Source organism: Rhamphochromis sp. 'chilingali', assembly GCF_963969265.1.
Source record: "Rhamphochromis sp. 'chilingali' genome assembly, chromosome: 9".
Taxonomy (NCBI): domain Eukaryota; kingdom Metazoa; phylum Chordata; class Actinopteri; order Cichliformes; family Cichlidae; genus Rhamphochromis; species Rhamphochromis sp. 'chilingali'.
In genome coordinates, this window is record NC_137936.1 from 13,543,192 (window position 1) to 13,685,882 (window position 142,691).

Consider the following 142,691-nt stretch of genomic DNA (forward strand, 5'->3'; position numbering starts at 1 on the left):
AACAGTGATCCAAAACAGTGTTAATGCAATAAAAGCATGCTTGGATAGTGTCCCATTATGTTGTTGTTTTTTAAAAAAAACTTAAAAGTACAAACCCTTGTAAACTGAATTTTCATGTTTCAATGAATTGTCATTTTCCTTGTAACTTTTAAAAAAGATGAAGGTGGGTTTAAAATTTTGCATAGTGATGTACATTGTTCAGAAACTCAGGACTGTATTAAAGTTGGACTGTAAATAGAGTGATGCAGAAGAAATTGTAGTCAACATTGTACAAGCACACACTGTGTACGTCTAACAATTTTTATTTCACATTATCAAAGGGATCATTAGAGTTGGTAGGAAACATTTATGCTGGTTCTACCCTTTCAGCTTACAACCTTAAAACAGGTGTATGTCTGCTGAAATAATAATTAAAAGAGAAAAATCTTTAAAAACATTTTAATTTATTCAAACCTTTATAAGAGGTTGATTCCCTGAATAAGTTAAATAATCCAAAATATGGCAAGGCATTTTGGATTCCTGAGGTGAAATAAAACTACCTCAAAAAGTTCAGTAAACATCGATTATGAGCAAGTCTCCGTGTTCCCACTCAAATAAAAAGTTACCAGATCACCAGGTTAATAAACGTGACAAACACAAGGACATGACAGTGCATCTCTCCGGTAAGGAAAGATTCTGATCTGAAGTCTGAACTCGGTGAGAGCTTGAAGCTTGCCAGTGAGCACAGACAGCTGTGGAGTGCTGTCCAGAATCTCCAAGTATCTAAGATGTTGCAGGTGACGAAGCTGCAAGAAATCTTGCTCCGGCACACGTTCATGGCGGATTTTAAGACTTTTGAGCTTTGGAAACAGCCGTGGGATTTCAGCGGTGCGAGTTCCCAGATGTGAGGGCCAGGTGTCTATATGGAGGTGGAGGAGATTTGGCAGCTGCACCGCTATGGCAGCCATGTCCTTTGAAGTGATTCCTGCAACACACAGTGTGAGACTGGTCACGGTGGCTGGAATGGAGGTGATGTACTTATTAACCGGGGGGCCCTTAACGATGATCAGGGTTGAGAGCTGAGGTAGGTCATGCAACCATGTTTTGAGGCGACAAGGAGACAGTGACCACATTTCTGGAATGTCGTGATGTGAGTGCTTGAAGAAGACAGACAGATGTTTCAGGCCAGGCAGGAACTGCAACCCGTGCGCCGGCAATGAAGGATCCATGCAGTCGATGAGCTCCAAACTGGCCAAAGCCAGTGCACCAGCGTCCCCTGAGGGACCTGGACTTGGCTTAGGATCACTGTGACGATAGGTACACAATATATGCACACCTGACAAGGAGAGATGCTTCAGTTTAGGCAGGCACGCGAGTGTGGAGTGCAACATCCACATAGTTTCTCCAACGATGCCCACCTGATGACAGATAAGAGAGTCGAGGTTTTTAAACTGGGACAGCACAGAAATGAATTTACTCACTGATGTGGTAGGGAACATAACGCCACACATGCTTAAGTAAGTCAGCTTCTCGGGAAGAAACAATGGGAATCTGGAAATGTCTAACAAAAGATTAGAGCAACTGCTTCTTAAAACCAGACGTCTCATATTTGGGAAGTCCTTCAAGCAGCTGAAACACTCCTGGGAGCTTTGGTCCATTACCACCGTGGTGAGGATAGGAAGGAACAGAGCGAGCTGTTTCCAGTGTTTCACTTTGGTGCTCTTCATCACTGCGCTGGAAACTTTTCTATGACGAAGAGTGTCCCAGAACTTCCTGTTGTATGAGCCGTTTTTAAAATCCAAAACCACTGTCCAGTTTTTCCACAGAGATCGGTGATCGACAATTGTCTTAAAATACTTGCAGGTTGCCCGGACGTTTAACTTTTCTGTCGCTGACAGATACCCAAAGACGTTATTCCAGACCTCAGGAGGCAGCTTCGAAGGGTCCTGTGCCATCACTTTGCTCTGCGGGCAGATGTCTAAGCGGGCTCGATAACACCGTCACACTAATGCAGTCCCAGAACTCCTTCAAGTAGAGTGCCACAAACCACGCTTTCTGCACGAAAACTGCCACGGAAGTACTAATAGTGACTTTAAAGTGATTGACACAGAATTCACCCAATAGTTATGAAGGTAACGCCCATAGCTGAGTTGTGATTGGTTATCTTTTTTAATACATATCCCTCCCGCGCCTGTCCTCTTCCTCTTTCTTTCACGCGACCCTACTGCGAGGTACGTTTTTTCCCCCCTCGCTTGTTAATAAACCGAAATGCTCGGTCTTTATAGGATTAGGCCAAATATTAGTTTTGTATTCGTGCGATAAACATTTAAACCACTTAACGGGATATATTTTGTATATTTTAAACATTCAATAGGTGTCATTTAGCCAAGCGAGGCCTGTTAATAGAGCGCTAGGGTAGCTAAGGGTAGCCGGCTAACCTTAACTATCGGCCACATGTCCGGAGTGTAAAGTATTGACCAATTTCCAAAGTACCGTTAATATCCTTGTTTTTCGTCCTTTATTTACAGATCCATCCTTGTCTTTAAACCAGCTGTGTAGCGATCCTTGGAAGCACTGCAGAGATGCCCAGGGAAGACAGGGCCACGTGGAAGTCCAACTATTTTTTGAAAATCATCGTGAGTACCTTTTAACATAAATGCACTAGGTCTTTGTTTCTATAGCATGGACACCATAATGAAATTTATGTGACGCACAGTGGTGTATTTACAGCAACTTTTGGATGACTATCCAAAATGCTTCATCGTGGGAGCAGACAATGTGGGCTCCAAGCAGATGCAGACCATCCGTCTGTCCCTGCGTGGGAAGGCTGTGGTGCTGATGGGTAAAAACACCATGATGCGCAAAGCCATCCGTGGCCATCTGGAGAACAATCCTGCACTGGAGAAGTGAGTTTACTGGCAACCTTTGTTTTATGATGCATTGAATTATCAGTTTCTGTGTAGCAGGTTAGTTACGGTGCAGCTTGTGTCGTGCTGTATTGTCGTTCCCCCTGCTAAAATTAACCTGTTTCCAGCTATCCCTGTCTGTCTACACCCCTCGGACAGCCAGGGACGCAAGGTCTCAGACATCTGATAACTGCTCATGTTGGTAGAAATGATAATCTGCTTGTGTAATTTAAGTTTATGCTGGGATTTCACAGGCTCCTGCCCCACATTAAGGGTAACGTGGGCTTTGTCTTCACGAAGGAAGATCTGACTGAGATCAGAGACTTGCTGCTGGCCAACAAGGTGAGAGCCCTTTAATAAAAAAGCTTATAGATAATTTAGATCATGTCAAAGTGCAGGATAAGTTACAATGCAGCTTTTGCAGTACTGCATTGTCGTTCCCCCTGCAAACAGTAAATTGTTTCCTCGCTATACCTGTCTGCCTGCATCTTTTGGCTGCCAGGAACGTAAGGTTTCAGACACCATAACCTGAGTAGTTAAGATCTTAAAGATTTGGTTCTAACAGAGTGGTCTATTAAGGGTTACCCTCTCTTGTATCCCAGGTACCTGCAGCTGCCCGTGCTGGAGCCATCGCCCCTTGTGATGTGACAGTGCCGGCCCAGAATACTGGTCTTGGTCCTGAGAAGACCTCTTTCTTCCAGGCTCTGGGTATCACCACCAAAATCTCCAGGGGAACCATTGAAATCTTGGTGAGTTCGATAATTATACTGTTTTACACACAGGTATTACTCACAATGCTAATGTGTACTTTAAAAAGGGTAAGATTTGAAAATCTCTGCTTCCGCTAATCACTCTGTATGTCTTTGTCCGCCAGAGCGATGTCGGTCTGATCAAGACTGGAGACAAGGTTGGTGCCAGCGAGGCCACACTGCTAAACATGCTGAACATCTCTCCGTTCTCCTATGGACTCATCATCCAGCAGGTTTATGACAATGGCAGTGTTTACAGCCCAGAGGTGCTCGACATCACAGAGGCTTCTCTACATACCAGGTTCCTGGAGGTGAGAATTGGCTGAAATAATTTGGCATGAGTTGTATCTGAATTTTCAGTTTCTCAAAAGTTATTTTGGCCTCTTAGGGTGTGAGGAATATTGCTAGTGTGTGTCTGGAGATTGGCTACCCCACTTTGGCTTCTGTCCCCCACTCCGTCATCAATGGCTACAAGAGAGTCCTGGCTGTTGCTGTGGAGACGGACTACTCCTTCCCCCTGGCAGACAAAGTATGGTTTTTACATTTTTCATACAGCTCTTGCCATTCTCAGTGTTAACACACGATACTTGACTTGGACTTGAAAGTGAAGTTTTGCATTAACAGAGAACTAATGACATCCTTCACCCTCACAGGTCAAAGCCTTCCTGGCTGACCCATCTGCATTTGCTGTCGCAGCACCTGCAGCAGCTGCTGAGACTGCCGCAGCTCCAGCTGCTGCTGCTAAGGAGGAGGCCAAGGAAGAGTCTGAGGAATCAGATGGCGAGATGGGCTTCGGTTTGTTCGACGAATAAAATACAGCGAACAGAACCACATCTAATAAGAACATGATTCAATAAATAATGCAAGATCCATGTGCTGGTGTTGTCTCTTTATTAGTACAACTAAAAGGAGATTGTAGTAGTCTTTGTGGTTGAAAATGACACTTTGTAGTTGAAATGGAAAGATATAACAAGGGGAGTGAGTCCTTTCATAAGAACATTTCAAAAGCAAATGGACTGTAGACGTGTAGTCATCGTGACAAGTTGAACTGTAAAAGCTCATACATCCAGAATTGGCGCACTGCAGAAATTGAGCACTAATTCCTAACGGGTCATACAACTGGTTCCAAATGTCTGGAGGCCTCCGGCAACGTCGACTTTCTGCCGGAAGCTCATCTGACAACATTTCCTGTTTGGGCGTGTCGTATTTCGGAATAAAATGTTTGAGATGTGTCGTTTCATGTTTACATTAGAATTGTTACATTGAGAAAATAGCAACTCCAACGCATTTATTAGTTTGAAACCCATAATACTAAGTGTAAATGTTGTGCGTTCACTTGCATTTCGAGGTTAAAACTAAATTACTGCCTTGTACATCCGTTTGACAGCATGTCATCTGCAATGTCTTTGGAATGATTTACTGTTGCCAGTTCAGAAATTCTTGAAATGAAATCTACACCACCCTCTACAATTTAATAAAAAAAAAAAAAAAAAAAATCCGGACTCCAGGGGGTAATGCAATTGTCAAAGAAATAAACTTAAAAATTACTGTCGTCACAACATTTTTCCAGTAAATACTCATCTCATTTTATTTTGAAAGCTTTGGGCCGGAAGTTGCATTGCTTTGGCGTGGCTGGAAAGAAATAGACGCGCATTCAGCTAGTGGGGCGAACCTCTGCTATGGCTGAGGTAAGTGTTTTTGACTTATTTGATCTGAAAATCCTGCGTTAGATTAATCTTTAATCGGATTTACACGTTTGGTGAGGTTTGTTGCTTTGGGTAATGATTAAAGCTTAGATTGCCATATTTTCTAGCGACGGTATTGGTCGTCAGCGCAAGCTAATATTTTTTAAGCTAACATTAGCCCATAACTAGTGATGTGCGATACCACTGATTTCCTTTCCGATCTGATACCAAGTAATTTTCAGGGTGGTATCGACGATACTGATCCGATACCGATACTTTGTACAAAAACGTATTTTATTTATTGTATCTCAAATTATAGCATCATAATGATTGCAGGACATCAGATTACTTGTTCTTATCACTTAATGCAGAGTTCATCATATATAAATAAAAAAACTGAAGTTGTGGCTATCTGAACACCTTGCCTGCCTGCAGCACTAAAGGACTCCGTGAGAGACGTCTGTCTCGCCCTAGCAGCACCTGTCCCTCTCTTCCTCTTCAGTTCACCTCAACATACGCTTGTCATATTCTGTGATATGATTTACTCTGAGGTGTTTGACAAGGTTAGTGATGTTGCCACAACCATACATGCCAACCCTCGCGATTTTTCCGGGAGAATACCGAATTTCAGTGCCCCTCCCAAAAATCTCCTGGAGCCACCATTCTCCCGAAATTTTCCCGATTTTCCACCCGGACAACAACATTGAAAAACCATATCGCAGAATTCATAGCGCGGCCCAGCCAATTCCAGTTTCCAACAACGGTGGCAGCTACTTAGTTTTAATATTACTCTTATTTCTCTTTCTGGGTCGCAAAAAACCTTTTAACATATTTACACAGAATGTAGCTGTGTAAACTTCAAATATCTGAGCCAACTGACACATCGTTTTCAATCCCCCGCGGGCTTTCGCTACTCGGGTTAAACATGATATATAAGTCACTTTGATAACTTAAAAATGTTATTGTTTGGCTTTTTCAGTGTTTTATTTGTTCGTGAGCAAATCGGTTTGGCTGAGATTAAAATGATTAGATTAGATTAGATTAAATTAAATTTAACTTTATTAATCCATCGGGTGGGTTCCTCCAGGGTTTTCACACAGCCGAATAAACATCAAACAGAAAACTAATTAAACAGAAGAGTTTACGCCAGTGTCCGGTTATATTTTAGATAGCAAGGAGCAGACGGCAGTTTCACTCCACCAATGGAGCCTGTGACGTACTACCCGGCTTTCTTTAGACCGCGAAGGGCGGGTCCTCAGGTGGAAGCAGCCTCTGAATTTGGACACCCCCGCTGTTTCCGGGCCGGCCAATAATAACGGTGATATTTAACATATTTTATCCGATAAATAAACCCTGTAAAAGGTACAGAAATGCCCCCCCCCCCCCCCCCAAGCAGCCCTTTTGAATGTCTCCCTAGTATGGCCACAACACCTCACTCTTGGAGCACTTTTTTTGCCACATGTATAGCAAACCACGTCTCAGCTGTTTGTGGAGGTAAAATACGTCCGCACAATTACGCTCAGCCATTGTTGTGAGTGCGCGCCAGGGGGCGGCCAGACATTTATACAGCCGTATTTCACACATGACTATGAAAGGCGGAAGAGGAAGTAGTTCCTTTGAATGTAGACAATCCGAATGTTACAGTTTCTTTCCACTGTGTTGCTGTTAATGATAAACTACAAATTAACCCTAAATTACTAAAATATCGATATTTTAATGTGAGAATCGATTCTAGAACATAAATGATTGGTATCGGAGGAATCGATATTTCAGGATCGATCCGCACACCACTACCCATAACCGAAGCGGGTGTTGGTTTGAAGTGTAGTTTTTGACAATTTCCAACATTATAAATAGTTATTTTCATCATAGGGTCATAAAAAAGCCAGCTGTTACGATGACTGTTTGCTTTTAGGTTATGTAATGTAGTGTGTGTCTGGTTAACGTTGGATATTAGTACTGTTCGGATAAACAGAGTTTAGGTGTTGTTAGCTTACAACAGATGCTTGCTTTTCCAACCATTCTGCTCATTAAATTAATATGCATAAGAGTAAATTCTTTGTGTAGACCCACAGCTTACAGGACCTCCAGCAACCAGCTGTGTCCTCCAAGGTGTTCATCCAAAGAGACTACAGCTCAGGCACCATATGCAAGTTCCAGACCAAGTTCCCCTCAGAGCTTGAGTCAAGGGTATGTACAGAGTTAACCTCCATGCCATGGTTGTTTCCTCACTGCTTTAAGTTTATGTTTTTAAAACTGCTCCTGTGGTTTCAGATCGATAAGCAGCAGTTTGAGGAGACCATTCAGACGCTAAACAACCTGTATGCAGAAGCAGAAAAACTCGGGGGGAAGTCCTACCTGGAGGGCTGTCTGGCTTGCCTAACGGCCTACACCATCTTCCTCTGCATGGAAACACATTATGAAAAGGTAAAACAAAAAAAGGGTTCACATCAGAGTCTTATGTTATGGGTCACTGTACCTCAAATCATTGTGGAACTTCTGCTGAACCATAGCATATTTGGCTCAAAATTGTATGTTTCAAGGCATGACAATGTATATACATGTATATAGTGATTTCTGTGAGATTTTACCTTCATATATCAAATAGAACTATTTGAAAAACGTTCTGTCCACATTTCAATTTTTGAGGCATGAATATCTCAGAATATTATCTATTAAAATAATGAACCCAAGTTTTCATTCCCCCCTCCCCCCTCCAAAGGCCAACTGTCTTGGAGTAGTTTTATAATATAGGTTGTGTTTAAAATGTACTAAGAGGTTTAACAACTTCACAAGTACAGATGTAATTTTTCTTGTGCATGAAAATAAATTTAGCAACACAAATAAGAGGGCATTAATAGCTTGTCTCACGCGACTGGTTGTTGTGTCTACACGCACTGGGTAGTCCGATTAAAGACCCTGACCTTAAATGCCTCTAACCCAAACCTAACCCTGATAACTGCCTCTTAGTGTATTTTAAACTTAACCTGAATTAAATGACTTCTCTAGGGCAACGTGCACACTTACAGAGTGACTGTTAAAAAAAAAGAAAAGAAAAAAGATGGAATGACTCTTACATCGCCCTCTTTCTGTGCTCAGGTGTTAAAGAAGATTGCCAGATACATTAAGGACCAGAATGAGAAGATCTATGCTCCCAGAGGCTTGCTGCTGACTGACCCCATAGAGAGAGGCCTCCGAGTTGTATCCTTAATTCAGTTGCATGCTTACTAGAGCTAAGTTCTGTTATAACAACAGTCATCATGCCCCACAAACCACCAACCCTTGGTCTATTTATACCTATATACTCAAACAGCGTATTTCTGTCACTTTGTGAGCACCTCAGTTACACATTAAGTCAAATATAAATGTTTATTGACTTTATTGATTTCATTTTATATCTCTACAGTAGTTAAGTATGCTTTTGTTCTATAGACAAAGGTGGATTATCTTCAGTTACTCTACCCTTTTTTAAGAATCACGTGAGAATTGTAAGCTGGAGTCATGTGGCAGTGAATCTGGTTAAATTGTGTTGTATATTGAATGAATTGAGAAATGTTGGAAAAATAAATATAAGTAAAAGTAAAATCAGTGTCTACAACCTGTAGATTTTAATAAAAGTACTGATATTTGTGGCAGTTGTTTCAGAAACATTGCAAAAAGAAATCGGAGTATATTTTATGCATTTTTTTCCCCCCTCCTAAACACAGATTATTTTTGTTGATCACATAGCACTTTGTATTGGCCTTAACTTGTTCTCTTCAAGGTTGAAATTACCATCTTTGAAGACAGAAGTATTGGCTCTGGAAGATAAAAGAATCCATTCAGGTGCAGCTTTGATAAAGATTTGACTTCGCTCCACTGTGTTGTTCATTTCTATTGTTAAGGAAATCTTTATAATTCAACTGCATAATATAAAATAAGCCAAGACAACACTAGAAATGTGATTTACTTTCAGTTGTAACAGGGTTCTCTCTCTCCCTCTCTCTCTATTGCTCTACTCTGTAGGTTGAAGACTCCTTATCTTTCTGACAGCACATAATCAGAGTCCCGCTTCACCTAAATGTTGTATAGAATTTTGATCTGATCCTCTTTTTTCCCCCCTGTTATTTATAAGTGCTCTACTTTCTGCCTAACCTTATATGTTTATAAATGTCTTCATGTCTTTTTATACTCATCATGACCTTAGTTGATAAAGACCAGTCTCTATGAATTGTGCCATTGTGTTAAATGCCATTTTTGATTATGGTAGTTTTGTGTGATTTGACTTGTGTGTTTTATAAAAGACAAAGTAAAAAAAAAAACCCCTCAAAAAACATTACTGCTGTAGAAACAGGTTGGGATGGAGTTGTTGGTATGGTTTGGGGTAGTTCTCCACACAATGTGTTTAGCCACATTACGGTTGTTGGCATTGATGATGCAGATGTTCTATCCGTGTATGTATGTCACCTTTTTTCTTGTGCTGGAGCAGATCATGTCTTTTTCACACATGCATATTGGGATTTGTGAGCTGAAGTTGGGTGACTTCCAAGATGGAGCATGTTTACCTTTTTAATAAGATCACTTCAATAGTAACATGTCCTTCTCCTTCACTAAAATCTTCCTGAATCGTGCTCATCAGCCCTACATGTTTGTCAAACTTCCTGCAATGTTGCAAACAACATCCCCTTGTTCACAATCACCAAACAGTCCGTGATTGCTGTATATGGTGTTCGGACAACTGGTCTACTTTTCTTACAATTATTATGATTTATCTAAATAAATAATAATTTCCTGAAAACTGTTGGGCTGCTGTTGATTAATTTCAGAGTACGCATTTATTACACATTTAGTTTTTTTTCTTTTAAAAGAGAATGAGATGTGATATTTTGTGTTTGACACATTTCACTCACGATAAATATGAAAACTTTTATTTTGAAGTAGTCAGAGCGGAAGTCCCACTGCGTTGGTCTGACCCAAGTCAACGTTTGTTTCCGGAAGCCAAAGGATACTAGCTACCCTGCGACTTTTATTTGTAGGCGCTTTCCCTTGTTCGAGCTCTCCATCGTGCTGAAACTACAACAAATCAATACTGTACGCTTCAGCCTCAGCTGTAAGAGTATTCGATTTAATATTCACAGTTATTAACCATAGCTAGAAAGGCGGTTAACATTAGCACCACTCATGAATTAATGTTAAGCAAAGAAAGCTAGCTTTGGTTTAACTTTTAATTGCACATGTAAACACCGAAGATGCAGCTAGTTTTACGTGTTTGTTTGGCATTAGCAAACGCTTAATATTGCCTTGTTCAAGTTATGTTGCTGGCTAGCAGTGGTGATCACTGTCACTTTTCATTTTGATTTTTAATTATGACGAGCGAGGAAGTTCACTTCACCCTGTTGTCAGCAGGACCCGACTTTCTTTCTCCGTCCACCCTGGCGTTCCCCTGTTTCGATGGAGTGTATCTCCCAAAACAAGAAAACAACTTCTTGCATCATGTCCTGGATGAGCTGGAAACATACCAACAGAAAAACAGCCACAACAGGTAAAGTTAAGAAAGATGGAGCAACCCGAGCAGTTTCATCACATGAAGTGATCACTTCCTTCTCGGTTATAGTGATTTATTAGTGAACGTGTTTAGTAAACATACACAGGTTAACACTGTGTAAACAAATGGCACATGTGTTGAAACTCCGGTTTCCTACATTCTAAAGAAAACGAATAGGATAGAAACAGACAGTCATGCCTGATTATCACTGTGCCTTTTGTTTCATTAAGGAGATAATAAACACAGGCACGGGAAATCAAAATATCAGATCAGAAATTTAAAAAAAAAACAATGTAGAATACTGGGTATCATATTCAGATTTTCTACCACGGAAGCCAGTTGTCTCGATTTGCTTGAACCTCAATTTTTTAATACATTTTTAAATTCTCTTTCTTTACTGAGCTACATTACTGTAACCATTTTCACTCATGCACTTGAGCCTAGACACAAACACAAAGTGAGTTCAGAATCACTTACCCTAGCACTGGCAGTCAGGATGTGATCACACGAAGATGGTTAGCAGCCTGCTGAGTTAACGCAGAGTTTACCCTGTGTGTGCACATTTACTGATAACTGTACTGGCCACAAAAGGGCTGATTTTCCAAATCAAGATTAAACTATTAAACATGTAGCGCTTTGGTCAGTGAGACTGGGAAAAAGTTACTGTATTAATAAGTTTGGCCTATTTGAGGCCAAGAAAATAAGTGAGCAAAAATGCTGAATCTAAGTTAACAGACCTCAGAACAGAACTCTGTCATTAAAACATGGAAGAATCTGATGCATTAAAATCATGTAGTTTAATAATTCAAGCTTAAAATTCAGTTTTTATTTTTTCAGCTGCAGCCTCAGTGTTGTCTGCCAATCTGAGAATAAATGATAAATATAAAAACAAAATTAAAACGTAGCTTAGTCTATTTGGTTATTTGAAATAAGGTCAAGTACTAATAGGTGCTCTGCTTTACAATCAGATATTGATGCTTATACAGAAATATAATTGTAGTTATAAAACAATAATTAATTATATCAATAAAAGTCAAGGAATAAAGTTACATATGGGAATCTGTATTCAGTACCGTTGTTCATCGGGGAAACCCAAAGTCATTAGAAAAACTTGAGACCCTCTTAGTGTCTGTGCACAGAAATCCGAGGGATCTTCCTGGAATGGTGACACTATTTTCTGGAGAACTGATTCTTTCCAAAAGATGTCAGTGTCTGCATGTCCAAACTGTCAAGTAGTGTTTCAATTTAGGGTCATGGGGTGAACTGGAGCTTTATCCACCTTCCACTGGGCGAGGTGCACTGTTGATGTATTGCCAGTCTAATACATTGGTCGTGCATAGAGACAGACAACTATTCAAACTTAAGGCCAATTTAGAACCATTCATTAACACAGCATGTATACCGTTAGGCTCTGGGTGAAAGCTTAAATACACCTATACAAACACAGAGAGAACATGCAGTGGGCATTTTTCCTGTCCTGTCGCCATGCTAGCCCCCCAATCCTGGTGTTTCCAAACAATCTGAGTCCATAGAATTTCCAAAACTCAATTTTAGTGCTCCTGAAATGCCAGAATAGTATGGGAGCTCAGCATAAAATCAGTTTTAGCCATTATTATGGGGTTGAACTTTGGTTCATAGAGGCAATATTTAAAAAAAGGCACTGCAGCTATGAGAAAAATGTCTAGTCATCATGAAAGCATTATTCTAAGTCCCCAAACTATAATGAGCCTGTTAATGGGTCTAATAAAAACTGTTTAACCAAATATTGAATTGCAAAGTTCTTTCAGATTTTTATGTTAACAGTTTACTTTGGAGTTTTCTGTGATTGTGTTTGAAATTTATGTTTTGTGTGTTTGTTTATAACACATCTTTAATGTGTACTGTGATCTTTAAGCCTAATCGCTCCAAGAACTATGTGAATAAAAATGCTGCTGTGTTTACTTGATCAAATAATGTCTGCTGCCTTGTGTGTCCCTGTCCAGTGTGCTGCTGTTTCCTCCCTTACCCAGCAGACTGCGATACCTGATTCACAAAATCATAGAAGACCTGCCAGAGCTCACCACCTTCTCAGTAGGGGAGAGCTGGTGCCGTAGGGTGGTGGTCTGCCCTTGTGAGCTCAGGTTTGTTGGCCAAACTTTGGTCTGTATGTCTTATGCATTTTTGAAAAAGACGTTTATTAACTTTAAGAAAAAATGTTTCTGTAGGAGTGAGGTAGAGGAAGACAGCGACTTGGAGAGCAACAGCAGCTTGTGTGAAGAGCCCCTAAGTATTAGGGAAGAGAGGGAACGCAATATCAAGCCTAAACCTTCAATCCCACCACGAAGCCGAGCACCTAAGAGGCCCGACAAGCCCCTCTACATGCCACGAGCCGCTCGAGAGAGGCTGTCGTTACGAAACTCACAAGGCTCCACAGCTGGCTCTGAGTCATTGAGTTCAGCTTGTGTTGATAGAAGCTCTGTCAACAGTTTGTCTGACTCTTGTACTTGTCCTGAATCTATAGAAAACACAAAGCACTCACTATCTAAACAGGAATCATTCCCCAGTGTAGCAGACAGAGTCCCTAAACTGTCTGCAGACAGTTCAGCAATGTGTCCTCATGAAGAAGAAAAGTTGGTGCTCAGGCTGGATGAAGATGAAGCTTCAGTCTTGGAACAGACTCAGTCCCAGTTTGCTGAACTGACTGTGGAGGAGGATGAGAAGGAGAAGGACGAGACTGCAAGTGTGTCACGCAGTCTCCAGACAGAAGACGCAAGCACAGACAAAGATGGTGTAACTGCAGAGGTCAGTTCTCACAGACTTAATTTCATGGTGTGGATGTATGCATACAGTCTTTTAGTGTTGCTGTACTTGCTGCCTTTTGGATTAATCTGTGCATTTCAGAAACTTAAATATAATGGTAACATTACACATATGTGTTTCTTATTTTAGATCAAGGCACATCTAAAAGAAGGAGTCTCTGTTGCCATTGAGCACATCCACAATGACTACTCTATGTATGAGAATGTTTCCATCGACTCAGACGACTTTCGCCACGTGATTGAGATCTATGACTTCCCGGTTATGTTCAAGACCGACGACCTTCTTGATGCTTTCTCAGAGTACAGGTGAGAGATGACACACCTGTTCACTGCTCTGTCCCTTTGTTTCCAGTCATATTTTATTTTACAATGTGGCCCACGTACGAGTGAAAGTTCTCTTTGTGATAGTGTAAAGGAGTTTAATGACACATTTAATCCCTCAGATATTTTAATATTAAAAAAAAGAAAGAAATATAATTTCAACAACACATCTCAGTTTTTCTGCATGATAAAGAAATGCTGCTTTGGGCAAAAAGTGTAAGAAATAAATACGTATGAATGTTACAGAAAAAGTTCTGTTAGGTGTGCAGACGGCCTTTTAATTCAAATGAAATGAAATGAAAATGATCATTTTTGTTACAGAATGTCCTCTTTTTAAAAAAAAAACAAAACAAAAACCCTTTGAACCTGCTACAAAACCCATAAATTTCCACAGTTGATAGTGAAAAAAACTGGAAATTTCTGTTATTCAATGGTTTGTCTATTAGTTATTTACTTTGGTGTAGTATGAATGGTCATGCATGAGGTCTTTATCAGTGGGAAAAGCTATAAAACATGTGAAAACACAGTTAAATGTCTAAAATTTACATCCTTCTTCCCATTTTCCAAAGCTGTCCAAGATTGCTAGGCCAGATTGGCTGATCCTGGCCCCCAGACCTTATGTTTGACACCCTTTGTCTAGAGTGTTCTGCTGTGAAACCATATATAACCATATATAATTCATTGTACACAACAAATCTGTCAATGCTTTCAACTGTCACCTTTAATATGAAACGTACATGAATGTATATATTCTAAAAATGTCACTAAAAACTGAACCATAATATGGTACAATTACACAGGTATATATTACTTTAGCTATCTCAGTTTTCGTTGAAACCGTCTGATGTAAATCCAGAAAATATCTCACCCTCAACCGACTGATGTGGCCACAAAATTGCTTAAAGTGCTCTCTGTCTGCCTCAGTGATGGTGGAATGAAGATCAAGTGGGTGGACAACACACACGCTTTAGGGATTTTTTCCAGCGAGTCAGCAGGTGAGCGCTTTCACTGCACGATGAATGAGATGTTGGGTTTGAGGTTTAAAGCTTATGATGTGAATAAAAAAAGAAATGTGTCTTCTTACAGCACTCCATGCTCTCTCTATCTGCCACCCACTGCTAAAGGCGCGAGCACTGGCTGATGGGAGTAAAAAAGCTCAAGGCAAGGCCATCAGACGAGCAGGTGGGAGATCCATAGCAGCGATATATAATGTATAATATGGCGTTTTTGGTTTTTTTTAACAATATGGTTGTTTATGTGCCTCCTTCCAGAGTTCATCCAGCCAGTGAAGGAACGTCCGAGGACAGACTGTGCTGTTGCTAGGCGGATGGTAACCAGAGCCTTGGGCATTCAGGGGCGAGGCAGAGTGCAGCGATATTGAGGAGTGCCAACATCCACTACAGGTGAGCGCGCTAATAACAGCGACAGGTTAGGTTTTAGGTTCCCGCAGCTCACATGTTGGAAATATTTTTATGACACAGAAGCACTTGTTACTTGTCAAGCATTTCATTTTATTGAAAACATAATGCTTTCCCACATTCATCCATGCATACAAAATAAAAACAGACAGCAACCAACAAGTATCCTTGAATTGCCACATTTAGAAAAACAAAATGTACAAAACCACGAAGAGGCATTTTCACATACATGTGTGGTTGTTACAGCACTTCCACAATGTAATCAAATTCCCTGATGGTAATAATTTAACACAACTCAGACACCGATAAAGAAAGGGAGAGGATGTGCAGAACAAGAAGATGAAAATGTGTGTGTGGTGTGAATAAATTAAAAATATTTTCAGAAATGTATGTGTCAAGTATGTGAAAGGCTCTTTGCAAGATGTTGGTACATTAAGTGCACGGAGGCTCTAATAGAAATTTTAAAATGAATCCTGTTTTCAGTTTGTTATAATGAATCCCTCTGAGAGCAGGAGTTACTTATCAGACATGCTGTATCCACAGATTGTAGCACATTGCTCTGCAGAGATAATCATAGTCATGTAATGTATTATTATTAAAACTGCTCACAGTTTTGAGTCAGTAATTCCTTTAACTATTTACTGTTGAGGCAAATGTCTCTCGGTTCAGCTGCGAGGCAACAGTACAGGCTGTAGCACCAGATTAAGCACAACACTATTTTCACCCGTTCAAACAGAGCTCAGTCCAAGAGTCGTGGTCTCTCATGTCGTGATTTTTCTTTGGTTTAAAATGTTCTCCCAAACACTGGAAACTTTTACGCAGGCGGCCCTCGTTGGCATGGGTTATTTAACGAGTTACCTGGCTACAATCCTCATGGCATCTCTCCTGGTAAATAAACATCAGATCAAATCTACACTGTACTAACACTTTTTGAACATCTGAATGCAGTTAATGGTTTAGTAAGCAAGCATTTCATTTTCCCATTGAGTCATTGTTTATTGTACCAGATGAGCCCAGAGCTCACAACAATCCAGCACTGCTCCAAGGAAGCACATCTGCCCAGGCCCCCCTCTAGTGGTTGTCAAATATTAGTCTGCACCCCCCCATCCACACCAATGTTGACCTGTCCTTCTCAGGTCTACCTGTGAGAAAGCTGGTTGGTAAGCAATCCAGGAAATGTTTCCTCCGTTTCTGAACTCAGTGTGCCACCTGTTAAGTCAGACAGGAAGAGGACAGTGAAGAGATTAGCAACAAAAGCCAAATGTTTTAGTTAAAGATCTCCTTGGCCTGTAAATGGTAAATGGCCTGTATTTATATAGCGCTTTACTAGTCCCTAAGGACCCCAAAGCGCTTTACATATCCAGTCATCCACCCATTCACACACACATTCACACACTGGTGATGGCAAGCTACATTGTAGCCACAGCCACCCTGGGGCGCACTGACAGAGGCGAGGCTGCCGGACACTGGCGCCACCGGGCCCTCTGACCAATTAAATCCTTATTAAACCCTTTATAAAGCTCCCGGGTAAACAGATGAATGTTAACAATTGCTTTAAAATGGATAAAAGTGCACCATTTGTTCATGAACGGTGATGTAATGTGATGATAAAGTGATAGCACGGCTATAAAAAAAAATCCAGTTTGTGATTTTTTTTTACACTAAATTAGTAAAACCTTTGTCTAAAGACAGACTTTGTCCTTTTGTTTTCTACAAAAAGGTCCAGCAGAGGTCTGCCCTCCTTTCACTTCCTTTCCTTTCTCTGAAGAGACTCAAAAGTGGCCATGTTTGAATCTGTGACCATGCTGAGTGATGACTGCTCACCCTCACTGATCAGCACAGCAGGCACAGTTAAGAAGAGGCCTGAGAGTTTAATGCCCATGCCGCCATCATCATCATCCATCCTGAATGATCTTTGAGCAGGAGCTGCTGTGCTGTATTTGAAGCTGACCTCTGACCTTTGTACATTACTACGGTGGTGCCTCTTTTTCACTGTTAGCCTGACTAATAATGCAGTTATCATAGTGATTTCAGATGGGAGGCTTATTTTGATTTTATTGCATGCTGACTCAGAACCTGAAATTTCTTTCAAGGGTGTTTGATTTCCAGGCAGGTTTTTTTTTTTTTTTGTTTCAGATTAATTGGAAGGATCCATGGATGGATGAATGTGTTTTTTTCCCCCCTGTTCTCACCCTGCTGATGCAGGTGATGAATTGGTTGTGTAATTCTACAGAAGTATTCATTCCTTTTTAACTTCATTTGAAGTATCTCAGGATTTGGTCAGAGAAGTACATTGTGTATAAGAGTAATGCAGATCCGCTAACAAACAGATTTCATAAATAAGATAAAACACTATTTGTTTTTTTTAATTCTAAGATTTTAAGTTTCCGTTTCTGTTTTAAAAAACACTTTTTTTAAAAGTTGTATAATAATAGATTGTTACCTGTGTAATTAACACACAAATACTTAAAGTATAAAGTTCTTCACATTACAGGAAGCTTTGGTAAGGAGCTTTGAAACGTTCAGTGTTACCTGTTCCTCTAATGTTATGTTGGCTTGTTTTAATGCCATTTTTTGTCACTGATGTCTCATCAAACATCTCCTGTTTGTAAAATATCAAAATGTCATTGAGAAACTGTAAAAGTTTGTATTTAGTAAAGGTTCTACATAAAAAGGCTTCCTCTGAAATCATCCTCTGTGCCTGTGAGTCAATTAAATCTAAATCTATTGAGTCGTTTCGGTGCTAAAGACGATTCTGCACAATTCTGTGAAAACAGGAAAACTACAAGTTTAATGTCATATTTTATATGACATAAGAAAAGTTTTTATTATGTAGACCTGTCCTGCACGATCCCAAAGTTAAAACTGCTGACTATGCTGCTGTGAACTGGGCACTTAAACATCACACAGATACAGTAGAACAGTTATTTTTATAAATGGTCAAATAAGGTTAGGAGAAGGGGAGTTAGCATTTAACGCTCAGACTATTCAGGTGCAGACTCTTTGTGGCTGAAAACCTCAGTATTAAACTGAGTTTGTTTAAATGTAGACCTTTCTAAAGTACAGTCCCAAGCACCACTATTTTTTTTTACTGAAGAATATTTCGTCTTTAATGCAGAGGGTAAAAAGATCCCTTTTACCTGTATGACAGTTATATGTCCACATCCGATGCCCATCGTATCGGGAGCGGCACTTCATTATGTTGTTAGTGTAATCTGATTCCGCGACCTCATGGTTTGGGTTAATTACAACCTGGAAGAAGGAAAAACAATGGTTGTTAAAGCATTTCTCTTGACACATTTCAAGTCTTTAATTAGTTTTTATGAGAACCAAATAACACAAGTGTAAAGACCAGCAATAGAATAAGATGATAATAGAATGACTGATAATGCACAAAAGAGACTGAAAGAGTTCATCCTTCATCTTAGATACTATAAATCTATGCTGGGCTAAATTTGTTCTAATATAAAAGTTTGACTTTAACCAACTCCTGCTCATTTGGTTTAGAACCGCAATCAGAGGCTCCTTGGGCTTACAGCCAGAAACAGGCAGATGCAGAGCTGTGGAAACTGTTCGTGCCTGTTTGATCTAGCAGACTCTGCTGGCTGGAGATGAGACATCTTTCCAGCAGCAGATGTGCCGTGTGGACTACAACCAGACAGCCACAGCAGACGTTTTACCTGCAAGATGTAGTCGCCGGGCTTCACGTCTGTGATGTCGATCCACTGGCAGTCAATGTCATGCCTGTAGGTATCCCAGCAGCCAACAGTGATGCCCTGTGCGCCGAAATTTGCACACTCGTACCTCTTTTGAATTCCTGGATTAGGAAAAGGTTACAAATTTTGTGATGAGGTCACGCTTATGCAGCCCAGTAAGCTCATTTCTTTCATTAATTAAAAAACATACAATAGATTACTAATATTATTGTATTTGAATGTATAATTTGCTAATATAAGGAGTGTCTGTATTTACCCTCATCACAATAGGTGTCTTCAAGACAGAAGCTGGCCTTGTGGCCCTCTGCCACTTTAGTGCCGTTCAGACTCATCAAGTCATAGTGGGTGAAAACTTCCATACTGTGGTAATGCCTTGATTATAAAAAAAAAAATCATTTCACACTAATATAAATGTTTGTAACATTTACACTTTTATCTAGTAGCTTTCCTGTCAGATAAGTTTGGCTTCCTCTGAATTTTTACAGGAAAAAGCAAAAAGTTTTCCGTTTGCACATATCTGTTCCAGATGCGTCACCTGTGACAGTCGTGCCAGACCCACGACTGAGGTGATGCCCGCGGTCTGAAGTCTGACTGGCCATTGTTGTGGATCTGGGAGGAGAAGCGAAGAAGGCGGCGGTAGGAGCTAGGGTCAGCTTTGTCAGCACTGCCGGACAGACAACGCTCTTCATGGGCACACTGCAGAGCATACATGGGTCTGTCCTCCAGATATGTGGTCTGCTCCACAACCTGAGCGTTCAGGACCAAGTCAGGGGCCGCTGCGAGCAACAAGGAATCGTGCTGATTTAGAGCATGAGGGTGCACAGAAACTTACACTGAAACTTTTATTACATTTATATTGAACAGCTACAAAACTACAAGTGTTTCATTCTTTTTAAGTGACCCAGTCACAACCCTCAGTCAGCATGTATTATACCAATGTCCTCAAACTATTTTTCAATTTCCACAATAAATACTTTAGAAACATAGCTTCTAACCCATGTAAGGTTCTAAATATATATGTTATGGTTTTCTGCAATTTCTTACTCATTGTACAAGAGACCCCAGCAGCAAAGCGTCCACCTCCTTTGGGACAGACAACATGTTTCCCGTGATGCAGGCACTGCTCCAGAGTCAGCTCAGTTCCTGAACACCTCACCCCGCTCATCACCACAGCATCAGCTGATGAGTCTCCTTGCCAGTACCATGTTTCCTGTTATAAGAGAAGCACAGGAAACACATTATACACTACACAGCATCAAGACTGATGCAAAGCTTGATACCCCTGTGTTACTGTTAAAAAGTTCAAAAACAGAGCTTGGCTATAACAAAACTCTCCAGCAACATATCTACTACAGTCCTGTATGTTTGTTTAATCTATACAAAACTTACTGCTGCTAAGCTATGCATATACAGCTAGGCTCACTTCTTTCTGTTAGCTGCAATCAAACAGATCAGCCTCCTCAAAGTGGTGTGGAAACAACATAATCTTATTTGTCCTCCTGTATTTAATTTTCAGACTTGCCATACCAGGTGTCCCACAAGCCAAATGTAGTCTAATCAAAGTATCTAGTACCCACACAGGGAGAGATGCTCTCTTATCCTCTCACGCCTGACTCAGCCTTATTACAACATTTTGCAGACCACAGGGAAAACCTTCTGTTAGGAAAACTCATACTTTCCATCATCTACCCAGGAAGTGGAGGAGTCATGAGAAGTAAATTAAGCTGAGGGATATGGATGTGGGAGTATTTGCTGGTGGGCTGAGGAGAAGGACAGACATAAAGCTGTATAGCTGTAAGCTCAGTGTCATTCTTTCCATCTGGTGGTGGGGTTTGCCTGGAGAAGCAGTTAAAAGTCAGACAGGAAAGAGGCTCTAGAGGGCCAGAGGTCCTGCTCTGTGATAGCAAAGAGTTAGTCATCTATTACTCTTAACACGATAACCCTTACGTAATGATAACTTACAGCTTTCGGTAATAAAGGGGACATGTTATTATAATGCCTGGACTGGACTAGATGACTTGGCATAGATAGGCACACTTTAGTCAGATAGCCCCCCTGCTGCTATAAATGCACCTCCCCATGATTCACACATATACTTTCCAGAAGATTTTAAACCACAAATGCAAAATGCTTTTAAACAGAAAAATAAAAAACCTAAGAGAGGTCTTAACACATCTCTCACATCATATTGTAAAGGGAGTTTGGGGTCTTCTTTAAAAATCAGGAAGGAAACGTAAGCAGGACAAGAGTAACGCTAGGAAGTAATGCCAGGGGCTTTACTGGTGGAGCGTCCACTAAACTTCAAACAAAATAAATCAAGCTCCTTCTCACCGCTTCCCTGCCCTCCTGTGCTCACTGTGTGCATTTGATGTTTGTAAGGAAGTGATGTCTTTCTTTTGCCCTCAGGGATCAATAAAGCTCAAGCTTATTAAAGTGAGAGTTAATGGTATTCACTGACTTTGAGCATGCTGAAAGTCTGTGCTGCAAAGATAAGCTCATTTTAAAAACGATTGGATGTAAGAGGGCTTAAAGGAAAACCTTACCTGAAAAGCATTGCTGGCAAAGCCCAAGCCCAGCTGTCTGCACACTACCATGGCCTCCATAGTCCCCCAGCTGTCACTGCACACCGTGCCCCACACCAAAGAGCCATTTCTCTCCCCCAGGACCTCCACACGGCCCTCATATGGGTTACGGCCGCCACTTAACCGAAGCTGAGGGAAGGGATATATACATTTAGGCATCTCCTGAACTGTTACACACACACAGTTTTTTGTTCTATATGGTAGACAGAGTTTACTCACTCTATTGTGGAAGCCCATGGCAGGAACATTACATTTGACTGCTGCATCTTCCTCATGGCTGCAGCCCAAAGAGTTAGGGTTGAAGTAGCACTCGGTCAGAGACTTTTCGAAACCGGAGCACTCCACCTCGTTCATGTGGACCGGTCCAATGCCTACAGGTACACATTAGGCACATTAACAAAGAGTACTGCTGTCATAAACTCCCTGCTGAGGTATTCATATTGTGTACATTACAGAGGAGAAAAGCTAGTTTCAGATTACTGGACAAAAGACGTGATCAATTTGGGTCACACAATGGTTTTTACAACCCTGTTTCCAAAAACGTTTGGATGAATTTACTGAAAATAGTAGATTATTGGATTTTGATCGTATTTTGAAAAATATAATTTTGTATTGAAATGGATTCCAGGAAAATATTTAGTTTTTGTTGTACCTGTCCCAACCTTTTAGTGACATGCTGTGCAATGTAAAACAAAACAGACAAAGAAACAAAACAACTCTTGGGAAATCACGACTAATGATGTTAATTAGCAACATGACTAAAATAAGTCCCCGGTCTGTGAAAGACCGCAGGACTTAGTATCATTAAAAAGCACTCTGGGGAGATGTCTGTTTGTATGGGGCAAGGCCAAAAACCAATATTAAATGTCTGTGTTCTTTGGACCGTTAACATTAAAAACAGACCCAGTTTTATAGTGGGAATTTGGAATTTCCGAAAGACAATGTGAGCAAATCCAGTGTTTAGATGGCACTTCAAATGCAAGTTTAAATTCTACCAGGCAAGGAAAGAACTTGAAAAAGATTCAGAATCGCATTTGCTTTGTCTGAGTCCAAGCTCATTTAAAATGGACTGAGATCAAGTGGAAAACTGTCCTGTGGGCAAACTAAAAACAACTGAAAAAGGAAAGGCCACCATCTGTAATGGTCTTGTGACACCTTACTGCACTTACTGTGAAGGCTCCATTAATGCTAAACAACACTTATAGATTATGGAGCAATGTTTGCTGACATTCGCATCTTTTTCAGAGAAGTTCTTCAATATTTTAGCAAGACAATGAAGATGTATTATTACATGTCCCTACAGAAAGAGTCCAGGTGCTAAATTTCAGTTTAGACATGTAACCTGATGGAAACGATAAAGGAGGCCTGAACTTGTTCAAACCTGTGATGCAACACAGCGATAAACATGCCTCTATTCTGTTTTTTTAAATTTACATTTTGCTGCTAATTTAAAATAATAATTTTTTTTAATAAAGCAATAAAATTCTCAAGTGAAACAGTTGACATGTTTTCTTTGCACTTCTTCAGTTTAAATCTATGGTTCGAATTGCATTCTGCTTTAAACGGCATCCTAACTTTTTGGGAACTAGAGCCGCAGGAAACACAAGCTTTTACTGCCAACTACTACAGACTAAAACAGCAGCTGTCTTACCTACCAGAGTGTTTTGTCTGTCCAAAGATATGTACTTATACTGCAAAGGAAACAAGCAGTCGCCTATGTCAAATGAAAATGAGACACGTAAGGCCTGTAAAAAATACAAATTCTCTCTCCACGTGGCACAGTTTCCACAATAACATGTGAGTGCTAACTTTATGCTGCTACTCTTCCCGTGAGATTGAGCAGGAATGTGATATAAGCTTGCAAAATAGTGACGGGGCGCCAATAGAGAGGTATAATTTAGTGGAACAGCAGGAACACAGTGCCATTGTAATCATGCAGCCAATATTAAGGTTTGACAAATGACTATAATCCGTGAAATCTATTTTATAATAACATGCATTTAAAAAATTACAAAATAGGATACATTTAGAAATTATTAAGCCCATCAATGCATAACACAAAACTGCTACACAAAGAGCGAAATCCTCTACCAGCTGAAAAAAGTAAATATGACATCCAGAAATTCTTCTTTTCATCCACTTCCCTCAATAGAGTAGAACAAATCCGGAAATCTACCAACATGCTTGTTTAGTCCACTTTGTTGACTTCTGAAAACAAACACAACAAGGTATTTCAAGAGTGTGTGGTGCCATCTTTGGATCCAGTGGTCAGCTCATAAAAAAACGAAAGAAAAAAAACGATCCCTCACATAACCTCGTATTTTCTCCAACAAAGAATTCCTTTTCTGTAACCCATAAAAGCTGTTCTCTGTACTGGAACATTTTGTGCACGTTTCTGTTTTGCTATGAGAATCAGGCAGAGAAAAAGGCAACTGTTCCAGTGAACATGTGATTCTCATAAGGCTGTGGTATATTTCATTTCACAGAATCAGGTCTTGGGTCAATGTATAAACATGAATGTGCTGCTCGATACATTCCCTAATGCCTTGATGTGCTGACTTAAGGTCTAGACTGACTGAGGTGAGAAAAAAAACAGACTGATCAGATTTAAGGTGGAAGGTCTCCAGTCCCGAGTCCCACACCTTTCATTTTCACAGCTGGGAATGAGGTCTGGTCAGGCTGTATTTGGGCTCTTGCTGAGTAAAACAATTTAAAAAGAAAATAATTCTATACCTACAACTATAGTTGTGTACCACTATATGCATCAATAATATGCTAGTGACAAATCTGTGAGTACCTTGTCCCATTCGGGCGCCAGTCAGGGCCTCTTTGGCGCTGCCGAACCCCAGCTCTCGACACACCACGGTGGCAGTGCGAATGTTCCAGTTGTCGTCACACACTGTTCCCCACTCTCCATTCTTCAGGACTTCCACTCGCCCCTCACCTATCATGGCACCACCCCTTAGACGTACTAGGGGTTGCTATGGAAACAGTACAATAAAAAAGCTAAAATTAGTGGATATCTTACAGAGAATGACCTTAAGGATTATAATTGTTATTACATTTTGGAAGAAAACTAGAACAGTTTAATGGATGATTGGATGAATTCATTTATTTATTTTTTTAGCTTGAAAACACTAAGAGTGAGCCTGAAAAGTTTACAAAACTAGACCTTCTTAATGATCTCAGCATCCAGTGAAGCAACACGATGGTTGATTGGCTATTAATACCCAGTAAATGTTGTAATCCATTACTGGACTTCTATGTGAATACTGAACTATGTAGACAAACAAGAAATGTTTGTGCGTCTTATAATGCAGTGTAAACATGCAGCAGTATGCTCTATTTGTAAAGCAAACAGACTCTAAATTGAGCTTTCATGTCTCTCTTTTAAGATAAGTGAGTAACTGTGGCTAATCTAGAAGAAATACAAACATTTGCATTATGACAAATTTCAACTACAGACAGAGACATGTGACAACATAAACAAAACCTAAGTAAAGTTTATGATTTTTGTCCTGCAAAGAAGTCTTCCAGAAGCGATTAACCTTCAAAAAATATGAAGCTGATGTGATTAAAGGTTAGGCTTTCAAACCTAAGAACACTGTACCATCTACAAAGCATGGTGGTGGTAGCCTCATCTCTCTGGGAATGTATTAGACTACCTCCAACAACAGCTAGATGGCTAAAAAAGTGGGCGCTCCAACAGGACAATGAGCCCAAACACACATCAAAACTCGTTTTGGATTGGACAAAACAAGCTAACATTAATAGCCAAGACATTCATGTCCATAACGAGGTGTAGTTATGGTGTAGTTATTTAATTATGTATGGTAGTTATGTGGTGACGTGTATATAAGAAATACTCCATGTACTACTACTTAGTCTAAGAAAACCAACTAAACACTACCCTTTTTTATGCCACATGATGTCCCACAGACAAATCTTTTCTCTTCGTAGAGTTTATAATAGACAGTGTCATGAACGTAGATCAGTATAAAGATGTCTTTCCTTTTACAATCCAACCAAGGCCAATTTTTGTACCTTGTTAAAAAAGCAAGTAATGTAATATGCACCATACACACATCAAGAATGAATGTTGACTTTTGAAACTAAGACTTTGTATAGTGTGTTTAATCTGACTAACCTCCACCCTGTAGGCTTTTCTGAACCCGATGCTGACGCTAGGAGCAAAGACCCGTCCAGGCACACAGCTGACCACTACAGGCATGCCCTTTCCACAGGTGCTGTTGCCTTTCTTCTCTATCTCTCGGCCCAGTTTACAATCAGAAAGGTCAGCCTCGTTGCCTGTGCAGTTGATAGAGAAGCCCCAGTAGTTCTTCTTTCGACGGCTGGCCAGCAATCTGAGAAAGAATCATAAAGTAAAACAAACTATTACAACATATAATGTCAAATTTTGGGTAATTTTGCATGATTTACGAACCGTCTTAGAAAACACTTCATATTTATTCCTCTCTTTGGTTGAAGAATGACACATGCCAACATTTTTCCAACCACTGGTATTAGTTGATGCCAAAAGTAACAGATTTGTAACTTTCCAGGGAAAGGAACGTCATTATTGTTATGGTCCTGGGTCTTGGACTCAGCTTTTGAGGTTGCTCTGGACTCTTTGATTGTTGTATTCTTTTAGTGCATCTGACTTTGTTGTTTATAGTTCTTAATTTACGGTTTGTTGTTTGTTCTCCTACATGTCCAGTCGTCACTGTCTCATCTCTGTGCCCTGTCCTCTTTTCCCCAGTATTTGTTTACCTCCAATTTCCAGTCATGTTCCCATGTTTTTCTCTGTGTTTCATCCTTGGTCTTCCCAGTCCGTCATATCTCCTTAATATCCGTTCCAGTGTCAAGTTCACGTGTCTTAGTCTGAGTCTGTGTGCGAGTGTTACTTGCTGCTTTGCTTTGATAATCTCTTGTCTCGTGTGTTTGATGTTTGGTTCAGCTTCTCCTGTCTCGTTAGTTTTGCTTTTGTTGAGCTGTGTTCCCATTTGTCTCCACTCCTGTAATCACCCTCCCGTGTATTTGCTGTCTGCATCGCCCTCTGCTCGTTGTCGTGTTCTCCCTTATTGTGGGTGTTACTTTTGTCTGTTTGTTAGTTTAGCTTCTGTTCAGTTTGTAGTTAGCCTGCTTGTTTGTTACACGTTCCGGTGTTGTTCTGCTTTTGTTTTTCAGTTCAAACCTCTGTTTGCCAAGTCCTTCATTACAGGTCCACTCCCTGCCTTTAGTAGACCCCAGACTATGGGATAATTATAGTCAATATTTATATTTATATTCACTACTATTGCTGTGTTCTGTCATACTGCTTAAAAGCTTAAAGTTGGATTGGGAGAACTATATAGTCACACATCACTTCTTTCATATTAAAAGACAAATAAAAGATTTCACCATTCTTTCTTAAACATTACTAAAATCATAAGCAGCTGTTTTGGGGAATGGACATTTTTATTTTTTAGTGAGAGGAATTCAGCAGTCTTCTCCTTTTTGCTGTGAAGCACAATGGGAGTATTGTGAAAATACCTTAACATTCCTATGACCCCAAACTTGAATGGAGGTAATCAACTAGGGGTCACTGAAGAAGCCAACAAGAGTGGACCCTGAAGCAGCATACCATGTAGTGAAACCAGCAGGAGCTTTATTTACAACCTTTTAGTCCTTAAACCTTGTTTAGAAGTTTAAATTTAAATTCAAGTTGGTATGAACATGAGGGCAATACACAGCCTTTTAAAGTGATGCCAAATTTAGATTGAGAGAGTGAATCATGTGAAACCACAGCAGAATCACATGTTTTACAACCACATCAGCTTTATCATCTCAAGTAATAAACAAAGTTAAACGCTGGTTTCATTTTCCATATATTTCCTTTGGTTGAAATGCATTACTATCAAATTAAATGATCATGATTTTCTTTGAATGAACGCCACCTTCTTTGCTTTGATCTTACCAGATCATTGATATCCTTACCTAGAAACATCAATGAGAAAATCCAGTTTCAGACCGGCTCGGCAGTACTTGTAAATATATTCTTGTGTCTTTCAGGTCTCGATTTCACAGATTTTTTGGCTTTAGATGCCAGCACACAGACTGGGAGAGAGATTTGCTCTTGTGATTGCTTTCTCATGTGCAGCAGCTACAAAACATCTGTATTCCGTTGTGTCAGACTGCATGTTGCCTGTGACACTTGAAAAGCTTTGTGATAAAACCACTGAGGCCAGAAGAGCCACTGTTTCATAATGTACTGCACTCATCCTGCATATGCCAAAGCTTCCTCTGGTGGTGTTTGGCTTCTTGTCAGGAATCTACAGGCCCGAGTGTGTTTACTCTGATAGAAAATGGATGAAGGCGTGAGTGACGGCCACAGTAAACAAACCTGGTTATTATGTAACGTTTCATAACATCAGGCTAAACATTCTTAAGTAAACTAGGCAGTAATAAAGTTTTATGTTTCCTGCCAGAAAATAATATGATATAGTTTATAAATGGATTGTTCAGCCTATAAGAATGTCTGGTTTGATGTTTTACACCAGTGTGAAATTGAAAGGATTCATATGTAGCACCGCAATAACCTGCGCTGTATTTAGCCAGACTAAATGTTAAATGTTTAACTCAAGTCTAGTTTTTTCATTACATCTAGTTGAAATTGTTTAAACCCTAATGCTGACCCCAGCAACATTACTCACTTGTAGGGTCTGGTATTGAAGCGTTTCTCCCCAGGGAAGCCCTGCATGCCACAGATGACCCTGCTATTCATCTGGTTCCAATCCTCATTGCAGATCTGCCTCCACTTGCCTCCGTCTTTTACCTCCAGAAATCCCTCAGTAATGGGAATCCTTTTTCTGTGAGAATATGTGGCCCTGATTCTCACCTCTTCCACCTGTACCGTCAAGCCCTGACAAACAGAACAGAGATAATGTTTCATGCTCTCCTGTATATAACACATGTAAAAACACAGAGTATTATACTTTTAGTCCAATGGAAAAAAATGACCTCTGACTACAGTATGACTTTTTATTCAATTGAATATTGCAAGTTTTCCAGAATTTCTAATAAATTTGCAACAGATGGCTGTGGTCTATTGTAGATGGATAGGGGTGGGCAATTACTTTTCCCAATAGGCCACAAAAAACAAATACAAAACAAAACAAGAAAGAGTAGATGTAACAATTAGGCTCTAATTGTGGCCCCTTGGGAACATTAATTGCCCAGACTTGGATTCGCACATATTGGCAAGCTTAGCTTATATTTTCTATTTATTATATAAAGTTCCCATCAACTTGCGTAATGATATTTTTGCATAAGCCTCTTCACCACCCCACCATCAAGAGTGAATTCTGTTTCACTGACACACAGACAATGAGGAGAAAAACTAGTGTCTCTGCAAATGCACCATAATGTTAAGGTCTAAGTTAAACTCAGACCAACAGATGGCTTTAACTCTGTCTGCTTATGGGTCTAGAAGTGGAGTCAAGTCCCCCCTTGACAGGAGAAATGCATCAGGTATTAGCAGTTATTCAAAACATCACAAGGCTCTGAGATCACTGTCTGTCAACAGAATGACTTGTGTGAGGCACACACTTCAATTCATAGTTTTGTCAAAACTGGCAAACAGTGTTTGGATTTCCTCAGAAAAAGCGCTGAAAGGGAATAGTTCATACGTGACAAGCTGCTGGGTCTTTTATCAATGTCACTATTCTCTGTCAGGAGCAAAGATGAAACAGGCAGAGCACAAAGGGATACATACAAGTCTTTTCCCTTTGGCCAAATCTGGACGGAATGTAGGTCACATGTATTTTTAAAAGACCTCACATCTCATATTTCATAAGATATGAACATACTTGCGTGCGATACAAAGCAAGTATGACTGCAGAAGTATCAGAAAATGGGAAGCAGTGAAACAAAAAGTTTAAAATCCATGCAATCCATGACATTTTGTAAAATTCAATTTTAAGCAAGTTAAGGCTAAAGACAGAAGATAGGGCGAGCAAAAAGTGAGGTTGGAGAATGTGCAGAATAACCCAAAGCTGAGGGCTGAGGGCTGTAAATGCCGGTCAGAGCGAAGGCCACCGGTGCTCACAATTAGCATCATGTGTGCCGATACAGCAAAGAATGGTACCCTTTGACCTAAGGGCTTTAGCAGCTACCTAATAACTCTGCCTTCCTTCATTTCTCTCCATGAGCCAAGTGCTGCCGTTTGTTCCTGACTGAGTGCGAAGTTGCACCGAGGGTGCCAAAAAGAGCCAAAACTCTGAGCTGCTCTGTGGTATGCTGAACTCAGTAATTTTATAACAGCCAGTTTCTTCAACATTGAAAAACCCCAACATTCAGGCATGTCTCCCAGAATATCAAATGTTTGCCCACAGGGTGGTTTCCTGAGATGGCGTCAGCCTCAGGGAATGTTCAAGGCTTCAGGGTCTTGCAGGGAAGGAGGAGCCTCCACTAACACTGCTTCAGCAGTGACCCTGGTCCTCCCTCTGACCGCAGTGGTTAGAGTGGGTAAAAACCACTCTTTCATGAGAAGATTCCTGCTGGCCATAGCATGACAGAGTGTTTTCCGTGTCTAGCAGGGGAAGGTGAGGAGACATGACTATGATCACGCAGCTGTCTCTCTCCAATTAAAATGTAATCATAGGATTTTAGATTGTTTTTTTAATTCATAATAAACAAAGAAAATAAAAGAACGTGCCACAACAAAAACAAAAAAGACCAAGTTCAATAAATAAATAGCCAAATAAATAAATAGTAAGAAAAATCACTCAGATATGATGTTATTAAGACACATCTGACCATTGTTGCATTTGGCTCGGAGGCAGGAAACTGGCCTTCTGAAAGTGTGAGCTGAAGAGAAAAGGACAGATATGCACAGCTGGGATCAGCCTGGGCGTCCCCCTAACTTAGCATAATCCTGTTTGGCCTAGGCCCAACTCGATACACTGGCCACATTTGAGCACTTTTTCAAAGAGAGCCAGAAATAAATAAATAAATTTCAGCACCTGTGTTGGAATAAGACAAACTGTTATGAGTTACACAGCTACAAAAATGCATTATCCCATTACAACAGAAGAAAATACAGTATCACTAAAATATACAGAGGGAAATACTTTAATAAGTGAGAAGATCAATACCACTGGTGTGGTAAATATGAGTCAGCCAGTTTTGGATCTGTTTAAGAGCATGGTTTGTATCTAACTAAGAACACGATGTGCTTCAGAGACTGGCAATTTTTTTTTTAAAGAACTGTAGATGATTTTGTTTATTTCCACTAGCTGTCTCAAACTTTTCACTTTTGAGTAAATTTTATGTAATTCTTTCCAGAAAGTCAAAGAAAAACAGGAAACAACAACAACGAAGAAAAGAAATAAGTATATTTCCTAAAGTGTCAACATATTCCTGAAGTGCTCAGTAGGATTTATATTTTGATTTTATCTGAATCAGTGTGACGTGACAAACAGACCAGTCCAAATAGGTACTGGGTGAAAGCTTTTCCTCCTACCGATTACATTGAGGTTAATACGAGCATTTCTACAAGGTTACCTCATCTCATTTCCCAACTTCCTGTAATGATTTACTCATTCTACAGCTTTTTTTAAAATCCAAAAATAATAATAATAATAATATAGGGGTTTTTTGGCTTGTAAGTAACAACTGAAAAAAGTGAACATCCTTCCTTCAGATCTATTCGGTGCTAGTCTGTGAAGTGAGCTCTGTCCATTACTGAACTATTTCCAGCTGGGGAGCAGACTGTTTTTCTGACTGGGTCCCCTCTCAGAATGTAAATGTGTGGACATGAGCCTGTGGTCTAGCCGGTGACTAATGCTTCCACTACTGTGCACTTCTTTCACTTCAATCAGCTTTCCAGATCCTGCTGCACGTTCATCTACACGTGCCCAACTCATCCCCCGCCTGCCCCGCCCAACGGTACACAGCAAGTATGAATGCTAATCAGCCAAAGTTTAGTTGAAAAAGCAAAGGAACAGTACGGCTCTTTGAAACGACTTTTACATCTGCCCCACCTAACTTTCTGCCTCATTGGCCCCCCTTCTGTCTGACTGACTATAGCGAGTGTGTGTGTGTGTGGGGAAAGAAAGAGAGTGAGTTTCAGTGGTCACTGCATCTGGAATACCTATTAGAGTACACTTCTCCCACTGCGATAGGAAAAAAGAACAACCCCCCCCCCCCCCCCCCCCCCATCTCAGAACCAACACACATGTTTACAGGTGTCTGTGCTGAATATAAAATATAGGAAATGAAACACAAGCATTTGATTGACTGTGGAACTATACTAATAAACTCCAGTCAAAGTGCTTTAATATAATAAAAAAACATTCAGTAGAAAACATATTTACTTGCTATCTTTGACAGAGTCAAATCAGAAGAGCCGATTCACTCTGTGTTTTCACTTAACGAATCTACAGCTGGCAAGTTTATCTTAGAATAAACACGCTTTCACGACTGTTTCACAGCTTGTTTCAGAACGATCTCATTTGTGTAAACTTTACAAAACAGACACTTAGATTGTGTTACATTCAAACGAGAGGCTCACATGAGTCAGCGAAATGTGCACGTGAAGTTCAAGAATAAATAATAAAAATCAGAACTTGGGACCTGTGCAACCCAGAACTGAAATGAGGCTCCAGCTGCTGAACATGTGTTAAATGTCTTGCACAGTTCTATCTGCAAGAGAGAGACTGACTTCAGCCTTCTGACAGGCATCGACCTTTTCTCCCGTTGATCACTCATCTCCTCAAAAGCCTCTGCTATACATCATCCCGAATAGGCTTATCCTACTTTGGCTCGGGTTTCCTTCTTTTTGTCCTACAGCAGACTGTGTGAATAACTGAAATTCTCATGAGCCAGCCCCATCTCATCTGATGGAGTAAAGTGCAACCTCTACCCTTGTTACTTGTATAAAAGATCGGAAGGTTTTTAAGTGCCGCATTCTGTGATTAGAAAGGCTGGGTTTTGATTCTTGATGAAAGTGTTTGTTTGAAGTAAACATGATGAATAGTCTATTGGTCAACTACAGCTGCTCCTTCTTTTCAGGAAGTTAGAAGTTAATCTCTGCCCGCTGGACCATAGAGTAGAATCTGTTTATAATCATGTTCTGCAAGCAGTGGTGTGCGATTTCTTTATGTGAAAACTACTTAGAAAGAGATACATATAAAACCAAATCCATCTTACGTACATTTTCATTGGATTTTCCTTTTCGGTAGTGAAAGTCTGCATGATTATGTACCAAGTACACAGTAGTGCCAACTTCTTGGAAAACACAAAGTAAAGAACATCCTGCAATGACTCCTATGAATCCTTACCATGAACCAGGGGCATAATTTCCAGGGGGGTTAGGGGGGGTTATGACTCCCCCAATAATTAAACCCAACCAATATAACCCCTCCAATAAAATTATAAATTATCTTGCATAAACAGGCTGTTGATTTTCTTTACTCATTTCAGTTATTACCAGCAAAATAGTTGCATGTTTAATCATCTGGGAATTTACCCAGATTTATTTATTTAGACAGACATCTTGACCCCCCCAATGTTCAGCACAAAGTTATGCCAATGTCATGAACCTATAATTATCTTCGTATGAGACATCACGATCTGTACTGTCCCATTCCCACATAAAAACCTGAACCTGGCAAAGCTTGTGTAATTATCACTACTAACTACAGATTAAACAAAGTCTTCTGACTGTAACCACTGTACTGTTAGAAAGATCTCTTCTGCAGGATGTTCCATCCGTGTGTGAAACAAACACATGCTAGTAGTAAACTGGCTGTGTTGGGTTAGACAGACAAAAGCAAAAGTATCCATCATGCACAATAAAACAGTTATTGTGTGTGTGTGTGTGTGTGTGTGCATTATATGCTGCATGCTAAAATAATTAATATTATAATGATTCAGTCACAGTGGAATGTTTGTTGTGTTATTGTTTCAGGAGCATTACTTAACCAGCTAAGAATGGTTGCACTGGCAGACTGCAGCAAAGTGGTCCCGGCTTCCACAAATCAGAGCTTGGGAATATTTGAGGTTAACTGAGTTTGGACTGTCAACCTGTTTTTCAGCAAAGTTACTTGATATTTTGTAAATGCTACTTTTAGGATTTTATGTTTTTGACTGAAACTGCAAAAATACTAACTGGGCAACCCATGCCAGCAGCAGGACACATACTATTATTTGTAGTCAAAGCAGGACTTGATAGAGAGACAGACATTTTTGATAAAGTGTAACGCAATCTCAGGATTTTTTCCTCACAAAGACAATATTATTAATGTCTGTGGCAAATGTGTGCACTGTAGAGATGCACTATTTAATTTTATAAATCAAGACATTGCTTGCAGTGCTAGTGATGTAGTGATGCTAGTGATTCACGCTCACTTAAATTATTTAAAAATCAGCAGGCACGGCACCAAAACAGTGTTTATAAAAGGAGATGTAATGTCCTAGGAAACTCTTCACATTTCAGAGGAGTGTTCGTCATTTTGAAGGAAATATTCTTCATAGCATCCACATAGTTATAAAGAACACCGTGCTTCATTGGCCCTTACTTAGAATTTCCACACTGAACACAGAATGTCAATTCATGCTGTGAATAAACAGATTTCAGGAACAGTGCTGCTCTTTGCTGGTGTCAGTTCAAGTATAGTTCAGAGGTGTAGCTACACCTTTTTCCCATTCCTCTCTCCTGTGACTTAAAAGGCTTCAGCCAAACCAAGGAAACACTTAGAGGGTGGGGGACTGAACTAAAGCAACACCCCAGAGGCCCTAAATACACAAGACACACAATAAACAAGATGTTGTGCTTATATATAAAACTTATATAAATAAGAGTATTGTTACTGTTGTAAGGTTCAACAGTCCATAATTAAACATTTCAGTTTCCCCTTTCTTCTTCTACTTTCAGCCCTCTTACATGACTGGACTAGACATTAACAAAACAAAGAAGGACTTAAGATGCTATCCTCGGGCGTGTTATCGCAACTAAATCCAGTGAAAAATCCAGTCCCTGTTCTGGCTGCTGTACAGAGTCCTGTAACGCAGCCAAGTCTACCACCCCACACGTAGTGTGAGCAAACAAAGAAACTGTACTCCGTCCAATTGCAAAGAACGTAAAGCACTAATTAAAGACTGCCAAATAAAACTCATCTCTATCAGTGTGGTCTTAAATAGGGAAACCTCATTATTAAAAGGAAGTTGCTTTCAGACAAGCCGAAGGAATGCTTTCCTCTAATAATCTCCCTCCCTTTCTCCTGTCACATGCACAAGCCCACACTGACTTTCCATCCAGTACTGAGGCATTTTCAGCAGCCAGGCTGGAAGGACTTCTTGGCGTCTGAGTCATCTTTGCAATCTCAGTGTGCAGAGTGGGGGTCTGGTGTGGGCAGTAATAGACTAATAGTGTCCTGACAAAGTCATTAGTATAACATGGAACAGACAGCTAAATATTTTAGCTTACTCATGGATCATTTCAGTTGCATGATGCCATAGCAGACGTGACTTCTTGCACAGAAGGGCTTACCTCAGTGTATCCTTTTAATCCAAACTCTTCAAATGAGGCATTTGGAAGTTGGTGTTTGCTTAGCATAATCACAGTATAACACAGTGTTTGAAACATGGGGATTTACCTGTTACTATTTTAAAATTCAAATGAAAAACGTATATATTTGTTCTTAGATTGTAATTAGTTGTTACTAATCATTAAAAAAAACAATGCTACACCAATAAGTAAGCGTCGTATATTCTTTAGCTTCTTAAACCTTTTTAATATTATGTTACACCTTCTTTCAACAGTTCAGCTGCTTTAAAAAAAGAAACTTGGAGCCATTTGAAGCAATAAATTATGATAAGGTTTTCTTTCATCCCAAGCCTAACCTGATGTAACCTGAACTGATGCAGAACATCATTTCAGGTTTCATGTCTGTGCTTTAACCATGTGTGCATTCTACCAAAGTGTTAGTGATACTGCAATCAAGTTACACTAGCCTTTTTTAACATTTGTGAAAGATTTTATGCAAATATGCACATATTAATTGTACTGCAATTGTACCATATGCATGTATTTTGATTGTCAATATGTTGGTCCTACCTCCTGGCTGTTGGCCTGGTTCCGAATGAACTTGAATCCTGGAATGCGCTTCGAACTGCACACCACGCCGACATCTTCTGAATGTTTGCAGTCGGATACTCCGAAGCCATTGGACTCACAATGAGCCAGACTCTTTTCGCTACCTGTGCAGTGCACGTTGTCTAGCCAGATACGACCTGGAACAAACAGAAACAGAAACACACTAATGGATGTGTGTTCAGATGTTGATTCACTTTGCCCACGATGGCTTTTCTTGGATGGTAGGGATGACGGTGCTTTTGAAGGAATTTTATTTATTTTTTTATAAAAAACAAGTATTCAGCTTATCACAGGCCAACATTATCTCGTGACAGGCTGATGTGAAAATCTTTAACAGATCAGAACACAGAGAAAGATGCTTGGCGGTATTTAGAAATGGTGTCATCACATAATTAGTCCAAAAGAGCAGTTCCAACTAAATTGTCAACAATACTGTCAGCCGTGTCTGCAGCACATATAAGAGTATCGCAGTTGAGCAGACAATGGTGCACAGTCAAGATCATTTTTTTAAGTACATTTATAAAAAATATTAAACAATAACACTATATTTTCCCTTTAACATACATACTATATGTGTATACTGCAGCAAGTACAAAAGATTATCTGCCATTCGTCTTGGCTTTCATATTTTGTTCACCTAATCATTAACTGTTTTTCCAACCAATTAATATACAAACAATCAATCATAACATAATCATTATTTGTTTTAGAATATGTTGTTATACTCTGACTGTTTGCAACTATTATGTCTGCTTCATCCTGAGCCACAATTTCTCCTAACCCTGAGTTTTCACTAGCTTTCCCTCACATGGGTCAACCTCATTTAAAAAAAATGCAAATGAAAGAATGTCTTAAATGTTATACCCTGACAGGCGTTGTAAATCATGCCCTATTGGCTTCTGTTCTAGCATGTCCACTGAAGTCTAGCCGTAGACACAGTAAACCTGCTCACGTGGAGATGTGTTTGGTCTCTGACATAACCTGGTGCATTTTTTCAGCCAAAAACCTGCCTAATAAATGTTGTCATGGCTGAAGGGAATCATCTGTTGTCCAGCTGGCTGTTCTGAATCAGCCGTGAGGGAAACCACCAACTCATTATTCTGGCAGTCTCAACATGTTGCAAGGGAACATCCTGATCATACCAAGAAAGTGACTGGATATAATGGTCACGTAGCTTCCTCCTGGCATAGAAGTGATTACCCCTGGATCGTCGTTATAATAAGAGCCAAGCACTCTGGTTCTGGAATACAGCAGAGGGAGAACCCGCTCAGTCTCAGCAAACCTTTATCTAAGCAAATACTCAGCATTGCCAGCTGTTCTAAGCCTAGACTACATTGGTAGGAACATCATTTGCAGGCCTTATGGGGATTTAACAAGCACTGAAAAAAACAGAGAGGACAGTCTACATGGGGCTATAAATGTATAAATTAAGCCTTCATTAGCACTTTATGTCAATATCATAGCCAAAGAGCTCAAAACAAACCTAAAGGGATTTGCATAACATGGATTAAATGGATTTTGTAGAAAATTTAAATCATAGCCAAAACCTTTGTAACATTTGCACACTGTCTTTTTCCCCCTTTTTTGGGGGGCGGGGAGGAGGAGGGGGGCACACTGGGATTGCAAACAGCATTTGTGCAACAGCAGCTGGGGATATGATTTGCCTCCTTGCAGGAAAAACGCTCATCCAAGTAGGATGTCCTTATAACTGTTCTGCTGTTATGTCTTCAATTGGAAACATTTGGTTGCTTTCAACAGCACATTAGTCATCACGATGGGAAACTTGAAATCCTCTTGATCACTTTTATAGCCATCTGTCTCCACCAAAACAAAAAAACCCAGATAAAGGTAGTTTCCATATAAACACATGTGAGAACACGTCTTTTTAAAGTGATTCCACTGCAAATTTGACATCCACTCAGGAAAACAGGGACCCCCTTCTCTTTTTGACCAACACAAAGATCATTTTATTTCAGATTGTGCAACTTTTTATATCAGTGCAAAATATAATTTGCAGCTTTCCTATTCATAACTGCCATTTCACTGAGTTTGTAAAACATTTGAGGGGCACACCCTTCCCAAAGCCAAGTCCCAGAGGACATCATCTTTATATAGCGAACCACTGCTAAAATGGAGCCCAAACAACTGCTTCACACAGGATGCACACACAGCTATATAGTACAAGCTATTTGTTAAATGCTTCCTATAAAACACTATAGGTATATAATAGTATATGCATAAAACTGCAAAACACTTGAATTGAAATTTCCATAATGACAGCAATGCTGTGAAAAGTTAACCTAACTGTTGAAGTGGCTCACTGAGTGAAGACATGCTTTGGCAGCTCTAAATGAACTCTTTAATAAGAGTTCTTTAATAAGAGTTCATTTAGCGCTATACATACATTCACCTCCAGCAGCTAACACATTTACAGAGCTGGGAATCTTGTTAGTATTTTTACTGCTATGGTGGAAATCATAAGATACAAAGGCTATAAAAGAGGAGATGAGATTACGTCTGTGTATGCGTCTGGTTAACGCTCCAAATCTTTCCAGTCTTTCCTTCTTCCAGTGCTCTGAACTGATTGGTGTGTCTCAGTTCTCCTCTGATGGGAAAACCAGTACCTCAGGGTATAAGCATTTAGACAAGGGGAAACCTGTCTTTCATGGAAATTATGAAACTGCATGTAGTGATAGGTTATTTCTGAGTAGATGTGGTTGAGTAGCTCAGGGATGCTCAGATTATTTCACTATAACTTGCACCTCACTTTCTGCACCAATCTGAAGTCGAACTTTGGAGGGTTTTGATTAGATGAAGTTGTAGATGGTTGTCCTGGTGACTAACACACACATCTCATTAACTTAGTGCGTTTTTTTCTTACCTTCCCCTTTTCCGTACTTGGCTGAGGGCAACCAGGACTCGGCACCCGTGAAGCCCAGCTCTCTGCATACCACTTGGGCAGCATAGATGGAGAAGTCATCATCGCACACCGTCCCCCACTCTCCATTGTAAAAGACTTCGACCCGACCCTCGTAGTGTTTCTTCTTCTCCCCGGCTAGACGTAGCTGGATCACAGGCTGGTTAGAGTCTGACTGGGCGCTGGATGGCACCAGCAAGGTGTGAAGGAGACAGCAGAAAACAGCCAGGAGCAGCATGATGCAGAATGATGAGGGAAAAGACTAATACCCTAAAGAGAGATACAAAGAGACAAAGAACTGTGACCATCGGCTGTATAACACTGCAATAAAGTGTGTTTTTGGCATTTTTATAAGTGGCTTTTCTCAATTCCAAGGATTTAACCTGGAGAGTTATCTGAAGACAGGCTGAGGAAGACAGTCTTTTGTGGCATGTGGTAGTTCAGTTTATTTGAGAGTAAGCGGTATCTGTATAAAATGCTGAGCTTGGTTTGGCTCTCATATCAGGCTTCAAGAGAACTGACACTAGAAACTTTGCAACCGCAAGTATAGTAAAAGAAATTACCACAATTTCACAGTATATTAAGCAAACGTATGGACACGACTGCCAAAAAAATGGAAATTTGGGGAAAATCTGGGAAAGAACATAGGTTAGGTGGCAAGAATTTCTCTCTCCATTGTCTGACAGCCTAATGGAGAGCAAATGTGGGCTCCTCCAGGGAGGGGGCTGCCCGTCTTATTTATTTGCTGATCTATGCCTGGAGGCCAAGGTAAACTCTCTGAACCTGTAGTCACAAAGAAAGTTGACTCCATGTGCATCATTATTTCATGGCAAACCATGAATGTCTCAATGTTGGGACAATGAGCCCTGAGGGAGTAAAGGGAGGGATGGAGGAGAGGGAACGTTAGGACACCTTCACATCATCCTGTTCTGAATAGCAAGGGAGGAGATTTGGGAGGGGATTTGGGAGCAGGGGGGGGGGGGGGGTATTCCTGTGTTGACGTCATGGTAACCAAACAAACTTCAGACTTGAAAAACCTCCTCTGGAGTACACATAAATTATCAGACTGTGAAGCATATGTTTCGCGATACGGAAACATCTGGTCAATCTCCCCGTGAAATGAACATAGGTTCAGCATGAGTACAGAGACACTTTAATTTGGCTTTTCAGTATTCAGTCTTGTACTTTATTAAACCAAGGGAGTGAAAAAGCGCACTGTAATGGTTTTAAATCAGTCAGTCAGAGTCTGAGTGAATTTCTGAACAGCTGTGCGTGCACAAACTATACTCCAACCAGCACGTGTACAATTATGGTGTATTTAAAATGGTAAATGGCCTGTATTTGTATAGCGTTTTACTATACTCATGGATTTTGTATTTAATATAAAATTTAATACAAAATCCATGAGTAAAAAATACTTCTAAATAAATACTTCTACATATTGCATGTCATAGGCAACACTTCTGTAGACACACCCATATGTTACAGAAGAATCTACTCTTAACAGTTAAAACTTGTGGTCCCAGAAAGGTGGTGATTGGACATTTTTACATCATATGCTGTGTCATGCAAAGCTTAAAACGTGTAGTTGCAAAGAAACAATAGGATCAAACAATAATTAAATACTGCTTGCCCTTTAAAATAGGAATTCTCAAATCCTACATACTTTTATTGCTTTTTCAGGCAAAATCAGGGCTCTTGTGCTGTCTGTTGTTCATCTGAATTAGTCACCGATAAAGAGATATTAAGCCCTGACCAGAGTGAAGAAAGATCGACTACAAAATCGGTAGGTGTTGAAGGGTCCTTAGCACAGCTGTCTACTGTCATCACCAGAGTTAGCATGCATGATAAAAGTTTGTTACTAGCAGGACTGTAGTTCGTGTTCTGATACAGCAAACCCCAGCGCGCTTCGACACATAAATAGGGAAAAAGAAAAAACACTTGATATAAAATACATTTTCAATGAATATAAAAGAGACAGAACATGCAAATATAAACCCTGCCAGGTTTTTAAGTTTCCGAAGAGAGAACCCATTAGGCAAAACTCGGTCTGAACAAAGTGTGATATCTCAAAGTTTCACACATTCATGCACGTGCCAAACAACATCCAGTCGGACAGCAGGAGGGAGGGAGGCTGTCTCCAAAGTGAAAGGACTTACTCTGACAGACGGAGGACAGTCAGCACAGTCTTTTGAGGACGCTGAGGTTTCCAACCTGTCTTACAGGATGGCATGTGAAGCAGGGGCTCTTTGTCCCTTTAGTACTCTGCGGGCCGTTTCCTCTGCTCCCCTCACAGCTGGCAGCGCGCGCCCGTCCCACTCTTCACAAACTCAGCAGCCAATGGGAGGGTGCCTCAGCATCCTAAACCCGCCCCCCTCAGACCCGATTACCGAAGTTACAAAATCTAAGGGTCCTGGTCTCTTTGTATCTGGAAATGACTGAGTATTTTTTTTACTCGTTCTAGGAGTTTTAAATGGTAGTTGCCCTGCGTTATAATATTAGTTAAGATGGTTTTGTCAATTCATGCCTTCTATGATTGACTAATTTTCTCCAACGTATTGTTCAACATGCCAAAGTAAGAGAAAAGCAGAAAACTGTCAATAAAGGGACATATAACTGATAATGATGATGATTTCCTCCTATTTTTCGCCGTTGAACACATCTGGTGTTGTCCACTTAATAATGATCTTGACTGCGAGAAAGTGAAATGGCTGGTCAATTAGAATAAAGGGGGTGGTGCTGAGTTTCTGCTTCTACTGGGCTTTCCAATTTTTTTTTTATACCTTGATTAGACAGGACAGTGTGGAAATAGAGGCTGGTTGACTTAAGATAGAGGAAAATGACATGTCAAGCAAGCTCTTTCACACCTGGAACATTTTGGTTATTTGGTATGTGCCTTAACCATGAGGGTATCCCAGCACACTGGTGTTAAGGACACCATCATGTGGAAAGAATGTGTAGTAAAAAAGACTGAAGTGCCAGGCTTGGAACAGGCCAGCTTGATAAGGTATGTATGTACTGTTGGCCTATGCAAGAAGTGTAATTCAGAATAAAAAGCAAGTCTTCATATCAGTCATCACCAGATGTCAGATACTAAAAATTATAGTATGTTGATCAAAAAAACTTGCACAAATTCTCTCTTCTTCTCTCTGCTATCTAAAAACCCAGACTCCAGATAGAAATGAGCCTAATTTAGAAATTAACTAGTGTGACACTCGATCCTAATTGATCCCACAAAACCAGTAACCTCATAACTGCTTCACTAGGAGAAATAATGTGTTTCTACAGTGAATCTGATGGCATCCGTAGCAACATTTGGCAAAGTCCTAATGTTCCTAACAGCTCAAGTTGAATCAGAAAAGGATATATGTAAGAGGGAAACTGGGATTTAATGAAGACAAAGCCAAACAAGCAAAATTAGTGATTATTGGGTAACAATGACCTGCTTTCCACAGATTCCGTTACATGTAAATGATTGACAGCCCCACTCGAGCCCAGAGGAACAGGAAGCAGGCTGTATTTTCATTCAAGCTGCAACATAACATGGGGATGTAAATCACATTTCACATAGGTGACTGAAGTTTTTTTTGTAGTCTACACATCTAAATCAATTTGTTGTTGAAATTAAGGCAGCACGGTGGCATGGTATTTAGCACTGTGGCCGCACAGCAAGAAGGTCCTGCGTTCAATTCCACCATCAGGCCGGGGTCTTTCTGTGTGCATGTTCTCACGGTGTTTGCATGGGTTCCCTCCAGGTCCTCCGGCTTCCTCCCACCGTGCAAAGACATGCAGCTTGGGATAGGTTATTTGGATAATCCAAATTGCAACTAGCTGTGAATGTGCGAGTGAATATGAGTGCAAATGGTTGCCTGTCCCTGTGTGTTGGCCCTGCGACAGACTGGCCATGCAAGTAGGCAATGACTCCTATTTAGCTTGCCTCTGTTTTCATTTATTTATTGCTACAACGGAAGCTGATGATTTAAACGAGCTTAAATGATTGTGACCAAGAAGGAGAGTGGCATATTATTAAATCTTAACCATTTATTAAGGAATGCACAAAATATAACAGTTGACATACAATCTGAGTATACGTAATTCTTTCGTTTTACAAACATTAGCAACACAATTATGAATACTCTTTTTATAAAGTATAAAATGTACTATAACTGTGAATTTTAAAAGCACCTTCCAACTAATGTTAACACCACCACGACGGGACATGAGGTCACACTGAAACCCACTTCATTTTGCTGTGACATTTGGCAATTGATTGTGCTGATGTAATGAAGGCTACTGTACAAAATGTGTCTTTTATACACTTCGGACCAAAAATGCACTCGTGTGCTTATTCAAGTGAAATCAGACCAGAAAATATTGATACAGCAAAAGATGTACAATGAACCCAACAGGCCTCGCTGATCTATTGCTGAAGGTGATAGCACTGAAACTGCAAATCCACTGCAACTGACTGCAGTTCAATCATACAAGAAATACACTGACTACAGTACTCTTTGCAAACAGCTTGGAAACAACTGCACAAAGAAAAAAAATAAACCTGTTTGTCTTTCTTTTGTTTTCTCTCAAAAGGCACAAGCAATGTTTTGGCTCATAAATAAAATATGGACACAACCCCAAATAATTTTTATGGCAACTGGTAACTTTTCCACACTCAAACGCAGAGCAGTCGAAAATGAAACATGCCACATGGTTTTGTACTAGAGCATAATAAAAGCAGGTTTTACAATATTAAAGTCAAAGTATCATCAAAGTGATTAAAAACTTGGATTTAATATTTGATTCTTTTGAAGTGCTCTTTATATTTAACAATCCCCAAGATTCAAAAACAGCTTAATGTAAACCCACGTATAACTGAAGGACACACTGTGTAAACCTGTGAAATAAGAAATACAAACTGAAAGGCAACTTACTTAATCTGAGATAAATGACCTGAAAACTATACAAAATGATCCATTTAGGCACTCAGCACATGGATTGTATTATTAACGCAGTTAATTGCAGTATAAATGTGCTCTGGTGTAAAGAAAATGTGCATGCATCCCTGCCAGCGTCATCTTTTCCCTTAGCTCCTGCACACATGCAGTGTAAAATGGGGGTGGAAAATCCTTATGAGACGAGACGTGATGAGACAACCCTTGAAAATGGGTAAATCCCAGAAACGTAAAATGATACTTTACTGTAAATCCTGAAGCAAAGGTTTACAAATCATTGAGTGACTTATTAAAAAAAACAAACAACAACATTACATCCTGTTATAATTGTGTGCTTCTTCAATGGTCCTGACATGACTAACACAACAATAGTTGTACTCTCATCGTATTTCAGTCTGAAAGGAGAAAATGAGCAAGTGCAACCATACTGTCCTTCAGTAATATACTGTATATTTAAACAAACAAGCAATGAAAGTTGCAATGTGCCTGATCTATGATCATGTAAAAGATTTAAAGCAGATGTTGTTGTGAGAAAAATCTGGAGCTGAAGAGGAAGCAATTAAGAGCCACATAGTTTGATGAAAGGCGTCCTATTCTGTTCCCAGTTTGGCGATCAGTTCATCACAGATCTTGGTGAGCTCTTCAATCTCTTGATTCTGTAAAAGACAGAAAAAAAAATTAGAGTTAAATGTGCTAAAACTTAAACATATAAGCCATTCAGAATTTATGGAGTTAGTGGGACTCTGCAGCTTGTCCTTCTTTTGACGATTTTGCTTTAAGTAAACAGAACATTGCCCTCTAGTGGGCAGTTCAGATCATTGTAAATTAAGTGCATTTAAAATCACTATTCTGCTGGACTGTGTTCTATTTATAGAAGTAAAATAAGGAAAACAGGAAATCATCCCTTTCACTATCTTGAAGATTAACCCAAATAAAAAAGAAGTGACAGGAAACATCAGGATTTGCGTGAAGCAGTGACTAAAAACTTCCAGAAAAAATGACTGCAAACAGCAGTTCATTCAACAGTCAGACACTGGTGCTTAAACTCGTCTTGTTTGACATCTTTTTGCAGAAGAAAATGAAAAGTGTGTTCAGCACACAGACAAGACCCAGTAGAGCTTTCAGTCTTAATTACCTAGGTTTTTCAGCACAATTTTCCATCACTAACACAGTTAAACACAGTCAGATCATTTTAATTAAATTTGCTCTTATCCTACCTTCTGAAGGACAGCTCTTTCAAGTGACTCCACCTTCATCTGCTCCTTTCTCAGGCTTGCGTTTAGGGCCACACTCTCACCGTTTGCCTTGGCACGTACCTGGGCTATGTCCTCACTGGCCCTGTTACAGAAGAAACGATGTCAGACAATGTCAGAATGAGAAATGATGCCTAGCTTTGAAATGTAAATGGAATTTCAGGAGTCAGTATTTGAATAGAAATGAAATCTTGGAAGCCTAAATTGCAGACTTACTTGTCGAGTTTCTCCTCAGCGTGGATTTTGAGGGTTTGATATCGCTGCTCCTCTTGCTTGATCCGCATCAGGTAGTCTTGAGCACACTTCTTTAGCACCTCCTCATTCTGGAGAGACACATGTAAAACAGGTCTAGTCAAGTTATGCGAAGGTGGCCCACACAGCTTCTCATGTGATTCATACTGAGACTCTACTGACCTTCTTAAAGCCCTCCAAGACTCCCTTCATGTTCTCATACCGCCTAAAGAGGTCAGCAAAGGAGCGCTCCACTGAGTTGAGGTCAGCCAGGGCCTGATCTCTCTCTAAGGTCAGCTGTCTCACTGACTTACTACATGACAGGGTCTTCTGCTGCTGCTCATCCTCTGTAAATAAATGAGCCAGAGTATAAAATAAGGGCCAAAAACACACAACAGCTGTGAGACAAAACAGTGTAATGCGATAACACATGAGTGCACATTAAAAATCCAGAATAGACAGTTTAGAAATAATGTTTTATGACAATGCTGTGTTTTTTCCAAAGTAACAAATAAATACAAGATTAATCCCAGGCTAGAGTGGGACTCCTAGCTTTTCTGGTTAGTGGTGGTCCTCAGTTTAAGGTCAGTGCAACAACAACAGAAACATAGAAAACAACAGGCTATTTATATGGGTATACAGTGTAATGTACTTGGCTTGAAAGTCAACAACAGGTCATGCTGGTGAAAAATGTCAGACAGCAGATGGAAGTAAAAGGTCGAGCTGATAGCAGCACAGGTCTAAAGTGAAACCTGACACTTTATTTTTTATAGCCGTTGACCAATAAGGCAACCCCCCCCCCAAAAAAAGACTGAAGCCACTGACTGTGCTGTTCTGTTCCACCACACTGTAACTGTAATACAGCCTTACATATTACCTATAGGCTGTTAAAAACAAATTAAAAAGACTGCAGCCTATTAGACTGTCTATTACACAGTAGGTTGGTATTACACGTGTAGATTATATGCATAGAATGTTAAAAAAAAAAAAGAAGTAAAAAAACATATACAAAATAAAATGCACGGCTGAAGTGTGCTCAGCTGTTGCATTGCATCCATGCATCTGTTATGATGTACATTATGAATTGAATAGTCTGATGGCGGTTGCGCAAAAACGACGTGTAATGGATACATGATGGTTTCCTTTTTGTATAAATATCCACATAGATCAGAGAAACAAAATGTACATCTGATTTGGGGGTTTGTTTGAAGAAGTCACACAGTTGTTGGAGCAGTAACGTAGTGGATAATAACAAATTCATGGAGAGCAAAATCACCACTAGGTGGCAGCAACTTACCAATCATCTGTGCGACTGTTTTCTCATATTCTGCAACTATTTTCCTGTCAGAATAAAAACCCAAAGCAGTTACTGTCATCTTTGTTTTCACATGTTCAATTGTGTTTAATATAACATAGACAGGAGCACTCAGACAAACAAATGCCTCGTACCTCATTTCCATAACCTCTGCTCGACTTTCTTCATATTTTCTCTTCCATTCATTGACCTCAATCTCTTTAACGATGATCTGTTTAGACAGGAGAGACATAAAATTAAAAACCCAGCTATGATCAAAAATAAACAGTTGAGCATAATAACAACCGGCCCTTTTACCTCTTCTCTGATCAGGGTTAGCACTGCAGCTTTGTCCATCTCGCTCAGAGGCACGCTGTCCTGGAACAGGGCTGCTGTGTCAGGGCCCTCATTGCAGGTCAGTTTTGTTGTTGTGGACATCGCACTCTGTGGAAGGAAACATATTGTTTGAGGCTGTTTTGAGGCAAGTAGCTACACTACAATAAATATTACAAAATCTGGTTTGGCCATAAGGTGCAAGTGATGTTATCTTAGACAAATATTGTGATTCATTGAGCAGAAATAGCTATGAATGAGAGCATAGTTGGACCTGTTATTGCTAACCCGAAGAACAGCTGACAATGAAAAACAATCCTGTCATGCTAAAATATTTATACCCCCTTGCTATTGTTCCTATAGTCCACTTACTATATCATCTTTCAGGCTGAAGCTGTCCTTCTCCTCCAGCTGGTCTGCAACCTTTGTCTCAGAACCTTTGACAAGATCAAACACGTAACTCAATAAGAAAAACTACTGTAACTATCCATATCACAGTTTTCAAAAACAATCAAATGCACATGAAGTAAAGAGTTCATACTTACTATTTGTCTAGTTCTGTGCTTTTTGTTTTTGTTTTTTTTATTGAAAAGACTGCATGGCTGGTCCTTATGCACAACTGTGGGGAGCAGTATAAATACTGCCCAGTGTAGTATTTATACATTTCTTTTATCCAGGACAGAATACTGCTGAGCATGCCTGGTACATTTTTCTTCCCCTCCCTTAAGCGTGACGCAGTAGTTGTTGAGAAAATTATGTAACCGCATCACCTTCCTCGTTCACATCGTCTTATCAGTTTTATTAATAGAACTTGCTGTGTAAGCATCCTTTCCACTGAGGCTGATTTAAAAGAAAATCTAAGATATTGTGCTTTTTGACTTAAAAACATTGTCCTCAGACGTTACCTTAACTTTTAGCCAAGTTCTATCCAAGCAAAGCCTCCGTTCACTCTATATTACCGTCTTAAATACTTAAATACTCATACTTCTAAACAGAAATAGGCCATGTCTGTACAAATGTCACTGTAGAGCTTACCATCCATTATCACTGGATCACTGCTTAGCTGCTTTTTTGCAGGTGCTTTATTGCATTCTGGCTCCTCTCTCTCCTGCTGGCTGTCTGTTGTCTGTCCCATCATACAAGTGGAGGCCAGTTTCTCCTCATCAGTGGCATGATGAACTCGCTGAGTGATTTCTGGGGTCTGTACCACCACTTCATCCTCATCCTGGACATGGGAGAGCGAGGTATCTGTACATATATCCTGCATCACAGTGGAATTTATTCTATTTATGAGATTCTGAAGCCCCCCCCCCCCTTCCCAACACACACACACACACACACACACACACACACACACACACACACACACACACACACACACACACACACACAGCCTAAAGGCACTGTTGGTGAATGCGTGGGCACAAAATATCACTTTAGGCACTAGTACTGTGCAAAAGTCCTGACTATGCCTCCAGCATAATGATTGATAACTATTCAGACCAAAAATTTGTCACATTTGGATTCATCACTCAATCAGACCTTTTGGCCCTTTCAGTTTGGTTCTTGTGCAACTTGCCATGCCTCAGCCTTTCTCCCTGTTTCCCAGCTTCTTGGCAGCCACCCTTGTGCTGAGTCCATTTCTAACGAGGATCCAGTGAACTGTAGGTCGATCAACTGAAGCGTCAGATGCATCTCTCGGTTCTCGATTCAGGTCTTTGCTGGAGTCTTGCTGTTTTTTTTAAGAACGTTCATCTGCTGTAGATAGTTTTTTAGGGCAGCTACCTTTTCTTTTTTTCTTCATTTGTCCAGTTTCTTTCATTCTTTTAAGGATAAGCTGCACACCATGATGAAATATGCCAAGTTTGGGGGTAATTGATTGTTGGGACACACTGTGTTGGTGCCAAAATGTTATTTAATCAGTATATTATCATGCTCATTGAACTGTGGTATCTTTGGCATTTTTTGTAGATTCAGTTATAGAAATGAGAACAAATCAAATTTTTTTGTGAAAGACTGCTAGTAACAAAGTTTTCTGTATGCATAGACACAACACTGGTTCATCTACCAGATAAGGTGCATTTTTATGCTTTAATGAGTCATAGGTCAGAATTGTTGTAGTTTTCCATTTTCTCATTAGATTTTGTAAATTTTCTCTTCGACTTTTTGCTTTTAATTTGCTGAAGTTTCACTTTAGTTTCCAGAGTTGATTTGCTTATTTCCATTTAGCTTTTATTGTTTGAAAATGTTTAGTTTTAGTTTAGTTTTTAATACCATGTATTTGTATTTTATTTTAGTTATTTTGCTTTTTGTCCTTCTCACTACCAGTACCATGAAACAATACCTGTAGCTTATTCGGGTGCCACGGGTAGTCCAGAAGGAAGGTTTGCTGTGTCCCCTAGCACAGTCTTAAGTGTGTGGAGGCACTTAAGACTGAGAAGGGCTCTTACATGAGGAGAGATATAGAGGGCCAACGTGGGGGTTAACAGAGACCTCCACGCGTTAGCCAGTTAACAGTACCCTGACTGCTCTTAGGGGCCTGAAGCCATGCCACATTACTGATCGTTTGGTCAGAAACATCATCATGAGTGGCCTGATGGAGGTGATTTTCACAGGACTCTGGCACTTCTCCACCCATTCCTCCTTGTACAAAGGAACAGATCCTAGCCCGTTACATGGGCATTTTTTACACGGTATATTTTAGGTCAGCAGCAAGCAGTTCCAGTGAGATAACAATGAAGATCTTCACAATATTGTTAAAGTAAGTTAAGTATTCTGTAGTGACGCCATATCTTCAGGATTTCTCCTGAGGATGATGAAGGTGTTGCTGCTGAGGACAGGTGGAAGCAGGAGACTAATATGTTGACTGCAGAGTGATAAGTCACAATTTTGTCAGCATGCCAAGACAGTACTGCAGAGCTGGAGACACTGCTGATGCTTCTGTGACTCCCTCTCTGTCTCTCGCTCTCACTGTGTGTGTGTGTGTGTGTGTGTGTGTGTGTGTGTGTGTGTGTGTGTGTGTGTGTGTGTGTGTGTGTGTGTGTGTGTGTGTGTGTGTGTGTGTGTGTGTGTTCAGAGGTGATGGTGGACAGAGCTGCTGAATAATGAACATTGCGGTGTCACTGCAGTAAGGTGAAGCAGTCGCACACACATACACACATCCTCACAAACACTTATATTACCTGATTACACACGTCAAGGACCAAGGACTGGCTTTCATCGTATTTCTCTACTTTACAGGAATTCCTACAAAACAAGCACAAAAAAATAATGCAAGAAGTTACAATCTATAGACTAAACGTGCTGTGACACTTTAATTAACACACACTGTTTCCACAACCATTGAGCTGTGAGCATTTCTCTGCTTTGGTGTTTAGCCAGATATCAAAGAAAGACCAGTGATGCACATACACACATGTAGAATCATAGTGGTGCTGCTAAACATCTGGAGAGCTCACAAGATGTAACATACATCTCTAACATGTGAAATGAAAGTGAGGAAGACATATATTGCCCTCACATGCTTCTTTGTAAGCCGGTCCTGTTGCAGCGCATACCACGATGAGAGTAAAATGCGAAGCAAGCATGCGTGAGAGAAACGTGCATCAGTACTTACAACAGAAAACAGAGAAACTTGACTTGTTCAGATGTCCTGAGGCCAATAGAATAGGACAAAAGCAGAAAAGTTTACGGGTTGCACGACAGACGAGGGGGAGGAAAGATGAAGGATGAAAGGGATTAAGCAAGTGAAGGAGGGATTTTGATAAGGGAACAAAGAACAAGAGACAAAGGAGAGCAAGTGAGCGACTGGAGGTGCTTGGCTCAGCATTTTTAATAATCAGCAGATAAAGTTTGGCAATAAACACAAGATGCCAACAGACATGGAAAAGCTGAAACTGGTCCAATGGCTACAGCTGTAACAGCACTTTGAGAGTCTGAATATAACACGTTTGAGAACTGTGTGAATATCCAGTGTATCGGTGATAATGTTATGACCTCAGAGCTTCGAGCTCATGGGGCAAGAAAGAAGGTTTTCATGTTTTTGAGACTTACTTGATTGTTCTCTCTTTGTTTTTCTTGGGAATCTGCCTCACTTTCTTCTCCACCTGAGGTTGCCTTGCCTTTTGTTTCTCTCCTTCTTTTACTTTTTTCTCCGGCAGAGACGAGGTACTGGACGTGTCCTCGTTGCTCAGAGATTTTGAAGGTTTAAAAGGGTCCACAGAAACATCAATATTGTCCGGGTCAAAGCTGTAGGAGCTTCTAGGAAGCACTGGAGAGTTATTCACCTTGCTATTGCTACCAAATGGATTGAAGTTTGGGTCATCTGACTGACTGGGATCAAAGTTATATGATCCTGTCTTAAGAATAGGAACATCGTCCAAGTTCAAAGGTGTAGAAGAGTCTGAAACTGGAAGAGAAACTTCCAGATCAGGCTCTGAAACTGGCTCTGGTATAGACTGGGGGACTGGTTCTGGTGCTGGCTGTGAAAGTGTTTCTAACACTGTGGGTTCTGGTTCAGGTTTGCAGGAAGCCTCGGATCCTTTGGGCTTCTGCTTCTTTGTAGCAAGTTTACTGATTGTCTTTTTCCCTCCTAGGTTCTTTGGAGGAGGTCTGCTGGCTGGTCCTTCATCCAGGCCAAACTCCATCATCATGGGCTTAACCTCAGATGATGGATTTGTTGTTTCCGAGTGTGCTTGTGCTGCTGAGCTGGCCTCTCCGAGTGGCTCGAGTCTGGGGAAAGAGCCCGGTTCACACGGTGGGGGAGAGTTTTGGATTTTTGATCCGCCGCTGGTGAATGGGTTAAAGCTCTCATCCAAAAGGTCAAAGTTATATGTGACCTTAGGGACAGGAAGCTCTTCTTCCTCGTTTGTGTTAGCAGCGTTATTCAGCGAGGACTTCATTTTCAGAGACGGAGGTTTGGATTTCCTCGTTTTACTCTTTTGAGTAGGCTCTGCCTCGTTGGACAGGCCATTGTATTGTGCCTCTGGTTGAGCAGGAGGTTTCTCCTCAAGGGGCTCTGGAGCTGAGAGGATTTCAGGTTCACTGCTCAGGATTGAATCTGGTTCTGAGGAAAGAGCAGGACCTAGAGCTGAAGCCAGATCTGGGACTGGATCAGCTGCTAGAAGAGTAGCTGGGACTTGGGATGACTCAGAGGATGGAGCCACTTCCTTCTGTGTGGATAAATCAGCAGCAGGCAAAGAGCCCAAATCTGCTGGAAATTTCACTGTTTGTTCTTCTTCTAGGGTCTGAATGTTTATTTCGAGCGGGCCACCCATGGGGACTGCAGGCTCATCCTGACCCATGTTGTGGCTGAGCAGAGTGTCCTGATCCCTGACAGGAGCAGTCACTATCAGGTTCTCCTCCTGCTCCAACTCTGTGGAAGAAATGAGACCCAAAACACCAGAATTAATCATAAAACCAAAACAAGTCTTAAAAATTAATACACACTCCTGCTGCCAGTGCTGTTCTCTTTAATAACACGCCAGCTCAGATGTCAGTGATATCTGATTGGCTCTCTGAAAGCAGGTTAGTCACCAGCCAACTGTTCCAATTGCTGCTGTTGCCATGGTAATATGTTACTATGAGGGCCATGACATTTGTACAAACTCATGCATATGAAAATAAAATTAAAAAGGTGGAGTGGTTTATCATGTTGTGTGTGTTTTAGACAGTAGTGATGGTGGCTGCTGTGGCGCAATCATTAGCTCAAGGGAAGATTTTGAGACCACAGCATATTTCAGCACGCTTGTCATACTCGCCGTGTTCATGTAACATTATGTTGCCAGGAAACAAGCAAAGCCTGCCGATACTTCTACCCAGTTCCAGTCGGATGTCGCCAAAGTGTCACTTTTGACTCCTTTAGTACAAATATAAACTCTGTTGGTGGCGCTTGTCATGTCAGGTAGATCTCACTAAGCTGCACTGCCTGTTTCACCAATAACATGAAAATTATCTATCTGATAAAATGTCATATGTGCCTTAAATAGTATAGGCAGTGATCTGTACTTGTAGTGACCCCAGGCAGATGTCAGTCACATCTCTAACTGTGACCACACCTTTAACTCTGCAGATAAGAGAGAAGGGCAAAACCACACTACCAAAAGGTCCTCATTAATACTTAATACATAACCCTAATTAATCCTACTTTTATTGATCTATAGACGCTGTTTGAATCCTAAAGATTAAAGTAATATATTAAGCTACAGTAGTATTAAAAACTGTTGTTATGCAGATCCAAAATTCTCTACACGTGATGGTTTTCGGTTCTTGTAGATCGACTGTGATCTGTACACTTGTAAATAAAGCCCACTGAGTCAGTGTGGAGAAAATTTCCCTGAGATTGCATCTCAGTTACATTGTCAACAGAAAACAGTTTAATAGGTTATAATATAGTAGTGATTCATTTAACCCCGCTGAGATCAAATTGGGCTTATATGGTCCGTCATCTAAAGTGAGTTGCACACCCATAAAATAGTTATAAACTGTCATCACGCAGATGCTGATGTAGTAATGGAGACTTTGGATGGACATAGGCAAACACTGGCATTAGCATGTTTACTTTCAACGATGTTTCCAGAGATGCTTCAGCTCCTCCCTGCCCGAGATCAAACTTAGAAACAGCTGTAGGGAGAGATGTTTGCAGTTTGAATGGAAACTCCCTCCTCTCTCCACACTTTCTGACCTTTGCAACTTACTCTTTTATAAAATGTTGTTGGAGCTGTTTTACAGGATGGACTTAATCCTACTAAAACCACAACAGCCACACAAATATGAGGACTACTAAAAATCAACATGGGCCCAAAGCATGATAGCTTTGGGCCCATGGCTTGCTTTGTGCTCCCTTCATACTGACCTCTGTCAGTGACTACTACAAAGCAGGGCGGGGCTTTAGATGAAGCTTTTGTTGAACCTGTTGAATTCCAGAGCAAAGGCCTTTCCCACACTCTGCTACAGGCTCCTCCTTTTGGTGATTCAAAGGACAAAGTCAAGGCTTCATCACACCCAAAATCGTTCCTCATCTGCAAACCAACTTACATACCAAGCATGCAGAGCATATTTGGCCACCTTCAGGTATTAACCTTAATTATGTTTAATGAAGTGCATTCTGCATTTGACTGCTTGTCTGTACCCCACATCGTAAGTCATTACTCAATCACACAAACGTTCATTTTAGCATTAAAAAAACATTATTTTGTTGACACACTCTAAACACATGTCCCTCTTGTTGACTATGAAGATAAACACAAATGTGACACCTGAGCATTTAGTGAAGCATCTACCCTTGTTTCCATGGCAACCTTGAAGCTACTGCTTTGTGTTGTGCACTCGAACACGCATTTCTTCTCATATGTTGAATATTGTAGAGCTACTGCTGTTAAGATGTTACAGTGGACAGCTTCTCATCATCGCATTTCTGTCTGTCTGCTGTTGGCCTCACCTGTTTTGTCTGCATCAGAGTTGTTGTTCTCCAGCTCTCCTGGGATGGTCGGCGGGGCGCGGACAGGAGTCGCTGCCTCAGGAGTGCCAAAATGACCCTCTGAGTCAGAGCTGTGGTAGTCAGCGAGAGATACATATGAGAGAGAGAAAGATTAAAACATTCAAAACATTAGAAAGGAGCACAGAAGTGATCATATTACAAAAACAGAGAGCACGAGACAGAAAAACTCCTGCTGCCAAAAATAAAAATGAAAGACAAATAAAAATGAAAACCAAACCAAACAAAACAAAAAAAACAGATGCACTATATTGATTCATGGTATCATAATGTACAGATAGTCCCAGGTCAGACCAAGGGTGGAATTCGCCTCTTGTGCTACATAAATAAATACTTTTTAGAAGCATGAAGAGGTGAAAATACAACATCTTGCAACCCCCTGGTGGTAGCATCACCACCTGGGGGTTAATAGTACTACAGAATAACCGGAAATGATTTCTATATTGATTTAGAGCAGGGGTGTTAAACATTAGGCCTGGGACCAGAACTGGCCCAACAAAAACTGCGCATTGTCGGTCTTTGGGAGATGTAAAGGAGGGCAAACAAATTGTTAAAATTAATTTTACTTATAAAAAACTGCTCCATGGAAAATCATAACACAGCAAAGTAATTAAGTAATTGATAAACAATTAAATAAGAGAAAAATTCATGTTTTTTTTTTTCATTTTCTTTGTTCCTTTTCACAATTACAGGACAGTCAGGGCAACAAGCAACCAGAATTTCTTTCTAAAATTTTAAGCATTCATTGCTTATAATTTAAGGTCAAAGAATTGTGCTGACAGACGTCTTTTCATTTACTACAGCAGCATTTCTTAATGAGCTGAGATGAAATATTGAAAATGTACATGTTTTTCTTATATAAAGATATCTGCAAGTGACAATGCATATTTAAACCTACACTGAAAGGAAGAGCCATTTCACAAGTGACGCATGATGTAAATTAAGTTTGACATCTAGAGGATTCTGAGTAACAAAAATCAAATATAAAAATCACATTTTATTGCAACTTAAATGTGCCACTGTCCCAGCTATTATCCTCTGCTGTTGCATTATGCCTTGGAAAGATTCAGTATTGTCTGAACTGGTGAAGGAGTGAAATACAGATAAAGTGAAAGATACATAGAGGAAGAGGAAGTGCAAGTAAGCCAGCCCACTATTTCCTGTTACATTGCTAGAATCATGGGGTATGAAGTATGAAACTGTAACATCCAAGCTGTAAATGATGTATTAAATCAGAATATGAACATTAAAACAGAATAAAATGATGTGTGATTTTATAACATTGCATCATTCGATTAGATCTAGCAGTAAGAATTGCTGTTGCTCTGGTTGAATCTAATTTCACAGGATAGTAAACATGGATTTTGTCATTTGATTACTTGATACCCGATGACAGGATATTGTGTCTAGTTGAGTGTGCAAGAGTGGAAACAGTTGTGAGCTTACTTGGAGCAATAGTAAGTATCCATAGTGTCAAAGCAGGTACACGAGGACCTGATAACTTGGGAGCCTGTCGTGTTTGTGTGATCTGAGCAATGATTACCTCGTTGAGCTACCTGCCTGTGCAGTGTGAGTGTGTGCGTTCTTGTACAGATCTGACAACGTGCCAGTGAGTCTAAGAAAAACACTCAAACGTGGTGACAATCGAAAGCACAGCCACACCACAAATGTGTCCGCCCTGCAGGACAACGCAGCACGCGAAATATAAAAAATGACACCAATATTTTTTCTCCTCCTCCCTTTCCTCGGCCTATTTCATCAAACCCTTAAAACAGCAGAGATTCTTCAACCTGACAGGCCGACGAGCAGGTAAATAAAACTGTGTGAGCCACCCTATCAGTAGTCACGGGGGCTCCAGTGCAACACTTGCCTGCAGCCTTGAGATCTCTCCTCCTCGTCTTCGTCTACTCTCTCTCCACGTTGCTCCCTCTCCTCGCTGGCCTCCTGCCCGTCTTCATCCTCCTCTCCCTCTCCCCCGCGCACTGCCGTCCATGTCCATTTAGCCCATGACACGGGTGAGAGCCAAGACATCACTCTTTATTCCAGCAGGGTCCTCTGACCCTCTCTCACCGATAGCTGTGGATTGGTTTCCAGCACTTGACTGATCCTTTTCTGATTCTTCCTCAGGTTTCCACCCAACCAACAGCTCTCACATCTTTCTATAGAGGTTCCCACTTCTCACACTTCTCAGTTTCCCATGAAGGGAACTACACATTTTTACACTACCCAACTTGTATAGCACTAATCTCAAAATTACAAAGACTTGAGCTGCGTTCTCTGCCCTTCTTATTCTTATTTCCAGTCACGCTCTCGTCTCTGTCGCTCTCTCTCCCTCTGTCTCTGTGGCTGAATACCTCAGCTCTGATCAGCTGGTTTATCAAATGCTGTGCTCACTCTCTTCTCCTCTCAACCCCCTACAAACTCTCCCCTCCACCTCGGAACAGCTCACTGACAGAAAATGCAGTGGGGGAAGGCAGTGAGCTGTCAGCTCAAAGAATGAATGCAGCTTCTCTTTAGACTTCTACATGACTTCCCCCACGGTTGAAGAATGGTATGTCCCTGTCAGGCCGCTCTTCCACTCTGAAGCAGAAGGAGGGAGTCACAAAACACACACCGAGGGAGGAGGAGGAGGAGGAGAAGGCCTAGGGAGTGGAGGTAGAGGAGGAGCAGAGCTGTTTGGGGCTCCACATTTTATAGTCCAGAGAGAGGTTAGGAATGTGGGGCTGGATCTTAAAGCCCCCCCACCCCCACTCCTTTGTAGACTGTTTAACAGTTAACTGTTTCTCCCATCCAGTGGCAGCCAGACATGCATGACCAGGGGAATCAGTTCTGCATTTCTGTTGGAAAGCCCCAGGAGATATACCTGGCTGGATTCAATTTGTCTGAGGTAGCAGTTCAGACCACTGAACTGGCAGGAAACCAAAGTCTTCAACGCAGTCAGGAACGGGTGGTAAAAAGAACAAAACACCCCACTGTAGCAACTTAGAAGGAGAAAATTGGGTCTTAAATCTCTCAACAGAGCAATAAAATGGCCCTCTAAATAAAGCAAAAAAGTCATTCACTACATTTCCATGAAAACCAACAGAAAAAGAAATATATTTACACGTGTGTGTGTGTGTGTGTGTGTGTGTGTGTGTGTGTGTGTGTGTGTGTGTGTGTGTGTGTGTGTGTGTGTGTGTGTGTGTTACAGAGAACCCAAAAGTGGCTTGCTTCTAGGACAATGATTTCAAATGTGCTTTTTTTTATTACATGCAATAAAAGGGGAACTTCTTAAAAGTTGAGAAAATCTATCATCCTGCCAACTATATCAGTCCTTTATTTACTTTTACACAAGACAAACACAGCAACAGATCATCTGGAGAATAGTTTAAGTTGATCTAGGTGGTTCTAGATACAAGAGAAGTCTAGAAATATCCCCTCAGTTGTGTGAATTTATAAAAACAAAGCTTACAGAGCTCCATAGTTGCTTAATTTGCAGATGTGAAGCTACTGACAATGTCTGTAAATTAATATATCACACGAAGAGACAATCTCAAAAAAATGATGTCAGTAAAGAAGAAAAACACTCACAATACACATATAGAACAGGGGGCAGTGGCAAATCCATGTATAACTGGCTAATAAGAGCCATACAGCAGTTTTTACTGTAGATTTTCTGCACTCCTTCAACCACCTGCTGCAACAGCAAAAGCTTCTTGTGTTCACCCAGACAGACAGCACAATAATACATCCTATTTCTGTAGTCTTGTTGTATTAAGGTGCCAGAAACTTCAAGGCTTGGTCCGTCTGCTGAGCTGCTAAACTCCTCCCAAGTTCCCATCGAGGAGCAAATACACAGACGTGCTTCAGTCAGGCTCAAAGTTTCCACATTTGACCAGAAAGGGTGGAGTTTTCTACCCGCTTATTTACAGTCTGATTCTGGTAAAGATTGTGCCTGGAGTGAGGACAAAAACTGTTCCTGCATACTAAAGACATCATCTCACAAGCATGAAGAACTACTTGTGCTTTTATCTTTGAGTTGGTATCTGTTTATTTTATTTTTTTTGCCTGTGAAATGTTTGTTTGTGAAAGACAACATTTTTACTTTTTTTTTTTTTAAAGTCACAGAGTAGCAGCAAAGTCCTACCTTGGGTTGGGTTTTACTAGGAGAATAGATTAGCATCTGCCCACAAGTTACACGAGTGGTAATCCTGATCACTGATCGATATTTACGTCACGTTTGCGTGATAGAAACAAAGGTGTGTTTCAGTGCAGAAGAGGAAGTCTGCATATTTAGACCTTATAAACCTTATAAATAGCTCCTTCTATCGGTGGTGAGGGGTCTCTGAAGATGCATGCGAGACAGGGATAAGCATGTTATATAAGTAAAGGTGCCTATGACCTCCCCTACTAAAAAATATACATATAAAATGAGAACTATACGTTGAGATCTTTTTTTTTATTTTTAAAAAGCCAGAAAATAACATTGAACTGAGTACTAATATCTTTTGTTTGCCATTTACAAACCATCGAGGTTTGTGGACCAGTGCTTTACTTATCTAAAAACGGCATCAATAAACATCAGCATGAGGCAGCTGTGTGTGTGAATGTGTGGGTGTGTCTCCAGATAAAAGACCACCCCATACTTAACGGCTGCCACAGCCACAGACCAGAAAGCTTCAGCCAAGGAGTCTGAAGCACCACCAGAATCCAAACACAACTCAAAAGAGCTCAGATTTCAAGCCCAGCACGAGGTAGCCAACAGGCATTTTCTAGAAAACAGAAAGTCACTAGTAACAGACAGAATAACAATCTGGCCTCTCCCGCTACTGTGATGTTTATTCTAAGCTGACACATCAGCTGAAATTCTGACTTTCCTACTACAAATACACTAACTGCACACTTATGTTTAGTCTCTTTGTCAATATGGCTGTAACCGATATTGGAAACAATGCGGAGATCAAATGTGCAAACTGTATTCAGGCTGTGTCAACAGTCATCACTTTAAATGTTCTATCACCATAAATAGAGTGGGAGACAATAGAGGAACCATGTGATTATATAACAGCCATTCCTGTGGAGCCTAAAATAAGTGCAGACACACTAAGAGATGGCTTGGTCTCAGCAAATCCCAGAAAACTAACTGAATGTTCCCGGAAATTAATTAATGTAAAAAGAATGGGACATAAAGGGCAGAGGATGAAGAGCCGAGGAGAAGGAAAACAAAGAGGAAGGAAAATAATGAGCACGCTGCCACAGGACTGCAGTAGCTATGTGTGTGTGTGTGTGTTTGAGGAACAGAAATGGGAGAGGAAGAACCTGCAAATAAATAACCCATGCTAGCACAATGGTTTCTTACTTCTGCCTTGTGAGGAAAACTAACACGTCAGGCCAGCAAATGTGTGAAGCTCTAAGTGACACACTTGCGGTAATGTGACATGGCACTTTCAACAGCTAGCTGAAGAAAAAACTACAAGATGTGATCACATTCTTCCAGAGATGAGTGCAAGTAAAACTACTGCAAATGTCACACCACGCCTCAGTAATCTGCTCCTCTGAGCTGGCAAGCTGCAGAATCAGTGGACTGCACAGGCATCTAGTGGTCAAAAAGCATAATAACAACCAGAAAAACTTCACAAAATTTCATCAGGTGAAAAACTTAATAAAAACCATGCATTATCTTTTTTTACCGTAATTGCTATATGACAAGCACGCATAGAGTAAAGTCTCGGTTCATAGTCAACAGGCTCAGTATTGCTATGAAGGTATTTTTTTGTGTATTACTCAGAAAACTGACTTTTCCCATCCATCCATCTTCTTCTGCTTATCCAGGGGGCCAGTTCACGGGGGCAGCAGCCTAAGCAGAGAAGCCCAGACCTCCCTCTCCCCAGCCACCTCCTCCAGCTTGTCTGGGGGAGCACCAAGGCGTTCCCAGGCCAGCCGAGAGATATAATCTCTGCAGTGTGTCCTTGGTCTGCCCCGGGGCCTCCTCCCAGTGGGACATACCCAGAACACCTCACCCAGGAGGCATCCTTGTCAGATGTCCAAGCCACCTCAACTGGCTCCTTTCGATGTGACTTTTTCCATGACGTGCTTAACTTCATGGAAGTGATTGTTAAACTGGTTCTCTGTCTTGAAAAAAATATTTGGAAAAACCATCAAGCGCTACGATGAACCTGGCTCACATGAGGCCCGCCCCAGGAAAGGAAGCCCAAGAATCACCTCTGCTTCTGAGGATAGATTCATCCGAGTCACCAGCCTCAGAAATCGCAAGTTAACAGCACCTCAGATTAGAGCCCAGGTAAATGCCACACAGAGTTCCAGTAGCAGACACACCTATATATCAGCTGTTCAGAGGAGAGTGCTCGAATCAGGCCTTTATGGTCAAGAAGCCACTACTAAGAAAAAGCAACAAGCAGAAGAAATTTATTTGGGCCAAGAAACACAAGGAATGGACATCAGATTAGTGGAAATCTGTGCTTTGGTCTGATGAGTCCAAATTTGAGATCTCTGGTTCCACCCGCCCTGTCTTTGAGTGACGCAGAAAAGATGAACGGATGCATGCATGGTTCCCACCGTGAAGCATGGAGGAGGAGGTGTGATGGTGTGGGGGTGCTTTGCTGGTGGCATTGTTAGAGATTTATTCAAAATTGAAGGCACACTGAAGCAGCACGGCTACCACAGCATCCTGCAGCGACATGCCATCCCATCTGGTTTGTGTTTAGTTGGACCAGGATTTTATTTTTTTCAAAGGACAATGACCCCAAACACCCCCCCCCCCCCCCAGGCCATGTAAGGGCTGTCTGACCAAGAAGGAGAGTGATGGAGTGCTGCGCCAGATGGCCTGGCTTCCACAGTCACCTGACCTAAACCCAGTCGAGATGGTTTGGGATGGACCGCAGAGTGAAGGCAAAAGGGCCAACATTGCTCAGCACCTCTGGGAACTCCATCAAGACTGTTGGAAAACCATTACAGGTGACGAGCACATGAAAGCTCATCGAGATAATGCCAAGAGATAAAGCAGTAATCAAAGCAAAGGGTGGCTGTTTTGAAGAATCTAAAATATAAAACATGTTTTGAGTTATTTCACACTTTTTTGTTTTTTGTTTTGTTTTTTCCGTTATGTTCAGGCCTACCTCACCCTGTGTAAAGACATAAATGCCCCCTAAACATAATAACTGGCGTTGCCACCCTTAAGAGCAAGAACTACAATCAAGCATTTCTGATAATGAATCTTTGACGTCACAATTTTGGTCATGTCTTCTTTACAGAATTGTTTTAATTTAGCCACATTGACGGGTTTGATAATGAATGGTTTAAGGTCAAAGCATCTCAAATGGATTTTATTCCAGACTCTGATTAGGTCGCTTAAAAATATTCACTTTTTTTTCTTCTTCTTTTGAGGCATTCAGAGGCAGATTTGCTGGTGTGTTTTGGGTCATTTCCCTGCTGCATAACTCAAGTAAGCTTGAGATTCAGAAATTCTCCTTCAGGATTTTCTAGTAAACAGCAGAATTCATGGTTCCATCAATTACGGTGAGTCGTCCAGGTCCTGAAGCAGCAAAACAGCCCCAGACCATCACACTACCACTACTACTAAAATACTGTGTTAGTTTAGTGCAGATGTGACTTAGATCTTTGAAAAACTTCAGCTTTTGTCTCATCAGTCAACAGAATATTTTCCCCAAAGTCTTGGGGATCAAGATGTTTTTTGGCAAATGTGAGGTGAGACTTTGCGCTGTTTTGGTCAGCAGTGGTTTTCTCCTTGGAGCTCTCCGGTGGATGATATATTCACACTTTCTTATTGTTGAATATTGTTGAACTCTGACCTTAATTGAAGCAAAAGAGGACTGCAGTTTTTCAGATGTTGTTCTGGGTTCTTTTGTGATCTCCTGGATGAGCCGTTCATGTGCTCTTGGAATAATTTTGTTAAGCCGAACATTTCTGTTCCACAAATAGAGAAAATTGCTTCTTGTTTTCTCCATTTGTCCATAACGGCTCTTCCTGTGGTTAATTCAACAGGTCTGGCAGTAATTAGGTTTAGGTGTCATTAGCGAAACTGAACTTAGTGTTTAAAAAAAAAGTAGTTAATCATGGTTAATTCAGGATTTAACAAGATGGGCAATTACTATTCCACACAAGGCCAAGTAGATTTGGAGCCCCCCCCCGCCGAAATCAACAATTAAAAACTGCATTTTATGTAATTAGGTTATAATGTCTGATGATCTGAAACATGTGTGACAAGTATACAAAAATAAAAAATACAATGAAAATCAGAAAAGGGGCAATGCTTTTTCACAGCATTGCAACCTATTAAAGCCTTTTGAATGCCAGTATATTCATTCAAGAAAATCCAGATAAATGTGATAGCGTAGCATAACAAAACAAAATAACTATATCTATGCTTTTTATGATAGTTAATGCTTGCAAATTAACATTAGCAATAATTTTCTTAGCCTCCTGGTAACAGGGCCAGCCTTTTGCTGGGTTTCTGTTCCCTCTTATGTAAAATTGAACTAAAACAGTAATTTAAATGAGAAGCTGACACCTACAAAGTAAGTCAAAACAAATCAAAAATGAAATGTGAACGCACAAAAAGACAGGAAAGACAAGAAAAGACGAACAGTTAGATTAATTGTTCATTTTAGTGGTTTGTGTAACTATGAACGCGGTCCACCGTTAGGTGGCGGTAAAGATCCTCATAACAGGGAAAGAAGTCCGCCACACCTAAAGAAGACGTACTTCCGTCGTGACGCAATCGTTAGTAGTAAATGGCGGTCACCAACAGGCCGGACTATAAACATTTCCACGGTTCCAACTGTAACTGTCTAATTATCATCAAAACATGTACTCGGCTGTATCGCACATGCAGGATAGTTATAAGATCTTTATTTTCAACTTTCAGGTCGGCTCATGCTCCGTGCTGAGAGGAAGTTTACAACTAAAAGGACCAAGAAAACGAAAGAAACGGTAAGAAGAAACAGGTATTAATATCTGTGCTCAGTTAGCTTATACACGCGTGCAGTTACATGACTTGATAAACACCCCGTGTGTTACATATGCGGACAGGTCTACAGGTTTTTTCATATACCCGTTGCTACCCGCTAAGCGCTATCGTTTTGTTTTAGGTTAACAAATGGAGAACGACGACAGTCACGAAGAAAAAGACACGGAGCCTGAAGTGGCCAAACTCCGGCTGAAAGTCGAATCTTTGAAACAGGAGCTCAAAGAGTGCCGAGCCGAGCTGGCCAAGTTACAGAAGCAGCTGAGCCACTCCGAAAGACTGCAGCGGAGCACGGAGGGCTATAACGAAGACCTGAGGAAGCAGGTCAGTTCAAATGAAAAGAAGCCAAACATATCATAGAGATGGGAGACATATCCTCCAAATTATATCACGATGCAACAAAAGATTTTGCAATAAAGAAATTCTCACAATATGGAGATTGATTTTATTTTCCAATGAGCTACTGTCATTGATTACCGACTTCCTAATTTAAAGCAGCAGCACTGTTACAGTGAGATAGCAGTGGCACAGCATTAATCAAACAACAGCACAACATTAGCCTAAGTGGTGTTTTCATCTGGAAATCTTTAAAGGTAATTAGAATCACTTCACTGTCTAACTCTTTAGGAGCTGCACAATATTATCACAGAACAAACATTGAAAAATAATCTCTACCTGCTTTGTGTATTTAAACCATCTGCTTAAAGTCTTGATTTTCCACCAAATAACTTCATCGTTTTTTTCCATTTGTGTTTGATCTTGCTGTTACATGGAGTGTAACTAGTGAGTGCTCTGAATGATGCTCTATGGAGTCAAATGTTTACTATCATGTTGCCAGTATCTCCTCTTTCTCAGCCTGATTGTACTTTGCGGTGTGTTTTTGTGGTGGTCAAACAAATTTGTCACTTTGCTTTGTTGGAGGTACTAAATGGTAATTGGAGGCTAGCACTCGGATATAACCAGGCTTGTCTTATTGTTGCTTACCGAGTAAACGAGTTGAATTACTGTAGCAATGATAATGAGATATGACATCTTTAATATGATGCAAAAATCTACACCGGCATTAATGCAGATAATCTAGACAGTCTAGATCTAAATGATGTCATATAGTAGTTTTGTTTGTTCTGAGGTGTATTTTGAGCCAGTTTAATGTTTAAAGTGGCAAAAGGGCCAAGGTTTATTTATTTTTTTAACCTAAGTTGTGCTCTATTTTTCTGCATTATGGTTTAAACCAAGAAAGGAAATCAATTTGAATTTTTGAATGTTTGCGCACTGAATTTTATCTCAATGTGTGTTGGTTCAGGTCGACCAGCTGAGTGCAGAGATTCATGAACGGAAGAAAAAAGATAAAGACAAAGTCGACTGTGAAACTCAAACAGAAGAACATGTATGGACAGAAACTGGTGTGTTACTTTCACATGCGCATGAATGAAATTTACTCATTGTGTCATTAAGTTTAAAAACAGCCTAAAGCTGTTTTAATATTCCTTTTCAGATTATTATAATTACTACTATGGAGACTACGGTCTGAACTCGGAGGGAGCAGACACTCAGGAAAGCCTGAACACGGCGCCAGCTGATTATGAGGCAGCAGAGAGCTCAACAACAAATGAAGCAACAGCTGCAGATGTGTCAGTTCAGCCAGACCAGACCAGTTTAGCGGTCACAACAGAGGTATCCATGTGTGTCTTTTTATTTTTATGTTAGCATTCCTATACTTATAAAAAGAGTCATATTCCATTTATAGTCACCATTATAAAACTATTTGTGTTTCAGGGGAGCGATGGAGGATCTATAGCAGATATGTTGAGGGCCACTGCTGAGGAAGCTATGACACAGACTGGGTTTGTGTTTGATGAGACTTCTGGGATGTATTATGACCACAGCACGGGCTTCTACTACGACTCGGTGTGTGAGCTGTAAAGTTTGGCAGTTTATAGTAGAAATTATTTTAGAGGAAGTTTAGTTTGGCACACATTTCTGACATTTTTCACCCCTCTCCATCAGGCCAGTCAGTTGTACTACGATGCCAACTCTGGCATTTACTACTACTACGATGCAGAGAGTGGACGATACCAGTTTCATTCCAGGATTGAGGTTCCTGCTGTGCAGAGTAGTGCAGAGCCGTATCAAGAAAAAACGGACGCTGATAAGAAAGGCAGAAAATTCAAGAAAGGAGTCAAGAAAACATCACAGGATGATAGGGTATGTAATAGTGCAAGATTTTATTTATGCATTCCTTAAAAATGTTACATTTTGTTGCTGACAGCTGGCTTTGACCTTTCAGTTCCCTCTTTAAAATCCAATTTGTTTTGCTGGTCTCAGTCTTCAAATAGATATTTTTTTTCTTTTTATATGAAGCTAGTTGACTTAAAGACTATTCCTCTGACCTAGGTGCAAGAGGTGACTAACTCTTTGGCTAAAATGAAGATTTCCTCTTACTGGAAAACTCCTTCCTACAGAGGTATACCTTTTTAATATTAATGTGCAAAAGATTTAAAAGTATGTGTTTGCTTTTTGTTCTTTAAAAAACTGAAAATTAGCTTCTTATTGTACACAGCACCTTAACAATCTTTAAAGGTGACACAGTGAGTCAAACACTGACCCTGGTCTCTGTGTTGCCTGCATTCAATCCTTTTGTGTGAGATACGGCTAATAAAGAGTTAGTGAAGTGAAAAAGTAAACCCATGAACCTCAAAGGACGCAAATAATAAGTTGCTGAAGCTCAGCTCAACACTTAGAATTTGCTGTCAGGCCTGATTTAACCTGGTAAAGGTCTTTAATGTATTCTCTTTGAAGACTGAGACCGTCTATAAGCTTTCTGTGCCAAAAGATTGGGGATCCACAGTACAAAGTCCAGCTTTCACAGCAGATGGTAGTTTCACTGCTCACTGTCTTAATGACAGGAAGTGAAAAGTGACGATGTAAAGCTGGAAGAAGACGAGGCCGACTGTGTTGAAAGGCAAACGACTAAGAAGAAGACAGAATCACGGAAAGCAAAACGAAGGTCTCGCAGTCCAGATGTGGCTCCACGGAGAAAAGACTCGTCCAAACGCAAAGAAGACGGCGACAAATATCCATCAAAGAGAAAAAAGCAGAAAAACGGCTCACACCATGACGATAAGGGAGACTCAAGGAAGAAAAGGAAGAAATCTAAGTCGGAAAAACATAAAAAGAAAAAGAAGGCCACTCGGAGTGATGGATCTGAGGGGAACAGTGAACCAGAAGAGGGTGAGATCACAGAGTCAGAGAGGGAAGAATGGGAGTCTACCCCCTCGTTCTCGTCGCCCTCGAGCGCAGCCTCAATGGAAAGTCCTGAATCAGAAATGGACACACAGAGTCAAGAAGGTGAGAAGTAAGAGTAGTCTGAATTAACTCACATGGCGTGCACAGTTTGTTTTATCTGGGGCAAGTTTGTTTGATGGACCTGTCACTTTTTGGTAATGCTTGTAGCTGTCTGAGACTTGTCATATTTTTGTGAATATGAGTATGTGGTGCTTTATTTTTTTTTCCTTGTAGTCAAAGACATCTGGCCTCCCTGTGTAAGAGTGACTGTGGTCAGGTCTCCTGTGCTGCAGGTGGGCACTCTGTTCATCATCACAGCCGACTCTCCAGCCACCATTGGCAGGTCTGTGGGGTTGTTTTCTGTTGCTGTTTGGTGATTGCATGGCAGCAGAAGTGTATTTTGTTCACACATTGCAACAGTGGGAAATTTTAGCACTTTAGTTGCAGTTTGAATTAAATCACTCACAAGATTTCAGAGCCGTTGTTAAAACTATGAGTAGTCAGTAAAAAGAGGTTAAATTGATCTCTCTGTCATATAATAGCCAAGTGAAGACAACATGCTGTCTTTTGTGTTTTCAGAGAGAAAGATATGAACCACGCAATCCGAATACCAGAAATGGGAGTCAGCAAGGTACCTCTCCTTTCCGCTTTCCTGCAGGGATGGAAGTTACTCTGTTATGAATGATTGTTTTTTGTTAACACAGGCTTATGTGATCTTTCTAAATGCCAGTATGTTTGTGGTTCTAGTTCCATGCAGAGGTGTATTTTGACCAGGAGCAGCAGAGCTACATGCTGGTGGACCAGGGAAGCCAGAATGGAACGGTGATCAATGGCAACCGCATCTTACAGGTGAGCATTTTGTTTACGTTTGAGTTGAAAAGAAAAAAGCAAACAAAACCTGAACTTAGCCGATACCACGTCAATGATACTTTCATCTGCAGCCCAAAACCAAGTCTGAGCCACATGCACTGATGCACGGCGATGAAGTGAAGATGGGAGAGACTGTGTTGTCCTTCCATATCCATTCAGGGAACGATACCTGTGATGGCTGTGAGCCCGGTCAGGTGATGGCTCACCTCAGCAAGCACAAGAGAGAAGACAACACTGGTGAGCTACTTAAAGTGAAACACGTCCACAGAGAGGGGAATATCTTCTTTTTTTTTTTTTGCATAGATTCATGAAACAACAGTGAGCCTGCTCTTGTTGTAAAAGCTGTGCTCTTACCCAGTGTGAGATTACACTCCTGAGTTTGCCGCTGTTGTTTTCTAAAGGTCCTGCTCTCACCAAAGAGGATAAAGAATCACTGCGACAGAAAGAGCTGAAGCAGATGAAGGCCAAATATGGCCTGCAAGTGAGTGCAAACCTTGGTGCAGTCATAAGTTTTAACCCTCTTGTCTTTTCTTTTCCTTTTTTATAATAATGGAGGCACTCATTTCTCTGCTTTTCTGCAAACAGAGCGGTGACTTTGAGGAGACGAAAGCCTTGAAGAACCCCAAATATAAGGATCGAGCAGAATCTCGAAGGCAAACAGTGGGCAGTGAGGGTGCTTTCCAACGCGATGATGCACCGGCTTCTGTTCATGAGTAAGTGTTAGCAAATGGCTGTAGTTCCACCTGATGGGAAATGCTAGATTCAAGTGTTGATCATTCACTGTGTCTGTTTTCCAAAAGGGAGATCAGTGAAGTGAATAAAGGACGGAAGATGCTGGAAAAGATGGGCTGGAAGAAAGGAGAGGGACTGGGTAAAATGGGAACCGGAATGAAAGACCCGGTAAGACGATCCGCTGATTCTGCTGGTGGAAGTTCTCCTTTGTTTCAGTGCAAAACAGCAATGTGATTCAATTGTCTTCCTTTTCCGTTCCCGTCTTCACAGATTCAACTGAAAATCCGAAAGTCCCAGTCGGGTTTGGGAGCAGCTGCCGCCATGTCTCTGGACGACGCGTCTTTGACTAAATCAAAGTCCCAAAAGAACTGGGAGAAGGCGCGAGAGAGGTTCGCTGATACCTGCCAGCCTGACTCGCTCGTGCCCAAAACCCAGAAGAACACTTCACCCAAAGCCTGGGTCAGATCGGAAGAGACGGAGACCACACCGAACAGCTTTGAAACAGAAGGCCAAAGTTAGGAGTCAGAAGAGAATTTCCACAGATTTAAAAACTGGGCACTTACGCATATTGACACCAAGAGGAAATGTGTCGTTTTCATTTATTTCCTCAGCTGTGAAGAGTCATGCAACCAGTTGAGACTAAATTGAGTTTTACCTCTATTCTTAAGAGTACAGGATATGCCCTCATTATTTTACTGCCACCGTAAAAACAAACAAATAAACATTATTGACCTGTCTTTCAGTGCTGTGCAGTTATATCCTCACTTACAGTGGTTAGGTAACTCTTATTTAATGTAGACCACAATAAGAGTTGCTGAAGGATTGAACTGCCTACACACACACACACACACACACACACACACACACACACACACACACACACACACACACACACACACACACACACACACACACACACACACAGAGGGCAGAGGTGCCACTGTTCCTGCTAGTACAAACAAGGATGCGAATAACCTCAAGCAAACATTGACACAGTGAAGCAATATTTCTCGCATTGAGATCTTTTTTTCTTTCCTTTTTTATGATGACGACTGAGGATCTGTTCAGACAAATCAAAGCTCACCATGTCAAGTCACAACTTCTCTGTGTTACTGTCCCCAACCCCCCCCAAGCCTTTAAAAAAGAAAAACAATATTCTGAACAAGCTAAACTTATCTGTGCTGTTTGATTTACTTTGACATATTGTGGTGTTGCGTCTTTTATTGTCACTTCTATGTTTGCTAAAAGCAGAGGGACAACCACATCCACATACTTGGAACTACAGTGAGCAAACATTTAACAGTCCCATCTCTATGCAACCTTATCTACGGGTTCATTTTAGGGTGTGTGAATATTTGCATGTGTGCGCAAGTCTGTCTCACACCGAGCGCAAAGAGAAGGGAAATCTAGCACAAGGTCTGTATTTTAGTTTGTATAGTACAGCCCATGAAAATCCATTAGCACGTTTAAAGTGTCTTTGCTGATGCTGTTATAACTGCATGAGTTAGTCATGTAGGAGAGGTGGAAATCCTCATTCTGCACCAGCTCAAAGTGCCGTAAAATTATCAAACAGCTGAGAGGCTGGACTCACGTGACGGTGTTGGTGTAACTCCTTGAGCTGGATCTCCTGCTGTTCTTCCTCTGACTTTGAGTGCCACCCATTTTGAGCTTTCCACTCTTCAACAGATGAACAGACACATTCCACTACTGTATTTATTTCCCTCAGCTAGCAGTCATCGTCCTCATCGGTGCACTGCTGTCAGATTTCTTTCTTGACAGGTAGGTCCTCCCTCCTCTGCTCAGCTACTTTCGCAAGTCTCCTCCCTCAATTTAACTGCGCTCACCGAGAGTAAACGTTCAATTTGTAAAACCACTGTAATAAAATTGGGAGGGATCTGCTTGTGTCTTGTGTTGCTCAGTTGTTTTGTGTATAAAGTCTAAGGCATAAAAAGATATTGTTAGTCATGAGATAAAGTGGGATGTGGCTCAGGGCTTTTGAGAGATCTGGCTTGACCAGTTCCCGATGCTGAAAGAGTATTCAGAAGAACACAGAGCCACTGTTCTTTGAAGTGCAGGCTTTTCTATTTCTATTTTCTTTTTGCAAGTTTTTATGCAGTTTGTGTGAAACGACTCTTAGTACAATCGGAAACAAACAGCTGCTTTGGTGCTGTGAAAATGTCTTGGGTGTTTTGATGAAGTGCATTTTCCCATCTCTACAACACAATCAGTGCCAGTGAAAATCATTCGGAAGAGTAAAAAATCCATAATGCTCAATGTCAAATGACTATCAGAAACTATGCACTGTGTGAGTTAATGCTGCTAAAATGGCACTGACCCGTAATGTAGTCTGGCATCAAAACATTCAGCGTGGATCCTTTTGAGTGCTGCAGGTTACTGTGTGAGGCATATTTTACTTGACTGGATGTGTTAATAAATAATGATATATGTCAATATGAACACCAGCACCCAAGGTTACTTATCTGGGGATTGCATTGCGAGGAAATGATTAGTTGTGGCTGATTTACGATTAGTCCTGACGCAATAGCTCTTTATTGGACTGCACCATCACAAGCAAGTGGAAACAAGTCTCCTCAAGTCCCTGGAGCTGGAAAAGTATCTTAGTTATGTGACAGTAATCTGCAAACATGGAGTTAGTATTTAGAGGGTGGAAAGTCTCATCAAGGAAAATGTGGTGCGGCCCAAGGAAGATACCTTAAATATTGTGATCCTAGCTAGCTGGTTAAACAAGCCATAAATGAGGGAACCACAGCCGTAGTTTTGAAACAACTGGAACATTATTAAACTGATATCTGCCTTGCACAAAGATGCCTTGTTTTGCGCCCGATCATGCTTTGAGCTGTAAATTCTGTCAAGAGCCAAGGAGCATGAAAAGGTCAGCCAGTTTTCATACCACACATTGCATCACATGGAATATACTGGGCGACACAGACTTGCAAAAAACAGACATTCATTCAACTAGTATCTGATAAAAAACAAAAGGACTCCCATATGCCTGACAGAGGGCACTATGAAGGGTGTGTCGTACCTCCAATCTTGATCGTTTAGATGAGTATTTCCTGCAGTAATTTTCTATTTGATGTACTATACGGATATTTAAAATGAAGAAAGCAAAATATATTTTGTTAAATAATTTTTAAGTGTAAACAAGAATAAAAGACTATAAAAGCTGGGTTTGAAATAACCCAGTAAGTTTCTAATTATAGGAAACTATCTATGCTATTTAACTAGGATTAACAAAATTGGATGAAATGAAATGGTACAAATTACATTTAGTACATGAAACAGTTATTTTAATGGAAGGTAATTATTAAACTATAAATCCAATCACTGAATAAACTCAGCTGTGAAATTTACTCAATAATGCCTCAATAACATTTAATTTTCATAGATTAGCAAAATTAAGATAAACATGTGGCCTGATATCTCTAAGTTGTTGAGAAAACTCGGTGGACTGTTCAGGGTTAACAAAAAAGAGAGAGGGAGAAAATCTGCAGAATTATAATCTCTCACACCCAAGTGAAAAAAAATGCCGCAGACATAAAATTATAATCATTTGTCTTTGAGTGACCTCATGTGACAGACTGGTATGAAACCAGAATCTGTGTAGTTTAGTGTTTGTTGGAATGACCACAGGGTTTAATCAGAGAAAAACTCCTCCCTCCATCATCAGTCACAGGACGTAAATCCTTTCTGTGGGTTTCCATAATAGTTAAGGACCGTAATGCAAGCACGGGTGACAGCAACATGAATTATGGTAAATATATGTCAGAAATACAGTTCAGTGAGTAACGTGACACCAGGGTTTCATTATTTAGAAAATAAGTTGAAGTCTGTGTGGTGTATTACATAGCAGGGAGCAGTAAGAAAACACAGTTAAAATTGGATTCTGAGTAATTCTAGCGGCTGTGTGCCAAAGTAAAGCCACTGTACTGTATGTAATATGCAACAGAAGCAGCAGTGAGCAGAGGGAGCAGGGTCACAGCCACAAAATGAAGCCTTTACATACAGCAGGGAGTCCTCTTGTCATTATAGTATGTCTATGTGTGTTTCTACAATGATGAAAATTTATGATTATTTGCTATTTTATTGCAACAGCTTACTTTCTTTTTCCCTTTGGCCACACCATGACCGTCTGCCCCAATCTAACACTGTGTTATCTCAGTCTCCGTCTGTGTATGTGAGCCTATTGAGAGGCATGAGACCAGAAGTGACACGTCGGAGGAACAGTACTGCAGTGACTCAACAACCCCCACTTCTGCTTCCGCCTCTGTGGGCCCTCTCGGCCATATCCGTTTACATAAAATCTCAGCCTCTGGGCCTCTCAACATCAGAGCAAAGCTGAAGACGCAATATATTACTATTTTTAAACCTGACTGTGACTCAAAAAGAAATTCCACTTGGTATATGTAAACATAAAAAAATCACATGAAGAGAGCAGAGGTGGGGATGTGGGGGGTTAAATATCCACAGGTCATCCATCTTGATCTTTTCAGCCAAGAGGAAATAAACCTCATTCCAGCCACATTCCAGCAGCTGGAGCCAGCTCTTACTGTTATACTCCTTTTTATATCTGCACTCTTTGATACTCAAACATCTTAACAGAGCAGGAACTTGTGTAGAACTAAAGCATACAGCCTCTAACTGTGTATTTGAATAAGAACTGTCTGTGTATGTGACGCCATCCAGCTCAGTTTAAATATCCAGGTTAAAACCTCTGTGCTCCACGCTGAAAGGAAATTCCAACAGCACTGCAGCTTTCTCATGGCAAGTGACTCACTCAAAGCCACTGATGAATGTCTTCCACCCGTGGCCTTTCCTGCTTGGAAAAGGCCCCTCTGGGTGTGTCTCCCTGTGACCTCATCTTCCCAGAAAATTCTCCAGAAACTTCAGCAGCACATGATGTAGCCCCTGTGCAAGACACCGGCAATAACAAACCAGTCTGTCTCTAAAAGAGTCTCACTTGGCTTATCACGTCATCTCTTACGGTGGTGTGTCTGTGCCTTAGTCTGCTCAGTCAATCAGAGCATCACTGTCTGTGCGTAAATGTGTGAGTGTGTGAAGGCAAGCGTCCTGTTTACTGCTGGCTGTGACAGTTTGAACAAACAAAACAGTCAATCTTAACCTAATTGTCCTTGCCAACATTGTTTGCCTTTAAATCTTTGTGCCTAATTCCTCCTCTAAGGCGACTAAATGTCATGTGTGCAAGCTTTCACCAACCTGTCAGTTACAGCCTTCACAGGAGAAGCACTAATGAGCAGAGCTACTTTACAGCCCCACAAACTACAAAACCGCCGGGTCAACAGGAGAGGGGAATTATAGATTTGTGAAAAGAGGCTTTGTATTCATGCAAAAAAAAGAAAAGAAAAAGACAATAGTGCTCACATGGCAGCAGAACGAAACAGACACAACACATTCAAAGAGTCATCTGACACACTGTCCAAAAAGTAGCTGATCAGTACCAGAAAACACACTGTTAACAAAAGCAAGCATGTAAACTACACAGACCACTTACTTACATGAATAACGGTGCACCTGACTGGCAGGAGAAAAAGAACTGTTCAAAAGCTCTCAGTTTTTAAATAATACCTCAAATCTCTGTTGACTGACAAGCTGTGGCAGATCTGCTGCGAGGTTTAAGTCCTTCACCGAGCCGTGGATGTAGAAATCCCTGGTCAAAGATTAAAGTCCTGTGTTCAGAACAGCTGCTGGAGTTGCCGCTCTCAGAGTGGAAATTCTTGTTCGCTCTGCGTGGTGGTGATCAGTCCATGTGGCTGGATGGGAAATGGGAAATAAACTTTCTGGGCAAGGAGCCAAGAGCAGGGTTTTAAAGACACAGCCGTAGCAGTGCTATATGAGGCTGAGTCACACTTTACAGTACACTACAGCCGAGCGGAAACACTGCTTTTAAACCACTCTGTGATAACTTTAGATCATTTTAAAAGTTCATATTCTTAGCTAGATTATGATAACACTTAACTGATCTCTTTATGATTAAAGTATAGACCCAAAATATATAACACAGTTGCTTCTTATTTCTTGTAAATTTAGACTACAATAAGTAGTTTCTTATATAATCTGGTGCTTAGAACTAAGTTTTTGTTATTTTTGGAAAAAGTAGAAACTCGTTTGCTAGTCCGTTATTGTTTTTATCTCACTCAGAAAATCACATGAAGATAAAAAAGTGTGAATAAAAAAAGAAAACTTGTTTATTTATTGACCTAATTTCATTGATTTCTTTAGCGCAGTGATTGCTTAAGAAATCAGTGAGCTGGTGTCTCCCTCTAGTGTTCATTCGCGAGAAGGCATCTGCAACAAAGTGGCGTGTTCAGCAAAAACTACAGCAGACCCTTTACAGTTGGAAATCAGTAAATAAACGCTTGCCTCATTCATATATGATGGAGTTTATTATGTCATTTCATTATGTGCTACTTTGCGTTTCTGCCAGTCAGAGCTTTTAAAGGAAATCAGCATCCATACAAGCCTGCTGAGTTTTCAACTGTGCTGGTAATCTCTGCGGAGAACCTTCCTGGAAAGGCAAAAACGACTTCTCTGCTGAGGCATTAAAAACTTGAACAACACAGCTGCACTGCACTGTGCACTTGCAGGCCTAGGGCTTAATAAACAAAAAACAACATCTTAAAAAATATGAAATGTTTTGATGTTTTCAAAATTGATTTCTTCAGTCTCAGCTGACTGCGGGTTTTCCCAACTTTATAAAAAGTACATTTGACTGAAACTAGCACCACTGTTGAACAATGGCCTGTAAGGTCAGTTTCAGGATCATTAATATGCAAATTGTGATGAACATTGATCAGTGACTATTGATCAATGACCAATAATAGGTGAATTATTTGAATGTATAGCATACAACCCATAGCAAACCCATGTTACTGCCTGTAGTACTGACCCTTGTATGTGAATTATATGAAATGAAGACACAGTTCCAACATCAAACACACTTGGTTGGTGCTGAGAGTTGTCCTGTTGCTGAGGTTGGGGTCATCCTGTAATCTCTTATGAACTACCTCCACTGCTTCAGTGACTGAAACACAAGTGAAGAGAGATGTAACATCGTACGAGACCATTATTTCATCAGCCTCCATAATGACATCTTTCACCTTCTCAACAAAATCCAAGGTGTTCTGGATGTGGTGTTTAGAGCTGCCTACCAGCGTGTTGAGGTTGAAGACAGAACTTTTAGATGTTATAGGTGACTGAATTGATCATACAGACAATTGGTCTTAAAGATACACCCTGTTTATATATCTGCGGTGAACCATACACACTTAGTGTAGCTTCCCCTGGGTATATCCTGTGGTATGAGGTCTGGTAAATGCATTGTCTTTGATCTTGTTTCAGGGGCTCACAAGTATTTTTGTCACTGAGCAGTGAAACATGCAGTGAAACGCTCCTTGAAGGCTCGATGATCCCCAAGGACAACATTAAGTCAACTTACTTCTTTAGAGATGCCAAAAGACATTCAGGAATCCTGTAACTCAGACGCCTTCCCATGGCTCCCTCTTTAATGACAGAGTTGTCATTCAGCAATACCTGTTCTACCCGGATTCACTTGATATACTTCAGAGTTCCACTCACCCTTCACCTGAAGCTGTTTATCCTCTGGCAGATGGCTAAGGTCACAGTTTGCCACAGCAGCAGAATGTAAGTATTGCTCCCCTTCCTCTGCACCCCTTCCTTCAAAAGGTTTATATGCAGAACCCTGCTGGAGCTGGAGTGTAGACATCCAGTAAGTAGTGGAACCCAGTTTCTTCTGAACCTTAAAGGGTCCTTGCCACTTAGCCAGTAGCTTATTGTTGTTAGTAAGGAGGCGCACCAACACTTTTTGTCCAGGACTAAGGGACCTCTGCCGGGCTGATCAGTCATACCAGAACTTATGCTTCTGCAGGATTTTGGTCGTGTTCGACTGGACACTCATTTTCTGAAGTCACTCCCTCATCTGCACAACATAGTAAACAATGTTAACAGATTCCAACTTTGCCTCGTCTTCCTCCCAAATGTTTCTTAAGAAGGTTAGAGGTCCTGAAACTCATAACCATACAAGAGTTCAAACAGAGAGAAACCAGTGGAGGCTTGTGGTACTTCCTGTAGGCAAAGAGAAGATAAGGAAGCCCTTCCATTCTCATCTACCACCTTTCGAAGCATCTGCTTTAGAGTCTGATTAAACTGCTCCATTAGTCCATCAGTCAGAGGGTTTTATGAAGTGGTCCTCAGGCTTATAATACCCAGCAGCTTGTACGCCTGACATAAAGTTAGTTCTCTGGTTGGTCAGTGTTTCCCATGGAAACCCTACTCTTGAGAAGAGCTGTACAGGCCATTGATTTTGCCTTGATGGATTTCAGTGGGAAAACCTCAGGATATTTGGTTGCATAATCAGTAATTACAAGCATACAGCGATTCCCTGTCTTACTCTTCTCCACAGATCCAATAATGTCCATTCCAAGGCACTCAAATGGGATGCCAATAATGAGCAGTGGTGAGAGTGGAGCTTTGGAAGGAACTTCGAAGGATATCATTTGGCACTGAGGGCAGCTCTGGTCATCTTTGCCAGACCAGAAAAAAATGTTGTTTAAAGCGAGCTGTGGTTTTGTGTTTTCACAGTCTGTCCAGTAAGGGAGCAGAAACCAGTGTGAATACATGTCGGCAGCCGACATGTATTCACACTGTGCAAATGAAAGTGCCAGCAGGAGCACTGGAGGGGCAACAAGACAACCTCCAAAAATTAAAAGTGTTGCAGGTGGTGACCACAGACCACTGTTTTCTGTTTATCCCTCCTGACTGAATTTTCTCTAGTATCGCTTTTTGTTAGTATTCTTGTCACTAATGGTAGCATCAGATGGCACCTGCAGCCCATTCAGGTTGCACCGGAAGTCCAGCTTCTCCAGGATAGGACATACTATCCTGCCATACCAAACTGTCAGAGTCCATAAGGTTTCCATGAGGGCCTGACGTGGATCTCTGCTCACAGACCAGCAATATGCAGCTTGAGTGGGATTCACCAGAATCCTCTTTACAAATGAGAGCATGTTCACAAAAAGCACATGTAATTTGACAGTGGGTCATGGATGCTTCAGAGAGTCATATCCATGGAGAGTCACACAGACCTTTGTATATTTCAGTCCTCACAACTGTTATGCAGGGGGGTGTGGAATAAGGAAAATATTTTACTGCTACTCATACTCATCATATTACCATTGCATTAATTAACTTTGCATTAAGTCATTACCATTGCATTAATCAAATTAATCATCATTTCATTAAAACATTTAGTGAAACTGTTGGCATTACATTAACATTTTTATTACAAGTGCAGCTATGACCATTTTATACACATTGCATTTTGTGCTTATTAAAGAGTTGGAGCTCAGTCAGTTAATTGGAGGTTGTAAGCCTCGTTCGGCGCGATATCCGGACGATCTATTGTGCAAGTGACTTGAAGCTATAGAAGGTTAAAACTGCATACATGCCTACAAAACACATATAATACATATAATCTAGAAACAGGCTTGAGTGAAGGCCTGAATGTATTCAGCTTCTTGTTGCATTTGAGTTTGCTTAGTAACAGGTGACAGAAGATGGGCCAAAGAGGAGGACAAGTCCCTGGGGATCTTCAGGGCCATATTTGGATGAAGATGCTAGAGAGGGGGAATTTCGGTGTCTGCGTTTATCTCTTAAAATGATCATTGTCTGTAAAAGATGCAAATTATGTTTTTAAGATACAAATTACATTCTTGTAAAACACGAGAAGGGGCGTTAACCAACCCTGACATTATAAAAGCAATCTGAAGTGTATTTTTGGGCGGAGATCTACATCTGATGTTTTGCAGTGTACATCTTCCCACGCGTGTGTTCAATAAACTCATCTGTTTGATTGCATCCTTCTGGGCCTCTAGTATTTTGTTTTGGTTCTCAACATCGGGACAGGGGCAAGAGGGGTGGCATGATGATACAATACATAGCTTTAAGTTGTTTTTGTGGACATTTTGTTGACTTTATTTATACACAGGGGATTTTCACATAGTTCACTGAAGAGGTATGCGCCACCCTGCCTAGACCTTTTGGCCCTCCTTCGCACCTCCATGTAAAATTTTCTAAATCTGCCACTGACTCCCACAGCATACCAGAACCAGATCAAACCCAGCACAGTTTAAGGGTTTTTTTTATACCCATAAGGAAGCAGAACCTCACTGAGCCCCTGAAACTGTGGTGATCACCTGGAAGAACCAGCAGAGTGTCATATAGCTTGCAGTGTGTGTGTGTGTGTGTGTGTGTGTGTGTGTGTGTGTGTGTGTGTGTGTGTGTGTGTGTGTGTGTGTGTGTGTTTCAAATCTCAAAAACAGATGAGCTCATTGTCATCCTGTCCTTAAACCCATTACTCACGCGGTAGCCAGGCAACAAGCTACTGGATACAATAAAGAAACATGCTAGCTTCAGTCCAGGATTTTTATAGGGTGGCGGCATAATAAGGATCTAGAATAAACCAAGTCTAATAAAAAATATTATGACCAAGGTTCGTGTAATTGTGGATCGCGTGTTGCTTGTTAATAGACACAGGGTGTATCTATAAGGTGTCTTTTTCTCATTGATCCACATGTTTCGGTGTGTAAGCTTCATGTTGAGAACCTTTGATATTAAAATCCAAACAACTAATCACCAATAAATGAATAATAAAAAGGATGAAGTAGCATCTAAGTTTGTTCCTCCCTTTCAAATATCTTATGTACATATACTACCACTACAGCAAACTTAAATGTGGATGCCCATAAACAAGCGCTCTTTTCTTTCACTTGGATCGCCTTATGATTGGGCAAAGTGACATTTCATCCTAACTGTAAATCTTACTGTAGTTGGAGAGCAGAGGGTTTACAGCCGCTGGTCGGAGTGGGTTCCTGCGTGTGTGTGTGTGTGTGTGTGTGTGTGTGTGTGTGTGTGTGTGTGTGTGTGTGTGTGTGTGTGTATGGATGGATGTAATGAGGACGTTACATCACTTGCAGTGCAGCCAGACACCAGCAGCAGCATCCAGCTCGGAGGTAACGCGGCGCACAAACCCAGCTGGCCATATTGTGCACCAGCTCCCCGCAAATCGGCTGCGTCACACCTCAAGAAGGCACAAAGCAGTACTGCAGGAATAAAACCACTACACTGCGAGAGGCTCACGGATCAACCCCCTGTATCGCTTGAGCTGGTAAGTGCTTGGATGCATTAACGCGTATTTCTGTGTATATTTTCCCCATTCACGGTGATGCATCAGCCCGAGCTTTGCTTGTCCTCTCCTGCGCTTTTGTGCTCAACGGGTTTTCTCGTGGCCCACAAAACGCCCCACATCGTGCACATTACACTGATTGGATTGCATTGTTGTGAGAGAAACAAAAACATAATGCACAATTCCTGGAATATTTATGCAATCTTGTGGGGTAGAGGACGATGGATAATGCTTTTCCTTTAGGTTTAATGAGTGCTTGTTTTTTTGTTTTTGCTTTTTGACCCCCTCAGGTTGGCGTTTTTCCGTGCAGGGAAAATGGTTAAACTGGGCAATAATTTCAGCGAGAAAACCAACGGGAAGGTGGTTTCTGAAGACGGGTTTGACACCATCCCTCTTATAACACCATTAGATGCCAGTCAGCTGCAGTTCCCCCCACCGGATAAGGTATGCTTTTTGATTTACCAAAATGTCCATTGATATTTGTGATTCAAAGTGAGGGAGCCAGCGCGTTTAGTGGTATTGCCATCACTCTAATTAGGGGGGGGGACGGGGACGGGTAACCAGTCTTACACATCTCTCCAGTATTACACATCACTTCAGTCATATTGCTTATAACTGTATCACTTGCATTAAAAATAAACATGCCGATTTTACCAGTCATGTTTTTTTTTCTTCTTCTCATGAAGCGGCTGTGTTTTATTTTCCTGCCAGGTGGTGGTGAAGACAAAGGCAGATTATGATGGTGAGAGCAAAAAGGGAAAGCTACGATCTCCCAAAATCGCAGAGTTCTCAATAAGCATCATTGAAGGCGTTTCTGAGCGACTCAAAGTAAGAATAACGGAGCTGCTACAATCTGTGTTTCATGCATCATCCATTTCCCAGTATACTCCCACACATGCACATCCCTGAGAGCAGACATGTGTCTGCCTGCTGCTCAGGACATTTTTCATCCCCCCTCCAATCATAATATTTCCTCCCCAGCACAGCTCATACCTTTTGGCTCCTTCATTCAGCCCTCTTTCGCCTCCCTGTCCTCCCTTGTTGCCTGTAATCTTGGCCGGCTATACAGAGAGACATAATGCTCACTGATTCACTTAACCCCGCCCTGAGACTCTCATTAATTCAGCTGCTGCCATGGTGATGGCCTCCAAATGGCAGCATCTCTCCCACCTTTTAATGCTTCTTTGATTAGATGATAGATTTTTCTGTGCACACCTATAGAATGATTGAAACGCGTGTTTTGCTTTTATAAGAAACGAATGCGTAAAAGATGCCCTTTCTCCCTATAAATCCATCTCCGCATGTCCTGTGCCCACACTGAGCGATCCTCCCTCTACATTCATAATCAACAGATGAAAAAATATCTCTGAGCAGTGCCAGGCTCTCTTTGTAGGGCTTTAATTCTCAAACATAAAGCCACCGAGGCACATCACTGCCTGAGAGAACACAGCCTACATCCTCACGTCGGTGCTTTGAAATGTTGCAGGCGGGCCTTTCATCACAGAGAGTCTCTGTAATAAGCTCCTGTTGCTCTGCTTTGTGCACGCTGCACTGTGTGCTCTGCTGTGTAACTGTCCAATTCAAGCAAACAAATAAAAAGCAAATACTGTCATTCATATCGACGCACACTGTTAAGAATCTTATCAAATCTGAGCCAAACACAGTGGGCCAAAAAAACTAAAAACAACAACCCCTCAAAGAGTTGTTGGATGTGTGGCACATTGCTCATAATATGTGAAGTCTTGTTTCTCTGCTGCAACTGTGAAATTTCACAGATACAGAACCATTTCACTGACATTGCTTTAAAATAGAAATTTTCCCTCCCTCCAAATAACTTAGCATATTCATTTATCCTGCTGCATAAAGCACACCTTTGGGGGGGGGGGGGGGGGGGGGGGGGGGTTACATCTTGGGTAATAATGACGCGCTCACTCCCACTGCCCAGTAGCTCCAGTAGGTGTTACATAACTCCCCTGAGAGGTGGGAGCTGAACTGTACAGGTGGCCGCACAAACTGTGTTCTTGTCGAGTTAATTTATTCAGATTATTCTGTAGACCTGACTGGATGTTACTGTCACCGTTTTACTTTATGACCTTCCACATAATTGTCTACATCTTTTTTTTTCTTTTGCTTCAATATGGCAACCTTTTACTCTCGCTCAACCTTTAATATCAAAGAAGCTATTACAGGTTGCTCCAGTCTGCCCACTCGCTTCCTTTCATCAAGATGTAGGGAGTCTATTTATGGTGTCCTTTAACGGAGCTGTCTCGTAGGTCTTCTGCTGACGATGGCACTGTGCGTCTCCTTTAGGTGACCTTGCTGGTGATCTGTGCTCTGGCTTTCCTGATGTGCGTAGTGTTCCTCGTGGTCTACAAGGTCTACCAGTATGAACAGCCTTGTCCTGACAGCTTTGTTTACACGGTAAGAAAAACATTTCACCGTTCATGCAGTAAAGCATTTTTGTTGCATTATTTTAAATGTCTAATTTAAATGAGGATTTAACTGATCATGAGTGCTGACACTACATTCACTGATACAATTTAAGCTGACATAAATAGAAAATGTATTTTTACCATGGATTTAAAAACAAAAAACTCTTATCTGAACTTCCTTAGATCCCCAATAAATCTACATTTTATTACCAGTGCCACCTGTTTGTGTGAAAATATGTAATTTTTGAGAGGTCAAACAGTACATTTTTCATATTACCGACAAAATGTTCAGTCAATATGCAATAAAACACATTAAATAGCTTTGCTGAAACAGCCATGATGGTCAGCAATTCGCAATAGCTTAACATGGCTACTTTTAATAAAAAATTTCATTATTAATTTTGTTGACTGGTTTCCAGTTGTGTTCCTGTTCCAGGAGCAGTTTAGATTAGTCCTTACCTAAGGCTTTTATCGTCTCATACTGCTGGTCTGCAAAAATGACATATTCTCACAATAAAAGCTGTGGGTCTGAGGTTATCGATTATTATCTCACCACAAAGCCTTGATCCCTCTACCTACAGTGCTGGGAAAAAGTCTTGAGTCACCCTTTATTTCTTTAGATTTTGCCTCCAATACTTTTGCTTCCAGCACTTTTTCACCAACAAGGTGATTCCCATAGAGCTATTACCCAAACACCTGGCACATCGTGACATGGTGTCCTTAAGAAATCGGGAAAAAAAATCCAGCAAAAACCTGACACAGGACCAGAGAGATGAATCTGGCCCCTCAGGTGGCCTTTCTACTGTCCAGTAAAGCCTAATCAGAAATGGTCTCAGTAGAAGTGTTGCTGTCAAGAAGCCATTTTCAGGGAAGGTGAAAAGGTAGAGGTATGCCAGATTATACAAGAACTAGTCTGAAAGTCTAATTTGAAACTTGTGGTTGAAATTGCTCAATGTACAGAGGCCAGGAGAGAGGTACCACAGTGAGTTTCTGTATCTGTATCTGCCATCTGTAAAATAAGGTTGGAGGTTCATGGTTCATGGCTGTATTCCTCCAGTGATGTTGGCCATCTTGCCAAAGTTCCATCACATTTTGATCAATACCATCTGGAAAAAAAAGGGTGACATTGATCCCAAACAAACTAATGCAGTAAAAGCATACCTGGGTATAGGAACAGAGGGAAACAATATCAGTCATGGATTGGCCTCAACATTACTGAAACACTGTGGGGTCATCTTGTCAGGGAACAAATGAAAAGTCTGGAGAACTATTCTTGAAGACTACTTAAATAGATGACAAGAAAGCTTGACTAAGAGACTGTTTTGAAGAATAAAGGCGGTCATACCAAATATTTTGACTTTCAAGCTAATTACAACTGTATACATTCCCCCCTTATATACATGCATGTTTGCACATGTTAGAATAAATCACTGCAGCAATTTTCCAAAGCAAAATTTAAGACACAAATTGTGCCTCCAGACTTTTGCACAGCACTGTATAACTGTTTAAATGATAAGATTTAGCTTGCGTTGTTTTCTGTGCTCTTTTGCTCCAATCTATATTCTGTTGTCATCACCTATTGTGTGCACTGAATGAGTTAACTCCCAGTATGTTTAATTCTCTCTTTCTGGAGCAGCAAGGTCGCTGCATGCCAGCTGGGCTGTATGGCAACTACCCCCCTCAGGGCCGTGGGGGCCGCGGACGTCTCTTCACACTCATTAACCACTACAACATAGCCAAGCAGACCATCACTCGGTCAGTATCACCATGGGTGACCATCATGTCTGAGGAGAAGGTCACCCAGCAGGAGACGGAGACTGCCCAGAAACTGGCTTAACCAACCTGGGATCAGGTGGTGGCTTCGCCTGCTGCAGAAAAATAAATAATATGGTTGTGCCATTCAAGCAAACCTCCCAGTCCTGTGGCTTTAATGGTTAAAAATCCACTTCTCTTGGCTGAGGTGCTATGCTGCCTTGTTGATGCAGTTTGGTCAGCTGATGCTTACAGTAGGAGGAATTTCTGCAAGTGAGGCTAACAGCTGGGTGGATTTACAGGTTTGTTTGAATAGCATACACTGTTATTTATTTACACTTTGAGTGGCAAACGTGTAGAAAAAAAGCCACAGAAACAAACACTGACACACACATTCACTGTCTTTGTACATACACATATGTAACAGAGCTCACTTTAGTACTCAGATTGTGAAACGACTGTGAACCATCTCGTGTCTGCGTCGCTTGTTTTATGCACGCACGACTCTTAATAACAATCAGTTTGCTTTGAATCTCTTTGTATTCCAATACATCAAGTACTGATATGAGCATGTTGGAAATCTCGAGGTTGGGCGAGTGGTAAATTTCTCATGAAGTGACAGGATATTTGCCACTGAGGCCATCTGTATGAAAATGTCTTAGTGTTATGGTATCGTGAACAAAGGCTTGACTTGGAGGAAATGTACCAGCAGAAAACATATTTTAAATTGTGCTGTACTGCTCTCTGCATATAGTGCTTTAAAAAAAACCGAGTGTTTGATCAAGTTTCTCTTTCTTTTTTTCCCCTCAAACAGACATGAATGATTGTTTCCATTCATTTGGATTCTGTGAACACAATGTGCTTTGATTTTCTGGCTACACAACACTTATTTAAGGATTACTTTACAGAGCATAACTTTTAAGCTACTGTACTGAATGTTTTTTGCATTGCTAGTGAAGACACTGTATTGCGCAATGCTTCGCATTGATTAATGTCGCCATATATGGCTATAAGCAGCCACCACAGATACTAGAGTTAGGCTGATGTAGTGGAACAATCTGACAGTAGTTGCTTGTCCTGTTGTTTCCTTTCTGTATTTGTCATTTAACTTAACTTGCCACAAATTATGTACCTTTTTCAAACAATGTAATGATTGCCATTGAAGTGCATTTGCTACATAAAAAAAATGTCAAATGAAAAACTCAAATAAAGTGCCCACATTTCACACCGACGTCTATGTGCAATCCATTTATGCAAAAGAAGATTTTTATTCATTACTTTGAGAGCAAGTCATGTCAGAGCTGCTGAAAACTCCCTCGGCACAGAAAATAAACACAGTTAAAAGTTCCAGTTGCTCTTGAGCTGACATCAAAGGAAAAAAAATGTTCAAAGCACTTTAATGCTGTCACTGGAATCTGAGTTAATCATTATAAACAGATTAACAGAAACATCAGAAGTCAACAGCTACTTTCTCCTTAGCTGACACAAACCAAGGCAGGCAGCGGCTTCAGCTGCCTTTGATGTTATCTGCAAACCCACATAGATACGAATTATAAAAATTGTTTTATATCATGAAATATCATCATGAATTAATGAGAGAAGGTACACGATAAATTTGCTATAAATTAGTTGAGAATCATTTGCTTTTACTTGAGTGTATCTGATGTGCCAGTACAGTTTATTCGGCTCCAATCTGCAAACCATTTTGAGCATTTAGAGTAATTTATTTTACATAAAGAACAAATCTTTTTGAATACATGGGACTGTGATGTCAAGATGCAAATACGCTCTAGTGCATAAAACAGTTTCGGAAGAGATTCACAGGGATCGAAATCCAGTCAAACCATTGTTACTCATGGCTGAGAAAGGCAAGATGTTAAAATACAAGTGCATTTTTATATTAAAGCTACCCTAGATAGAATCAGGGAAGAATTAAGTGCCATTTAAACTTGAGGACATAATCTCACGTTCAGTCTCGCTGTTGCCATCACTTCACTTCTCAGTTAGTTGTACAATCACTTCTGAGATTGGCATTGTGTATCAGCTTCAGGCAGTTTCTTGTTGTCCAGAGTCCATTTGGGCAGTCGTGTTAACTGTCATACCAGTCCAGGAAGAGAAGAGAAAAAGAGCACATAACGAGGAAAAAGAGGATCCATACCCTAAATCCAGCGTTGTTTTTGATAGCCTTAAAAAGAAGTAAACACAATGACATTTTACTGAGTGGAAATATAAGTCACATATATACTCACCGGTACACCTGTTCAACTGGTTGTCAATATAAATACCGAATTAGCCAATCACATTGCCGCAGCTTAATGCATTTAGACATGCAGAAGACCTGCTGAAGTTCAAGCTGAGCATCAGAATGGGGGAAAAAAGTGATTTAAGTGACTTTGAACGTGGCACGGTTGTTGATATCACTGTCCAGTGAATGGCAGTTCTCTAGGCCAAAATGCCTTGTTCATGCCAGAGGTCCAAAGAGAATGGCCAGACTGCTGTGAGCCAAAAAGAAGGCAATAACAACACAAATGACCACTTGTTACAACCAAGGTATGCAAAAGAGCATCACAGTCCACAGAGTACCTATGTTCTGATGGCTGCTTCCAAATCCTCTCAAACTGGTTTCTCAAATATGAAAACAGGATCTGGTGACCTCCACAGTCACCAACAGAGCACTTTTAGGATGTGAAACAGGAGCATCACATCATGGATGTGGAGCTGATAAATGTGCCGCATGTGTGTGACGCTATCATGTGAACATGAAACAAAATCTTAGAGGTTTTTTTTAGCACCTTGTTGAATCTGTTGAAATTAAAGCAGTTCTGAAGGTAAAAGGGGGTCTAACACCCAGGTGTATCTAATAAAGTGACCGGAGAATGTACAGCCAATATATGTGATGCAGAGGTGTGTTTTTCCCCCAGTGCAGTAAAAGGTACCTCTCGTATATCCTCATTGCCTTCTTTGACGTTCTCTGTAGCACCAACGACGAGCTGATGAATGTTGTCTATTTCTGCTTCCTGTCATGGAGAATAAGATGGACAATAAGTCTGTGTACAACAATGCACCGTGCACTTAACAGAGTGCCTGTGTGAAACCGAAGGAACCCAGCTCACTTGTTGCAGGACTTTCTCAGCAAAGATTTCTTGAAGTCGTGAGATCTCTACCACCTTCCCTTCGATTTGCCTGGTGGGTACAAACACTGGCATGAAGCATCCAATGAAAATAATGTGGCTAGCATATATAAGCCCTTCCAGATGATGTTAGGGGAACATTTAGTGTTTAGTGATTTTTTTATCACAAGTGTTTCAGATCCATTTCATTTAGTTTTATTAGCCACCAGAGGACTAATCTGCAAACACTCAAATCTTTGGGTAATTTTAATCCTGTCTTGATCAACATCTAACATTTCAGCCATGCTGTTTAAAACAGACTTATCAAAAACAGAAGGGAACATACACAGATGGAGACTCACCTCACTTCATCCACCAGGCTGTTCATCTCACTGATCAACCTCTGGTTTTCCTGCTCAAACTAGACATAAACACAGTACTGAATAAATATGTATAATGCAGATGTCAAATGCTAATTTAGTGTAAATATATTTCCACTTTTATTTGCCTTATCAGGAAATCCCTGTAAGCTGCTTTTGTGATGACAAATAACAATCCAAATTAGTCTGACATTTGCTGCTCTAAATCTTTAACCCTTCAAACCTCTGGCAAAAATCAACAACGAGTTGTCCCTGTGCACCGACACGCTGTCAAAGTACAACATTAACGTTTGAAACATGCAGATCTATTCATTCATTATTCTGTATACATAAATATTTTCTAAGGTGTCACACCATCTGAATTTCCTCTGGGGAGAGCTCATCTTCCACTCGGCTCTCCTCCCACAGGTTTACAGGGTTGTCCTGGACCTCTGATGATGCAGTCTTCTCTAAAGGGCGAAAGACAAAAGACTTTTAAAGACAACTTTAGACGTGTTACAATAAGAAACCTCTCTGAAAATATAACCTTGAGCAGTTATTATGATGGAGTTTTTTAAATGGAATATCTTCAGTTAGTTTATTATTTAGTCCATACTCCTTTATTGCCTTTGGTAAGCTATTCCAGCATTCAGTAACTTATTTTTTAGAGTGAGTGTGTTGTGAGTCCAGATGAGCTTTGAAATTGGTTCAACTGCCTTCAGGAAGCAGTCTCTTAAAGCAGTTTTCACTTTCAAATACAAATCAAGTTGACAAGATTATAATAATAAATGTCCTTTTTGACTACTGTAATTATAACTAGGGATAGGTACCGGTATCCGATGCCATTATGGCACCGGTTCTGACATAAACAGTAGTAACCAGACCGAAAAGCAGCGCACATTTCGGTGCTTTTTTTTTTCTTTCCCTGAGATGTCATACACTTTGGATTCTAGCCAATCATTTTACCTTTGCAAGGATAGTAGGCGGGCCCAGGTACGTACGTTCTTTTCGAGCTACAGATTAAAAATGCCCAAGGCGAAGCCGTCAAAAGTCTGGCTGTACTTCACAGCAAAAGATGCAAACTCAGCAGCCTGCAACAAGTGCTTTAAGGTGATACTGTGCAAAGGAGGTAACACCTGGAATCTGACGACCAACCTGGCGACGCATAGCGATTTTTTTAAAAGCCGAGAAATGCACAGAGTTAGCAACATCTCCCAAAAACCCGAAGAGGAGAGTCCTGGCCCCTAGCCCTGCCAGTGTAGCAGAAATGATGACGGATGATGATGCAGCAGCAGCCGTTCTTCTCTGCGTGAGTAGCTTAATGTTGTTCGTGTGTAATTTACGTTGAGTAGGCTAACCACGTTATTACATTAATGCATGTAAGGTGAACTAGCAAACACCGTCGTAGTTACATGCAGTTGTCTTCTTGTTTGATGGCAGATACTCCCTTCACCCTGGCCAAAAAGGCTAAAATGACCAAAGAAAAAGTGGAAAACAGCTAAACATGAGAGGTTTAAAGTTTGTGTTTTTTCCATTGTTTAAGCACTGCTTCCAGCCAAGAGTGATACCATATATGCCCTATAGCTGCAGAAAAGGCTAACATTGTTATCTTTCTACAAAAAAACAGCTGAACATGAGAGGTTTTTGGACAAAGTGTGTGTTCTCCATTCTTTAAGCACCGGTTTGAGCACCGTTTAAGCACCGGCACTGTTTCGAAAGTACTGGTTTGACACCGGTATCGGATAAAACCTAAACGATACCCATCCCTAATTATAACATTTAATACAGTTAACTGATCCAAATAGTGCTACTTATTGCTTCCTGTCTGCCAATGTTGGCTATGGATGATGATATGAATAATACTCATACTTAACTTTCAATCTTAACTGAGATCACAAAGAATCATCATCATCATCATCATCATGTGCAATGACACTGTGATAAGACACCATGACATTATATATATTATATAGGTTTTAAAAAAAGCTGAAATATATGAGATCACAAAAAAGTAGAAGAAGAAAGCATAATTTGGAGTCAGGTAAGTTCTAATAAAATGCAGTAGGGCTTGTCGTGACAGGCTTTGCATGTTGACTTACCAGAACTTCCCTCCTTAACGGTGTCCTCCTCTGTGGGCTCCACTTCCACTTTTTTCTCCACTGGACCGTGATGCTCTGGTACCAGTCTTGATCTGTGACCACAGAACACAATATTACATGAATCACAAGCAGTTTAAAAATGATGAGTGACAACAGGTCAGTGAGGAATGCAAATACTCACAGCCTCTTCTTGTCCACCATTCTCTTGACTCTAATTGCTCTCTGCTCAGAGTACAGCTTGCATACACCTTAAAACCAAAGATGCAAGGTATGATCAAATTGTGTCAGATGCATTATGAAAGAATTATGAAGTATTAAAACAGGTAACAGAGGACTCACTAGAAGTTCAGTAATTAGCTACAAACTCACCTTTTAGGTATGTTTCAATGAGGTCTAGCACCGCTCCCCTGTGCTCCTTTATCTGAGCTGATATCACCTGTTTTTCAGCTGAGATGACAACAATAATATATTTACAGTCAAGACTTCCTGACTTGGAAAGCATGCAGTATGAACAAGACCATATCAGCATTTCCAGATATGTTATGTTTAAATTTCCATTTAAGTTGATTTGCTGCACAGAAATAAAAGACACACCTTCATTGCGTAGCTGCTTGATGGCTTCAGAGCAGGTTCTCATAAAGATCTGAGCATCCTGGTCGATCTGGTCACGGTCATTGTCTGTCATGCGGGAAAGGTCTGATGAAATGAGACTGTAAAACACACACCAGAGCAATGAGAGTGAGCTTGAAGACTTTTACAAACATCATATTTAGTTTTACACCGACAGACATGCCGTAATGTGAATAGTTTCAAGTTGAGAAAGCACTTGTCCAAATACTCCTTCCCTCATTTCCACGCGCAGCTTTAAACAGTGTACTCCAAATTTGTCCTAAGTGAGCATCATGTTAAGCATCCCATCATGCAATGCATACTTTGCGGGGGGAAACCTAAGGAAGCAAGGCAGTAAGCAAGCTAAAGTCTGTATTTTGCTTTAGCTAGGTGTTTTAAACTTTAAAAAGTAAATATGACAATCCACATTTGAGTCTTTTCCCTTTGTATTATTAGTTTGTGGGTGGCTGTCCAGGAAATAGAGATGTCACTTGACAACAAATAATTGATAATAATTACAAGATTTGAAGCTGAACAAGCCATCCATTGAAGGACTTTAGTTTCATTACCATTACATCATGTTATAACATCAGTGTAAATAAATCAGTTATCAACTATAGGTCACAATTACTCTGAGGACTAAGAGGTTAACAGGAAATCTGGAAGATAGTAACAGCTATGGGAAAAGCTGAATGTATACAAGACCTGCAAACATATCAGTGGACAGTCCCATCACTAAATACTACCACACTCAACCCACTGACATGTCTAATGCTTAGTTAATGTTTTCTTTTGAGGTTTCATCAACAACTCGTTCCCAACAGTGGCTACTCACGCACGCGCACACACACACGCACACACACACGCACACACACACACACACAACGCAGAGGGGCCTTGGAGAGAGGAAGGCCTGGATTAGTCCCTGGGTGTGATTTGCTCTACACTTGGTTGCAGCTCAATTATTCCAGACAATTAGACTGGAGTCTGCCTCTACAGACCACCCGACTCGCTGCTGACCTTGTGCCAGAAGGCAGCCCCTGTAGCTCGCGCACAGACACTCACGCACGCTGAAAATAACCCTGACTCCTGACCTTCTCTGAATTTTGTCAGAATTAAAGCGTTTGTGCCCTCATCAGCTTTCCCTGCAGCCTTGAAGGGTTTTGCCGTTGCTGATTGTGGTGGATTACTGTGACTGTTTGGAGAAGCTTACCTTCCGGCGCTCACATAATCTTTTCTGTGCTGTAGCAGAAAGTCTTTGAGCTTGGTGATGTTCGTGATCTGCCAAGATAAAGTGAGAAGTAGCATTACTCGACCCCATCACCGTCATGTCAACAAGTCTTTAAATACGCAGTTGCACCTTCAAATATGTTAATTTTGGTCAACATTGTTTTTTTTTCCAGACATGTATGAGGAAACTATTTTCTCCCAGCTACATTCCAACAGAGCCAGAGTAAATGCATAATTTTACATTTATTGGAAGTGACAGGAAACCAGTGTCCTTCTATCTCTGTGAATTCTCAATATTTACTTATGACAATTCATCAACTCCAGGACATACAAAAATCAAACCAGCAATTTGCCCGTCAAACAGCTCTCATAAATAAAACCAAGGGCTTACAGAGCATACAGAGCACTGACAGAGCCATTTCCAATAAGCTTTAAATTTATGATCTGTTGCTATTTATCACAGAGAGAAAGTCCAGGAGTGTGTGTGTGTGCAAAGGGAAACCAGAGGAAACTTGGTTCAATCCAATATTTGCTCGTGTAATTCAGTCAAATATTAAAAAAGACCAAATTGCTTCCCTGTCCACAGACTTCTGCTGGCAGGCTACAAGAGGGTGTGAAAGCACACACAGCAGGCTCTGTTGGATCCACAAGAAGACAGAACTGAGACAGGCGCAGGACTGAAAAATGACACAATGAGTTTGACTGTGACAGCGAGCACAGAGCGTGGGGGATTATTTTGATAGCATAACGACGCTGTCTTCAGCCTTCACTTTTTCACGCTAACAGCCTCAATTATCAAATTGCTTTGGCTGTAAAGAGTAACCTGGCACCAGTCGTCTAATAATGTCTCTAAACATTCATTCCTAGCGTCACAGTGACTTAAAGCGGTGTTTTATTTGAGCTGACGTTTGAAAAATGACTCGTTTGTCAGGGCATAAAGAAGGTGTTGTGATAAACAGAGCCGAGCAATTTGTTAGAAACCCAGAAGTCCTTCTCTGGTTTAGAGGGTGACGTACGACACTGCTGTGGGGGGCATGCTAACGCAGGCAAGGACAAGGCAGGCTGACCCCCGCTAATAATACAATTATTTGTGAGGTCAGGAGTTAATTGATGTTCAGTGCAGTTGAGCTTGGAGGGTTCAGGGAGAACAGAACCGTACTTATAGTTTAAAGTCATTCAGATCAGCATTAGTTACTAGTTTAGAGCCTATTCAAAACATGCCTGTTTGAAATTGGCTCTAGTAAATCTCTAGTTTTACTGTTGCAGCATTCTCAATCAATCACTGACCAACCATAATTATGACTGTACACACTTAAAGTCTAGAAAATATCGCATGGGAGCAGACGGCAATAATGTTTGGGTGAGCATCATCGTGTCATGTGACATTTTATGATGCAACTCATTCAGTATTATATCTGTAATCAAACTTTAATGTTACATCATAAATGTATATTATTTTAATATATTCTTCATTTGACATGATTATAATGTCTAAATATGACATCTAAAAATGTTTTTAATATTATTACAACCACTCTTGTTCGGTAAATTTGACAGTATCTTGACTACCAAACAAAAGACCTATGATTAAAATACAGGTGTTTGTCAGTTATCACAATAATAACACACCTTTTTTCAGATGCCTGATCAGAATAATATTGAAGCACAACTTCAAAAGGACTCCTGTGACACTGTTATATTAATCTGCATATGTAACAGTCGGCGCTTCCCTTAACTGACAAATCAGTGCTTTCACTTGACTTAAAATCCTTAACACATTCTGAATTCACCTCATCTCTGGAGCTAACGCAGTTAATATGACCACTGTTAAAACAAATACAAAAAATACAATATAAAATGGCCCACGACAATGTTAAGACGATGCATGGAGAGGAAAAAGGTAAAAATCCCTTTTTAGGCAACTACTACAAACAGAATACACTCAGTACCTTGACAGTTGTAGTATATAATGCTTAAGTGAGGACAGGATGATGTCTTGTTAATAGCTGCACTGGCATAATAAGCCATTTGCAATGCACCACACTGTTGACCGTGTTTCTGAAACATTCCCACACTGTAGAGGTTCATGAGCAATCCTTCCAGCTTGCTGTTTGGAGGGTATTAATTGGACACAGCCATCTTTGCAACACAGTCTTATTGCAACCATTTAGATGAATTATATTAATGACATGAAGTAGTACGTAGAGTCACGGACTGCTCTTTGAAGTTAATCAAACACATGCAAAGAATCCTTCATATAATTAAAATCTAGCATGTCAGTGAATAAGACTGGTTATCATTGTAACAACCTTTATAAGTTTTTTATAGCTTTGAACTGCAAACAAGCTTGGAAACAACATCTTACAGCAAAAATTGGACTGTTTGGTTTTTGTTTTTTTAATTAAAAGTTGCTTTGTGTTGTTGCTGTAACATTTCAACTCGTTCGTTGTGGTTTAGAGTCTTTTGGTATGATTTTGTGAGGAACAAATAAAGTGAAATGTTATGTCTAAGTTCCTAAATGAAACACAGAGATATTTATGTAATCTAGACTTGAAATTAGAAAATATAAACTCCTCCACACCAAGAACGATTTGGCTTGTCTTTACTATAAACTGTTTCCTGCTTGCAATTAACACTCGGTTTCAGCTTTGTACAAAGTTTATCTGACTACAAACCTCTACTCGTGGTACTACACCTTTTTCACCAGCAGGCAGTGCTAAGCCCAAAGCACTGGAACACAGTGGAAGGTCTGTGTGTGTGTGTGTGTGTGTGTGTGTGTGTGTGTGTGTGTGTGTGTGTGTGTGTGTGTGTGTGTGTGTCTGTTGTGTGTTGTGGGGGTGCTGGGGAGTGTCAAAGACTGCTGCTCTGGGGGTTGAGCTGCCTCCTGTGTGTATACATTGGAGCTTGGATTCCCAGCACAACCTCAAGGGTTTGCAGGGGGTCAGAGGGATCAATTGCTCTTGTAACGTAAGACCTTAAAGAGCAAGTAATTCCTGAACAATGAGGAAGGGGGTGGCCTAAAGCATGCGGCTCACCACATATGTGTATGCATAGGTACGCGTGAACGTGTGTGTGAGTGTAACGTGTAGCTGCCGCAGGTGTGTGTGAGGCAGAGCTCGCAGGGAAGGCAAGAGGAGACAGTCTGCCGGGCTATATCTAATCTCGTCATCATCAAAGACCCCCACTTTACCTCCTCACTTTCTCCTTCCCCTTGGTTCCCTCCAGCTCTGACTGAGCCCAAACAAACCATCAGGGGGGATTATTATGAGGAAGAAAAGAGAAAAGGCTTAGCTAGCAGATTTTCTAAAGAGCCTGGATAGCTCTTTGTTTTGTTTAATCCAGGTAACTGACAGAATTTGATGATGACTGCCCTGCTTTGGTTCAAGTCCCTGTGTGTCCTGACTGTGGGCTATCCATACTGACGCCACGTTATGTTGTGTTTAGGAATGTGGCCCTGATGCAGAGAGGATGCTTCAGAGGAGAACGCTGAGCCACATGTTGACTCTATTATCATGTTTATGTCTGACTCTCTAATGGGCTGAGTTTTGTCTTCTCATGTCTATTCATAGTTAAGAAGCTTTAGCCAGCTCTATAAACAAACAAGGAGTAATCAAAGAAAGCTTTTAAGAATATTTACCAACTGGGTCCTCGACCCTTTTAATATGTGCTAAAGTTGTATTAATCTGTCACGAGTTTAACCGGCCAATTCACTTCGATACAAAGATGTGGAAAGCAGCGTTTGCATGCAGTCTCGGTGCTTCTTCATCAACTGTCACACAGGTCAGATCAAGGATGGATTTGAAAAGTGACGGAGAGTCTGAATCATATATTAGAGATTTTCAAATACTGAGGAATATCAGCCAATGTATAGTCTGCGGTAAAGAGTACAAAGCTGAAATGACCACATTACCGCTATTGTATTTTACAACTGTGTCACATTTCTCCCCTTCAAGACAGATGGAAAGCATTCAGCAATCATCTCTGTTCAATCACAACTTGTAACGGTCCTGCTGCTGGAGCTTAGTGAGACGGACTGAGTCAGTGGCAAAACTATTGAGGAAGGTTTACAGCCTGCCTAAACCGATTTCAAGCATGCATTCAAAGCCATCATATCTTAATAATCAATTTCATATGAAACAGATGTGAAGGGCGGGGCTGTAACGTTTCACTAAAACACAAATGGACAACACGGGACAAAAAATTAATTAATAAACAAAAGGCAAAGCTGGCAGCTGAAGAGAAGGTGACGTTAAGCATGTGAGATAAACAGAACTGTTTTTAAAAAAGGACACCACATAATATAATAGATACATACAGTATCTACCATTAGATTCAAAATATTGTTGTGTAAGTATTTGTATTTACTGATATTCCTTAGAGAGCATACTTAATCACGTTTTGTGATTATTTCAGCATGTTTTTGAATTGTAAGACCATCTCTCTTTTGTTTACTTAAGTCCGGTCAAGTTGCCTTGGTTGGACTGACGCAAACCTGTGTCTGTTTTTCAGAACTGCCAAAATATTATCACAGCGAACTGGAATTATGGTTTGCAAGTCCACGTGTTTGTTTCAGCCCAGGAGGAAATCTTATATTACACTTTATTAATGTTCAATATTCATATACAATATAATGCAAACAGTACTGCACACAGTGGGTCATAGAAGAGTAAGAAACGTACTGTCCACATTGGCATCCCTTGGTGAAACAAGTAAATAAAAGAAAGCTCACCCCTGCTTAGGACAGCAGGATACACATGCTGAAATCCTGACAACAAAAGGTAATAAATCAGCAAAATCACTAGCTCTATAACTTAGATGTACTTAATGAGCATCTCCTGCCAACCTGGTATCAGTTGTCATGGTCATTATAATAAATACGTTTTTTCCCCTGCATACAGTAGCACTGAAAACACCTAAAAAGTACCAGAAATGCAATTTCAGAGTAAGTGACACTGCAACTTTCCTTCAGTGTATTATACATCACTGAATTGATATAATTCACTTCCAAAAAAGAACCAAAAACAAAACCACTTGAGTTAAACTGTTTCAAAAACACAAGCAAGAAAAAGACATAATCTATAAAGACAGAAAACACTTCAGTGATTTAATAAAGCAAAGTAATTTGCGGAGTGCATGGAAAATCTAGACGTTTGATTCGAGTCAGATTCTCACAGTACTGGAAAACTCAAACCTACTTGAGTCTTTACCTCTAAGACAGTAAACAAACTCGTCTTTTGACCTTTGCTTTAAAAACAAAACTGAAACAGTATCATCTGCTTTAGTTTTATTTTGTGCATTCAGTATCAATGTGAAATGACAACAAATAATGAATACCCCATGACTTATTTCCACATTTTATCCTGTAACAAAAGGCCCAATTGTATTCTTTATAGTTGTCATTTGCTTAAACAGATAAGTACACATCTGTTGGAGTTTCATGGCTCGGATTTTAGTGTTAAGAGTGGTGAATGCAGTCTGCTGTCATTAGTATTGGGAAATCGCAACATTTGCCTAATGATAATGCCGTAAGACAGTATTTAAAGTATCCACAGCTGCTGCTTGTTCATCTCTAACAATCGTGTCTACAGAAAAGCAATGACTGCCTCATGACTTAGAGCTTGTCATGCATCTGTAAAACTGCTTTTAACCACTTTTTGCTCGTTAGTTTCATTTTCATGAGTCCTTCCAAACCTTTTGTTGCGTGCAGTAAAACAAAGATCACGATCCTGCTCAGGGCTGACAGCAGATGCCTCAAAATTCAATTTGCCTGGCTTTCATGGGAAAACAGTGCAGAGATTAGGCCAACTGGTAAAAGAGACCATTTAGCAGCACTGTTCATCTGAGCGTGATCCCTGCAAATCGCTCAGCATAGACTTGGCTTAGGCAGCTATATGAGACCGCGTTTTACTTTTTGTGTTGTACTTTGGTAACGTGATGAGCAGAAGCATAATATAAAATTACTGACTGCAAACTTGCAAAATGTGGCTAAATAAGGCGCTACCATTGCTTTAGTACATATTATGTACAATATCAATTCTTTTATTTTTCACTGATCTGGCTTTTGGGCTTTTTAACATCCCTATGATAAATGTTTTACCTTTCTTTGACTGCCAATTACTTTTACTTCTACAAAGAATGTGGGGGGGGGGGGGCATACTTGTGCACCACATTCCCTAAACAACTCATAAATGTCATGTAACATCTGCTGCTGTGGCTGTACACCATCTGTATGTGATCCGTTAAGCACAAGAAGAAATGTGCAAATTCATTCCAGTTTCATCTGAAGCAAAACACCCACAGGCTCTTAAACACATCTCTAACGATTATTTCAACTTTGATCTGCGACTCTGACCTTTGCAAGTTCACTGATCCTCTTTAACGTCCCGGTGTGGTACAAGGTGATAATTTTAACTTCACTTTCACAATGGTTTAGCTTGATTTAGTTTATAACATCTCAAACATAAAATGAAATTTCAATTGTTTAAAAAAAAAGAAAACACACTGGAGTTGGAAACTTAACCATCGTCGAAAAATTCAGACTAAATGTTACGAAAATACTAGAGCATACCATTTCACTGTAAAGTTTTCACAGCGAAGAGCCCCTCTAACAACACAACATCATTTTAAGAGCTGGCCCACTTTTCAGTGTTTCAAAGAAAACAGTGTGAGAAGGAGCCAATTTTGGAATACCAATACTGAACGCAGAGTGGGGAGCCAAGCGCTATTTTCTACACCCAATTTGACAATTTTAGAGTGACCTTCCCCATTTAAACTCGAGAAGGGTAGCATGCTGCGGAGAGCGACGAGGTGAGCGGTGAAACGGAGATCACAGCGCCCAAAACCAACCCCTATGAGGTAAAAGATTCCCCTTACCAAACCCCACCCTGCAAACACTGGCCCTCTTATTAGTCAATCAAACCCTTCTTGAATCGACTTGAAAGTAGCTACATTTCCTTTCTCATTGTGTTGACTTTTGAGTGGAAAAAGAAAAAAGTCTCAGAGGTCCACTGTGTATTTGTCAACTTTGATGTTTTCTTTCTATTTTTGCGAAGCTTCAATGGGAATTTAGGAGGGAGAGTTAGCGGGAGAGTTATGCATGTCTTGAAGGGCACCCACATCTGTTGTGCATTAGGTGCCGGCCGTCAACATTGTTACTGGGGACCTAATTTAATATTTTCTCTGTTTTGATCTTCCACCTTTAATCACTGGCTCTTGGGAGGATCAGCTTTCCCCAGAAATTGTTTGAGAGCCGAAAGAAAATGTTATTGCAGCATGTTTATGGAATCATACATGGGAAGAGGCGACCTGCATAAAAATGACTGCCTATGTGATGCCGAATAGAGACAGAAAAGGATAGCTGAGCCGGGGAGACGTGGGTGAAAACCGCGACATAACTGTAAGCAGTCAGGACATTCCAAGCTCACATTTTCAATTTCGGCAAAAACGGCTTCACTGAGATGGTCGGAGATGATATCTGCAATGCGAAGGAGACAGCAGTAGGGGGGGAGGAGAGCAGGGTGCAGCCACCACAGGATAGGTTTGGGTTTCTCTTGAATAAGCAGCAGTGCCTTTATTAAACCACCATTTCTAATATCAATGTAACAGAACATAACAAAAACCTGGTTGTGCAGAGCTGCAGCAAATGGGCTCATGTTTGCCTCGGGCTGATGGCTGAAGACATCGGGTACAACTAGAGCTGGGCGATAGAACGATAACGATATGTATCGCGATATAACTTTTACTCGATAGAGAAATTAAGCTATCGCGATAGACCTCGCCGCTCTTGTCCTCTTAAAAAAAAAAGAAAAAGAAAAGAACAGCCAATCCAAACTAAGTAGCGCAGAGCCGAACCAATCACAGCCGCAGCGTCACGTCGCGTGACTTGTTACGTACAGCACAAGTGCCAAGCCGCACGTGTGTTTGTTTGGGAAGCAGCCAGCGGTTAATGGAGGAAATGAGTGTGCCGACTAGAAAAATCAACCGAGCGTGACCGAAGAGAAAACAGATGATGGTTCCAACGCCGGAGAGTTTGTCGAACGGAAGAGCCATAGAAGCTCCGTAGTGTGAAGGTATTTCGGCTATTTCAAGTCTGACAAAAAACAAAGTAGCGTGCACTGTAAATTGTGCCAAAAGCAAGTCTGGAAATACAATAAACTGGTGCATGCGTCACACTGCGCCACGTTATTGTTTCGGTGAAATGAATTTCTACAATACTGTTACTGTTAATTGTACTCTCTGCAGTGTTTAAATGCTTACATATACACACAGTTACTGTCCCTCCACACATACGACTCGGTTCTGCTTCTATGCCGCAGCTTTGTTTACTTTTACCCACCGAGGCTTCTAGACTTCTGATTGGCCAACATTTCTGCACGGTTAGGAATCTAGCGCCACCTGCTGCTTTGGCATGTTCATAGCAGCGTTTTCCTTCATTTCTGCCTTTATGTGTGGACGGGATTATTTTTTAAAACGAAAACGGAAAATCTCCGTTTTCAAAAATACCCGTGTACGCGTGGACGTGGACAGTCTCTGACTGGAAGCGCTAATTCGTCATTCGGCTTTTGTCAGACTAAAGTAACTGTTAAAACTGTTTGAAAAGCTCAGCTATACAACAAGGAGAGATTGAGAATTTCCTTTTAGTTCTCAGTTTATTTGATATTGACAAAAGTTAGTCAGTTTTGTCTGTTCTTCTGTAAAACAAACTAAGATTTATTTTTAGAATTAATATTTTGTTTCTAAGTGGAATTGACAATTTGGTCTGTTTCGTTTGTTCTATTTTGAAACTTAAACGCTTTAGCGGCTGCCTTTTGTGTAGTTTGCAATATTTGCCTTTATTTATCTGAAAAAGTCTCATGTTCCTTAAGTACATCTACCCTGTTGAACTTATTATGGGAAATAAATATTTAAATAAAAACAAGCTGCTGATTATTTCACATTTTACTTGTGAGCAATGGCACATTTAAATCTTACAAATATAGTTATTTGGCTTATATCGTGATAGATATCGTTATCGCCTGAAATGAAAAAAACATATCGTGATATGAAAAAATCTCATATCGCCCAGCTCTAGGTACAACTTAAAGCCCTGACTCCCCTTGGGATACGTAAAGTGGTTCTTCAAGGTACCTTTGAAGAGGTTTGTTTTTGAGATATTCATGTCAGGCCAAAGTGTAGCAGTAGACGTACAAGCAACATGTACACTGCTAGATCTTGTACCGTCAACCATAGAGGATGGGTCTGTATTTCAGCGGAAAAAGATAATTTAAGATGTTTTTCATGACATTTCCTGAATCAACACAATGTCTCATAAAATGAGATCCAAAACTGTTTTCCCCAATATATTTAGTCTTATGTGAAATTCTACAAATAAATTTATATTATTACAGTATTAGAGGAGATGAAGTCTAAATTCCATTACTGACAGTGTATTAAAAAGCTAGCATTTTTCAGTGAGACCAAGGTCATTTTAACTGGCTATTACCAGAAAACTAAGAAAGGAAGAAATGAAAACATACTTCTTCAGTTGTGTAGCTGTTCATATTTATATGGTTTCTGAAAAAATAACCATATCAACTGCTGATCCAAGCGTGTAAAAATTTTTCTGAATATCAGTTGCAGGCCTCATGTTGGGGAAAATACATATATATATTTTATGTGACACTTTTGTCCTTGAGTGATTGTTTTCATGAGAATTTGGTCAGATATGAGACTATAGACTGGGAGACTGCACACCAGCAGCTATGAAACAACATTTCTGACTTATTTCTCTCCCTATGATGCCCACACCTATCAATCTGTGCCAAGAATGTTTTATATGAAGTGGCGTATGCACTTATAATATGCACTTATAATAACGGCATACTCCAACAAATACAGTTATTATAATAATAACCAGGAATTGTAAAACACAGTTGAGCACACATGTAGCAAGCCTGGACATCCCCAGATAACTTTAATGAGTGAATATTGTATCTGTAAAAGTTGTAGATTACCAAAGTATATAAGGGCATAAAAGCATTTCATTAACATCGATGGGATATTCTTCTTCTTCTTCTTCTTTCAGCTGCCTTTACAAAATACCATAGCAGATAATTTGCCTCTATTTCACCCTATCCCTAGCACCCTCCTTTATCACAAAAACCCTCTGCATGTGCTCCTTCACTACATCCATGAGTCTCCTCTTAGGTGTTCCTCTCTTCCTCCTGCCTGGCACCTCCACGTTCAGCATCCTTTGCCTAGTGTATTTTCTCTTCCGACTGTGCATATACCCAAGCCATCTCATCCTTACCTATTTAACTTTGCCTCCACACTGCTCAACCCGAGCTGCCCCTCTGATGCGTTTGTTTCTAATTTCGTCCATCCTGGTGACTCCCAGTGAAGATCTTAACATCTTCAGTTCAGCCTCCGGTCGTTTTTGTCAGTGCCACCACCTCCAAGCCATACATCATAAAAGGTCTAGTCTTGCAAACCTTCCCTTTCCCTCTTGGTGCTATCCTTCTCTCACAAATCACCCCTGACATTGCCTCAACCTTCTTCACCCTGTCTGCAAACTCTTTTTCACACCTCTTATGCATTATCCGTTGCTTTGGATGGTTGACCCCAGATATCTAAACTACTCAAACTTCAGTACCTCTGCTCCTTGCAGCTTCACTGTTACACCTGTCTCCCTCTCATTCACACAAATGTATTCTGTCTTGCTTCTACTGACTTTCATCTTCTCTCAAAGCATACCTGCACATCTCCAGGCTCTATTTCACCTGCTCCCTACTCTCAGTACAGATCCTCAAAGCCTTCAACAAACGATTAACTGGCCACTTATTGTATTAGTCAAAATCACAACCTTTATATTTCAAATCTCAACGTATCATAATATTATCTATTCTATGACAAATTTGGAACATAATTTGCATATATTCAATATAAATTTTAAAAAATCTAATCCAGTTTAAGTTCATGCTGCATTTAGCAAAGTTATAGTCTGCAAATGTTGACAGAACACCGGCTAACCACGAACAGCGCCAACACACCAAAGGAAACAGAAGTGGTAAGCATCGTATATGCACTGTATTTCACTGGCTGCTGTTGCTCCTACAAAGTAGTAGTAAGTTTAGAAGCTGCCATTAAACGTAAAGCACTTTGGCCACTGTGCTAGCAAAGTTAGCTAACGCTAGCCTGGATGAACACTCACCACTTCTTTCGCCCTCGGTGAGAAGCCACTCTTCGGTCTACTTCTCTTGAAAATTTCATCTTTGGTCGAGTCGAAGCCAATCCCTATGGCTTTGTTCCTGGTTTTGACCGTCTTAACGCTGGCTTTGAAAAGTAACGTGATATCAACAGCCATGTCTGAGCAGCTGCAGCCGACTGCTCACCGCTGTAAACAAACTGACACGTCACCCGATGAGGACGTCATCTTCGTGGGACGCGCTGGATTTCTCCTGTAATACGGGTACGAAAGCGTTACGTTTCACCTTAAATATTTCATCAGTATTTATTTATTATAAGTAATATTCACATCATAATAATTGAATTCTGCTACAGTCCGATCGTATATTTAAAGACCGGTCGCTTAGAATCAACTCTTGTAGGGAAAATCTTAAAATATCTTTAATTTAAAAAAAAAATCTATTAATATTTTAACTGAAACCTTCGGTCTGAAAGCATTAACTTGAAGCCTTTACCTGTATGTGCCAAATTTGGGAAACGACAGTCCAAACCATAAGTTCTGCCATCCCACAGGTCAATTGTACAGTTTCAGACTGCAACAAAAATGGGAAAATCTGACTGCAAATACAAGGGAGGAGATCAAACGACAGAAATACACAGAGGTAAAGGTGAGGAAAATCAAGTTGAAGCAAAATTTATAGGATAGTGAAAAACAAGGAAAAAGCATTTAAACATAGAGAGACAAAATAGGGATTATGCATCATTAATTATTTAATAAACTCGTTATATTTATCAATAAATAATGCAAGCAATGATTCTTTGTTAACAGATAAAAGCCTGTCCATTGAGCAGTTCATTACAGAGACCTGAACAGTTATTTCTGTAATGAACCTCTGAGACTGCTGCAACAAGAGAGAGACGACTCTTTAGCCCCACAGAAACTCTTAATTTATCAAATCAGAACGAGTTTTGGGGATTATTTACTAAAAGTTTTCTGAAAGATTGCCCATTCATTTCAAATTTAAAATAACATTTATCGGATAAATTAATGGATAAAAGTTTTTATTCGTGCTGCATTTGAGATGAAAATATTCCCACAATAGATGAAGGATTCCCAAACAAGAAGCAGCTGACACAGCGACAGCTCCCCACATATACGAATCTCTGCAGCATAACCAAAGATGGCATTTAGTAATGTAGCTAAATCATTGGCAGTGCAGTTGAGAACGCCACATGCTACTGACATTACCGACTCTAGTGAACATCTGGATAACATTTTACTTCTCTATCACCAGCCTACTGCACAATCAACAAATTAAACTATACAGTTTATCGTTTTAAATGTGTAGTGTTTTCTGTGAAACGATAAGAAATATTTAGTCTGAAGGAAGACACTAGTTTTGTTCCACCTCACTAAGGAGGTGAAAGGTACAGTACCTCCTGACCTGGTGGACTAGGTGAGCTATAAGAATATTTATATGCCAGTGCATTTTCAAAATGCGCACATTCAACTTATTTCCGAGTTTTCTGCCACCTATGAATGCAGCCCATGTTCTTAACAATGGGCTGATTTATGCTGTGTGGGATGTGTTGGATGGTTTTCAATGTCTTTGTGGAGACTTGTGCTCAGAGACTGTGCAATATCTGAGCTGTGCAGTGCAGTTTTTCTACACTCCCTCTACCTGGTAGCAATGTGATGAATAAGGAAATGTTTTGATGTTTACATCACAGTGAATACTGACAGATGATGGCTGTGTGTTGGCGCTAATCAAAACTATTATTCATGCCAGAACTTCTGTCTGTTGTTCTAATGATTATATTTTGGTATTGTGTTGTAACTGCCACAATAATGAGTGATTGTCAATACAGTCTGTGTCCAAAACAAACGAACAAATAAAAAACCAGCTGATGCAGTGTGTTTATATTAAAGTACATCTGTGTAATTACTGGAGGCTAAGATACATAATAGCTTTGCTTTTCCTCCTGATTACGCAATTTGTCGTGTAAAAAGAAAATCAATGTGTTAACTCAGAGCGCTTGTTATCACTAAAAATCTCCTGAAAGAGACGGTATTTACTTTAAATTTTCCATTCAAGACTGCATTTAAGCTTGTGTTATTTCGGTTTTTGGCATGGACATGAAGTTTTAGATTTTAAAGATAATCCATGTTGCAATTACTGATCGACAATAGTTATAGTAAAAGAATGGGGGGTGGCTCTAAATTGCCTGTACATATGAACGTGAATGATTGTCTGTCTCTCCCGGTTAGCGCTGTGACAGACTGGTGACCTCTCCAGCCAGACTGTACTCTGCCTCACATCCTATGACAGCTGGGGTAGGTTCCAGCCCGTCTGTGGACTTGAATTGGATAAGCGGAAGAAACTGGATGGATGTAGTACTTGAGAGCAGTATAGTGACAACAGCAATACAGTGCTTTTTGGTGAAGGGGCATAGTGGTTAGCACTGTCACATTACAGCAAGAAAAGCCTGGGTTTGAATCCACTAGCTGACTGGAGACTTTCTGTGTGGAGTTTGTATGTTGTCCCTACAGATAAACAGAAGAAGATGGATGATTAAATGGCCACATAAAGAGAATTTTATGTAATATTTAAATATTTTTGCAGGGAATGAGTTATTCCATATAAATATTGAATTTCAGCTATTTTCACATTTGGCTTTTCTTTGTAGGAGGCAAAATTTGTCTTTTTCTGTTAGAAATGTAGTTTATTTGCTGAGTCACCTAATTCACTCTTAAGTGCAAATTTGGAGACTGTCAAGATTTGACATATACCAATATACATATTCATAAAACTCCAGCTTAATCTTGCCAGTATAAGTAAAGCTAGAATAATGTCCTGTCTAGACAAATGTAGCAATTTGTGTGTACTATTTCTCATAAATCTGTTTATTTGCAAGTGACTGGGATTGGCACTCAGATATGAGCAGTTGGGCTTAGTGTTGAATAAAAGTCTGTTATTTGCTATGTGGTTTGCTCATTTCCTTTGTTAGTGTTGTGCCAGACTGTTTTACAGCTGAGTGCTGCGACTGTCTCACCCTTTCTGCAGTCTCAGCATTTAAAATTATTATAGTTTTGACTTTAGTAAGAGTGTATGTCTTGAAGCATGGAGTGCATGGGCACGCTTAAAGGAATGATTTCCTTTAAGATGCTGCAAGAAATCTAACCGATCACTGAATTTTCACTACAGTACACATCACACTATACTAAGCTAGAAGAAAAAGGTGACTGAATGAAGTTTCAGGAGCATATTTTCTTTCATAGATCCACAATGTTTTCTTTTAAGTGCAAAAAGACATGCTTTCTGTAATTACATTTGCTCTCTAGTGTAGTGGGTGTGAGCTTTAATAGAGTTTATTGATGAGCTAGCCTTTACTTAAAGGGAATATGCTAAGAATCATAAACTGGATGCAGTATATCCAGCTGTTTTTTTTCTATTAGCATTCCCAGCTGTTTAGTTATCACTTCTAGCTTATTAGAGTGCCATGAAAAAGTATTTACCTCCTTTGTGAGTTCTGAGATTTGTTTTTGCATTTGTCAAACTTAGATGTTTCAGTTTCATCAAACAAATGTTAACATTTGACAAAGATAATCTAAGAAAATCCAAAATGCAGTTTTTAAATGATGATTTGTTAAGGGGAAAAAGGCTATCCAAACTTATCCTGGCCTTGTGTGAAAAAGTAATTGGCCCCTTGTTAAATTATAAATTAACTTTGATTAACCACAATTTTTTGGAAAGCAACAAGTTCAGTTTCACTAAACACACCCAGGCTTGATTACTGCCAGACCTGTTGAATCAAGAAATCACTTAAATAAACCTGTCTGACAAAGTAAAGGTAGCTAAGAGATCTCAAAGAGCAACACATCATGCCGCAATTTAAAGTCATTGGCATCTGTCAGTCTGGAAAGTTTTACAAAGCAATTTCCAAGTCTTTGGGACTCCAGCAAACCCCAGTTAAAGCCATTATCCACAAATCAAGAAAACTTAGGACAGTGTTGAACCTTCCCAGGGGTGGCCAGCCTGCTACAATTACTCCAAGAGCACATCAACAGCTCATCCAGGAAAAAAACCTCACTTGCCATAGTTAAGGTCAGGGTTCAGCAATAAGAAAGAGACTCGGGGGGGAAGAATGACATTCATGAGAGAATTCAAAGGCAAACACCACTGCTGGCCAAAAAGAACAAAAGCTCGTCTTATATTTGTGAAAAAGAAAAAAAAACATCTCTAAGATTATCAAAACTTTTGGGAAAATATTCTGTGGACTGACAAAATGACTGACAAAATGTGAACTTTTTTTTTTGGATGGTTTAAGTGGTTTGAACACAGCATTTTATAGTAAGATCATCATCCCATGTAGCCATGAATTCTGCTCTCTATGAGAAAATCCTGAAGGAGAGCCATCCAACCATCAGTTTGTGCCCTGAAGCTCAAACAAGCTTGTGTTGTGTTGTGTATGCAGCAGAACAATAATCAGAAAACACAGTGGTGTTCTTTCAGGGCAAGCAAGGTAAGCAGTGCTTGCCTCATCAAACCTAAAAATAGACATAAATTAAATCATACCAAAATAAGGCAATCTCCCCCTTTAATCTCCGACAGTGCTTTCATAGAGCTACTCCCTTGTCAATTAATATGTGCATTCAGCCTTCACATTACAGCCATCTTGTTGCTGCAGTCGACTATTGTTGCAGTAAGGTGTGCTTATTTCAGTCTCACAGAAAAGTGTATAGTCGTCTGTGTCTCTGAGGGCGTGTCCGTTTCATGTTTACAATGAATGACAGCAGGAAAGCTGAGAGGTCAGCACCTTGTTTCTGTGAATAAGCTGCTCTTCTGTGACTGTAAACTGATGGGAGAACACCATGCCAGGCAAGGTGCTTATGGTCTGCTTTCATTGCTCTGGGAGAGCATTAGCAAGTAAACGAGCTTCAGTGATTTAGGATCATAACAGTGTTTTTGAACTTATAAAAATATGTTGTTTTTATAACCACTGCATATGCTTTATAGAACATGATTGATTAAAGAGCATAAAAAGTATATCAGTTTCATTGCCACAATGATAATAAATATTCTGAATCAATGATCTTAATTAATGACATCTATGACATTTTTTGTGGATTAATTATTGGGGTTTTTTATACTTTAGGTACAATTTTCCAATAATAGTTTCATGTGTACTGAGGTGTTTTCATAGTGTTTTGTTCCTTCTTTTCCTAAAGGAATGTTTTGACAAATTCTTCCATCACTTGTCATTTTCAGCTACTAATAAATAATTTTCAGTAACATAGTAGATATTTATTCAACTAAGAAGTAATAATATTTTATAATTCTTCATCCAGGAAGGAGTGCAGAAAGGTGACGAAGTCCCTGTTGAGTGCAGGGCACTCCAATTTATCCTGTTAAATAGGCAAATAGTGTAGGAAAATGTGTGTGTGTGTGTGTGTGTGTGTGTGTGTGTGTGTGTGTGTGTGTGTGTGTGTGTGTGTGTGTGTGTGTGTGTGTGTGTGTGTGTGTGTGTATTGGAGGGAGCAATCGACCCTAAATGCCCTTCTGTAAAAGTCATCGCATGCCACTGGAAACACACCAGCAACTCCACCTGTGTCTGGCTAAAAAAGTAAATAAAATAAAATAAAGGTTTTGGAGTGAGCTAGTCAAAGTCCAAACAAATCTGAAAAGCTTTGGCATGAGCTTAACGGATCAAAAACCCGCAAAGGAGAGTGGGCCAAAACTCAGTGATGTGAAACACTCATTGTCAGGTATTGCAAATGTCTCATTGTGGTTCTTGTTGCCAAGGGTGGCACCACCAGTTATTAGCTTTCACACAAGGCCAAATTAACTGGTCTCTAAAGCTGTTTTCTCTTAATAAATCGAATCATTGTCACTGCATTTGTTTGATGAAACTGAAACATTTAAATGTGTCAAATATTCAAAAAACTAACAAAACAGAAAAGGGGCAAATACTTTTTAAATGCACTGTATAGGAAATCAGCTATAAATCATTTATTGGTCACTTTAACTGTTTTATTTAAATTACTCCGAATCAGTCATGCACAGAGATGACCCCTGTGGTTGGGAATGCCTCTTCTAAAAGATGATTTCTGTTTATTCTCCTTCACCTCAGCCTTGCCTGCCCTTTGACCCTTTCTCTCTAGTTCTGCTTATTCTTAGGAACCTACTTTCTGCTGTTGCCTTTTTAATCTCATTCCTCTAAACAGGACAATCAGCTAAATATTCACACTAACATAATAATATAAATATGCGACATAAAGTAAACACTACTGACAATAACCTGAATATAATGCAACAGACGATGCATTCTTTATAGGCATTCCTAGATACTATCTATGGCTGGATGAAGCGTCGATGATGGTATCCATTCTCCCTCACCCCTGACAGTTGAGCCATGTTTTGGAGCGTCCTCTGGGCAGTCCACTTAACTCCCTGAAAGGGAACCCCTTAATCTCCACTTTCTCTTTGTTTGGACTATTATCAGACCTGTCAGTCCTGCCTGCTTTATCTTCACAAGACTCATCTGCTGGCCGTTTGACGTTGGCTTAATTATATCAAAGGCCCTTATCTCTGTTTTGCCTGAGGATGCAGCCTTCCTCTGACTTGCTAGAATGGTTACAGCAGTGATAAGAAGATCACTTTTTGGGGTAAATAAATACCACTGTTTTGTGTAACAGCTTTTTTTTTTAATGTCACTGGATCAGGAAAACCTTCCTGTTGCATTTTGCTCAGCTGCCTCCCTCCCTGTGTTGTTTCTATTATGTCTTTGCATTGTTTATTAGCAGGGTGTAGTCTGAAACCCGACACAACGATATCCCATCAAGCACCACTGATTCAGTTTAGAGATAGCACTCTTTGATGGGAGCTAACCACGTCTTTTGGCAGGAGTCAGTTGAAACAGTATGCAGGAATGTCATGCGGCTTGATCTGATGAAGAGCAATTACATGGGAGGGAACTGTAGCCTTTGAGGTGGAAGCTTACCTGCCACACCCTGCAGCCTTACAAATGAGCCCCTGGACACATCCCAAAATGTGTGAGGATAGTCATTTTTCTTTGCGTTCGTTTCCATGACATACTGTCTGACGGGATCTGACAGGCAGGGAGCACAGATGGAAGAAATGGCCAAAGGGTTAATAAAAACAGCTAATTTTCCGACAAAACAAAGCACAAAGAAAATCACAGTTTCCTCAATTACGCTTCTAATCATCCAAGTTTCTTTTCTTTATGTCTTCTCAATTCAATAAACACAACTACTTGATGTTTACATCTGTCCGTCAGACAAATTGGCATTAGTTCACACTCTATATATGACTATTTGCACATGTGTTTTTGTGTGTTAGACTGTGAGAGAGTTTGTCAGAGAAAATGTTGATGTTAATGTTTTTTTTAACCATTGCAAAAATCAGGGATCCAGTTTTGCATGTGAATCATAAGCACTGCATGCAAGGTCATGTACATGTACGTTTTCTGGAAAAATAATCATGGGAAAGACATGCAGCTTAGCTACTCTGACCAACAAAGACCCATGCCCATAGGTTAAATACAGATGTTGCAATCACAAATTGGATTTCCCATAATGCAGTCGCTGTTGCAAACGCTTAACTTTATTTGGAAGAGAAAGAGCTTCACCCATTACCAACAGGCTTCAGGCACAATTCTCTGCTCCAGGGATTAACCGCAATTTATGCTTATATTTTGTTGGCATGGTGGCAGCCAAGAAAAGGAAACTTTCTAAAAGACATGGTTACAAGGCACTTATTTGATTTTGTCTTTGCTGTCACTGCAAGCATAAACAAAAGTGTTATTAAAGAGATTACTTCTTTTTTTTTCAGCGTTATCTTAATGTCCCGTTGTGTTTAGGCATGGAAAAGTAATTTGTTTTTTTTGTTTCCATTAGTTTGGAGGTCATTTTACAAAATTTGTGGATATTTGAGTTTCAAATATGATGTATTCATGCCATGGCCATACAAAGACGGTCCAGATTTAAGCATTCTGGATATGCTTGACTTGATCATTTTCCACATTTTCTTCAGAAATGGACAGCAATTGCCCCACCAATGAAAGGAGATCCTCTTTGTAATTAAAGCCAGTAGAAAATTGGATCATTTTTTGCCTGGACAGCTTTCACATTCCAGCCTAATATGACTTTGGAAGCTTTTGAAGTTGCTGTCTTGGCAGTCCTAAATTATACCTTTCATCAGCCAATCATAAGAAAATGGCAAACTGACATCCCCAATCATGACTTAGTTTTTAGTTATAGTCCATGTAATCAGTGGGGAGTGCATGATACCCACTGACAAATCGACTGTGAATACTAGAATTAAATGTTTTTTCATTAGGACACATGTAATGTTCGACTTTTATGATCAAAATAAAACGTTTAATTGTCTACCAAAACTTCCACATATGCTATTATTGCTTTACCTCTAATTGGTTCAAATGATGACCTTGAGTCTTGCTACTTATTCTATTCTACAATCCTGTTTCCAGAAAAAAGTGGAGATTCTGTTTAACAAATATAATGATGTAATGATTTGCCAACATGTAAAATGCAGAGATATTATATTCACGTTCTGATAGCATTAGCAAGTTTTTATGAAAAGTTGATGCAGGCCAACAGTATACTGGAAAAGTTGTGTAATGTTAAAACAAACCACCTGGTGAAAAACTCAAAAAAAATTAGCGTAAGTAGCAACAGTTCAGTAACATGACTGAGTAAGAAAATAGCCTCTTATTCAGAGAAGTTGAACTAAGGATAGCCAGTGATTCACCATCCTGTGAAAGCCTGTGTTGACAAATAGTTTAACAATTTAAGAATACCTTTCTCAGTGTAAGATTTAAAAAGGGAGGTTTCTTCATTCATGGCTCAATTCAATCATGACTTCGTTTTTATATAAAGCGCATGACTTAGAAGAATCTTTTTATGAAGAAGAATGCTTTTATTGTTAAATGAAATTTTGTTTAGTAGCTCTCGGCACAGAAGAGAAGAGTAGGGCACTTAGCTTTATATACAGGTTTTTTTTGCATTTTGCAAGCTTGCATTTTATATAAAACAACAGTTGCCCCAAGGTGCTTTATATTGTAAGGTAAAGACCACAATAAAACAAAAAAACTGAAAAATATTACTATCATTAAAAGATTCAGAGAATCCAGAGAAATCTCTGTATTTAAATGACGAGGCCAAAAACCTGTGAATATTTCGTGCATTAATAATATTATTTAGGCTCAGACTTAATGCAGTGGTGCAGTCTGACTGCTGAGGTGTAAAGCAGAGGTGCATTAGACCACATGGTCCTGCCTCTTTGACCCTGCAGTCTGAGATATAGAGTTTTAAGTTGTGTTTCTCATTGATTATTGCTTACAGTGTTTTGATTTCTGTGTTCTTGTTGACATTCCCAGTTTAGTTTAACTATATTTATATTCTTTGGTTTCCTTAATTTTAGTTTTACCAACTATTACCATCTAGTTTTGTTTGTTTTCCTGGAATTTCAGTTGATTCTTTTCTCACCTTTCTCACTATTTCCCCCCCGATGGTTAAGTCTCCGTTTATGTGTTTTGCCTTGTAAAGTTTTTGTCATTTCCTGTTTTATTTTGCAAATTTCTTGTTGTGCGTGCATGTTATTTACTTCCCCTGTCCCTTTGTCTTTGCTTAGTTTCAGCTGTATTTCGTCACCTTCCTGTGTCCACTTCCCTTGATTGCCTCATGCGTTTGTTTAAAGCTCCATTGTGTTTATTCTCTGTTGTGTCATGCTGTATATCGCTCATCATTCCTGGACTGCATTTCAGTTTAGCAGGATTTTTTTTTCTGCTGCCGTCTTGGGTTACAGGTCTGTTATAGGTACCCGGACCTCTTTTCACAGTCTGCATATCGCACTGGTAAAGGCCCCATTAATGGTCAATGACGCAGCAATTTTAAATGAAAGGGGACAGGGTTAGTGATTTATTGTCATAGATACTGGTAGTTGTCCCTAGTTAGATTACAGGGAACAAAAACCCTCTGTCTGTATTATATTATAGTAATACAATCATTTTGAAACCAACAAAAAAAAAGCAATTCTAGACTTCGAAACAATGACAGTTTGTTTAATTGATCTTTTTACTACTGACTTTCACAACTATAAAACAACACATAAAAACATATGTGACAATTTTGCTTTACCTCTTCCGTGAACACAATTATTTTCTTCCATGTTTATTGCTTGATGGTGTTGTGTTGGATGGTGGTTGCTAGGTTACAAGCAAAAGGGAACACCATGCTTTGCTACACTTCTTTGACGCAGTCCTGCCAACTGTGTTTTTCTTTTAACCAAGAAATAAATGCCTCAGGTGGGCTAAAGAAGTTCCTTGCTTTAAGCTGTAATTCTTTTTCCTCTCAGGTCAAGCCCACTTAATAGTTTCTTGCAACTTCTGCACAATTGTCCTTGTGACCTAAAACAGCTCCATGAGAGCATTTACAGAGTAGGATGCTCTTCCCTTCACTGCTTCACACCCGACAGCCAGAAGGTTGAAAAATTGAGTCTGCGCTGTCAGCCCAAGTCGGCGGGTTCACAAAAAAAAAAAAAAAGCCCAACATGTATCTATCTTATAGTGAGACGGGCTGCAGGTAGTATATAGTATGTTGCAATTTTCTCCTACACCAATATAACAACGTGTAATTTTTGCACAACCTTTGATGACCCACAGCAAAAAACAAGCTCCTCCAGCGCGACAGCTGACCAGTTGAGGTCAATTAAAGTTGTACTCTTCTGCTGAGAGACTGCTGGCTGACCAGCGTAACCCCGAAACAATGGTAGCCATTATGCACCGTGAGGCATGTCTACTGTACAGGCACGTACGTTTGCCCCAGAACAAAACCAACCTCCTCAGAGACACTGAAAAGAAACATGAACTAATTTACGTTTTGGTGGTTTCTTCCATTCTTAACCCCGGCCAGTGGCCAAGCCCAAGAGAGACTTTGTGTATTTATAAATAGGCAAGAAAAAACCAAAAAAGCACAGCGAGAAAGGAGCACTGAACATGACCGAAACCATATGGAACTGATGGTTAGTAACTCATCTTGTGATTCAACGTAGCACGCAGAACCCACCTCACCAGCATTCACCCCACCATGTCTCATGTCACATCCCTTCACGAAAGACTGCAATTGGAGAAGGTCAATCGGTGGCTGGGGCCAAAGAACAAAGTGATTTTGATTTTCAGAAAGTACATGCAGGATCTGAGGAGGAAATGGCTTTGCCGCCAAACACTCAATTACACGTAATTACAATAATTCAACCTTGGAGGATGGTTTATTCCATTTTATTATGAGGTTTGCTCTTTCATGTCTCATAAGAGGAGGATGGGGGGGGGGGGAGCGTCCCCAAGCAGCGACAGTGACTATGTGAAACAGATACTTGGTCCCTCATCTTGAATGCTTTCATTCTTTCCATTTGTGCCCCCCTCCCTTTCATCAGTATATTGACATTTCAGTCACTGGCATGACCTGCTACAGAGGTAACTAACTTAAAATACTGAGTAGGTGTGAATATAAATGGTTGTCGGTTTGCTGGCGCACCTACAAGAAACAGTAAAAATAAAACATTTGAAGCAGCTGAGTCCAAGACAGCACTCTGGACCTGGATCGAGGTCAAAAAACACTGCATCCATCATTTCCCATGATGCATTTCAGTGACAATGGACCCTCACTGTTTCCTAAAAGCCAATTTCTTTCCCACAACTTCAGATTCTTTTGACTGCATGAACTTTTTGTTAACTCTAAAAACGTTTTGTTGCTTTGGAGTAGGTACTTTCTCACCATAAGAAGAACTTTCAATGAGGCGTACTATAATTGGTCCAATCCAGGTCAGTCTTGGAAAAAGAGATTTTATTCTTTAACAAGATCTTTATATCTAGAAAAGAGGGGAAAAAATGGACCATAGGCAACTACCACATCAGCCACTCTCAGTGGTAAATCCTGCATTCAACAAGGCTTTTAACTGGCTGATACAGATGCTCAATTCATATTTCTGTGCATCACAGTGGGTTTTTTCATACACCATTGGGCTGGGATTGTGATTTGCACCTGAAGCAACGTCACAGAAGCACAAAGCCATACTGACTGCTGTAGCTGATGAGTTCAGGAACTCGCTGTAAAAAACTGTTTAGAATTTCCCACGTCTTACTGTAAATTTAACCTTCTGTTACAAATGCACACCCAAATATCAGCCTAGTGTTGCAGAGTTGGACTGAACTGCCAGGCCTACACCAACACACCCCAAATGGAAGACTGAGAACCCTGTGTGACTGATCAGTCAGTTTGAATTTAGCTTTTTCTGGGTTTCTCTGCTGAAATGTACGCCCCTGAACAAGCCGAAATCACAGGCGTAGGCAGAAAAGAAGCTTTGAAATGCGGCAACCTCTGAACCAGAAAATAATCAAGGGGACTTAGGCATGGCACTGGGGCCGGAAATTCACTGTGAATACTGGTTTCAACCATGACCATTTGAGAACCTGGCTTTTTTTGGCTTTTGTGTTGATTTTTTGAGTCCACCCCCCCCACCCCCCCCTGCAGTTTCCTTCTCAGCTCCGTGTCACACACTCACTTCGGGCTCCCTCTGACCTAAAAGTTGATGAGTACCGTCTCTGTTTTCGGGCCACTCTGGTCAGCAAAAAAATCGAAATGCATGTGCATGGTATGCTTGTGACACACACATGTGCGTGTGCCTGCCTAAAAACACAGGCGAATACGTGCCTTTTAGACCATGCTGTACCTCTTCACAACACATCACAGGGATGGCTACTTTTCTGTTCGGCCAGCAAAAACGTTCTCTCACCATTTCCACCTCTGTTATTCCTCCCTGTCTTCTTCCACTACGGAGGAAGAAATTGTGGTTGAGACTCTAGGCCAAGTCTCCCCACAGCTTGTCCTGATTACTAAGCAGGCAAGTACCCATGGTTAGAAAGAACCAGGACTCTTTGGTCCTCAGTTTTCATATTTTAATGACTCCGTCTGAGGTTTCTGCGCAGGACAAGGGTCCCCGATAGATTCTGGAAGATCCTAAAATAAACCCGCTTTTAATCATTCGTCACTGTAGTGGTCAAAATGTCATCTAAATATTATAATTTTGCACAAAGCCATTGACGAAATAGGTCATAACCTCATTCAGCATGTGGGAATACACACAGTATAATTTAAATGTGAATAAACAAGGTTCAACCACATGTCAGCGGCTGGCATGTCAATATAATCTTAATGGTCTCATCAGTCCTCCGAATGCCAACCGACCACGAGGTTTTTTAATCTGCAGTTTCCACTCCTTTTATTTCTTCCCCTCCTGCTCCTCTGATCACTGTTTTCCCTCTGAATTGTATCAGCAGCGTACTGCCTTCCAGCCAATTAGTGAAGGCAAACACAACAACAACCAGTCCTTTGGCTTAATGCACTCCACCTCCTCAGCAGTAAATCCCAACTGATTCTTCAAAGTATTGTCATTCAGAGGGGCCCTGTTGGCTCTGGTCTTTGTCAAGAAGAGAGGCCCCTCTTTTGAAATGGCAGGTCAAACCAAAATCAAAACGTGTTTGAGGGGGGGAGACAAAGACTGATGTGAGTATCACAATGGCTGACGGGATCTGACAAAGGCAGACTACAGTTAACTGACCATTTCATCAGTCGAGCGGTTTGTGTTTTATTGTGTACCAAGGACAGGTTGTGTCATGGGCCGCTGACTTTTGCTTACAGAGAGAGCTGAACTGTTTTCCTTGCAAAAGTTGAGAAATAAATTGAAATCGATGCATTTTTAATACGAAATACAATTAGAACCAATCCCAGTGGTTAAGAGGTTTTTTTTTGCTGTAACGAGTATGTTAAATAGGATTTAAATCAGAAGAACAAAAGGATGTAAACAGCAGCACTGCTGGTGATGCAATCGCCAGCAAAGGATCTTTGCTTGTTTATGCTTGTAATCTACTGGAGTAACTTTCTAAAATTCACAGCTTAGAAAAGCCTTTATTTATCTTACAGTGGCATTGATACATCACCTCACTTCATCTACTCTTTGTAACATACCGTTCTGGGTCCTGTCCCTTGAAATCTGTTCTCTATTTAAGACTTTTTTTCTTCTAAATGGTTGCCCCTCGTCTTGTTTTCCGCAACACAGTCCATTACTTATAGGCACAGAGTCCTCTGCTTTCCAGTGAATACAAAACTTAAAAACATCAAAAACATCATTTCTTTACTCTTGAAAGGAAATTTTGAGTGTTTGAGCCAAAATCCAATGTGAGAGAGTGGACAGCACAGCAGGTTTACACCAGGATGTCTCTGTGCAATAAATAGAACTTATTTAAATATCAACTATAGTATATATATATATATATAGTAGGGGTGCAACGATATTCGTATCGATATTGAACGGTTCGATACAGTGCTTTCGGTTCGGTACGCATATGTATGAACAATACAACATTTGTAATTTATTTTATCAACTTTCCTTCTGACGATGCTGTCTGTGTTGAGCGCTCAGTGAATCTGCGTTCGACTACTCCGCCTAGGCTGCACTGTCGAGCGCAGATCCACTGAGCGCTCAACACAGACAGCATCGTCAGAAGGAAGAGCGCAGGGCAAGCTAGCGAGACAGAAGTTAAGCTCTCCTTGCAACATGGACCTCCCCCACTCTCATTCAGATCTGGCGTTTGGAATTATTTTGGTTTTCATGTGACGTATGACCCTGAAGGTAAGCGAGTCATGGACTAAAGTAAAACAGTATGTTGGATGTGCCATGCAATGCTCAATTACATAGGTGGGAACTAGTGTGTTAGCGCAGTTAGCTCGTTAACGTGTTGGCCGTCTAGCCCCATGCACAGGGCGATCGGCGGTAGCTCGTTAACGGAGATTTGCCGTGTTGTAGCGTTAAGGTCATTTCAACGAGATTAACCTGAAAGCACTAGTGGGAACACAACGAATATGACTGCACATTTACATCATTCTAGTGCAAAGACAAAAACAACAAGCATGCTACTAACTTTAGCCGAGTCATTTAGACAGCTGTTAGCACATGATTCTCCTTATGCTGCTGAGAATATAGCCCAGAAGAAGCGGATAGTATAGCTTTTATTTTGGAAAGAGCCATTTCTCTGTAATAAACTCTCTTTTCCAAAGATGAGTGATTCCTCAATCAGATACAGGGCTCGCAAAATCGCTAGCCCGACGTCCTGGGGCTAGCGATTTTTTTCAGACGGGCTACCAAAATCTATCTCTGCCCTGCCCGTCGGGCTATTATAGGAAGGAAAAATCTATGTCAATGCTTTTGCATTCTTTCGGAAATGTAGCTGGGTAATTATGTCATTGGCATCGGTGAGCCACTGCCAATATGTGACATATTGAAATCGCGTTTGAATTTGCGCTTGTTTTTTTGCTTTCACTTTGCAATCGCGCGAACTGTGTATAGAGAGCGACAGCACTGATTGGTGAGTGATGATAATTTGCGCACCAATTCCTCTGACGTTGTCTTATCAATCGTTAGCTTACTATGCAAACATGACAAGTGAAATCTCCCGCAGCAAGCTTAAACATGTGAGAGGTTGATCATGCAGAGAATCGCTGAGCATTATGTGAGTGCGTGTGTAAAAGCAGCAGGATATATATTGTAGCGGATCAGGGCTGTTTGGGGTTCTGTTTGTACAGTTATGTTTTGTTTATGTTGCCATAGTGACGGGTGACGCCCTCTCGCTGGGACGGTGTGTCCTTCCGGGGTCAGAGGGCACCCTGTGTGGTGTTGTTGTTGTTGTTGCTGTGCTGTTGCCGCGCTGAGCAGTTAGCTAGCGGCAGTGTTCTTCTGCAGATGTCAATAAACGGCTGTGCTCCCTGGCTAGCTCACGGGAAGCAAGACCAAACGATACCTCCGTCTCCTTCTTGTCTGAGCTCGCCACAATATTTTAGTTCTGCTGAGCCAAATAAGACAGGTCAGGGTGAAGAAGTGACAGCCAAAGAAAAACTTACCACAAAACGGAAAAGTTATGACAAATCAGACTATAAGGCAAAAAGAAAGTGCAGCTTTATGGTTTCATGGACAAAAGAATTTCTGTGGCTGCAATATGACAAGCGAAATAACCAGGGCTGCACATAAGTGGTCCGCAGGTGCGCATTCGCTGTCAAAATAAAAAATGGGCACAAGATAAGAAGTTGCAACGCGTGTTTGCATACATAAGATTTTAAGGAGGAGGACAGACATTTGTTTAGAACTCTTAAAGATGTCGAAGAAGCTCCTTTAAGCAATTACTGTGATGTTCCTCCACCTCTAAAGAAATGTCAGAAGGAGTCCGAACCACAAAAGAAGCGCGTATTCTCGGAAAAGTAGTTGCAGGAGGTGAGCTGGCTTCAAACAAATGATGAACGCACAGACATGTGGTGCGGAATGTGCCGTGAAAATTTAATAAATGACAAATTAAAAAGGCATGAACATTTTTTTTGTATCGAAAAAATATCGAACCGTGACACCAAAGTATCGAACCGAACCGAACCGTGAATTTTGTGTATTGTTGCACCCCTATATATATATATATATATATATATATATATATATATATATATATATATATATATATATATATATATGAATGAATAATATATACTATAATTGTACAGCATAGCTTGTATATAGTTGCAGTACAATTTTCATTTTTTTTTTTGGTGCAATTATTTAATGTAACCAGCTTTGCTTTACTCTCAGTCTGTTAGTTTATTTAAAGGTACTACAGTCCTTTATAGCCTGCTGAGCTAAAGAAGAGTGTGTTAAACCAATAACAAAGACAGGTAATCAAGAGACAATACCAAACAGCACGGCGAAAGGAGCATGCAGTAAAAAGAACAGTGCTTTGTATGTAAATTGCTGGAGTTTCCTTGGCATCATGTGAAAGTATGCAAGACAGTGCAAAGAATCTCAAGCACGCTGCTGGTAGGGGAAGACCCTGACGCCAGACTGAGTGGTGGAGCCACTGTCAATTTGTCCACAAGAAAAGCAGAGAAAGGAACAAAAGTACAGGGATGGGTGCACAGACAGGATAAGAAAAGCATATAATGACAGGATGCAAGAATCTAAGGAGAGGAAAAACTCAGAGTGGAGCTGCAAAGGCACACCATCAGGGGGAGACAGGTGTCTAGAGGTTCTGCTGGAGACAGAGGGGTAAGGGAGAGGCGGGGCAGGAAGATGGATGAAGAGGACCGCTGCTGAGTGTCCGTCTCCCGTCTTGGAACCCTCTGCGCTCCTGTGAGCATAGAAAGAGAGAATGAAGAGGGCAGTAACGCCACATCAGACACCCTGTTTTATTTAACATCTCTCTTATATTTTCTCCTCTCCTTTTCCCTTCGCATAAACAGGTCGACACCCAGTCTTCGCACATACACACCCTTGCTATCCCCAGTCCTCCTCACCTCTCTCTCTGCTTTCTCTCTCCCTCTCTCTCGCTCATTACGGGTCATTTTCACTTCAAAGCCTCTCCATTATCTGCCATCTCTGAGGGCAATTAGGAATGGGGTGACTTTGAGCAGCAGGCACAGCCACTGCATTATTACTACTCATCCCCTGTCATGGGGGCTTTTGTTAGGGGCTGGCGACATTGATGGAGAGGATACAGAGGCCCCGGTACCCCCCCAGCACAACTATCCCTCACCCCTTCACACACACCCCAGATGGCCCCTCCTTTTGACTGGTAAACTGCAGAGTAAAATGGTGTGTAATTAAGTGGCAGTCAAAGCAGGTCCTGTTTGGGTGTGTGACAGGCTTGACAGTGGAGAGCTGGGGTGGAGGCAGTAGTTTGGAGAGATGAATGAGAATAGCAGGGAGACAATAGTGAGGCTATGGAGCGCAGAAGGGGAAAAACCCGCTCTGGATTAAATAAAGTCAGTGTTTACTCGCCTACAGTCAATCTGGTTTTCAGAATATGCGTGGAGTGAAAGGGGTGAGAAAGCTGTAAAAATGACCCATTGCTTACATGTATGAGGCCAGTCTTAAGCAAACAAACATGAATTACTTCTTAAGAAGAAAGAAATAGATCTTAACCCACATCCGCCCCCACAGAGGGCCCATTTCCTAGAGTTATTACCTCGAAAATGAAAATTCTGTCCACGTTTATGACTTCCATTTTGTCATTTATGGCATCTCTTTATATGAGTGTGAAACAGAGGCACAGTGAGTCAAGCTGTCACCAAATAAATGTCTCATTATATTCCCTTTAGTCTGCGCAACAACTTTTACTGCTTCACAATGGTCAAACTATACATGCACAGGGCCTCTGTGGGTGTGTGTGTGTGTGTTGAGTAGTATATGTTTTTTTTAAAGGATGGCGGTTACTGTGTTATTGCTGCCAAAGTAATGAAAAGAGCCAACAGTAAAGAACAAAGTGAATGCAGCTGTATGTACAACCCAGTCTGGATGTATGTTTTACAGAATGTTTCAAGGGCTGATAAATTAGAGATTCGTGGATTAATTCAAGAAGAAAAACAAAAACTGAAAAATATAAACGTTACTATGAACTTATAAACCTTTACTTCAAAAGATTTGATCTTTTCCTAAATGCAACATCACATGCTTTCAGATATGCACCTTAGATGAATGCAGGGACTGTGGTTTGGGGAGCTGATTTAGCTGTTCTTTGATGCTCTCTTTTAGTTAGCCGCCTCCTGCTGAGCAGTGACATCCTGTCAGCATGAAACCTCTTCTCATCCCTCGGGTTAGTCACTACATGACCACAAGATGTTTGCATTTGCGTGTGTGTGTGTGTGTGTGTGTGAGAGAGAGAGAGAGAGAGTGAGTGTGGGAGGGAGCGAGAGAGGCAAAAGCTTCCTACATAAAAAGAAAAGCAACACTGACTACACATTGAAGAAAAAGTTACGCATTGCACGAAGTCTGTGAAGGTTTTCAGTCATTCTGGTCATTGTAGTCTAAGGAGCTTGGAAAGAAAAGCGTCTGGACTTCTTTAAGTTTCTTGAAGACGTTTCACCTCTCATCTGAGAAGCTTATTCAGTTCTTTGCACTTTGCACGTACATCTGACATACAACATACATCTTATTCTAAATGGGATTCTGACAAAGTTTCCAGCTTGACAAGTCAAATCCATAAGCTGCTGCTTGGTCAAACTGGATTCGTTAGAGTAAAACACATTTCTACCAGCAAAAGGTGAAAGCAATGAACACGATGACTCCCATTAAACAACAAAAAAAACCTACCTGATAAAATGAGAAACTTTAAAGGAGTGGTTTTGGGAACCGTTGAAAATTAGTCAAGTACTTCTAATTGAATACTGAATAGTAGTTTTGCTTGAAATGCCCATCCCTGGTTCAATAAAAGCAGCACAAAGATGACTCAGTGCAGTAGTGCATTTTAGATATTAGGTACACTATTACAGCTAAGTACGTGCCCGAGTGTTGACAGACACCGATGACTTACAATTGTTCTAATACCAAATTTTTAAATGCATGAGTTCTGCTATTGTATCTTAGAATATGAATATAGATTGACTATGAGAAAAAATTCCCAAAAAATGACAGCTAGGAGGTGACACAAGAACGTTTTTGTCGTCATTCCTGGTCTTCAGGAAGCTATTTGCTAAGGCCTGGAAATCCAATGACATCTAAATGCCAACGAAGCAAAAAACACGAGTTTTACTCAGGTTTTATTTATCTACTTTTTGGTGTCTGACATCGATACTGTGACCACTTTTGATTGCGAAGTGATTGAAAAGGCTCTCCAATGGGAGTCACTGTTTCCAAAAACCTGTGGTCCAACTGGGAAATCACTGTAAGACAGATTGGTTACAGTTAACAAATAGCTGCCTTCTAATTTATGAACAGACACGTTGCAATCAACTCATCTGCAATAATTCTTTTTTCAGTAGGTGACTCGACTCCGCTCATTACCAGCTGGCTGATTTCTGGTTATATTCCTAAACAAAAGCAAGGTTAGACTCTGAGGTTCAGGTTGGACTTTAAATGTGAATGTGAGTTTTTTTGTTTGTACAGACTTTGTGATTTTCACCAATTTATTACACTTACTCTCTGTATTATAGATTGCATATCATTGCCAACTTAACTCTATTCACCCGCAGTGGGGTTGGAGACATGGTCACCATCTTCAAAGGCAACAGGATAGCTGGTCATTCTGCGTTCTCCAACCCCTGTTTTCCCCTAGTGTGGTTGTAGCAAACTCAATATAGGCTACATAAAGGAGAAAACAAGGGTAACCTACACACACAAGTTAATTTTACTTTCTGGTTACAGAGCTTTGCCTGTTTTATAACACGTTTTGCATGACCTCACATTATTTTCCTTTAATGAATTTTGGGTGATTTCAAAATGAAAATCAGATAACTTGTTTTCGGCACAAAACATATGTCTCTGTATAAAGTCCTATTCACCAAATAACATATCCATGTGACTATTTGTTTCACATGTCAAACACAAAGTTGAAATAAACATTAGTGGAAACTTGGCTATTCACATATTTTTATGTGTGAGAGCCTGAACTCCTTAGCTCTGATTACCATGTAACGTCCCGAGGGCTGGGTGGAATTAGTTGCAATTACCTTTTCTGGTAATTATCATTGTGTTTAATAAAACCATTCACACAGCCCTCAAGGGCCTCTGACACTGTCATTTAATTGCGGTATGGAATTAGTGTGAAGCAATCCAGGTCTCACGCCACTTAAATTGTATAGTGGAAGGAGCCTGTAGGGAGTTGAGGTTTCAAATAGCTTTAATTGTTGCTGAGGTAACAAACAGGTAACAGAATCATTGGGAAACTACTGCCAGAGGGTCAGCGATGAAAAATGGTGAATGAGTGTCGATGTCAAAAGACCGTACCAAGCCCTGCGCAAGCTTAAGAGCCCTGTTTTCTCTTTATTATCAGTTTTCCTACTTAATCTTTAATACGATCCTATTATAAAGATTCAGTCTACCTAGTTTGGGGGGTTCTCACATGTGCGCAGTAAACCCAGCCTGCTCTCTTCTGTCTCTTTCATGGAGAGGACAAATGAGACTCCCCTCCCCACCCCCACATCTCCAAACACCAAACTGTGAAGTTCTAATGAGTAATAATCCCTATTACCACCCTGGCTAAAAAGGGAGAGTCAAGCGGTGTAACTAACCCTGCTTTTCGACAGCACGTTCCAAAGATTAAGCAAACACTGGTAATTGCCCCTGAGATCAGGTTCTGTTTTGACTGTTTGTCACCCCCACGCCGCCTGATGTGTATTTGATTTGCAGTCGAATGGCAGCAGCACTTTTCGTTCACTCTTCACATCTCGGCTCCACACGGAGAGACAGCCAACCACTGGGCAAGGAGGGAGCCTGGGCTCACTCGCACTCTGATAAAGTGTGAATTAGCAGCCACTTACAGCGTGCTGCCTGATGTGGTCATCCTCTGACTGAGTCATAAAGAAAGGATTAATAAAGGATTTCATGTCTTTAAAAATCCGCTCTAATAAATACAACAACAGCTTTCTCTCTGTTTGCATGCCATCTGAACGTTAATAAGCGTGATCAAAGTCAAATTTCTACTCATGGACTGAAACAACAATGAATATTTCAAATTTAGTTTCGCTATGCTGTTCTGTGGGGATTTTGGATGTTTCAGTGGAAAAAAGACATTAAATTTCATGCTTCCATGGTGGATAACATGGCCATTAAAAACAAGCAATTCCTGTGCACTTTTATGGGTGCAAACAAATCATGTCCAGACGATCACAATAAGCACAGCTAATAGTCACATGGAGCTGGTTAAAAGGAAAATCCAAGCACTGAGAAAAATTTTTTTAAAAAGTGAAAGATGAGTTTCCGTATGTCTAAACTGCAGATCCAGTCTTTAATCAAGCAAGAAATTAAAATTCTTAAGAAAGTGCACTTGGTTCAGCAAGTCTAAAAAACACTTGTTAGTGTAAAAGTGGAGGAGTAGAGAAGTGTGCTTTTGTTTGCTCACAAAAGACCTTCAAATATGATTGAAGTCATAATTATTTTTTGCTTTTGTCCTTTTGCAAAACAAACTCACATTCTTGCAACATGACATGCTGACAAACGATTGCACAGATGCGTCAGGAGCAACTTTGCAGTCCGTCATGACACGCTCTCAGCAAGTTACCGCTGACCTTGTCAACAAGCTCGAATCAAACCAGTCAGGAGCACGACGGTGTCAGAAGTCCCGTCTGACCTGAGGAGATCAAACCATAGGTAGGGTTAATGCCTGCTGGTCCAATCAATCTGCTTTTCATTTTCAACCTGCTGAATCATCTCGGTCTGTTTAAAAGTCTCCGTCAAAGGGGAAAAAAAACGAGTAAATTTTTGCAAGCAATTTGGACATGTCAATTTTTGAGGATTTACTGTTATTAGGGTGTTTGCTCCGGCGAATCCACCCTGTGAGCTGTCTGGATTAAAGGCACATTTGACATTTCTTCTGGGATGCTGGACAAGGGAACCCTGCAAATATGTTGTCACGCCACTTCTATAAAAACACACACACACACACACATTATGAAAACACAGTATGTCTGTCAATCCTCTTTCCCAAAGACTCTGAGACATTTCCTCTTTATTTTGGATAAGAATCGTATAGTTTTAAAAGTGATGTTGCTTTTTTTTATTGGTTTGTTTCAAGTTTGGCTGACTGGATCAATTAGTCCATATATTCAAACTGCCTCGATTGATTTGACGATTAGCTTGTTAGTGGTTAAATATATTCTCAAACGGTTACAACCTGACACCCACGCAGGCTCTAAATGAGGCATAATGACAGCCTGTGGGCAAAGCTAATACCAATAAAACCCCCTGACAACGCTACAGGAATGTTGCCTCAATTAATGGAACCTACCAGCCTCTCTTCTGTCTGGTGCCAGGGCACATGTGGAACCTCTAAAAAGCCAGTGTTTCTGGTGGAGCGAATTACCCCCTGAAACCAGTCACACCAGGATATCGGATGCAGCACTGACTGAAGTTAAAAGGCCCAACACATGACCCAATCCCCTAAAAGCATTATTGTCCACACGCAAGCTTGTGGGGATGACTTTCAAACACAACTACACAGACAGGAACTTGGTTTAGTGGCAGATCAGTGATTGAGTAAACACTGAGTCAGGCTGATGACGGGTTAACGGCTCTCGCTTAATTCTCCTGTTCAACTGTAACAGTGAAACATTTGGAGCATGGTAAATAATGATTTTGCGCAGGAAGGTCCTATATTGTGTTGCACAGCAAAAGTTATGCTTAATATTAAATAAGAGTAGAAGTAGAGAACAACGTGAAAGCAGAGGAATGCGAGAGGCCACAGTGGCAGACAGGAGCAATGTGATGAGGAAGACTGGTACAGGGAAGGAGGAAGAAGGATGAGAGGGATCCTCGTGTAATTGCTGAAGCGACATGGGGGCAGATTTAAGACCTCGGGCTTGTATTAAAGTGACCTCAGAGACTCGAGACACAACAGGCCTCTAAACACTTCTGGCTCCACTGTGGAATGAGCTTCCCATACCCACCTACCTGCTTCCCAAACACATTATCCTACGGGTTGCCAAGTTGGCTGACAAAGTCTATGTGTTATATCCTAGGATAGAGTATATCCTAATGTACAAATATCTTGCATGGATGCAATAGTAAAGTGTTGTAAGCCTTTGCTTCATGTGGTTTAAAATCATGATTTTAAATAGTGTAGTAATGAATGGAAAGAGCTGGTGGTACCTTCATTTTGATTTAAAAAAAAAGATTAAAATACACAACAATGAACTACAATTTCCCTTAATGACTGTCAATAAAATTAGTTTCTTATATGAATGGGCAAGACTGCATCGGATTCACAATTTATGGGAATTAAAGCTGTTTAGCTGTTGGTTCTGACTAAATGAGTTCTTTTATTTTATTTTGAAAAATGTCTCTAAAAATGATACAACATATATGAGAATTCTTTAGACTGTTTAGGGAAGTCATCAAATTCATTATAAAATGTTAAGAGGACTGTAAAGTTTTCTCAAACTTTGTAACAAAAACAATTTAAACATACCAAACCCGTGACATTCAGAGAGCATACAGTATATCAACATCTTGACACTCGTTGTTTGGCCTGACAAGCACACATGCACACAATGATCATTATGTAAAACAGCCTAACCTCTCTGACCCCCCTCTCAGGATGAAATCAGTGATAAGAAGTTTTGCAAAATCGTATCCATTTCTCTCTGGCATGCCATTAAGCAGAAGAATAAAGTTTCCTGAATCCTAAATAATCAAGGAAAGTACACATATTTGCACTTTAGTACAGGATTTCAGCAAATGTTCTTAGCTAAAATCTACCACAACTGCCGGCATAATAATGCACACTGCCACTATTATTATCAAGTTACCTCAGTCATTGACAAATCAACATACATGAAAGTAAAAACACTTTACGTTAGACAAATTTGTTTATAGAAATGCTTTGTCTCAGTTATACTTTAATAAAGTGTGTGCTCTTGTTTTGCATACTTTTCTGTACTTATGTGTGTGTTTGCTACTGTGAGGTCCAGCAGAGGCTGACTGATTCCTACCTTAGTCTAACACCATAGTTAACACAGTTACTGTGGCTCCACAATGGGTGGAGTCGCCAGACAACATAACTGGGCCCCGCAGCCCACTGTAATTACTCTTATTGAAACTGTCACTCAACCGGCCGTCACAATCTGGTTGCAGGGAGACCCAGTGCACACATCGAGGAGAAGGTGCTAGGGGCAAGGCCCCAGAGCCGCTGGCCGTGTGGTGCTAAGAGCAGGTATCTGTTACTGCTTAAATAATTCCCTTGACAGTCCCTTTTGTTGTCAGCCATTCTTCCACTTACTAGCTTTCTCATCCCTTCTCTCTCAGCCCAGAGATGTGTTTTGACAAACTGATTGTTCACTGGCATGACGCGACGTAATGAGGGACATGTGTTTTCCAGGGAAAAGGGTAGAATATGAACATAACATCAAAGAAAGGAAAATCAGATCTCAGGCCGGACCTAAAACGTGGGGCAAAATATGACTTTAAAATCTGTTTATGTATCTCAATGAAGATGTTTTCAATTGGAGGAAATGTAGAGCTCCAATATAAGGGCATGCCGGAGTATGGGTTTGATGGAATAACAAAGTCCACATGAAGTAAAACATGCAGTGTCAAACTACTGCCGCCTTAGAGAGTTTGATTGTTCCTCTTGAACTCACTCAAATGGTTTTCTTCAGTATTACTTCAGCTCAAAAATGTTCTTATTATTAGTCCATGTCAGAGAAAACAAAATGCTCTGTAATCTTCACTCAGAAATGCACACCATGCACACTCATATGAAACTGGCAAGCCTAAACACATACCCAGACCCTCTGTACTTAGTATTTTGATTTTCAGTTTCATTAATTGAAGTGAGTTACTTTTTCCCACAATGTCAACAACAGCAATTTTTGACATAATAAAGCAAAATGCAAGGAATAGTTCAGCTTTAGATCATATGAGCTTAATCTTAACAGAACAACAGAAAAGAATGTAGATAACGTCTCTTGCGGCACATTTCTCATTTAAAGAAGGAATTTTGAGGCGTCAGAGGGTAGCTTTGCAAGAATTAGAAATTTAATTAAAACCTAGGGCCAGCAAATTATCAGAAAGTTGTTGTTCACCTTTACTGCCAGTCATGATTAGCCCTGCAATCTTGTAATCTTTCCAGGCAGTCTTGGCCAGTGCTTGTAGCTTGCTTAGCTTAGTTTCCTGCAACACCAAAGGAACAAGTAAATAACCACAGCTGCCCTGACCTGATTTGCTGGCTACATAAAATGGTCTCATTTTGATAGATATTCATATAATGATCTTATTAATAGTCTCCTACACCTACAGGCCTGAAAAGTTAGCTAAAACATGGAAGTTAGCAAACTTTCAGTGACGTTAGTTGCTATTGGCAGTGCAAGCTAATGCTACATAGCCTCCTTACTTAAAGTTTAGAAGAAACAGTACTTAACCACTCAGACGTTTGTACTTCCTAACAGCAATTGAATGTCATACCAACTATGCTAACACTAATACTTTTTTGCCCATGGTACATTCCACAGGATTGAGAAGGGCTTACCTGATCCGAGGAGCATCTTTAAGAGACATCCGATGAATCCCTCAAATCAAGCAAAAGTAAGTAAAGTAAGAGAAAAGAAAACTAAAATTTATCGGAAAAAATGTATGAGGGTATCAGGGTTGAGAATTAAGTGCTACCAGCACACCAAACCTGTTTCCAAACTGTTTTCATAAGGAAAACACTGGATTAAAATGCTTAGCCTTGTCAATTAAAACAATGTATTTCTAGTTTGTAGATCTTAAATACATTCAGCTTTGTTCTATGTGTTTTTTTTTGTACAGAATAACAGGCCAATAATACAGTAAGCCTAAACTACACTGAACTACTAATTTTCTCATAGTAGTTCAAAAATGAATTCTCAAACCACTAAAGCTGTCACACTTTTCAGATATTTTGTGGAATAACCTTTTTCTGCACACACAGATCCCATACATTAACTGTCCATTAGAGGAGTACATCATGGCAACATTTGTTCCCAAGCGCACAAAGCAACACAATTTAAACTCCCTGTTTAAGTTTGATTTAGCGGTACTCTCACCTCCCTGGTTCCTAGAAGTTGGTATGGTCTGGAATTAAAGCTTTGTCAGGTGCTAACTTTGTCTCTCTTAGTGTAGCAATGCCACTGTTAACTCTTTCTTTCAGTATTCTGCTCAGAGAGAAAGTGATGGCAAAGGATGCTGCAGGAAACAGATTTTTACAGAGGGACACAACCCTGCTGAGTAATGCAAGAGCTACGCAAGCGCAAATTCGCTGTTTATGGAGACTTCAATTCATTATATTATCCAAATTAACAATATCTCAGAGATTTTAAACAAATACGCCACAGGACACAATGACATGTTGCATCGCGCATGAATGATTCAGGGTTCGTTCCCTGCCAGTGCGCTTGTACTGACTACTTATGGCTAAGCAAAGTGCTCGCATGCTGCTGAAGGCAGTAAAACAGCTTTTTTTTACAAAAGCCGGAGGTATTTGTGGGCTTAATTACATTCATTTTACGCTTGGCATTTTGATGGTAGAACATTTAGCTTAGGAATTTTCATTCCCTTTGTACACCATTGTAATGAACACAAACCCATAATTGTTTCTCACCCATAGGCACTAACTGAGCTTTTTAATTTTCCATCGCTCACTCAGTGGCTGTGCCAAGTTTTCTTAAGGTAATGCTGAAACTCTGACTCACAGGGGTGCAGGCTATGTGAGCAAAGCCAGATTTGAATGGAGCTAAATATATACCATATTCATAAATGCTTCCTGGGATTTGTTATACAAGCTGATGCTACTTAATGAACCTTTCAAGGCAGGCACAGATTTCCATGTTCTGTTTTTTTGCTGTTTGCAATTAGAATCGGTGTTTAATTATGTCTTCCTTGAAGAATTGTGCTTTGTGCAAGGAAGGCAATCACTCAAAGGTAAATTAAAGGCTAAGTACAAATCCTGAAACAGCCACATCCATCATAGCTGAGCTTTAATGGTAAAAATACAGTGTTGGTCTCATAATTATTGCTTTACTATTGTCACAAAAAGCAGCACTGAGTAATATAGCATGGAGCGCCTCTTTGGCACGAAAGAGGCCCTTTTACCTTGCTCTTCAGTGCTGAGTCACTCCATAACAACTCTGGATGGTTATCCACGACACCATAATCACTGCAGGATATCAGCGCTCAGCAATTACCAACAAATGTGTCATTAAAGAAAAAATTACAATAATTTTTTGGCACTAATGTTTTATTAATTTGTGACTGAGTTAGAACAGGTTATCTCAAAGCCTTTTTTTCATTAGATGTTAAAATTACTGCACCACAGATCTAAATATCATCCTCTGGGCTTATTTTTTTCCAGTTTGCTGCCGAATTTAGATCAGCCAATGAGGCATATTGGTATCCTTTTTTAATGCATTGCACTTTCCAGTGCTTTATATAAACCACTGCATGCTGTTGTGCCAGTTCTCCCCAAACTATCTATCAGTTTAACAGCTTAAGTGTAAAGTTAGTTGTGCATGGTCAGTTTTGGGTTTTTTTTAATGATTGACAGCAATGAATGTGTTTGGCATGTGAAGGACTCTGACGCTATACTGAATGCACTTGCCAAAACCGTGCAGGAAAAGCTGCATTTCTCAGGGTGAACACTGGGGAGAGCCCGTCTGCTCGCAGCACGCCTGCCTCTCTGTGCTCTCCCTTCTAGGTGCAACAGCAATCGCTCTGCTCCACGTTGCGGTTTCATCAGTTTGTTTTGACAAGAGTATTAACTTACAAAATCACACTTTATAAATGTGGGATCATTTGGAAATAAACACCTGCGGCGTCATGAGACAATTAATGGAACAGTAGCAGGGCAGGAGAAGATTTTGACAGATGTTCAAATCTGTTGCCTCATTATCAACTGTTGCATGAGAAAAGGTAAATAATTTAAAGGAACAAATGAGACACAAGCTATCCATCAGTCTTTTACTTTATTCACAGTCAGTCACTTTTTCTCTGTGTGGGTCTTTTTGGACAAAAAACCCAGAAAAAGCACCCCAAAAACAATCCACGCAGAGGCCACGCCAGAGAGCAAGACAAACTGTCTGCTGCATAATGAGCATCCCTTTTCTTATTTTACATGTGTGATCACCCGGTTTGGGTGGTCCTGCCATCATGCTCTCTATTTTAGGTGTACAAACATGAGAAATGTTGGAAAATCTAATCAAGATGCAAAGATAATGACTTGCTACATACATAAACACATGCTTTATGCTGCGGCCGTTCCCCCAAACAAATTTCAAGTCTACTTAAATCACATGGTCTTTCTGAGGCCCCCCTGCGGGAAACAGCATTGTGATCAAGATTCACAGTGGATATCAAGATGGATTCAGAGTTTGTCTTCTCTTGACGAGCGGAAATGAATGACTTGTCAAAAGCACGCAAAAACAAAAAAGAAAAAAGCAAAGACAGAAGCCCTCAATCAGGACGATGTACACACAGAATGCAAACCTGCACAAAAGTGTGTGTGCGTGTAATGTGTGTGCGTTTGTGTGCATGCAGGCATGGAAACCCTCACGCTGAAATCTGCAACAACTTTTTAGTTTGTGAGTCATCACCATGTGAAGAGTATGACAGATTGTTGAGAGACAGGGTGGTGCAAATACAACACTAATGACAATATAATGGCTCATTAGCTTATGATGTGGGTAGTATTGTGTGCATGCATGTGAGTGTGTGCGTGAGAGAGACGGAGACAGAAAGAAAGAGAGAGAGAGAGGAAGAAATGCCTGTAGTGTGAGTACGTTCCCAGGCTAACCTGACTAGGTGAGACTTTCTGGCACCAGCCTCTCAATGCAGCCCTGGGGGGGAATTGTACAGTGCTGCTGCCTGCAAACTGCGGTATGCACGCACACACACACACAGTCAAGAAAAGGCAGCAGCTGTTCAGAGTGCGCTTTCTTTCTTTCAGTTTATCATGTCTGTTTCACCGCAGCACCAGGCTGTAAAACCGAATACTGTATTTACATGCTGCAAATAAACGTTTCACATACTGCAAATAATGTACTACAGACATATAATACTTTTTAAGAACCTGGAGAGCTGCATCCTTATATTATGTTTATCCCCAATACCACAGTGTGATACACTCTGGTTAAAATGTAGCCTCCCGCTTGCCATAGTGATGGGTGAGTTTCGGGGTCAGGCCTCTTCATGTGTTTGACATTATTAGCAGAGCTACCATGTAATCCAGACCCAATCCTCAGGGCAATGAGACTTTATTGGGGGTAAAGGGTGATGGTTATGGAAGCTTTTAGACAATAATGGAATAAACTCGCCCCCTTTAACTTATTTGGCCCCTGGAGGATTGTCTTTTTTTTTCCACTGAAGTCCCTTATCGCTCAGTATTTAGACAAAATTGATGACATACCGTAAAGAGTTTGGGGAGCTCTCATTTTAAAGCTAATCTCTGAGTCGGATAATCCTTGTTTGGAGTTATGATGCAAAGTTTGGTAATCTCAGAAAGTGCTTTCCCAGGGTGAGGGCCGGGGTGAAGGGAGCAGATATGATCAGTAACCAAACTAAGAGGATGTTGTACTTCAACTTTTTAATTTTCACTGCTGGTAGAAATGATTACCGCCCTATGCTTTGTATAATTATATTTGCTGCATGTTTGTGTTTGAATTCATGGGGAAAGTGGCGTGTGAGTCACTGCAAAGAGAAGACAGTGGATGTGTTTCTCAGTCAACCATCACTGTTGTAAATGCTTCTTTAGAGGGACGAAAACGCAACGCATTCCTGCTGAGCGCAGAGTCACATCACAAGTACTTGGTTATGATGAGTCCTCTGTCTCACTGTATAGCCGTGTTATTATCCATCATTAGTGTCTATTACGCACAAAGTTGTTGCACTGATCATTGTCTTTGAAGAAACCATAATTACAGGGGAATCTGCCAAAAAAAGTTTAAAGATGTCTGAGACAATATGAGGTGATTAAGACAAGTTATCTCAAGGTTGTATCCTATTACTCATTTCCTACATTTATGAGTTACAAAAAAAAAATGCAAAAATCTTAGGTTTCATTGTGCCCGTGTGTTTCTCACCAGTCATTCATTGAAGAAAACAGGCGAGTAGAAGCGTACCTGTTTGGGTCCCGGAGAGCCGGTGGTGGGTCGTTTGACTCTGTGAGAATGTGACGCGGAGGCTAAGCTCCCTGGGACGTGTTTTTCTTTCTCCATGTTTGGACACACAGCAGACAAGTGGAGGTTAGCACAACACTGCGCTAGGAGCAAAAAGACTTATTCGACAAGTAATTAGGAGCAGGGTCAAGTTGAGAGAACTAAGCCCTGTAATTCCCCTTCAGTGCCACGGGTGAGGTCACTCACTGGAGATCCTTTACCTCCCGAGAAGTTCCTCATACAGCCTTAGAAAAGAAAGACAGTCAGAGAAGAAGGATTCAAGGACATGGATCAGTGGAAAACAAAAACCTGTAAATGGCAAAAAAATATTTAACAGTGGCTGTAGCACGCTGTGTCGGTCTGATGCAATTTTTCCTTTACTTTGAAATCTCCTTTTGTAATGTTTTCAAAAGGAATTCACAGATGGGTGATTCAGAAGAGTTTTAATGCACTTTGGCACTGATTGTGCAAGTTTCTTGAGCTTTACTGGAGTGCTGGAACATCCAAAAGATACTCTTCTTTGTTTTGATGATGATGGTGGAGAGCACTGTCTAACACGATCAATCTAAAGTCTCCCGTAGCATGTGTTCAGTTGGGCTGAAGGCTGATGAGCACGAGGGCTGTAGCATATCATCTTCAGGCTCCGGAGGACAACACTCCCACCGGGAGAGAAATGTTTCATCACAGGATAAATGTATATCGCAGTTTTACACATGCAGTAATTTTTTTTAAGGAGACAAATGGATTGAAACCATGCCTGCAAAATTCCAGACACAGTATAACACAATTTCCCACTGCAGGGGTCATGGGTTCGGCATTTTTCCCTTCAATTTGTCACCCATGTAAATGATACACAACAATTAATAAAAGCTTAATATGATTAATGTCAGAGCTGTTTTTGCAAGTAGGTTTAATGTAAATGTCAAAAAGACACTCATGATGTGATCGTATTTGTTTTAGTCTGAGGTCAATCAATTAAATATTGCATTTAAATCTTTTCAAACAAACACACACACACACACACACACACACACACACACACACACACACACACACACACACACACACACACACACACACACACACACACGTGCAAGTACATTTGAGGCAATTGGTCGTTACTTGCACGTCTTGCACAACAGCGTTTCCAGTTTATGCCTCTTTTAAAAACACTTTTTAAACATTACTACATATCAGTGTCATGCAAATAAATATTAGATTTACTCCAGTGTATGTTGCTGTCATGATTAGTCAATTTGAAGACTTGGCTGTTATGTACAAATTTGGATAAAATTGATAAAAATAGACATGCTCTCAAAAGTTGTCAGCAAAACCCTGACAGAAATAAAATGCTGCACAAAAATAACAGCACCATACGTATGTAAAACATCTGAGAATAGTACATTCTATTATATGATAAGAGCGTGTCTGTATTTTTCTTAAGTAAAGCTGTAAATTTGTATTGTCACATTATGGTTCTTTTACTGTAAACAATAACCAAGACGGGGATACAACGACAAAGCATTAACTGATAAAACATTTCTAATCTCTTTCTTTCATCGACTGCAGTGTGTGAAAGACACACAGTCATCTCCTTACTTGCACTTCTGTTTAAAGGTGCACTTTAAATTGCCTGGCGATGAAAAATCCTATTTACATTTTTGGGTAAGCGCTCCTTTTGATGGTGGCACTGCAGAATGCACAGTCTGTCTTTAAGCCCGATGTGTCCGTGTGAGCCTTGGCAAGAAAACACCCAAGATGTTTTCATAGCCACAGTGAGCCTGTGCTATTAACTTTCAGTCCACTTTTCATGTGGTGGAATCCTTAGGCGCACCTCAAAACCCGCAACACGTTCGTAAATCAGTCGCTCAGCACAGATGGAGCAATAATTATTCTGTTTTGAAGCGGCATGAAAAAACAAAATACTGCAAAATTTAAAAAAAAAAGAAAAACTTTCTCCTAGCTTTCAATTTAAATAAGTTGCACTGTGATGTTGAATCTTTTATTTCTTCCTCTCTCCGCCTTCTCTTCTCTAAATATTGTTTTGTTGAGTGCTGCATTTAAGTATCATTTTCAGACCAACTTTAATCTTCTGAGTTATTTTGCTAACTCTTATGGCTGCGTTTCAAAAGCCTTTTTGCCTGTTTAGACAAATCTTTTGAGGGCTGCTTCATGCACTCAATGGAAAATTAAATAATATCATTTAGGAATGATGTGACCGTCATTTTAAGTTATTTTTGTTTATGTCTAAAATCAATACTTGAAGATTTTTACAGTGTGAAGAGAATGTGGAAGTCAGTATGTTATGCCGTGTGTGTTGTGAAGGAATGAATGGGAAATCAGGGCTACATGTTAGCGAGCACTGGCCTCTGTATTTGGACATGTCTGCATGTTGTTTGGTGTCTTCACTTGGCTGTGGTGGCACAAGATGTTACGGAAGGCCGGATCAGCCATCTCGCCACGGATTAGAGCGGAGGCTCTGCGAGGACATGGGGCCTTCATTAGAAAAATGAGAAATGGCCCTCTTTCTCATAAAGAGCCATTAGCGCTTATTGATGATACTAATGTGTGTGTTTAAAGTAAATTAGAAGGGGAGAAGCCGTGCTTTAGGGGAGCCGGTGATGAAAGGTTTGCATCAATGTACATGGTGGATGGACTCCTGTTTTTCATTTGAAGCGACCGCTTCCCCTCAGCTCAATGCAGCAGACCGCAAACACACACAAGCACACATACAGTATACCTGCTCAGATATGTGCTGTGCATGACACACTTTCTCTCTCTCTCATGTGCACACACAAACACACACCACTCCTCCCTCACAGCAGCCTACACATGTAAGTCATATACTAACCAGAGTAGGCCTGGCGCCTGGGGAGAGCAGCCTGGAATTGCCCCTAAGAAACCAAATCTACTTTATCAAACTGCCAGATGTCACTACCAATCCTCTTCCACTGGACGCTGCTTTCACCAGGCAGGAGCACGGAGACGTGACGCCGGTGTGGTGACAAGGACACAGACCTAAAGGAAGGGCGTAGTCGTTACCTGTAACCTTTGTATTAGTACACTTTCCAAAGTTATTAACACAAAAATTATTTTGTTCCTGACTACTCTGAAAACACAGCATTCAGAGTATACTTAATTCATAAGCAATTATGCAAAAAGCGTGACACATTTAGCCAGTGTTGTTGATGAATTTATTTGGCTGTTTTACTCTAAAAAGGCTTGATCAGGGTGTGAATAGGGTAACAAAAATATTGAAAGTTGGATTTCCCCCCCATGGAACACACTTTATTTGTATTGCCTCAGTAAAAACACAAAAAACAAGTAAATAAAAAGCAAATACATTAAGAGAATCCACTCTAACCACAGCATAACAGTTTCTTTCCTTCCTTCCAAATAATTTTCCAGCACAGATTATAAGTATATGTTTTGCATAAATGCAGGAACATTAAATACTTATTTCTGTCAAATCAAGGAAAATCATTTTCCTAACCAAAATGCCATTTTAGTTCACCCGTTCCCACGACTGGATGTGTTCCATGCACCGCTGGGATGTTGCCGTTGTAAATAAGGCATGCACAAAAATTAACTTTCCAAAATGGTAAATGATTCTTCATAACAACAGCCTCATGGTTACCAGAGATGCCAAGCTAAGCAAGTACTTTTCAAAGTCCAGCAGCTCCCTAAACATCTCAAGTGCCCACTCAGATTGAACAGGAAGTGAGCGGTAATTTGCCGTGAGCTCTGTCCAGCTTCAAAACACCCAGACGCTGCGCCGTCCAATTAGAGCGGAGTCGCGTGGTTACAGAGACACAGAGCCAGTGGGTCACAGAGTTGAAACGTTCCTACTGTCCCCAGATAGTTGCTGATTGAGGCCCTGGTAATCTGCATGCCGAAATCACTCTTTCCCCATTGTCATTTGTTGAGTTGTGAGCTTGTATGCATGTGTTTCACATACAGTAAATGAGCCGGCCTCATGAATCTCAACAATCAACTGCAAATGGGACAGCCAGAGAGAACGGCGAATATCTTTTGAAAACAAAATACAGTATTACGGGTGCTTTGAGGAATGGAAATGGGAAATGGAGGCATGCAACGCGAACAATATGGTTTGAATCAAGTCACCCTCATTTTACCGTCATGTAACTAATTACATTTCTTGCTTTTCCATTCTGAAAATGGATGTTGTCTTCAATGGGGGAGAGACATTTTAACGCATTTCCATGCCATAATTAATTAGTTCCACTTAATAGCTTGGAAAAAGCCCCTGATTGTACAAACAACATGCTATCGCTTCCCCATCATATCCAGACACAATCAATTACAGATTGGTCTTTACAGAAGAATTCTTCTGTGTGGGGGTAAAAATCCAGTTTTATTTCAAAATGTTGAATCTATTATAGTAGAGACAAATCATTTTATCGATATTTTCTTCATTTAATCTTGATCTACTGCCATAATTTGACAAAAAAAGCCTTTCTTTAATTGCACTTTGAAAGGAGTGAAATGAGGTGATTTCAGAGCAAAGTCTTCTAGATTAAATTCAAGATTCATGTTTCCTCTTCGTATATTAAGAGGATATCGCAAATGTGCAGAAAGGACACCAAAGTTTGTCTATGCTTGCTTATATCCTTTTTTTTTTATAGGAAATGCATTTGCTTTCTTGTTGAGGGTTTAAAAAATTAATAGCATTCTCAGCATTTCTGCAATGTAAAGAAAAAGCTGCTAGCCATTAATTAGTGTAAATGATGTAAACAGGGAACAGCTACTAATTTATAATAAATATTCCACTGCAGAAGGTGGTGTTCAGAAAGGCTTCGGATGGTGATGTTTGGTTTGGTAACAAACCCATTTTCACACATGTACTGCAGGACTGAACATTGTGCTCAGCTGAGTGCCATGTGAGAAAACAAATGTCCAAATGGTCTGTTCAGTCATTCAGTGGTGTTTGAGCTGCCAGTTCTCTAGTTTCTGCAAAGTCCAGTTGAGCCTAACTAAGAATAGAGCAGGTAACTGAATTATTTTCCTTAGTGAGACAGAAAAGTATCCCGCAACAGAAGAGAATCCTAAAAATGCCCGTGAGGATAAAATAGTCTGTGATGTAATCCCACAAGGTGATTTTTAGGGCATCTTTTCTAATATGCAGTGAACAAATCACTTATTGGGTGAGTAAATTAACTTTAGTGGTGCTAGTCAGGTTTGTCTAGCTATGTCCCTTTTGTTTCCTGTCTTTGTCCTAAGCTAAACTAAGTGTTTTTGCTGAATGTAGGTTCACTTTACACACACACATACAAGTCTATCCGGACGACAGCAACAACAGTGAACATATGCAATTTTCCCATCATTCACAGGAAGTGGTTTTTCTCAACCATCACCATTCCCAAGTTGCCATGGGTAACGTGGTGTTTCCTTACCACCTCTTCGACATTTTCATCCTTATCCCCCCTTTTTTCTCCCTTGTTTGTTTGTTTCCCTGATGTTTTTATTTAAGGCATCAAACGATACCCCCCGCCCGCTCCCTCCCTCACATCGTCTGCCCACCGCCCCACCCCCCCCGAAGGCCCAGAGCAGTCAGGATGATTTGTAAACTTCAAAAGACTAAGAGCCCCAGCCTGGTCTCCACTGCTCATTTAGGTAATTCAATAAGCCAGGGGGGACAGGCTCTGCAACGCACCGCTTCCCCCTCCTGCTCTCTGCGCCCTCGCTCTTCCGAATGAAGCCTCTGTGGACTCTCTGCAACACATGTCAGTCTGTGGCGGAGGGAGCTTCCGCTAAGCAAGTAACTGGTATTAGGAGCTGCTGCATGTTGACATTTTGAGCTTCAAAATGACATTAATGTGATTTTATATTAGTGGTTAGTTAGATGAAATAAAGGTATGTTTAATTTTGTTTTATTTTTCAGTGTGTCTAATAATTGTTAAAAATATGTTTATCAGAAATTTTCCCTCTAATTCAAAATGAAGAGCCGCGATTGGCCTGTGGTTTTACTTTTTTCAACATTATTCCAAATTCATTTATAATGTGAATTTAGGCCTTTGTAGCTAAACCTGATATTAATGTCTGTTTTTGATCTCTGAAAAAGACAGTGGTTCAACCACCACTGACTCCCTGGAGAAATCTTCTTTGCAGCTGTCACATTGTTACCTCTTTATGATAAACACTTCATCAGGCAGGTCACTGTATTCAAGTGACAGCTCATCTATTCACCTGTCTATCAGTGTTTGTTCTCCAGTTGGCATGATGGTGGGGGCAGGGGCGTAACTTCCGCCCCTGTGTAACCCCCCCCCCCCCCCCCCCCCCCGATAAACAGAGCCAACCAATATAGCCCGCCCAATAGAATTATGAATTATTATCTTGCATAAATAGGTTGTTGATTTTCTTTACTCATTTCAGGTATTACCAACAAAATAGTTGCATGTTTAATCATCTGTGAATTTACCCAGATTTATTTATTTTTTATTTATTTAGACAGAGCTCTTGACCCCCTCAATGTTCAGCACAAAGTTACGCCAATGGATGGGGGTGACAGAGTGGCAGAGGTGGATGTGGGAGGGGAGGGGGTGCGTAACGATATCCGCCTTCCTTCCAGCTTGTCGAGACAGAGGTGGCGGCAGGTCTAAGTAGGCATCGCCACAATGGCCCAGACCAATAAATAGTGGAAGAGCATAAATCTCTATCTTTATCAAAACCACACAGAGACATTTGTGGCCACTCCCAACTGTGGTTGCCTATACCACCAAATCTGCATCTGATAACCCCCCTCCTGTACCCCACTGCTTCACATCAGACACATTTAATAATGCCACACAAAACCTGGTGGGAAAGTAAAAGGCTGCTTATGCTGGCGTAGCCTCAAGGAAACCTTAACAGTGCACAACTTGTTACTGATGTCGAAACATAAATCACAGTGTTTTTATACTCCCACGAATCTCTTACATTGTAAATAGCATTTAAGAAAAACAAAGTAAGGCGATGCCTGCAGAGACATTGCCTTGTGTGTCTACTTATCTCTTCAGGTCTGCAAAATGATTTTTTTCTCATTTTTTCAAAGAGAAAAAAGTGCAAAGGCGGTAGAAAATGTGAAAAAAAATGGGTCAATACTGCTGTGAGCGGTACTGACCCATAAAAGCAGCGAAAAGGAGAAGCAGAGGTTTCTGTTCCCCAGGCCTGCAGTGTCTCTCTCTTGCTCTCTCTTTCACTGCCTGAGCCCACCCCTAAGGAGGCAGTAAATGGTCCATTTTATCTCTTTTCTGTCAACCATGACTCCAAGAGCATGAGATAGTAATCTTGAGGGGGGGGGGGGAGTAAAAACAATTTAATTGCCCCTGCAATTTTTTTTTTTTTTACAGTCATCCAAAACTTTTCAAAGCAAACTATGATTGGGATGAAATTGCTGAGCCTCTTCCGCAGGAAGGAAAAGCTGACTAATCACCTCGTCATTAATGCTCAGGCTCATCAGGATCGTGCCGCCTGCTGGCACTGCCCACATGGCCACGCCGACTGCTGCTGTCAGAGCGGGCTCGGGGGATGATTTGCTCTGAAGTAAAAACAGCTCACAGAGAGTATTTGGATTGTGCTGTTCAAATATTTGTTGCACCCTGACACAGCTGCCACCATCCAGAGCTGGCGAGGCAGAGACTGCCTGTAATTCATTTAATTATCAGTAATTGCCCAACTGGTTGTGTGTATGCTGTGTAGTAGTGAGGGGGGGGGGCAGGGTCTAAGTTAATGATGTGTTTCCATCTTAATTAATGCTGTGGTCCAGTCTGGTTAAAGTGCAGCCATACAAGCACATGCAGATGTAATTTTGTGGAGACTGGCAGAGATTGACGCTCAGGGTGGCGGTCTAACGTGACATGAAACGTATGAAAGGAAGCAAGCCAGTTTTTCTCACAGGTCGCCAAACATCTGAAGCAGACCTTGAGAACAATTGGATAAGCTTGTGAATTACAGCAAAATCAAGGTGTGTATGGGCCATTTGCATCCACGAGAGCGCCTGCGTATTATGTGTAGGAGAGTAAGGGTGATGGTTGTGCTAAGAGCGGGGGGGGGGCTATCAAAAGTCTTAAGCTCTCGCCTGTAAATGTCATGTTTGGTCGAAGATTTCCGTTTTTGCCTTCTAATTGGTGTTGGGGGATTTTGGTTTTTAAGAGGGGAGGGTAACAGAAAAAAAAAGAAAAAAGCAAGTGAGGATAGTTGAGCGGTGCGGGTGCAGGGGGGAGGCTGGGCTGCTGCTGTAGCCTACAAAACTGCAGAGTTGCACTGAACCCAAACTGGGTTCTAATGGTTCCTACTCCGGGAGAGCATGGCTCGGGTCATTAAGACAGGAAAATGGGGTCGCGCTAGGAAAATAATCCCCCTGCTTTTATTTGACAGCACAAGAAAAATATTGTGTCAACACATAAAGGAGGTTACTGGTGATCATAAACTACATTCACTGTTCGAGACTTGAGTGGGAGGTGTTGCTGGATCGACAACTTCAGTGTATAAGTTGTTGAAGTTGTGGCAGGTTTTGCTGAAGGTGTGATCTTGTATTCATCTTGAGCGCGTAGGTAAAAATAAAACAGAAGGCCTTTTTTGGGGGCTAAACAGAGCTACTCCTTTGATGGAGCTTCGGAGGAGACAGCGAACTGTTGTCATCACTCGTGCTTATAAATCTAAAAGCATTTCTCTTTCACACACCCCATGTTTCATCTGCAGCCCTCCAACACCCCCCGTCCCACCCCACCTCACCGGTCTCGGTCTCGACAGCGAGTGGGTTACTCTACTGTTTACAATATTTCAAATTCCCTCTCAAGTGTTTGCCTTGGCAGGTTGTCCGGCCTTTTCCCTAGCAATTACAGGCTTGCGGGGTTTCTCAAATGGGGCTTTTGAAGAAATAACACTTTTCTCCCCGAGCTCGAGGGAAAAAATGGAGACATTTGGCCAGCAGCTCATACAGTCAATCACACAGACCAAGCTCGAGCTCTGTCTGACGCACTTGGCTACTAAAATGTCCTCATACCTTGTGTGAGTGGAGACATACAGACGCGCACACATGCCTTTTGATGCTCAGTTTAGAGTCAGTCAGAAGCTCTGTGTGACAAATGAGCTGTTATGGAATGAGAAGATTTGATGCAAAAGCTGGGAATTGTTGTAATTTAGGGACTTTGGTCAAATTATCAGGGAGAGGGAAGACGGGGAGAGTGCTGTAATCTTTCCTTTTGCTGAAGGGAGAGAAGTTTAGCTTTTTTGAGAAAGCAAAAATAGCGCTTTATGTTCTGATTGTGCTGAATCCTTTCTTTGATACTTTACACCCAAGTATTATATGAAATTTGAAGAAGCATGATAGCTACTCCTAAATTAGACTTTCTGTTATGTGCCTATAGTTCCCTTTTTGGTTTTCAAGTAAGTTTGTAACTTTGTAATGGTGAGCATGTACTGGCCAGTTCTATCTTAAAAATAAATGAAAACACAATCTGTTAATTTAAAAAGACATCACAAATTTACTTGAATAACATTTGATTGATATTGGTTTTGGTCTGTTTTATGGCACATGGAGAAATGAAAGCGTGGAGGAGACTTTACTATAAAAACTTAAATTATGATGCATTGATCCTTAGTAAGGATCAGGTAAGGAGAAACAGGGTAGTATAACAAATAACATCAATGCTGGATGTGAGACATACTTTTGGGTTATCTTACTATAATTTTGTCAAGTCTTCAGATTAATCTGTGCACAACTAGACATGCAGTACTGTGAACGGAGTCTGGATCTACCCCTCATTTCTTTATATATTGCTTGTATTTTAAAGTGGTCTTGGTCAGGCGT

At 40.6% G+C, this 142,691-nt stretch overlaps 8 protein-coding genes across 13 annotated transcripts; 5 read left to right on the plus strand and 3 right to left on the minus strand.

Annotated features, from left to right (window-relative positions):
• The first annotated feature begins 2,168 nt into the window (after window positions 1–2,168).
• Window positions 2,169–4,506, plus strand: rplp0 (ribosomal protein, large, P0). Its single transcript, XM_080892517.1, has 8 exons — window positions 2,169–2,210; window positions 2,508–2,615; window positions 2,710–2,885; window positions 3,140–3,227; window positions 3,488–3,634; window positions 3,760–3,945; window positions 4,023–4,163; window positions 4,288–4,506. The coding sequence occupies exons 2-8, from the start codon at window positions 2,562–2,564 to the stop codon at window positions 4,444–4,446; spliced, it is 951 nt and encodes a 316-aa protein (XP_080748643.1). The 5' UTR covers window positions 2,169–2,210; window positions 2,508–2,561; the 3' UTR covers window positions 4,447–4,506.
• Window positions 4,507–4,648: 142 nt separating this feature from the next.
• Window positions 4,649–10,096, plus strand: LOC308403248 (golgin subfamily A member 7-like). 2 transcript variants are annotated; one of them, XM_080892518.1, is made up of 7 exons: window positions 4,649–5,322; window positions 5,755–5,882; window positions 7,387–7,509; window positions 7,594–7,746; window positions 8,419–8,520; window positions 9,083–9,144; window positions 9,325–10,096. In XM_080892518.1, the coding sequence occupies exons 2-6, from the start codon at window positions 5,856–5,858 to the stop codon at window positions 9,128–9,130; spliced, it is 453 nt and encodes a 150-aa protein (XP_080748644.1). In that variant the 5' UTR covers window positions 4,649–5,322; window positions 5,755–5,855; the 3' UTR covers window positions 9,131–9,144; window positions 9,325–10,096. The 2 variants fall into 2 exon arrangements, with proteins under 2 accessions (XP_080748644.1, XP_080748645.1); XM_080892519.1 differs by lacking the exon at window positions 5,755–5,882.
• A 255-nt stretch (window positions 10,097–10,351) lies between these two features.
• On the plus strand, window positions 10,352–18,497 carry r3hcc1 (R3H domain and coiled-coil containing 1). 2 transcript variants are annotated; one of them, XM_080892513.1, is made up of 8 exons: window positions 10,352–10,840; window positions 12,826–12,963; window positions 13,048–13,624; window positions 13,772–13,947; window positions 14,887–14,957; window positions 15,049–15,144; window positions 15,234–15,365; window positions 17,097–18,497. In XM_080892513.1, exons 1-7 carry the CDS (start codon window positions 10,665–10,667, stop codon window positions 15,341–15,343), a joined length of 1,344 nt encoding a protein of 447 aa, XP_080748639.1. In that variant the 5' UTR covers window positions 10,352–10,664; the 3' UTR covers window positions 15,344–15,365; window positions 17,097–18,497. The 2 variants fall into 2 exon arrangements, with proteins under 2 accessions (XP_080748639.1, XP_080748638.1); XM_080892512.1 differs by having other exon boundaries at window positions 10,358–10,840; window positions 17,101–18,496.
• loxl2a (lysyl oxidase-like 2a) lies at window positions 15,402–41,031 on the minus strand. The gene is made up of 14 exons (XM_080892511.1): window positions 40,892–41,031; window positions 38,697–39,002; window positions 35,777–35,952; window positions 28,371–28,579; window positions 25,826–26,042; window positions 24,476–24,659; window positions 21,898–22,049; window positions 21,640–21,807; window positions 20,141–20,306; window positions 19,632–19,872; window positions 19,353–19,468; window positions 19,061–19,197; window positions 18,521–18,632; window positions 15,402–16,589 (listed from the first exon to the last, which is right to left on the minus strand). Exons 2-14 carry the CDS (start codon window positions 38,968–38,970, stop codon window positions 16,519–16,521), a joined length of 2,223 nt encoding a protein of 740 aa, XP_080748637.1. The 5' UTR covers window positions 38,971–39,002; window positions 40,892–41,031; the 3' UTR covers window positions 15,402–16,518.
• A 1,724-nt stretch (window positions 41,032–42,755) lies between these two features.
• Window positions 42,756–73,986, minus strand: tacc1 (transforming, acidic coiled-coil containing protein 1). 3 transcript variants are annotated; one of them, XM_080891527.1, is made up of 13 exons: window positions 73,765–73,986; window positions 54,231–54,340; window positions 50,846–52,166; window positions 49,975–50,038; window positions 47,828–48,053; window positions 47,165–47,229; window positions 46,778–46,903; window positions 46,615–46,691; window positions 46,463–46,506; window positions 45,349–45,512; window positions 45,151–45,257; window positions 44,899–45,019; window positions 42,756–44,337 (listed from the first exon to the last, which is right to left on the minus strand). In XM_080891527.1, the coding sequence occupies exons 3-13, from the start codon at window positions 52,093–52,095 to the stop codon at window positions 44,272–44,274; spliced, it is 2,310 nt and encodes a 769-aa protein (XP_080747653.1). In that variant the 5' UTR covers window positions 52,096–52,166; window positions 54,231–54,340; window positions 73,765–73,986; the 3' UTR covers window positions 42,756–44,271. The 3 variants fall into 3 exon arrangements, with proteins under 3 accessions (XP_080747653.1, XP_080747651.1, XP_080747652.1); XM_080891525.1 differs by lacking the exon at window positions 73,765–73,986 and adding an exon at window positions 56,158–56,892; XM_080891526.1 differs by lacking the exon at window positions 73,765–73,986 and adding an exon at window positions 56,158–56,891 and having other exon boundaries at window positions 47,828–48,017.
• On the plus strand, window positions 63,004–69,356 carry aggf1 (angiogenic factor with G patch and FHA domains 1). Of its 2 annotated transcripts, none has more exons than XM_080892832.1 (16): window positions 63,004–63,086; window positions 63,172–63,236; window positions 63,395–63,594; window positions 64,574–64,673; window positions 64,766–64,944; window positions 65,047–65,178; window positions 65,278–65,475; window positions 65,665–65,734; window positions 66,790–66,898; window positions 67,135–67,186; window positions 67,303–67,404; window positions 67,497–67,662; window positions 67,827–67,906; window positions 68,011–68,138; window positions 68,226–68,325; window positions 68,428–69,356. In XM_080892832.1, exons 3-16 carry the CDS (start codon window positions 63,403–63,405, stop codon window positions 68,674–68,676), a joined length of 1,857 nt encoding a protein of 618 aa, XP_080748958.1. In that variant the 5' UTR covers window positions 63,004–63,086; window positions 63,172–63,236; window positions 63,395–63,402; the 3' UTR covers window positions 68,677–69,356. The 2 variants fall into 2 exon arrangements, with proteins under 2 accessions (XP_080748958.1, XP_080748957.1); XM_080892831.1 differs by lacking the exon at window positions 65,665–65,734 and adding an exon at window positions 66,177–66,618.
• Window positions 73,987–79,245: 5,259 nt separating the features above from the next.
• Window positions 79,246–84,808, plus strand: LOC308401954 (neuronal vesicle trafficking-associated protein 1-like). The gene is made up of 5 exons (XM_080890428.1): window positions 79,246–79,381; window positions 79,690–79,843; window positions 80,111–80,227; window positions 81,710–81,820; window positions 83,468–84,808. The coding sequence occupies exons 2-5, from the start codon at window positions 79,715–79,717 to the stop codon at window positions 83,666–83,668; spliced, it is 558 nt and encodes a 185-aa protein (XP_080746554.1). The 5' UTR covers window positions 79,246–79,381; window positions 79,690–79,714; the 3' UTR covers window positions 83,669–84,808.
• A 75-nt stretch (window positions 84,809–84,883) lies between these two features.
• Window positions 84,884–102,387, minus strand: stx18 (syntaxin 18). The gene is made up of 11 exons (XM_080890427.1): window positions 102,179–102,387; window positions 90,974–91,041; window positions 89,746–89,861; window positions 89,521–89,598; window positions 89,333–89,399; window positions 89,152–89,243; window positions 87,428–87,522; window positions 87,056–87,114; window positions 86,697–86,766; window positions 86,520–86,600; window positions 84,884–85,768 (listed from the first exon to the last, which is right to left on the minus strand). Exons 1-11 carry the CDS (start codon window positions 102,329–102,331, stop codon window positions 85,673–85,675), a joined length of 975 nt encoding a protein of 324 aa, XP_080746553.1. The 5' UTR covers window positions 102,332–102,387; the 3' UTR covers window positions 84,884–85,672.
• Between the last annotated feature and the right edge of the window lie 40,304 nt (window positions 102,388–142,691).

Bases quoted from the DNA above. Each gene is read 5' to 3' on its own strand.
- rplp0 (XM_080892517.1), top strand. From the start codon at position 2,562: ATGCCCAGGGAAGACAGGGCCACGTGGAAGTCCAACTATTTTTTGAAA. The intron at 3,228-3,487 runs GTGAGAGCCCTT...CTTGTATCCCAG, and splicing joins ACTTGCTGCTGGCCAACAAG to GTACCTGCAGCTGCCCGTGC. The intron at 3,635-3,759 runs GTGAGTTCGATA...TTTGTCCGCCAG, and splicing joins GGGGAACCATTGAAATCTTG to AGCGATGTCGGTCTGATCAA.
- LOC308403248 (XM_080892518.1), top strand. From the start codon at position 5,856: ATGATTTACTCTGAGGTGTTTGACAAG. The intron at 7,510-7,593 runs GTATGTACAGAG...CTGTGGTTTCAG, and splicing joins CCTCAGAGCTTGAGTCAAGG to ATCGATAAGCAGCAGTTTGA. The intron at 8,521-9,082 runs GTATCCTTAATT...GTTCTCTTCAAG, and splicing joins TAGAGAGAGGCCTCCGAGTT to GTTGAAATTACCATCTTTGA.
- r3hcc1 (XM_080892513.1), top strand. From the start codon at position 10,665: ATGACGAGCGAGGAAGTTCACTTCACCCTGTTGTCAGCAGGACCCGAC. The intron at 14,958-15,048 runs GTGAGCGCTTTC...GTCTTCTTACAG, and splicing joins TTTTTCCAGCGAGTCAGCAG to CACTCCATGCTCTCTCTATC. The intron at 15,145-15,233 runs GTGGGAGATCCA...GCCTCCTTCCAG, and splicing joins CAAGGCCATCAGACGAGCAG to AGTTCATCCAGCCAGTGAAG.
- loxl2a (XM_080892511.1), bottom strand. From the start codon at position 38,970: ATGCTGCTCCTGGCTGTTTTCTGCTGTCTCCTTCACACCTTGCTGGTG. The intron at 35,953-38,696 runs GTAAGAAAAAAA...TGTTTGTTCCAG, and splicing joins CAAGTACGGAAAAGGGGAAG to GTCGTATCTGGCTAGACAAC. The intron at 24,660-25,825 runs GTTAGTCAGATT...CTGTTTCCATAG, and splicing joins GAAAAGCCTACAGGGTGGAG to CAACCCCTAGTACGTCTAAG.
- tacc1 (XM_080891525.1), bottom strand. From the start codon at position 56,318: ATGTCTTGGCTCTCACCCGTGTCATGGGCTAAATGGACATGGACGGCA. The intron at 52,167-54,230 runs GTGAGGCCAACA...TTTCTTCCACAG, and splicing joins CTCTGATGCAGACAAAACAG to AGTTGGAGCAGGAGGAGAAC. The intron at 45,513-46,462 runs GTAAGTTGCTGC...ATTTATTTACAG, and splicing joins AACAGTCGCACAGATGATTG to AGGATGAGCAGCAGCAGAAG.
- aggf1 (XM_080892831.1), top strand. From the start codon at position 63,403: ATGGAGAACGACGACAGTCACGAAGAAAAAGACACGGAGCCTGAAGTG. The intron at 67,405-67,496 runs GTGAGCATTTTG...TTTCATCTGCAG, and splicing joins ATGGCAACCGCATCTTACAG to CCCAAAACCAAGTCTGAGCC. The intron at 67,907-68,010 runs GTGAGTGCAAAC...TTCTGCAAACAG, and splicing joins AGGCCAAATATGGCCTGCAA to AGCGGTGACTTTGAGGAGAC.
- LOC308401954 (XM_080890428.1), top strand. From the start codon at position 79,715: ATGGTTAAACTGGGCAATAATTTCAGCGAGAAAACCAACGGGAAGGTG. The intron at 79,844-80,110 runs GTATGCTTTTTG...TTTTCCTGCCAG, and splicing joins AGTTCCCCCCACCGGATAAG to GTGGTGGTGAAGACAAAGGC. The intron at 80,228-81,709 runs GTAAGAATAACG...CGTCTCCTTTAG, and splicing joins GCGTTTCTGAGCGACTCAAA to GTGACCTTGCTGGTGATCTG.
- stx18 (XM_080890427.1), bottom strand. From the start codon at position 102,331: ATGGCTGTTGATATCACGTTACTTTTCAAAGCCAGCGTTAAGACGGTC. The intron at 91,042-102,178 runs GTGAGTGTTCAT...TTATCTTGGCAG, and splicing joins CACCGAGGGCGAAAGAAGTG to ATCACGAACATCACCAAGCT. The intron at 86,601-86,696 runs GTGAGCTGGGTT...TCTCCATGACAG, and splicing joins CTGAGAAAGTCCTGCAACAA to GAAGCAGAAATAGACAACAT.